General features: G+C 49.5%; 2 protein-coding genes across 2 annotated transcripts; one reads left to right on the plus strand and one right to left on the minus strand.

Annotated features, from left to right (window-relative positions):
- The first annotated feature begins 33,643 nt into the window (after window positions 1-33,643).
- CHRM4 (cholinergic receptor muscarinic 4) lies at window positions 33,644-119,532 on the plus strand. The gene is made up of 2 exons (XM_075325584.1): window positions 33,644-33,827; window positions 115,848-119,532. Exons 1-2 carry the CDS (start codon window positions 33,785-33,787, stop codon window positions 117,341-117,343), a joined length of 1,539 nt encoding a protein of 512 aa, XP_075181699.1. The 5' UTR covers window positions 33,644-33,784; the 3' UTR covers window positions 117,344-119,532.
- A 7,335-nt stretch (window positions 119,533-126,867) lies between these two features.
- Window positions 126,868-139,770, minus strand: MDK (midkine). The gene is made up of 5 exons (XM_075326802.1): window positions 139,591-139,770; window positions 131,978-132,057; window positions 129,057-129,218; window positions 127,492-127,647; window positions 126,868-127,315 (listed from the first exon to the last, which is right to left on the minus strand). Exons 2-5 carry the CDS (start codon window positions 132,054-132,056, stop codon window positions 127,290-127,292), a joined length of 423 nt encoding a protein of 140 aa, XP_075182917.1. The 5' UTR covers window position 132,057; window positions 139,591-139,770; the 3' UTR covers window positions 126,868-127,289.
- Between the last annotated feature and the right edge of the window lie 4,409 nt (window positions 139,771-144,179).

Raw genomic sequence — 144,179 nt, forward strand, 5'->3', positions numbered from 1 at the left:
GCCAGATGTGCTAAATATGTCCAGTTGGTTCATACTCGGATATCAGGGGCCATATATCAATGTAGAATATATATATATATATATATATATATATATATATATATATATATATACGGTATGTATATATATATATTTATTTTTTATTTTTATTTATTTATTTTTTTCTTCATTATAAATATTATGAAAAATGTTGTTCCTATGTTATATTAGAGGATATTATATTAGTAGGACCAGAAGGGTCTTTTCTAGTATAAAGGAGCAGCTACCGTGCTCTTCCTGGAGGGGTTAATATAACCTATTATTAATGATATCGTCATATTGAGAGCCTCCCTATAATCTTCATATTTCCCCAATCCCCCCGGCTCCCCTCCCCTGTGATCCTCGGGCCCGGGAGGCTTTTTATCACTCGTTTCCTTTTATTTTGTCCTGATTTATAAGGACTATTTTAAACAACATTTACCGGATAGAGATCAGACGGGCGGTGGATCTTCGGCAGGAGATTCCCCGATTTACAAGCTCCCGGGAGATTATCGGATGCCCGGCTGAGGAGTAAAGGGGATTTATAAGATCGACCTCCCCTGTCTTGGGATCAGGGAGAAGTAGTATTTAGTATCTGATGACAAAGGTTTGATTAGCCCAGTATGAACCTGTCCTGAACACGGGATAAACTGATGGGATTTATATTGGTCGGCAGAAACTTGACATAAAATACAAGGCTTTACTCTTCGTGGCTCAGACTGACATTGTGCTGAAAAGTCTACGGTCCAGATTACACCTCAGTCCCATTTAGGCTACATTCACACTTGCGTTGTTTTGCATCAGTCACAATCCGTCACCTTGAGGAATTACGGTAGCCTGCAAAATATTTTGCAGGAATCCGTTTTTTCCCCATAGACTTATATTAACGACGGATTGCAATGTATGGTCCTTCGTTGCATCCGCCGCCACGACGGGATCAGTCGTTTAGTGACTGACCGTCGGGCGGTATGAACGCACAATGAAACTTTTTTTGGAGCGGCAAAAAAAACGCACTACGCAGGATTCTGTCGTAATCCGTCACACAACGGAATCCAGTACTGGATTCCATCATGCTCTACTGAGCATGCCCAGCATGTCTGGCACACCCACTGGGATGTCCCAAACACAAACGGATCACAATGGATCTGTCAAAAAAGAGACGCACAGTGGATGTAACGGATGCGACGGTGTCCTGTGAAATAAGGCTAAGTTCACATTTCCGTTGATTTGTATCAGTCACATGCGTCGCTTGATGCATGTGACTGATGCGCTGTTCAACGCTGTACAACGGATGACAAAGAACAGAATTCTTTGTCGGATTCCGTTGTGTGCAGGGGACGGAGTTCGGGGGGGGGGAGCCGAGCGGCGCCGTGGCACTGAGGACGTCAGTGCCGCAGGGACTGCAGGACAGGTGAGTGTGTGTGTGAGAGTGTGTGAGTGAGTGTGTGTGTGTGTATACACATGCTGAATGCGGGAGGGGGCGGAGCCGAGCGGGGGGCGGGGCCAGGCGCTGAGGATGTCAGTGGCAGTGCTGCGGTCTGCATGGCTGGGGACAGGTGAGTGTATGTGTGAGTGTATGTGTGAGTGTATGTGTGAGTGTGTGTGCACATGCGGAGTGCGGGAGGGGGCGGAGCCGAGCGGGGGGCGGGGCCAGGCGCTGAGGATGTCAGTGGCAGTGCTGCGGTCTGCATGGCTGGGGACAGGTGAGTGTATGTGTGAGTGTATGTGTGAGTGTATGTGTGAGTGTGTGTGCACATGCGGAGTGCGGGAGGGGGCGGAGCCGAGCGGGGGGCGGGGCCAGATGAGGGTGTCAGTGGCAGTGCTTGTCTGCATGGCTGGGGACAGGTGTGTGTGTGTGTGAGTGTGCGTGAGTGTGAGTGTGTGTGAGTGTGTGTGAGTGTGTGTGTACACACATGTGCGGAGTGCGGGAGGGGGCGGGGCCGAGCGGGGAAGTGTCGGCCTCCCTGCACACGTAATCAGACTAAATATCGGGTAGCAAAGCACCCAATGTTTACCTTGGTTACCCGATATTTACCTTGGTTACGGGCCTACACCGCTTAGCGCTGGCTCCTTGCACCGTAACCAGGGTAAATATCGGGTAACCAACCAAAGCTGGTGACGTGTGCAGGGAGCCAGAGAGCGTGCGCAGCGAAATCCGACGGATCGCGCTGCCCAAAAAACATTACATGCTGCGTTCCTCCCGCCCGGCGGTCAGTCGTTCCACGACTGATCAGTCGGGCGGAGGATGCAACGCAGCATCATCAGTCACAATCCGCTGCTCATACAAGTCTATGGGAGCAACGGAATCCGCTAAACGGATTCCGTTGTTTACAAGAGCAGCGGATTGTAACTGATACATTTTAGCGGAAATGTGAACTTAGCCTAACACATCCGTTTCGTCTAAAAACAACGAATCCGTCGTTGCATCGCAACAATGGACCTGACGGATTTAAAACAACGGAAGTATGAATGTAGCCTAATACACATTATATTGATGGACAGGGGACTTTATATTCCCCCAGCGACAGCCGATTATCAACCCTGAGTACCATGGTTGTATGTTGACTGCCATTCGGTAAATTAGTTTTAGCAGAATTTTGTTATTTAGGTGTGGGGGCTGAGGTTGTATTTGCACCCAGGTCCTGCTGTTTACAGGGTTCCAGGACACATTGGTAACAGGGAAGAATAGAAGTCAGCAGTTTCCCCAGCTCCACTATTTATCTCACAATAAACCTCCCGATCCATCGACATACATGATCGGGAGAGGGGGGTAAGCTGCACCAAATACCTGCGACAGCGCCTTATCTCCTGTCAGAGCAAAGGATCAGGTGTGCTGAAATTCAACCAGATAAAAAGGGGAGACGATATCTCAGGCTTTGCATTGTGTAAACAACTTTGTTTCCAGCAAGTGAGGCTCATTTAGATTCATCTGTGGCAAGTAACAGGTGTGGGCAATATGAAAATCACACCTGAAACCAGATAAAAAGGGGAGAAGTTGGCCCAGTCTTTGCATTGTGTATCTGTGTGTGTCGCACTAAGCATAGAGAACAGAAAGAGGAGAAGAGAACTGTCTGACAACTCGAGAACCAAAATTATTGAAGAATTTAAAAAATCACAAGTTTACAAATCCATCTCCAGAGATCTTGATGTTCCTTTGTCCACGGTTTGCAACATAGTCAAGACGTTTACAACCCATTGTGCTGTAGATAATCTCCCTGAACATGGACGGCAGAGAAAAACTGATGGTTGCAATGCAGGATAGTCCGGATGGTGGATTATCCCCAATCAAGGTCCAAAGCAATTCAAGCCGTCCTGCAGGATCAGGGGGCAGCAGTGCCAGCGCGAACTGTCCATCCATATCTGAAATGTGAATGAAATTAAACACTATGGAGGAGACCCAGGAGGACAAAGACAGAAAAAAGCCAAAATGTACGCGAGTAACCAAAATCCTTCCGGGAAAGCGTGTTGTGGACAGATGAGACCAAGATAGAGATTTTTGGTAAAACCATCTTTCTACTGTTCCCCAAAAACAGAATGAGACTACAAAGTAAAGAACACAGCACCTACAGGCACATAGGGTGGAGGTCAGAGATGTGTTAGGGTTATTTTGCTGCTCTGGCACTGGGGGACCAGACTATGTGCAACACATCATGAAATATGAAGATTACTTAAGGATTCTGGGTGGCAATGTAGAGCCCAGTGTCAAAAAACTGGGGGTGCGTCCTAGATCAGGGGTCCAGCAGGACAATGACCCCAAACAATTCAAGAAGCCCCAGAAATGGATGAAAACAAAGCGCTGGAGAGTTCTGAAGAGGCCGCAATGAGTCCAGAGATAGATCCCATTGAGAAGAGAAGAGTAAAGAAGAGAAGGAGAAGAGAAGAGAGATGAGAGGAGAGAAGAGAAGAGGAGAGGAGAGAAGAGAGGAAAGGAGAGAAGAGGAGAGAGAAGAGGAGAGGAGAGAAGAGGAGAGAAGAGGAGAGAAGAGGAGAGGAAAGAAGAGGAGAGGAGGGAAGAGTGGAGAAGAGGAGAGGAACAAAGAAAAGATGAGGAGAGGAGAGGAGAGGAGAGGAGAGGAGACGCCTTCAGATATGAGAGATCTGGAGACGTTTATAAAGAAGAGTCCGAGATTCCCGGTGAGAGGAGGAAAAAGCTGTGGACGGGGACAGGAGGCGACTGATGGAAGGGATTTATTCCACAGGGTAAAAGGCGAAGAACCAAATATCAAGAGGAAGGGAACAACAATTGTGTCCGGACCATTTTGGGAGTTTTGTGTGAAATTATGTCCAATTTGCCTTTTTTCCCGTTATTTTTGTGCTGTTCCATTACACACAAAGGAAATAAATGTGAGCATAACACATTATTTGTAATTGTAATACTTTTTTGGGAGAAATCGTTCTTTTTCTGCACAATGTGAAGGGTGCCATTGTTTTGGGCCATGACTGTAGGTGAAGGATTCAGTATTCAGAATCCTTCCAAGTCTTGTGCCCCTCCATATCCTCAAGAAGCAGTGGGACAAAAAAATAGAGACATTATGATCAACTCCGAGCCCTGATGAGACAAGATCGGGTCATCAGCCGGGATCTGCCCAGAAGCCGGGATCCAGCCGCCGGGGGAAGGGCAGAAATCTGGAGAAATCAGAGCCGCCGCTGGGAACATTGAGTCTTTACAGAAACTTCATGTATTTGTCAATAAAATTGTAAAAAACTTATGAAATGCTGATAATTGTACATCAGTAACCATAGAAACATCTACTAAAAGAGCGAAAAATACTGAAGCCGCAAAATGTGACAAACAATATGTGTGTGTCGTCTCAGAATTTTTGGCCACATCTGCAGATACAATACTTACACATACAATGTACTAATAAACTAATATAGGGGAGATGCCCCTGCCCTCACAGGCTTACAATCTACAGGGCAATAGATAAGGGGGAGCAGACGCTCCGGCGGTAGTGAGGCGGCAGCCTGACACATTATGGAGGACCAGCGAGTCTTTGTTAGTATTCTGGGCTGCATTCGCTGAAGCCAGTGACGAGATTGGCAGAGAGCAGAGGATGAGGAGTAGCGAGGGGACAGTATTACTTGAGAAGCAGAGCTAAGGATGGACTGGAGAGGTGCAATAGCGTTAGTAAGGGTCTACAAAGGAGGATACTGCAGTAGTCAAGGCGGGAGATGATGAGGGCCTTCACTAGCTCTTCAGTACATTCCAGATTGAGGAAGGGATGAATTCTGTATATATTTTTGAGTTGGAGGAGGCAGGAGGCAGTGAGGGCTTCAATATGTAGTCTGAATGTGTCACACAGAGTTTTGCACAAACGTCACCGACTGTCATGGCTGCATAGGGCTCTGTTCAGATTCCAGATTCTGACACTCCGCCCGATGGTGTTTGGGATCAACTCAAGCAGAATTGGGTGTCGACATGCTAATTTAAAGGCAGGCTAGCAAGAGTTAATTTTGGCTAGTCTGCTTGCTCCTTTAATAACAAGTGGTGGTGGCCTACAACATTTGCTTCCCTCCTATTTATGCTGGTGGAAACATTCTACCCATGCCAGCTATAGTTTTTTCTGTGTTGGTGTGTGAGGTGGGGTGTCCCAGGCTCTGTAGTGAAAGTTGTACTTATTGATTGGAATGGTTGTGGGGTTTCTCCCTGTTGTTTTGTTGCTTCCTTCCTGCTCTTGCTTTTCCTCCTGAATCTCTTAAGGCCCTGTCACACACAGAGATAAATCTGTGGCAGATCTGTGGTTGCAGTGAAATTGTGGACAATCAGTGCCAGGTTTGTGGCTGTGTACAAATGGAACAATATGTCCATGATTTCACTGCAACCACAGATCTGCCAAAGATTGATCTCTGTGTGACGGGCCTTTATTCTCTTTACCTTTGTGTGTGTGTGCGTGTGTGTGCGTGTGTGTGTGTGTGTGTGTGTGTGTGTGTGTGTGACAGAGTTTTGGTTTTCCTTTGATTGCCTTTTCTGTGGGTTTCTACACACTCCTGTCCCATTCCTCCCTGGGGAGAGAGGGGAATCAGATCAGGACTGATCACAAGCAGAGCCAGGAAGGAGACTCCGGCATCTCCACCATTAGGAGTATCTCTAAGATTAGGGATATCATAGGGTCCCCTAGCTTGAGGGACAGCTTTGGAGCCCCGGTTCCCTACTATCCCATAGTAATTATGACAGAATGACAGGGCAGAGTCAAGGATTACTCCGAGGCAACAGACTTGTGATACAGGGGAACGCATGATGTTGTTTATTGTGAGGGATAGATATGGTTGAGGGGTGAGGAGATAGAGAGAAGATGATAAGTTACGTTTTGTCCACATTGAGCTTTGGGAAGTGTCATGAGAAGAAGGAGGATATGGCTGATAGACACTTCAGGATTCTGGACAGCAGAGAGGTGACCACTGGGCCAGAGAGGTAGATCTGGGTGTCATCAGTGTATAGGTGGTACCGGAAGCCATGGGACTTTATGAGTTGTTACAGGCCAAAGATATAAATGGAGAAGAGGGGTCCAAGGACAGAGCCTTGAGGGACACCAGCAGAGAAAGGGGAAGCTGGATGAGGAGGGAATGGGAGATGCTCTGCTCCTCAGCACTCGGTCCTCTGCTCTGAGGTCTCCACTTCGTAGATGAGAGTCTACAGATCCTTCTCCTTCTTAATCATGGTGGAAAAATATTTTGGAGGGAGTAGTGAGATGCACAATGAGGAGAATGGCAGCACTGGTCATCATTGTCTATAGCGCACAAAGGTGAAGGCCTCGTTAGTCTGACCTGCACTTAAGATTATGGGATTATTGTTGGTGATGTCTTGGGTTGTTAACGTCCGCGAAAATGAATGTGAGTTACAGCTGAGAAAGGTTGGTCACCCTTATCAAAAGAAAAAGCCTTGATTCATGTAAGAAGGTTTTGCGTTTCCACTGTGTACATCGGCCAACTAGTAACATCTGCCATTAATAAAACAATCAGACCAGATAGAGTTGAACATTAGGGAACATGGTGGCATACACCGAGACACAATGAGGCTTCTGTCACTTTACAGACACGGGATGTATATTGTTTACAGCTGTCGTATGAGGGATTACATGTCGCAGAACAAACAAAGTGAACTAAATAAACACCATTAAATATGTACAATCTGTTTGCTCATGTTTTCTGCTTTCACCACACTCACATTGTGTCCCCTAACACAACCCTGTCCCTCTCTGTGCTTTCCCGCCACCCGACGAGCGTCTCGCTTGCTCTTAGTCCCTACATGTGAGATGTTTTCTCTCCAGTCTCGGCTCTCTTGGGTCTTGTTATCTTCTCTATCACTATCCCTGTATCTCAAGGGCTTCAGTCTACACGGGCCTAGTCTCTATGTACCCGGTATCTCCAGGGTTCCCTTTTCAGTCACAGTTCGGTGTTCGCCTGTCATCAATCATTTCCTCTCAAAGTTTTTGTAGGGCATTGTGTTGAAATGTCATACTTACAATCACACCATACAGGTACTCTCAGCTCAAGATGTCTGGACCACATTGGCCTTTGCACGCACATATTGACCCATTCTCCAACAACAAGGCGGCCTTCCACTTAAACCTTGTGTCCACATGAGCTCCAGCCAGGCCACCCATTCCACTCTGTTCCTTCACTGTCCTATACGTTCCGGTGCTAGACATGCAGGTCATGTTTCAGGCTTAGAGTGCAATCAGACCTTCATTATAGTCTATACTGTCTCACTGGGATTCTCTCACCCCCTAAAGAAGACATAGCCTCTTCTAGGTTTATCTTCTCCAATATCACAATATCACCCGAACTCCTGCCCCAATGGGCAGGCTTGTAAAGTAACCACATGCTTTGACAATACATCTCACACATTGATAGTTAAGGGACAGTCAACATGAAAGTCTTCCTGGCCTATATCGTACAGGGTAGACTTCTATCAGACTCGGACCATCATAGGTCAACAATGAGCTTAATGTCCACCTATTGATTCACCCACCGGGTTGAATCGTCTTCTGCCCCTACTTACTCCTGCAGGTTCTCAGAAGAATCTTCATCCCTGTCTGACACCTAGTCCACCACTCCGATTAACCAACTTGCAGTCACTCACCGCTTCACCACAGAAGGACAACTTGTCACCAGTTGAGGCCAAGGTCTCAGGGTGCCGTGGAAAGGTGCACATGCTCAATGGAGCTGAAGCTTCTACATTTATGGCCTCCTGTTAGCTTCGTGATACTAGTGTCACGGTTGGCTCTCTGCTATAAGAGTTTGGTGACAGGTTCTGGGTTTGAGTCTCACTTTCCCTTGTGAGACTCTGCTATTTAAATGTATTCTCTTACCTTTGAGGAAGAGAGGGTTAATATCAGTATTCCCTGCGAGCAAGCAGTCTCATTATGACCTAAGGTGTTTCTGGTTTGGACCACTCCCAGTCCCTATATATACCCTCTGCCACCAGCGGAGGGTACCAGTTATTCTCTCATTCATTTGGATGCTTGGAGGTGAATGGAGCTGGTGGAGCCCTCACTTGACGTTGCTCTGGTGGCTGCAGTCTTGGGTCTGACTGCAGCAGTTTGTTGTTGTTTTCCCCCTGTCTGTCTTCCTTCCCTGGTGTGTTGTTTCAGTGCAGCAGTGGGACTATTGATCCTTACCTAGCAACTCCCTAGCCAGGACTATTGTAGGGTCACTCAGGGCTAGAGGTTCCTGTTCGACGACAGGTGAGGAACCTGTATAGGGACTGGTGGAGCCCTATCTTGAAGTTACTGTGGTGGCTGCAGCCTTGGGTCTGACTGCAGCAATTTGTTGCTGTTCTCCCCTTTTTTTCTTCCTTCTCTGGTGTGTTATTTCAGTGCAGTGGTGGGACTAGTGATCCTTACCTACCCACGCCCTAGCCAGGACTATTGTAGGGTCACTCGGGGCTTCAGGTTCCTGCTCGGCGACAGGTGAGGAACTTGTATAGTGACTGGCTAGGAGTGCAGGGTGCAGTGGTAGGTAAGTGAAGGAGGTGTCCATCTTCCTTCTCACTAGCGCTAGGGCCCACCATTGTTAAAGTGTCCCTGGTGTACCCCTTCTTTGTTATGGTGTTACCCCTGTTTAGTTGTATATTTGGCTTGACTCTGGACCCTCCCCAGTCCGCGCTGTGACAATTAGGTGGTAGTGCAATGCATTGGCATGACCATGGTTTGTCCCAGCACCAGGCTCCTTTCGGACCAACCTAGGACAACGCATCTCTCCCATAAGACTCTCGTCCCTTCATCTAGTCCCAGCAGTCCTCACAATGATGCAGCCCTTCTCGCGCATTCTGCAAAAGAACATATTTTAGCAACGCATACAAAATCACTCGCCAAACCAATGACACCGCCCAACACATTGATCTATTTCTCTCCCCTTTTGGCATTTCCTTTTTGATTATTAAGTAATAAGTATCATAGCTCTGGCTGGCATCCTCGTTATCCCTCCCGACGCCGGTCACGCGGTGACATTCTCCAGCAATTACGGTACTTTGCTTTTCCCGGCTCGGCTTCTCTTTGAGCTCCTCCAGTGATGGAAAGTGGTTGGGTTTGGGAGCAAGTCACCGCGGCGTAAAAAGCGATCATCTCTCACGAAGCCCCATTAATATTCCTCCCATTGTATATAGAAAAGTCAAAGTTAGCATAGAGAACTCATTCATTCCTCCAAACCGAGCCGCCGACTTCAAAATAAGTCGCGGATCTGTCAGTCAAGGCGCTGTTTGTAGAAGTCGCTCGTGTAGGGAATCCGTGATTATCATATAACAGGATTTATATTTCCTGCGCCCTCTGGAAATACGTTAACCCCGTTTCTACATTGCATTATTGATATGCAGACGTCTTATGACTTTTTTTTCCCTTTTCTCGCCCTGTCCCTTGGCAAGGAAAGCAAAAGATGGATAATTGACTTTGTACCATGGAGAATTAGGCGGAACCAGGTGTCCGCGGTGGCGGGGAGGGCGTCCTTTGTACATGGCAGCCTCGACGTCTGTATGTACCACCCAATGCGTGCTTCTTTGTAGACCCCCGGGATGCAAAGCTTGATATCTGGGTATTTAGTGGGAAGATTAAAGGGATCCTGCGTATCCTTACCGCTGCAAGGAAACGAGAGGGCGGCTGACGCCCATCATTAGAGGCTTGAAACGTGTCAGCAAATTAAAAGGAAAAATAAGGCTGCAGGATTTGGGAAGCGTCGAAATCCCACAGCTTATTTCACTGACCTCATTAGTCAAAAAGCACCAGATTCTTCGTTTCCCCAGAGGGGGGATGCATTGGCTTCCCGGGTAGACGCTCGCCCCCCACCTTTGACTTTGAGTGTGGATTTAGACCCATTTTCATCCAAAACACAGGCTAAGCTGTTATCCGACACACGGCGCCGGCTCAGGAGACTCTTCTCGCTCGCACAGGGGCCGGACAATAAAGTCTAACAACCTCCTTACCGAGTGCGCTTTACATGCAAGTCATTGACCTGAATATCCTGCAAAATGTCTGCGCTGATTTTGCACATTCGCTCGGCCCTGGGTGGCAAATCTGCAGCATAAAAAGAAAAAAATCAACATTCCTCCCAGAAATGTAATGAGATGGGTTATTCTGACCCACTTCTGCAAGGTTTTCCTAGGAGGCTCACACTATTCCGATTCTCGATAATAACAATAAGGCCGAGTCAGGCGGCATGACATGTTTGTGTCCTACTTACACCGCCAACAATGGGAATAATTACACACAATGCGCATTGTAAATCCGGGGAAGAGGGGATGAATAATGGAGGAGAAGGAGGGGAAGACGGCACTTTTTGGAGATTTTTAATATTTAGTCCATTGATTGATGTACAGGGGCGTAACATTAGGGAATCTAGAGGGGATGAGAATACGTCTCTGCCCTATTTAACAAGACCTGTACTAAAAATGGCACATGGTAGACGGGGGACCTGGGAAGAGTTTGAAGCTGAGCCTTGTAGGGTTCATCACAGAAAGGATTTATTGTCCAATTTTGAGGCTAATTTCCCTTAAATGCCAGTATTTGGGGCTAAATATTATTTTTTGCAATTGTGTTTTATTAAAAATGTTGCACCATTTGGCTTCTATAGGCTCTGTGCATTGCCGGATGCAGAACGAGGCGGCGGAGAATCCATCAGGGGTGGTCTGAACCTTTTCTTGTCTCCCCTCGGTTGATAAATGACCACAAATTGCAACAAAGATGAATGTGCAGAGAAATAAAATCCTTGTAAAAGCCAAATGATGCAACTTTGTTTATGAAACCCAATTGCAAAAAAATGTTTATTCGTGAATACATGCATTTGGGGGGAAAAAAAATGTCTCCAAGATTTAATCAAGATCATATATCACTTGTGTATAGGACAGATAATAAATGTATGATGGATGGGGGTCTGATGGTAGAGACCCCCACTGATCATAAAAATAGTCCGTATTAGGAATAGAGCGATAGTGAGCATGTGCGACCACTGCTCCATTCATTGCCTTTAGGAGGGTGGTCGCACATGCTCACTACCGCTCCACTCACACAAGGGACTTCAGGCTCTGTTCTTGAACTCGGGAGGGTATCAGCAGCCGGACAACTAGTGATCAAACATGTAAGAAATTATCTGTCCTGTTGACAGGTGATAAATTGGTTTTTTTTGCCATTGGTGAGATTTAAACCCAGACCCCAGCGCTGCAAAGCAACAGTGCTAACCACTGAGCCACTGTTTAGGCCAAAGATTTGTCTGACAATCAACTAACACAACTATCAACCACCGCTCCAGTCCAACTCTTCATAATCGTGCTCTTACAGCTAGGGTTAACAGGGGCCCAATGTCACACGGTGTCTGGCTCAAAAGTCACTGAGGGTCTGAACTACATCTGACACTGTTCACACAGCAGAATTGGACACTCCACATGATGCTGCTTTTGAGTTGCACAGACGGGCTCGGGTGTTGATTGCTCTTGTTACTTATCAGGCTTGCAGGAATTAATTTCTGCTAGCCTGTGTGTGGATTACTGCTTAAGTCACATGTTGCAGGAGACCTATCACAGCCGCCTCCACCCTTTTTAAGAGGGTGGAGCCTTTTCTCCCATGCCGTTGATAGCTTTATGTTATCCTGGTCCTTGTGCTTTAATATGCAGTTGCTGGTGATCTTCTGTGCACTGCTTGGTGTGTTGTGTAAATACTCTTTTTGTCTGATTATATAGTTTCCTCTTGATCACATATTGTCTATACCCCTGTGAGCGATTGCTGTGAGTTTGAGTTTTTTTTTTTTCCTGGTCTGTTTATTTGTGTGGGATTAATAACTCCTGTCCCAGCCCTCTCCTGGGTGGAAGCAGGGGGCCACTAGACCATCATTGTTCAGGAACTAGGGTAAGGAAGGCGGCCCAAGCATTGTCACCTTCAGGTGTATCTTTGGTATCAGGGTCAGCTAGTGCTCCCCTAGCCTTCGGGCCAGATTAGGTTCCCCTGTTCCTAGTGATCCCATGACACCGAAATCTACTGTTCTGGTGATCAGTTGGGGCCAACTGTCAAATTTCCTAGTCCCGTACACAATAGATGAAAATCAGCTGCACCCATCGATTTAGGATTGGCCTATTATCTAATGTTTATGGGGTATCCCAACCTGACCCTAATGGCACATGTCAGGGGAAAGAATCATTGGGTACAGAGGCGTTACTATAGTTGGTGCAGGGGCTAAAATTGTGTCTAAAGTGGCCCAAAAAGTCACTTTGGCCCATATGAGAAAACACTTGACTATTGACTAGCGGCTTTAATTGTCACTGCAGCTCAATCCAATTCAGCCCAATTCAATCTCACAATGCTCCTTCAGACTGTCCTTTTTAGCTGGATGCCAGACACAACATCGTGCCAGATTATTTTTTTCTGACATGATTGGGCAAATTGGTCTTTGTTGCTCATAACAGCCAATCACAGCTGGGCCTTCATCTTTCCTGGGCAGTTGAAAAATATGAATACAGCGCTCTGCATAGTTGCTATGAGCAACAGAGACAGTTGGGATAAGTTCGGTCCTTTTTGAATTTTTAAATTCAAATCTAAACTGATGGGACGTTTATAGAACACAGGTCAGTTTGTGTTTCTTTATTTTTAGTTTGTTTGAACTGATGGATCCAAGAATAAGCAAGAAACTTCAGGATATAATAAGGGCCCATCCCAAACAATGGGGAAAAACCATAAACACGATCATCCTCACGAGTGACACGTGATACCACTACAAACAAAACCAGATAAAATGCTTATAATAACTGACATACTGATGACAACAGACAAAAAGGACATAAAGGTGACGACAACTGCAAGCTCCAGACTGTGTCTAGGCAAAACCCAACCCACAAACAGCAGAATGTGAACGAGTCTTTTTTTAACCCTTTGTCCCATTTTTATAATCCCGTCTGGTTTTATTTGTAGTCGTATCATGTGTTACTGAGGGTATGTGCACACGTTGCTTTTTTTTCCGCGCGGAAAAAAACGCACCCTCTGGCAGAGGGGAGAATTGTAAACAATGCTTTTTGAGAAACAACGCATCGAAAACGCATGCGTTTTTCATGCGTTTTTCATGCGTTTTTCATGCGTTTTTTTAGGTGCGTTTTTTAAGACTTGTCAGTGATAATAAAGTTGGTTGAACACAGACCTTTGGAAAAAAAAACCTGTGATGTCATTTCCTTCTCCACATTCTGTTTGGATAAATGGGAGGGCTTGGAATGGAAGGAGCACCATTTGAATTTTGGAAAAGTTGAAATAAACTTCGCGCACCAAGCCCCTTAGGTACCTATACGTCAGAAAACCCCCACAAGTGACCCCATTTTGGAATCTGCACCCATCAAGGATTTTATTCAGGAGTATATTAAGCATTTTGAATCCACAGCTACTTCACCCAAAATGTTGCTGTAGCAACAATATTCTCACTTTTAGGCCCGCTTCACACGTCAGTGAAAAACACTGACGTTTTTCACTGGCGTGTAAAACACGCACATGTCCCTCCGTGTGCCGTGAATCACGGCACACGTGGGTTGTCTAAGTGCAATCTGGGCTCCGTTCTCCGTGGCCCGTGATTGCACTTAGAGATTAACTCACCTGCACCCGCTCCCGCTCTCCATGGTGCTGATCGCTCCCGCGGTGCAGCATCCGGCCGGCGCTGACCCCCGCAGCAGCTGCTTCCGGGTCGGCTGTGTATAATGAATATGCGCGACAGTAATGAGCCGGCTCAGAAGCAGCAGGGAGAACGGGCTGCAGAGGACATCGCTGGACGCCGGGTGAGTTAAAATGTTTTTTATTTTAAAAGCACGTTTTTTTCTGGCACGTGTTTCACGGATCACACCACTGCATGGTCCGTGGAACATCAGTGATGCCAGAAAAAAATGGACATGTCTCCGTGCGGCAATCACGCACACGCGGGTACGCCGCATGGAGACACGTGCAGTGAAAAATCACTGACGTGTGAGCAGACCCATTCATTATAATGGGTCTGCGTATGTCAGTGATCCTGGTACGTTTAAAAAAAAGCACAAACGTACCAGAATCACTGACGTGTGAAAGGGGCCTAAGGCTACGTGGCCATGATCCAGCGACACGGCGTCTAGTACACAGTGCCAGCCTTCCTGCAGCTGCCCATGCCCACGATTTGGGTTCAGGCTGCTGTGGAGCTCTATACTACCTGCAGAGAACACTCGTCTCCGCAGCATAAATTGACATGCTGAGGCTCGGGAAGCCACGCTACCGGTCAGTTTATGCTGCGGAGAAAAGAAGCACAGTGGGCATGGGATCTCCAAAAATCCTTCCACTGTGCTTCTACTGCACAACGCAGCGTTATGGACGCAGGGAAAACACTCAGCGCCCATAACGCTGCAAACCCTGATTGTGGGCACACAGCCTAAAAAGCGTCAATGGATGAAGGGATGTCAAATATATAGAACGTCCCACCCCCGCCTGCATATTCTAAGCTGGCACCTTTAGTACCTTACATGTGGCACTAAAGGGTGCCTAGCTTAGTATTTATCCAATAAAAAAAAAAAAATAAAAAAATGAAAAAAATGGCGTGAGGTGCCCCCTATTTTTGATAGCCAGTCAGGGTAAAGCAGACAGCTGTAGCCTGCAAACCACAGCTGGCAGCTTCATCTTGTCTGGTGATCAATTTGGAGGGCACCCCATGTTTTTTTTATTTATAAATAAAGAATAAAAAAAAAAATAACGTGGGGTCCCCCCAAATTAGATCACCAGCCAAGGTGAAGCTGACAGCTGGGGTCTGGTATTCTCAGGGTGGGAAGAGCCATGGTTATTGGACTCTTCCCAGCCTAAAAATAGCAGGCCGCAGCCGCCCCAGAAGTGGCGCATCCATTAGATGCGCCAATCCTGGCGCTTCGCCCCAACTCATCCCGCGCCCTGGTGCGTTGGCTAACGGGGTAATAAATGGGGTTGATACCAGATGTGTAATGTCACCTGGCATCAAGCCCAGCAATTAGTGATGTCACGGCGTCTATCAGACACCCGACATAACTAATTGACAGTAAACAAAAGCAAAAAAAGACAACAAAAAATGTTTTATTAGAAAAAACACTCCCCAAATCATTCCCTTGTTCTCCAATTTAATAAAAAAAAATGGGTCCGCAGAAATCCATATGGATGTCCCACGTCGGCTCTGGACCTTCTAGAATATGGGGGCACGTTCAGGAAACGTATCCCCCATTTTCTAGGAGGGCAGACCCTCCATTTGAGGAGAGTGGGTGCAAAAATCTGCACCCACTCTCCCCGGGTCACAGCTGCAGACTGCGAGCAGCCAGCACAGCTCACACTGAACACAGTGCTGGCTGTCAGCTGCTCTGCTCATGTGACCGGCCAGCGTGCACTGTGAAGGAGGAGGGGGCCGCGGGGGATCAGCGCTGCGACCGGACAGGTATGTATGACACCGGGGGGAATAGGGGGTGAACGGGCAGGGCCTGGGGAACAGTTTTCTGTCGCATGTGTTATTGCACATGCGACAGAAATCATAGGAGCAGGGCGGCCGGTGCGCTACTGTGCGCGCGGCCATGTTGGATTTTCGGGAGGGGGGTCGGGGGTCAGGGCGGGCACTTTGGCGACACCGGGGGCTTTGCCAGGAAGTGAGGTCAACAGGAAACCTCTTGACCTCACTTCCAGGTAAATGCCTGCGTTCTGGCGTGCCGACAAAGGCCGCGGACCGCAACAAAAAAGCAGGTCCATGCGTTGTAGCTGCGTTCTGACCCCACATCATTGATTTCAATGGGGGAGAGAACGCAGCCACAACGCACAAAAGAAGTGACATGCTGCTTTTCTTTCCGCACCGATATTTGGCATCCAAAACGCTGCGGAAAGAAACGCAGAATGTGCACTGATTTTTCAGCTTTCCCATACACTTTGCTGGGAAAGCTGAACGCATGCAATTTGCCACTGAAACGCTGCGGTTCAAAACGCAGCGTTTCCGCGGTAAAAAACGCATCGTGTGCACACAGCCTAATAAAGACAATCGTTTGTAGTTTACACCATTGTTTCGGATGAGCCCTGATTATATGCCGGTACTCAACGTCTCCGGCCCTTCGTGCACTCTCATGATACATCTTGATATAATTTTCAGATTTTATTAACAACCAGTGGACATTAATGAGTTTGGTTTAGAGTAAATCTAAAAAAACGGTTTCATGGGCCTCGAGAAATAGTCACATTTATCTATTGCAGATCCCTATATCTTCCATAGAGGACCACAGGAGCAGGAGTACAAATCCACGTATCACCAACCGTGGTCTCATCTGTATGGATGGAGTTGCTTCACATATATGAAATAAACAAATAAAAGTATATATATTTTTATTAACACATGAGTAAAAAACAATTAGTATACTTACAAAGTCAGACACATGAGACAACAACAAGGTGAGCAATGAGGCCGCCCGGGTAGGGGTACAACACAATATTGGGGAGTAGAAACAAATATCTCGGCATTAAAAACTGATGAAAATCGATGCTCAGTATATAGAGAAAAACACAATAAAAGGGAAAGGGAGTCACACAAGATAAACTGCATACACAGCGGTATTGATAGGTTTTACCTATGGAAAATGTACCTGCAGAGCGTTTCGCAACAAGCTTCATCAGGGGGTGTAGATAAAAAATGGATGGATATATAAGAAATAGATATTTTAAATAGATACGTGATAGATATATGTAAGTAGAAGAATAGATAGACAGACAAATAAATAGATAGATAGATAGATAGATAAATAGATAGATAGATAGATCAGGCACGTGTTCATAGCAGACGGATGGTGGCACAATTGACTAGATGACACGATCTCTGTGGCGCACTGGTAGCATGCAGTAGGGTGTATCTGCGCTGATATCTGCTCGCTCAGGTGATATCTGCTATCTGGGACTTTCTGATTGAAATGCCAGGCGGATCTGTCATGGGAGCCCTCGCAGTAAATGCTGCATTCAGATGCCTGTAAAAATCTCATTTTCTTGTCTATACATAGAATTCCTACATGTGAGCATCATATTATAACACTCAGCGGGAGGCCTGGAAATGTCACCGAGAACATGTAGCCTGAAACAGTCTTCCTTGGGAGGAAGAGCGAGGCACGCGGGTGCATCGTAATCCCTGCTAAATGTAGCATATCATCCAGACCCCCAATGGCATCATCAGTCGGCGACTGGCCTGATCAAAATTTAGTTTCACCAATGATACCACCTGGAGGCAGAAAGTGTTCACATATAACAATAGGGTACACAGGAAGAAGTGGCAAGGTCCTGCCTCCAAAGACAGAAGGGCTGATGTATGAAAACCCAATTAGGGCAAATTTCCCACCATTTCCCCACAGTTCTTCTGGGCTTCTTCCCTTCAAGGACCGATAACAAACACCTGAGCTGCCCCTAGGTGTGTTGCGTGTTGGTAAATTTAGTCCATTGTTGCCCTGTTACCAGCTGGGTACGAGCAGACTGCGTTCTTCAGTAGCAGTTTCATGTCCGGTTCTTCAGCAGGACTCCAGGAACTTTTCATGTCCCATACTGCAGCAGGAAGTCGGCAACCTTTCATGTCAAGTTCTTCAGCAGGACTCCGGCAACCTTTCATGTCAAGTTCTTCAGCAGGACTCCAGTAACCTTTCAAGTCTGGTTCTTCAGCAGGACTTCGGCAACCTTTCATGTCCAGTTCTTCAGAAGGACTTCGGCAACCTTTCATGTCCAGTTCTTCAGCAGGACTCCGGCAACCTTTCATGTCCAGTTCTTCAGCAGGACTCCGGCAACCTTTCATGTCCCATTTTTCAGCAGGACTTCGGCAACCTTTCATGTCCAGTTCTTCAGCAGGACTTCGGCAACCTTTCATGTCCAGTTCTTCAGCAGGACTTCGGCAACCTTTCATGTCCAGTTCTTCAGCAGGACTCCGGCAGCCTTTCATATCCGGATCTTCAGCAGGACTTCGGCAACCTTTCATGTCCAGTTCTTCAGCAGGACTTCGGCAACCTTTCATGTCTGGTTCTTCAGCAGGACTCCGGCAACCTTTCATGTCCAGTTCTTCAGAAGGACTTCGGCAACCTTTCATGTCCAGTTCTTCAGCAGGACTCCAGCAGCCTTTCATGTCCAGTTCTTCAGCAGGACTCCGGCAGCCTTTCATATCCGGATCTTCAGCAGGACTTCGGCAACCTTTCATGTCTGGTTCTTCAGCAGGACTTCGGCAACCTTTCATGTCTGGTTCTTCAGCAGGACTCCGGCAACCTTTCATATCCGGATCTTCAGCAGGACTTCGGCAACCTTTCATGTCTGGTTCTTCAGCAAGACTCCAGCAGCCTTTCATGTCCAGTTCTTCAGCAGGACTCCGGCAGCCTTTCATATCCGGATCTTCAGCAGGACTTTGGCAACCTTTCATGTCTGGTTCTTCAGCAGGACTTCGGCAACCTTTCATGTCTGGTTCTTCAGCAGGACTGCGGCAACCTTTCATGTCTGGTTCTTCAGCAGGACTCCGGCAACCTTTCATGTCTGGTTCTTCAGCAGGACTTCGACAACCTTTCGTGTCCAGTTCTTCAGCAGGACTCCAGCAACCTTTCATGTCCAGTTCTTCAGCAGGACTGCGGCATACTTTCATATCCGGATCTTCGGCAGGACTTCGGCAACCTTTCGTGTCCAGTTCTTCAGCAGGACTTCGGCAACCTTTCGTGTCCAGTTCTTCAGCAGGACTCCAGCAACCTTTCATGTCCAGTTCTTCAGCAGGACTCCGGCAACCTTTCATGTCCAGTTCTTCAGCAGGACTCCGGCAACCTTTCATGTCCCATTCTTCAGCAGGACTCTGGCAATCTATCATGTCCCATTCTTCAGCAGGACTCTGGCAATCTATCATGTCTGGTTCTTCAGCAGGAGTCCAGGAACCTTTCATGTCCAAGATGAGACTGTAGCCCCTGGAGGTCAGATCCCAAAAATCCCAAGGAAAGGCTACAAATATTTAATTCTTTCTAAGAGTGTTACAATGTAGTCATATATTGTAATGTAATCTAACCCTCTGGAACGCCCAGCACCATCTGCTCTGGCCAAAGTCACAATTTGATAGGGTTACTTGCTCTGTGTGGAGAATACAATGTCTGTGTTCTCCCTCTGTGTGCACATCCCCAGTCACTTACAGTTTGCTGATGACAGGCCACGCCCCCAGTGACATCACTGTTTGCAGATCACTGCAGCACTGCAGCAGATGTAAGGAGCAACCACAGGTGGCAGCTCTGGAACGGAGCAGAATTATAACAGACAGCGAATTGTGAAGTTTCTTAATTTATGATAAATGTTATAATTCTTTAATAATCGGTGAGCCTGGAAAATCCCTTTAAATATGAAATGGATAGACAGACAGACAGATAGATAGACAACATGATACTGCATGTGTAAGGCTCTGTGTATATATTAATAAAAATAAGAATTATATGGAGCATCGGCAAAGCAAACAGCATTGTGTTGTGTTAGTTACAATCTACATTTAGGCGTTGATATTGCCCCCGGACTAACAATTAGGATCGAATACCAATATCTGCATCGCTTTGCACTAAAATTTCAATCTTTAAGTTCCTTGTCCGCGGAGGAAATGACACGTTGCATTGTGGGGCAGATGAGCCCCCGCCACGGTGTCACATTGAGGGATAACGGTGTGTCATAATTAGACAAATTATCCAATATTAAAGCCGTGCGACGTGCGCGGCCCTGGCCCAGGGGACCGTACATTACAGGGTGATTAGGGCAGACAGAAACCATATTAGAACCTTAGAAGCTTCTTCTCCCCGGGGAGAAAGGAAACGTCTATTTGTTAGGGGCTAAAATATGGCGTTAATCCACGGCGGCGCTGCACTCGCTACCTGTGATGTTAAACAAACCAGAAGCTTCCATAAATCCACATTAAAAAATAAAAGCAGGAGAGCGAGGAGCCGACAACGGTCGTAAAAATATATTACTGACGCTTGTTTATTGTCATCGTCACTCGCTCCTGCGGTTTCTTGCCCATTTTTAAAATTAAAAAGTGAGTTATAGGAAAAAATGGCAAAGTGGCGGCAGATCCGGAAATGTAAAATAGAGGAATTGGCCCCACGGGGATGTGAAGTCTTAGCGCCCGGTGTAAGAAGTATTGGAATCTCTGTTTACCTTGTATGTTTGTATACATCATATAAATATAGTAAAAACATCAAATAATAAGAATAGATGTATGCAAATCAGATATCAGTGACTGACGGTTGTACAGAGATCAGCGGCGCTGCATGGGCACCGCTGATCGTCAATCAATCTGAGAAAGACTGACAGACGTGCATTGCTCCCGCTTTCTCCAAAAAGGTTCTTCAACAGCAGTGATGGGTATTATACAGCAAGGGCTGTTCAGAGGATGTTGGGACTGCTATTTCTCACATAACACCATATACAGTTCTGCTCAAAAGTTTACACACCCCGGCAGATTTTTTGCTTTCTTGGCCTTTTTTCAGAATATATGAATGATAACACAATCTTTTTCCCACTCATGGTTAGTGGTCGGGTGAAGCCATTTTTTTGTCATTTACTGTGTTTTTTCTTTTTAAATCACAATGACAACCAAAAACATCCAAATGACCCTGATGAAAGTTCACAAACCCCAGTTCTTTATTCCCTGTATTGCCCCTCTAACATCAATGACAACTTGAACCCTTTTGTGGTAGTTGTGGACGAGGTTCTCTATTTTCTCAGATGGTAAAGCCACCCATTCTTCTTGGTCAGATGGTAAAGCTGCCCATTCTTCTTGGTCAGATGGTGAAGCTGCCCATTCTTCTTGGTCAGATGGTAAAGCTGCCCATTCTTTTGCTCAGATGGTAAAGCTGCCCATTCTTCTTGGTCAGATGGTAAAGCCGCCCATTCTTCTTGGTCAGATGGTAAAGCTGCCCATTCTTCTTGGTGCCTCCAGTTCCTGTAAATTCCTGGGCTTTTTTGCATGAACTGCACTTTGCTTGAGTTCTCCCCCGAGTCGCTCAAAGATATTGAGGTCAGGAGACTGGAATGGCCACTCCAGAACCTTCACTTTGTTCTGCTGTAGCCAATGACAGGTCGACTTGGCCTTGTGTTTTGGATTGTTGTCAGCTTCTGCGCTGATGAGTGTAAATTTGCCTCCAGTATTTGCTGATAACGTGCTGCATTTATCTTTCCTTCAACTGTGACCAAGTTTCCTGTGCCTTTGTAGCACACACTTCCCCACATCATCAGTGATCCACCTCTGTGCTTTACTGTAGGAATGGTGTTCCTTTCATCATAGGCCTTGTTGACACCTCTCCAAATGTAACGTTTATGGTTGTGGTCAAAAAATTAAATTTTGGTCTCATCACTCCAAATTACCTTGTTCCAGAAGTTTGGAGGCTTGTCTCTGGGCTGTTTGGAGGCTGTGTCTCTGGGCTGTTTGGAGGCTCGTCTCTGTGTTGTTTGGAGGCTTTTCTCTGTGCTGTTTGGAAGCTTGTCTCTGGGCTGTTTGGAGGCTTGTCTCTGGGCTGTTTGGAGGCTTGTCTCTGTGCTGTTTGGAGGCTCCTCTCTGGGCTGTTTGGAGGTTTGTCTCTGGGCTGTTTGGAGGTTTGTCTCTGGGCTGTTTGGAGGCTTGTCTCTGGGCTGTTTGGAGGCTTGTCTCTGTGCTGTTTGGAGGCTTGTCTCTGGGCTGTTTGGAGGCTTGTCTCTGTGTTGTTTGGAGGCTTGTCTCTGGGCTGTTTGGAGGCTTGTCTCTGTGCTGTTTGGAGGCTTGTCTCTGGGCTGTTTGGAGGCATGTCTCTGTGTTGTTTGGAGGTTTGTCTCTGTGTTGTTTGGAGGCTTGTCTCTGTGCTGTTTGGAGGCTTGTCTCTGTGCTGTTTGGAGGCTTGTCTCTGGGCTGTTTGGAGGCTCGTCTCTGTGCTGTTTGGAGGCTTGTCTCTGGGCTGTTTGGAGGCTTGTCTCTGTGCTGTTTGGAGGCTTGTCTCTGGGCTGTTTGGAGGCTTGTCTCTGTGTTGTTTGGAGGTTTGTCTCTGTGTTGTTTGGAGGCTTGTCTCTGTGCTGTTTGGAGGTTTGTCTCTGTGCTGTTTGGAGGTTTGTCTCTGGGCTGTTTGGAGGTTTGTCTCTGGGCTGTTTGGAGGCTTGTCTCTGTGCTGTTTGGAGGCTTGTCTCTGTGCTGTTTGGAGGTTTGTCTCTGGGCTGTTTGGAGGCTTGTCTCTGTGCTGTTTGGAGGCTTGTCTCTGTGCTGTTTGGAGGTTTGTCTCTGGGCTGTTTGGAGGTTTGTCTCTGGGCTGTTTGGAGGTTTGTCTCTGGGCTGTTTGGAGGCTTGTCTCTGGGCTGTTTGGAGGCTTGTCTCTGGGCTGTTTGGAGGCTTGTCTCTGGGCTGTTTGGAGGCTTGTCTCTGTGCTGTTTGGAGGTTTGTCTCTGGGCTGTTTGGGGGCTTGTCTCTGTGCTGTTTGGGGGCTTGTCTCTGTGCTGTTTGGAGGCTTGTCTCTGGGCTGTTTGGTGTATTGTAAGCAAGATACTTTTTGGCATTTGCGCAGTAATGGCTTTCTTCTGGCGACTTGACCATGCAGCCCCTTTTTCTTCAAGTGCCTCCTTATTGTGTGTCTTGAAACAGCCGCACCGCTAGTTTTCAGTGACTCTTGTATTTCAGCTGATGTTATTTGTGGGTTTTTCTTTCTATCCTGAACAATCTTCCTGGCAGTTGTGGCTGATATTTTTGTTGGTCTACCTGATTGTGATTTGGTTTTTACAGAGCCCCTGATTTTCCATTTGTAAATCACAGTTTGAACGCTGCTGAATGTCATTATCAATTTTTCGGATATCTCTTTATATCCCTTTCCTGTTTTATACAGTTCAACTATTTTTTCCCCTAGATTCGTTGGCAATTCTTTTGCTTTCCCCATGACTCACAATCCAGAAACGTCAGTGGCTGGATGAAAGATGCAAGAGTCTGTCTGGACCCCAGAAACTCACTCCGCTTTTATGCACACACTGATTACAAGCAAACAGGTCACGGGCGAGAATGCCATTACAATTATTAGCCATTCAAACCATGTGTGTCAACTTCTGTGCATGTTATCAGGACAAAATCACCAGGGTGTGTGAACTTTTCATCAGGGTCATTTGGATGTTTTTGGTTATCACTATGATTTAAAAAGAGAAAACCCAGTAGATGACAATAAGTGGCTTCACCCAACCACTAACCATGAGTGGGAAAAAGATTGTGTTATCATTCATATTCTCTGAAAAAAGGCCAAGAAAGCAACAAATCTGCCGGGGTGTGTAAACTTTTGAGCACAACTGTAGTTCCCAGATAATAGCGCCTTTTCCATGCATTTTTAGTATGCTTCTATAAAGGTTCTCCAAGTTTACAGAAAGTGCTACAATACCCAAAATAATGTCGCCATATACTTGCAAATAATACTGAGTGGTTTGAGTTTCCTCCAGATCTGGACTTTGGGTGCATAAATTGGTACCATCCCCTCCGTGCCCATTCTCCACCTAGAATCCTTGAGATGCCAGGACACAAGACTGACGGATCTCCTGAGGTTTTGGATGGTTTCAGTGGAGTCCTCGGATGTTTATGACTCTGTGAAGCCTCCTGACCGTTTCGGGAGAGCTGACAAGTCTGTATTATATCCGTATGTCCTAACAGGGTGGACAGGAGACGCTTTCGGAGGATACTGGTCCGGAGAAAGATACTGGTCCGGAGAAGGATACTGGTCCGGAGAAGGATACTGGTCCGGAGAAGGATACTGGTCCGGAGAAGGATACTGGTCTGGAGAAGGATACTGGTCTGGAGAAGAATACTGGTCCAGAGAAGGATACTGGTCCGAAGAAGGATACTGGTCCGGAGAAGGATACTGGTCCGAAGAAGGATACTGGTCCGGAGAAGGATACTGGTCCGGAGAAGGATACTGGTCCGGAGAAGGATACGGTCCAGAGAAGGATACTGGTCCGGGGAAGGATACTGGTCCGGAGAAGGATACTGGTCCGGAGAAGGATACTGGTCCGGAGAAGGATACTGGTCTAGAGAAGGATACTAGTCTGGAGAAGGATACTGGTCCGGAGAAGGATACTGGTCCGGAGAAGGATACTGGTCCGAAGAAGGATACTGGTCCGGAGAAGGATACTGGTCCGGAGAAGGATACTGGTCCGGAGAAGGATACTGGTCCGGAGAAGGATACGGTCCAGAGAAGGATACTGGTCCAGAGAAGGATACTGGTCCAGGGAAGGATACTGGTCCGGAGAAGGATACTGGTCCGGAGAAGGATACTGGTCCGGAGAAGGATACTGGTCCAGAGAAGGATACTGGTCCGGAGAAGGATACTGGTCCAGAGAAGGATACTGGTCCGGAGAAGGATACGGTCCAGAGAAGGATACTGGTCCGGGGAAGGATACTGGTCCGGAGAAGGATACTGGTCCGGAGAAGGATACTGGTCTAGAGAAGGATACTAGTCTGGAGAAGGATACTGGTCCAGAGAAGGATACTGGTTCGGAGAAGGATACTGGTCCGGAGAAGGATACTGGTCCGAAGAAGGATACTGGTCCGGAGAAGGATACTGGTCCGGAGAAGGATACTGGTCCGGAGAAGGATAATGGTCCGGAGAAGGATACTGGTCCGGAGAAGGATACTGGTCCGGAGAAGGATACGGTCCAGAGAAGGATACTGGTCCAGGGAAGGATACTGGTCCGGAGAAGGATACTGGTCCGGAGAAGGATACTGGTCCAGAGAAGGATACTGGTCCGGAGAAGGATACTGGTCCAGAGAAGGATACTGGTCCAGAGAAGGATACGGTCCAGAGAAGGATACTGGTCCGGGGAAGGATACTGGTCCGGAGAAGGATACTGGTCCGGAGAAGGATACTGGTCCAGAGAAGGATACTGGTCTGGAGAAGGATACTGGTCTGGAGAAGAATACTGGTCCGGAGAAGGATACTGGTTCGGAGAAGGATACTGGTCCGGAGAAGGATACTGGTCCGAAGAAGGATACTGGTCCGGAGAAGGATACTGGTCCGGAGAAGGATACTGGTCCGGAGAAGGATACTGGTCCGGAGAAGGATACGGTCCAGAGAAGGATACTGGTCCGGAGAAGGATACTGATCCGGAGAAGGATACTGGTCCGGAGAAGGATACTGGTCCGGAGAAGGATACTGGTCCGGAGAAGGATACTGGTCCAGAGAAGGATACTGGTCTGGAGAAGGATACTGGTCCGGAGAAGCATACTGGTCCGGAGAAGGATACTGGTCCGGAGAAGGATACGGTCCGGAGAAGGATACGGTCCAGAAAAGGATACTGGTCCGGAGAAGGATACTGGTCCAGAGAAGCATACTGGTCCAGAGAAGGATACTGGTCCGGAGAAGGATACTGGTCCGGAGAAGGATACAGTCCGGAGAAGGATACGGTCCGGAGAAGGATACTGGTCCAGAGAAGCATACTGGTCCAGAGAAGGATACTGGTCCGGAGAAGGATACTGGTCCGGAGAAGGATACTGGTCCGGAGAAGGATACGGTCCGGAGAAGGATACGGTCCGGAAAAGGATACTGGTCCGGAGAAGGATACTGGTCCGGAGAAGGATACGGTCCGGAGAAGGATACTGGTCCAGAGAAGCATACTGGTCCAGAGAAGGATACTGGTCCGGAGAAGGATACTGGTCCGGAGAAGGATACTGGTCCGGAGAAGGATACGGTCCGGAGAAGGATACGGTCCGGAAAAGGATACTGGTCCGGAGAAGGATACTGGTCCGGAGAAGGATACTGGTCCGGATAAGGATACAGTCCGGAGAAGGATACGGTCCGGAGAAGGATACTGGTCCGGAGAATTTGACATTTCGGAGAAGATTGATACATTGTAATAACAAGTCTACTTGTGCTGTAAATCCCCTGCGAGAAACATACAAGAAAACAGGGATGATTCATCTAATGTGATCATTCATCCTGCGCCTATTCCTGCCGGAGGATTCGCAGCCTCCATCTATCTGTCTCCTGCATTGTTAAAGGTGCTGCCATATTTAAAGGTGCCCCCCCCCCGATCAGTGTAAATAAGCTGCTCTGTATACTGGCAGCAGGTGCTGCGGTGCGAGCGGCAGAGATCGGGGCGGCCGCACTGACGACGACGGCCGCGGCTTCTGGGATTACTTCTGTAGAAAAAGAAATAAATAAAAAACAATAATTTTATCTTTTTTATCTTTTTTTTCTGGAGGAACGTTGTATTTCTCACACGCGTCTGGGTAATCCTCCGAGGCCGAGCGCTGCAAATGTGCTTAACTCTTTGTGCAGGGTTTATTCATCCGAGATCCCTGAAGTGGATCCAGAAAAGTGATTAGTTTAGAAAGATCAACTCCGAGGGACTGTATAGTGATATTATACAGACACTGTATGGCAGTATTATATAGTATACGGTATGATGATATTATACAGACACTGTATGGCAGTATTATATAGTTACTGTATGCTGATATTACACAGACACTGTATGGCAGTATTATATAGTTACTGTATGGTGATATTATACAGACACTGTATGGCAGTATTATATGGTTACTGTATGGTGATATTATACAGAGACTGTATGGCAGTATTATATAGTTACTGTATGGTGATATTATATGGACACTATGTCAGTATTATATAGTTACTGTATGGTGATATTATATAGACACTGTATGGCAGTATTATATAGTTACTGTATGCTGATATTATACAGACACTGTATGGCAGTGTTATATAGTTACTGTATGGTAATATTATACAGACACTGTATGGCAATATATAGTTACTGTATGGTGATATTATACGGACACTGTATGGCAGTATTATATAGTTACTATATAGCAGTATTATATAGTTACTGTATGGTGATATTATACAGACACTGTATGGCAGTATTATATAGTTACTGTATGGTAATATTATACAGACACTGTATGGCAGTATTATATAGTTACTGTATGGTGATATATAGACACTGTATGGCAGTATTATATAGTTACTATATGGTGATATTATACAGACACTGTATGGCAGTATTATATAGTTACTGTATGCTGATATTACACAGACACTGTATGGCAGTATTATATAGTTACTGTATGGCAGTATTATATAGTTACTGTATGGTGATATTATATAGACACTGTATGGCAGTATTATATAGTTACTGTATGGTGATATTATATAGACACTGTATGGCAGTATTATATAGGTACTTTATGGTGATATTATACAGACACTGTATGGCAGTAATATATACTTACTGTATGGTGATATTATATGGACACTGTATGGCAATAATATATAGTTACTGTATGGTGATATTATATGGACACTGCATGGCAGTATTATATAGTTACTGTAAAGTGATATTATATAGACACTGTATGGCAATAATATATAGTTACTGTATGGTGATATTATATGGACACTGCATGGCAGTATTATATAGTTACTGTAAAGTGATATTATATAGACACTGTATGGCAGTATTATATAGTTATTGTATAGTGATAATATACAGACACTGTATGGCAGTAATATATACTTACTGTATGGTGATATTATATGGACACTGTATGGCAATAATATATAGTTACTGTATGGTGATATTATATGGACACTGCATGGCAGTATTATATAGTTACTGTAAAGTGATATTATATAGACACTGTATGGCAGTATTATATAGTTATTGTATAGTGATAATATACAGACACTGTATGGCAGTAATATATACTTACTGTATGGTGATATTATATGGACACTGTATGGCAATAATATATAGTTACTGTATGGTGATATTATATGGACACTGCATGGCAGTATTATATAGTTACTGTAAAGTGATATTATATAGACACTGTATGGCAATATTATATAGTTATTGTATAGTGATAATATACAGACACTGTATAGCTGAATTATAAAGGGGCTATTTAATCATATAGACATTGTATAGCAGTATTATATACACTACTCACAAAATGTTAGGGATGTGTGGCTTTTGGGTGAAATTTCTGGATGATCCTACAATGCCCTATGACCTTTTCAGATGACCTTAATGTGACCTTCTCTATACACACATCCCAATGTTCAATGCTTCAGGACATTTTGTACATCTTTCTGTTCTCTAACAAGGAGCTTAATGGCAAAATTCACTACAGGTGTTTGATCCATGAATCGCCCAATAAATGTTGGGGCTCACTTAGAATTGGTATTTACACAGACTTCCACATCATGCTGTTCACATTCTGACATCATGAGACCAGACGACACCGGACAATTGATCAGCAGGACCGTGCCATTGAGGCTTCAAGCGCAGAATGTTCTCAGATAGAAGTGGCCACTGTGCTTAGAATGTCACAAAGTGTCACCAGCAGGTTGCAACATGGATACAGAGAGACTGGAAGAGTCACAAAAAGGCAGAGAATTGGCTACTGAGCTTAGAGTATCACAGTGTCACCAGCAGGTTGTACAGAAATACAGAGAGACTGGAAGAGGACAGAAAGGCAGAGAAGTGGACGTCCTTTGGCCACATCCCACTCTAATGATAGTGTCAATGTGAACATTGCCCCTCGGGATCTGATAATGGATGCCACACAACCCCAGGCACAGTTAAGGGCGGTGAGAGTCTCTCAAGTGTCATGTCAAACTATTCAAAACCATTAACATCAGCTGGGTCTGCATTCTAAACAACCTACAAGGTACCTGACCAGACCACCAGGCACAGGCGTCATCTATGTACCTGACCACACCACCGGACACAGGCATCATCTATGTACCTGACCACACCACCGGACATAGGCATCATCTATGTACCTGACCACACCACCGGACACAGGCGTCATCTATGTACCTGACCACACCACCGGACATAGGCATCATCTATGTACCTGACCACACCACCAGACACAGGCGTCATCTATGTACCTGACCACACCACCGGACACAGGCGTCATCTATGTACCTGACCACACAACCGGACACAGGCGTCATCTATGAACCTGACCACACCACCGGACATAGGCGTCATCTATGTACCTGACCACACCACCGAACACAGGCGTCATCTATGTACCTGACCACACCACCGGACACAGGCGTCATCTATGTACCTGACCACACAACCGGACACAGGCGTCATCTATGTACCTGACCACACCACCGGACGTAGGCGTCATCTATGTACCTGACCACACCACCGGACACAGGCGTGATCTATGTACCTGACCACACCACCGGACACAGGCGTCATCTATGTACCTGACCACACCACCAGACACAGGCGTCATCTATGTACCTGACCACACCACCAGACACAGGCGTCATCTATGTACCTGACCACACCACCGGACACAGACGTCATCTATGTACCTGACCACACCACCGGACACAGGCGTCATCTATGTACCTGACCACACCACCGGACACAGGCGTCATCTATGTACCTGACCACACCACCAGACACAGGCGTCATCTATGTACCTGACCACACCACCGGACACAGGTGTCATCTACACTGGACGAGGGACCAGTGGCCTCAGTGCCGGTCACTGATGAAAGTTGATTCACACTGAGCATATATGATGGCCGCCAACAATGTTGGAGATGTCACGTAGAGCGCTGTGCATCAGCCACTGCTGTCATCAGACAAGGCTTTGGGGGTGGAGTGACAGTGTGGGCCGGTGTGTCTAGTCAGTACAGAACGGCCCTACACTGTGAGAATTGTACAGTGACAGCCCTGACTGCTGGAATAACATCATTAATCCTGTCATTGTGCCTCTGCATGAACAACACAGGTCTTATTATATCTTCATGGATGACAATGCTGCAGCTCATCGAGGTCGCATCACTGGGGAACGGCTGCTGGAGACTGGAGGACCTCAAATGGCGCGGCCACACTTTTTCCAGACCTGAATCCCATAGAAAACCTATGGATCAGCTGAGTCTCAGTGTAGAAGCTCGTACTCTGTACCCCAGATCCTCAATGACCTGAGGGCTGTCCTTCCAGAAGAGTGGGACGCCGGCCTCCGCAGACAATAACTCCACTGGTGACCAGCAGGAGACATCGTTGTCGGCTGGAATTGATGCCCAAGGCCACATAAGTTATTGAGACACTGACATTTTTGGGGGGTACCCACCAGAGGTGTCGGCTTTTGTTTCAACAAATTGTTTAAGATGAGGAAATCTCCATTGTTGCTTCTACTTAAATGCCGACTGTCCTGATAAATATCTCAGTAGAGCCAGTTTTTTACGGTTTACATAAATTTCACCTGAAAGTCAAATATCCTGAACGTTTTGTGAGCAGTGTAGGAACAATCTGTTAATATTATAGCACTGTATAGCGGTATTATACAAACTGTGTGGTGAAATGATTTGTGCACTCTATAATGTTATTATATAGGCCCTGTATAGCACTGTATAGCAGTCTTATATAGGCACTATTAATGGTATGATACGTACGCAGTGTCACAATATAATATAGACTGTATGATATTATTTATGCACTGTATGGCAGTATAATATAGACTTTAATACCTGTATGGCAGTATTATAAAAGGGACAATTGTTGGGTGTGACCACTGGGAACACGGTGTATGGCCGAAACAGGGGCAATGTGGCCCCGGAGGAGCTGAGGACAGGTGAGGAATGTGACCGTCTTCTCTGTACAGAGTGTAAGACGCTGTCACTTGTCACTCCAGTGATATCATGAGGCAGAAAGCCCCCACCCCGGGGTCGGCCATGTTTGTACACCCTATATGTGGCTGGGCCCTATAGGAGATGGGTAATATCACCACACTCCAGAGGAAAACAAAACTATGAAAAATATAAAAATAAATAAAAACAAATAAAAATTTACATAATCAAACTTCGTGTGTGATCGTCCGAAATAATAAAACATTGTAATATTTAGAGAATGAAAAAAAAAGAAAGAAAGAAACGGAAAGAAAGAGAGAAAGAAATAAAGAAAAAGAAAGAGACAAAAAAAGAAAGAAAGAGAAAGACAGAAAGAAAGAGAGAAAGAAAAAAAGAGAAAAGAAAAAGAAAGAAAGGGAGAAAGAAAGAGAGAGAGAAAGAAAAAGAGAGAGAGTGAAAGAGACAAAGAAAGGGAGAAAGAAAGAAAAAGAAAGCGAGAGAGAAAGAAAGAGAAAGAAAGAGAGAAAGAAAGAGAGAAAGAAAGAGAAAAAAGAGAAAAAAAGAAAGAAACAGAAAGACAGAAAGAGAGAAATAAATAAAAGAAAGAAAAGAAAAAGAAAGAAAGGGAGAAAGAAAAAGAAAGCGACAAAGAAAGAAATAAAAAGAAAGAAAGAGAGAGTAAAAGAGACAAAGAAAGGGAGAAAGAAAGAGAGAAAGAAAGAGAGAAAAAAACGAAAGAAAAGAAGAAAGAAAGAGAAAGACAGAAAGAAAGAGAGAAAGAAATAAAGAAAAACAAAGAGACAAAAAAAGAAAGAAAGAGAAAGACAGAAAGAAAGAGAGAAGTAAATAAAAAAAAAGAAAAGAAAAAAAGAAAAAGAAGAAAGGGAGAAAGAAAAAGAGAGAGTGAAAGAGACAAAGAAAGAGAGAAATAAATAAAGAAAAATAAAGAGAGAAAAAAAGAAAGAAAAAGACAGAAAGAAAGAGAGAAGTAAATAAAAGAAAGAGAAAAGAAAAAAAGAAAAAGAAAGAAAGGGAGAAAGAAAAAGAGAGAGTGAAAGAGACAAAGAAAGAGAGAAATAAATAAAAGAAAGAGAAAAGAAAAAAGAAAGAAAAAAAGAAAGGAAGGGTGAAAGAAAAAGAGAGAGAGTGAAAGAGACAAAAAAAGAGAGAAAAAAAGAAAAAGACAGAAAGCAAGAGAGAAAGAAAGAGAAAAAAAAGAGAGAGTGAAAGACACAAAGACAGGGAGAAAGAAAGAAAGAAAAAAAGAGAGAGAAAGAAAGAGAGAAAAAAAGAACGAAAGAAAAGAAGAAAGAAAGAGAGAAATAAAAGAAAGAGAGAAATAAAAGAAAGAGAAAAGAAAAAAGAAAGAGAGAAAGAAAGAGAGAGAGAGTGAAAGACAAAGAAAGAAAGAGAAAGAAAGAAAAAGAGAGAGAGTGAGAGAGAAAGAAAGTGAGAGAAAAAAAGAAAGAAAAAAGAAAGAGTAAAAGAGACAAAGAAAGGGAGAAAGAAAGAGAGAAAGAAAGAGAGAAAAAAACGAAAGAAAAGAAGAAAGAAAGAGAAAGACAGAAAGAAAGAGAGAAGTAAATAAAAGAAAGAGAAAAGAAAAAAAGAAAAAGAAGAAAGGGAGAAAGAAAAAGAGAGAGTGAAAGAGACAAAGAAAGAGAGAAATAAATAAAGAAAAATAAAGAGAGAAAAAAAGAAAGAAAAAGACAGAAAGAGAGAAGTAAATGAAAGAAAGAGAAAAGAAAAAAAGAAAAAGAAAGAAAGGGAGAAAGAAAAAGAGAGAGTGAAAGAGACAAAGAAAGAGAGAAATAAATAAAAGAAAGAGAAAAGAAAAAAGAAAGAAAAAAAGAAAGAGAGGGTGAAAGAAAAAGAGAGTGAAAGAGACAAAAGAGAGAAAAAAAGAAAAAGAAAGAAAGCAAGAGAGAAAGAAAGAAAGAGAAAGAAAAAGAGAGAGTGAAAGACACAAAGACAGGGAGAAAGAAAGAAAGAAAAAAAGAGAGAGAAAGAAAGAGAGAAAAAAAGAACGAAAGAAAAGAAGAAAGAAAGAGAGACAGAAAGAAAGAGAGAAATAAAAGAAAGAGAAAAGAAAAAAGAAAGAGAGAAAGAAAGAGAGAGAGAGTGAAAGACAAAGAAAGAAAGAGAAAGAAAGAAAAAGAGAGAGAGTGAGAGAGAAAGAAAGTGAGAGAAAAAAAGAAAGAAAAAAGAAAGAGAAAGACAGAAAGAGAGAAATAAATAAAAGAAAGAAAGAGAGAAATAAAAAGAGAGAGAGAAAGAAAAAGAGAAAGAAAGAAAGGGAAAACAAAGAAAGAAGTTTTGACTAAGAACTAAAAACCATTGTGTAGGTGAGTGCTGGCCCCTGTGGCTGATATAAGGCTGTTACAGGACGCTAGCACGGTTACCTGTGTGCAGGGCGCCGGGTGTCAGCACTCTCTCCTCCGGAGCGGCACGCATTCCAGCACAGCCGGCAGTGAAGGGGTGTCACCCAGGTGGATGCTGAGCCGGGGACCGCGCTGTGATTGGCGGGCTGGCGGTGACGTCACGGCGGTTTAGTCCCGGCCGGCCGCGGGCGGGGAGCAGTCGGTGCGCGGAGCTCGGAGTGCGCGGAGCTCGGGGGAGCGGGCGGGAACATAACGTGGGATGTCCGGAGCCCGGAGGTGTGAGCAGGGGGCCACAGCACGGTCCTCCTGAGCGGACACCGGCGCCATGAGCTCCGAGACCGGAGGGGCCGTCACCTGGGAGGACGCAGGTAAGCGGTGACTGCAGGGGCCCCTGTGCCTGAGCCCCGGAGGCCCCGTGGCTCAGACTTGTTTTTTCTATCATTGCCATAGTGTAAAGTACAATCTCTCCGGAGCAGTATATATATATATATATATATATATATATATATATATATATAATATATGTATATATCTCATCTGTGCGGGACTGACAGGAACTTCTCCACCAAGCGCAATTTAATGGGATAAAAAAAAGAAAAAAACTTTAAAAAAAGTTTGTGACCACTTTGGATATTGTCAGATGATGGCTGGAGCGATGACTGACGAGCACCGATGTACAGCAATCATCTGTCAGCCTCCGTCATGCCACACTTTATGGGGGACGTTTCTCCAGGCGATGATCCAGACCGACATTAACGAAACACCTGCCCCCCCCCCCAAAAAAAATCCGTAGATGGCCAGGTGATTGGGATGTAGTGGGGGAGGGCAAATCCCAAATGTATCAAATGTATCATCTGCTATTGAATGCATTCAGGGGGATATGAAGGCATTTTACAAGGTGCTGGGCATGAAACGGTTAATAGTGCCCATATTTTGGGGCGTATTTAGGGTCGCAGTCTCTGCCACTCTCAGACTGGCGCTAATGGCCAAAGCCCCACACATCTGGAGTACAGGGACGAGGTGATTCCCAAATGTATCCGCTGGCAGTCATTGTGCGGAGCCGAGGATTTTGGGTTATTTTACAAGGTGTCGGGCATTTATTGGTTAACATTTTTGCCATTTGGGGTGTAATTAGAAAGTTGTAGCTGCTGCCAACCCGAGACTGGTGCATAAGCCTCATGGGTAGCATGCAGATTGCAGCTCCGGATAGGGGGAGCGAAGCACAGGGGGGCTGCTGCTATATTTAGACAGACCCCCGAGCGGAGCGGATAATTAGGAGATCCCACTGAGCACTGAGGCGTTATCTGCACAGCACAGCACTGGATCAGAGCCCGACATCTCCTACATAGCACAGGGCAAACGGATGATAGGAGTGTGCCACCCAGTGAGCCCAGTATAAGGGGCAAGAAAATGCACATATCGCTACAGCAAGCAGTGGGGTGGGTACCTGGTATATGGAGCAAGCAGTGGGGTGGGTGCCCGGTATATGGAGCAAGCAGTGGGATCTGCCAGGGTGGGTGCCTGGTATATGGAGCAAGCAGTGGGTTCTGCCAGGGTGGGTGCCTGATATATGGAGCAAGCAGTGGGGTGTGCCAGGGTGGGTGCCTGGTATATGGAGCAAGCAGTGGGGTGTGCCAGGGTGGGTGCCTGGTATATACGGTAGTGCAAGCAGTGGGGTGTGCCAGGGTGGGTGCCCGGTATATGGAGCAAACAGTGGGGTGTGCCAGGGTGGGTGCCCGGTATATGGAGCAAGCAGTGGGTTCTGCCGGGGTGGGTGCCCGGTATATGGAGCAAGCAGTGGGGTGTGCCAGGGTGGGTGCCGGGTATATGGAGTAAGCAGTGGGGTGTGCCATGGTGGGTGCCTGGTATATGGAGCAAGCAGTGGGTGTGCCAGGGTGTGTACCTGGTATATGGAGCAAGCAGTGGGGTCTGCCAGGGTGGGTGCCTGGTATATGGAGCAAGCAGTGGGATCTGCCAGGGTGGGTGCCTGGTATATAGAGCAAGCAGTGGGTTCTGCCGGGGTGGGTGCCCGGTATATGGAGCAAGCAGTGGGGTGTGCCAGGATGGGTGCCGGGTATATGGAGTAAGCAGTGGGGTGTGCCAGGGTGGGTGCCCGATATATGGAGCAAGCAGTGGGGTGTGTCAGGGTGGGTGCCCGGTATATGGAGCAAGCAGTGAGATGTGCCAGGGTGGGTGCCCGGTATATGGAGCAAGCAGTGGGGTGTGCTGGGGTGGGTGCCCGGTATATGGAGCAAGCAGTGGGGTGTACCAGGGTGGGTGCCTGGTATATGGAGCAAGCAGTGGGGTGTGCCAGGGTGGGTGCCTGGTATATACGGTTGTGCAAGCAGTGGGGTGTGCCAGGGTGGGTGCCTGGTATATACGGTAGTGCAAGCAGTGGGGTGTGCCAGGGTGGGTGCCCGGTATATGGAGCAAGCAGTGGGGTCTGCCAGGGTGGGTGCCCGGTATATGGAGCAAGCAGTGGTGTGTGCCAGGGTGGGTGCCCGATGTATGGGGCAGTGGGCTGCCAGGGTGGCGGCTAAAATGCCAAGGAGCGCAGATAAAGGGCTAAGGTAGCAAACTGATTCATTGTCACTGGTAAGGGAAAGACTCAATATTGGGGGTGGGGGGGCAGGTAGAGGTGTACAGAGCTGAGTTCGTCAATTCGTTGATATCACAATGATCTGCAGTTTGGCATAAAGCCAAATGAGCAAATCAGCTCTGCTACATCCGCACGATCGCAGGTTGTGTTTTGTAGGGGAGCAGCGGAGGAGCTCAGACAATAAGGGAGAGTTTTCTACCACCTGATCTATGGTGAAGGGGGGGCTCGGGCTATAAAAGAAGCAATAGGGGTCGTATAGTGGACATCAAGGTGATGGAAGCTGCATGGATGTGAGACATGTGATATTTCTATTATAGGAAGGCTGATGTCTAAGGAGGTCAGTATGCAAGTAATGAGCGGATCGTGTGCCTTACAGATGTAGCAGAGCTGCGCTCCCGACAGTGTGTGCGATATGTCGGCAATGATATCAGCCGCCTGTATAATATAGACCTCGCAGGGGAGGAAGAACTCGATGATATCATACAGGCAGAGAAGAATCTGAAACATTGTGTCCTCCGTGGTGAAGAATCAAAATAACGTAATATGCAAAAGTCAAGTCTGAGGAGATATCACACCACTATGTATAGTCTGGTCTGAGGAGATATCACACCACTATGTATAGTCCGGACTGAGAAGATATCACACCACTATGTATAGTCCGGACTGAGAAGATATCACACCACTATGTATAGTCCGGTCTGAGGAGATATCACACCACTATGTATAGTCCGGTCTGAGGAGATATCACACCACTATGTATAGTCTGGTCTGAGAAGATATCACACCACTATGTATAGTCCGGACTGAGAAGATATCACACCACTATGTATAGTCCGGTCTGAGGAGATATCACACCACTATGTATAGTCCGGACTGAGGAGATATCACACCACTATGTATAGTCCGGTCTGAGGAGATATCACACCACTATGTATAGTCCGGTCTGAGGAGATATCACACCACTATGTATAGTCTGGTCTGAGAAGATATCACACCACTATGTATAGTCCGGACTGAGAAGATATCACACCACTATGTATAGTCCGGTCTGAGGAGATATCACACCACTATGTATAGTCCGGACTGAGGAGATATCACACCACTATGTATAGTCCGGTCTGAGAAGATATCACACCACTATGTATAGTCCGGTCTGAGGAGATATCACACCACTATGTATAGTCCGGTCTGAGAAGATATCACACCACTATGTATAGTCCGGTCTGAGGAGATATCACACCACTATGTATAGTCTGGTCTGAGGAGATATCACACCACTATGTATAGTCCGGTCTGAGAAGATATCACACCACTATGTATAGTCCGGTCTGAGAAGATATCACACCACTATGTATAGTCCGGTCTGAGGAGATATCACACCACTATGTATAGTCCGGACTGAGGAGATATCACACCACTATGTATAGTCCGGTCTGAGAAGATATCACACCACTATGTATAGTCCGGTCTGAGGAGATATCACACCACTATGTATAGTCCGGTCTGAGAAGATATCACACCACTATGTATAGTCCGGTCTGAGGAGATATCACACCACTATGTATAGTCTGGTCTGAGGAGATATCACACCACTATGTATAGTCCGGTCTGAGAAGATATCACACCACTATGTATAGTCCGGTCTGAGAAGATATCACACCACTATGTATAGTCCAGTCTGAGGAGATATCACACCACTATGTATAGTCCGGTCTGAGAAGATATCACACCACTATGTATAGTCCGGTCTGAGGAGATATCACACCACTATGTATAGTCCGGTCTGAGGAGATATCACACCACTATGTATATTCCGGACTGAGAAGATATCACACCACTATGTATAGTCCGGTCTGAGGAGATATCACACCACTATGTATAGTCTGGTCTGAGGAGATATCACACCACTATGTATAGTCCAGTCTGAGGAGATATCACACCACTATGTATAGTCCGGACTGAGGAGATATCACACCACTATGTATAGTCCGGTCTGAGAAGATATCACACCACTATGTATAGTCTGGTCTGAGGACCGGTCTGAGGCGATATCACACCACTATGTATAGTCTGGTCTGAGGAGATATCACACCACTATGTATAGTCCGGTCTGAGGCGATATCACACCACTATGTATAGTCCGGTCTGAGGAGATATCACACCACTATGTATAGTCCGGTCTGAGAAGATATCACACCACTATGTATAGTCCGGTCTGAGAAGATATCACACCACTATGTATAGTCTGGTCTGAGGAGATATCACACCACTATGTATAGTCCGGTCTGAGGAGAGATCACACCACTATGTATAGTCCGGTCTGAGGAGATATCACACCACTATGTATAGTCCGGACTGAGGAGATATCACACCACTATGTATAGTCCGGTCTGAGAAGATACCACACCACTATGTATAGTCCGGTCTGAGGAGATATCACACCACTATGTATAGTCTGGTCTGAGAAGATATCACACCACTATGTATAGTCCGGTCTGAGAAGATACCACACCACTATGTGTAGTCCGGTCTGAGGAGATATCACACCACTATGTATAGTCCGGACTGAGAAGATATCACACCACTATGTATAGTCCGGTCTGAGGAAATATCACACCAGTCTGGAAGATATCACACCACTATGTATAGTCCGGTCTGAGAAGATATCACACCACTATGTATAGTCCGGTCTGAGGAGATATCACACCACTATGTATAGTCCGGACTGAGAAGATACCACACCACTATGTATAGTCCGGTCTGAGGAGATATCACACCACTATGTATAGTCTGGTCTGAGGAGATATCACACCACTATGTATAGTCTGGTCTGAGGAGATATCACACCACTATGTATAGTCCGGTCTGAGAAGATATCACACCACTATGTATAGTCCGGTCTGAGGAGATATCACACCACTATGTATAGTCCGGTCTGAGAAGATATCACACCACTATGTATAGTCCGGTCTGAGAAGATACCACACCACTATGTATAGTCCGGTCTGAGGAGATATCACACCACTATGTATAGTCTGGTCTGAGAAGATATCACACCACTATGTATATTCCGGACTGAGAAGATATCACACCACTATGTATAGTCCGGTCTGAGGAGATATCACACCACTATGTATAGTCTGGTCTGAGGAGATATCACACCACTATGTATAGTCCAGTCTGAGGAGATATCACACCACTATGTATAGTCCGGACTGAGGAGATATCACACCACTATGTATAGTCCGGTCTGAGAAGATATCACACCACTATGTATAGTCTGGTCTGAGGACCGGTCTGAGGCGATATCACACCACTATGTATAGTCTGGTCTGAGGAGATATCACACCACTATGTATAGTCCGGTCTGAGGCGATATCACACCACTATGTATAGTCCGGTCTGAGGAGATATCACACCACTATGTATAGTCCGGTCTGAGAAGATATCACACCACTATGTATAGTCCGGTCTGAGAAGATATCACACCACTATGTATAGTCTGGTCTGAGGAGATATCACACCACTATGTATAGTCCGGTCTGAGGAGAGATCACACCACTATGTATAGTCCGGTCTGAGGAGATATCACACCACTATGTATAGTCCGGACTGAGGAGATATCACACCACTATGTATAGTCCGGTCTGAGAAGATACCACACCACTATGTATAGTCCGGTCTGAGGAGATATCACACCACTATGTATAGTCTGGTCTGAGAAGATATCACACCACTATGTATAGTCCGGTCTGAGAAGATACCACACCACTATGTGTAGTCCGGTCTGAGGAGATATCACACCACTATGTATAGTCCGGACTGAGAAGATATCACACCACTATGTATAGTCCGGTCTGAGGAAATATCACACCAGTCTGGAAGATATCACACCACTATGTATAGTCCGGTCTGAGAAGATATCACACCACTATGTATAGTCCGGTCTGAGGAGATATCACACCACTATGTATAGTCCGGACTGAGAAGATACCACACCACTATGTATAGTCCGGTCTGAGGAGATATCACACCACTATGTATAGTCTGGTCTGAGGAGATATCACACCACTATGTATAGTCTGGTCTGAGGAGATATCACACCACTATGTATAGTCCGGTCTGAGAAGATATCACACCACTATGTATAGTCCGGTCTGAGGAGATATCACACCACTATGTATAGTCCGGTCTGAGAAGATATCACACCACTATGTATAGTCCGGTCTGAGAAGATACCACACCACTATGTATAGTCCGGTCTGAGGAGATATCACACCACTATGTATAGTCTGGTCTGAGAAGATATCACACCACTATGTATAGTCCGGTCTGAGAAGATACCACACCACTATGTATAGTCCGGTCTGAGGAGATATCACACCACTATGTATAGTCCGGACTGAGAAGATATCACACCACTATGTATAGTCCGGTCTGAGGAAATATCACACCAGTCTGGAAGATATCACACCACTATGTATAGTCCGGTCTGAGAAGATATCACACCACTATGTATAGTCCGGTCTGAGGAGATATCACACCACTATGTATAGTCCGGACTGAGAAGATACCACACCACTATGTATAGTCCGGTCTGAGGAGATATCACACCACTATGTATAGTCTGGTCTGAGGAGATATCACACCACTATGTATAGTCTGGTCTGAGGAGATATCACACCACTATGTATAGTCCGGTCTGAGAAGATATCACACCACTATGTATAGTCCGGTCTGAGAAGATATCACACCACTATGTATAGTCTGGTCTGAGGAGATATCACACCACTATGTATAGTCCGGTCTGAGGAGATATCACACCACTATGTATAGTCCGGACTGAGAAGATATCACACCACTATGTATAGTCTGGTCTGAGGAGATATCACACCACTATGTATAGTCCGGTCTGAGGAGATATCACACCACTATGTATAGTCCGGTCTGAGAAGATATCACACCACTATGTATAGTCCGGTCTGAGGAGATATCACACCACTATGTATAGTCCGGTCTGAGGAGATATCACACCACTATGTATAGTCCGGACTGAGGAGATATCACACCACTATGTATAGTCCGGACTGAGGAGATATCACACCACTATGTACAGTCCAGTCTGAGGAGATATCACACCACTATGTATAGTCCGGACTGAGGAGATATCACACCACTATGTATAGTCCGGTCTGAGGAGATATCACACCACTATGTATAGTCCGGTCTGAGGAGATATCACACCACTATGTATAGTCCGGTCTGAGGAGATATCACACCACTATGTATAGTCCGGTCTGAGGAGATATCACACCACTATGTATTGTCCGGTCTGGGAAGATATCACACCACTATGTATAGTCCGGACTGAGAAGATATCACACCACTATGTATATTCCGGACTGAGAAGATATCACACCACTATGTATAGTCCGGTCTGAGAAGATATCACACCACTATGTATATTCCGGACTGAGAAGATATCACACCACTATGTATAGTCCGGTCTGAGGAGATATCACACCACTATGTATATTCCGGACTGAGAAGATATCACACCACTATGTATAGTCCGGACTGAGAAGATATCACACCACTATGTATAGTCCGGTCTGAGGAGATATCACACCACTATGTATAGTCCAGACTGAGGAGATATCACACCACTATGTATAGTCCGGACTGAGAAGATATCACACCACTATGTATAGTCCGGTCTGAGGAGATATCACACCACTATGTATAGTCCGGACTGAGGAGATATCACACCACTATGTATAGTCCGGTCTGAGAAGATATCACACCACTATGTATAGTCCGGTCTGAGAAGATACCACACCACTATGTATAGTCCGGTCTCAGAAGATATCACACCACTATGTATAGTCTGGTCTGAGGAGATATCACACCACTATGTATAGTCCGGTCTGAGGAGATATCACACCACTATGTATAGTCCGGACTGAGAAGATACCACACCACTATGTATAGTCCGGTCTGAGGAGATATCACACCACTATGTTATAGTCTGGTCTGAGGAGATATCACACCACTATGTATAGTCTGGTCTGAGGAGATATCACACCACTATGTATAGTCCGGTCTGAGAAGATATCACACCACTATGTATAGTCCGGTCTGAGAAGATATCACACCACTATGTATAGTCCGGTCTGAGAAGATATCACACCACTATGTATAGTCTGGTCTGAGGAGATATCACACCACTATGTATAGTCCGGTCTGAGGAGATATCACACCACTATGTATAGTCCGGACTGAGGAGATATCACACCACTATGTATAGTCCGGTCTGAGAAGATATCACACCACTATGTATAGTCCGGTCTGAGGAGATATCACACCACTATGTATAGTCCGGTCTGAGGAGATATCACACCACTATGTATAGTCCGGTCTGAGGAGATATCACACCACTATGTATAGTCCGGACTGAGAAGATACCACACCACTATGTATAGTCCGGTCTGAGAAGATATCACACCACTATGTATAGTCTGGTCTGAGGAGATATCACACCACTATGTATTGTCCGGACTGAGAAGATATCACACCACTATGTATAGTCTGGTCTGAGGAGATATCACACCACTATGTATAGTCCGGTCTGAGGAGATATCACACCACTATGTATAGTCCGGTCTGAGAAGATATCACACCACTATGAATAGTCCGGACTGAGAAGATATCACACCACTATGTATAGTCTGGTCTGAGAAGATATCACACCACTATGTATAGTCCGGTCTGAGGAGATATCACACCACTATGTATATTCTGGTCTGAGAAGATATCACACCACTATGTATAGTCTGGTCTGAGAAGATATCACACCACTATGTATAGTCCGGTCTGAGGAGATATCACACCACTATGTATAGTCTGGTCTGAGGAGATATCACACCACTATATATAGTCTGGTCTGAGAAGATATCACACCACTATGTATAGTCCGGTCTGAGGAGATATCACACCACTATGTATAGTCTGGTCTGAGGAGATATCACACCACTATGTATAGTCCGGTCTGAGGAGATATCACACCACTATGTATAGTCCGGACTGAGGAGATATCACACCACTATGTATAGTCCGGACTGAGGAGATATCACACCACAATGTATAGTCCGGTCTGAGGAGATATCACACCACTATGTATAGTCCGGACTGAGAAGATATCACACCACTATGTATAGTCCGGTCTGAGGAGATATCACACCACTATGTATAGTCCGGTCTGAGGAGATATCACACCACTATGTATATTCCGGTCTGAGAAGATATCACACCACTATGTATAGTCCGGTCTGAGAAGGCGATGGAGAATGTGGTATATAAAGTAGTCAGGACCGAGAAAATATTACAGAACCGTATATTGTAGGGTCTGAGAAAGCGTTAGAGAATGTGTCATACATGATAGTAGTCAGGAATAAGAATACATTCCAGAATTATCTATAGTAAGATCTGAGGTGGTGTCAGAGAAGATACTTCAGATATATAATATACATACTGTATATATAACACATATCCCTGACTTGTTATAGCAGTTGGATCTATGAAGATATTTCAGCATAATATATTGTGAGACCTTGGAATATGTTGAGCAATGAATACATTTATACTTATGTAGTTGAGTTGATTACCACTCGATGTAAGAAGAGGTGAACCCGCCCAAGAGTATAAAAGAATGAGCTATCTGTGAACCCGCCCAAGAGGATACAAGTGCGAGCTATCTGTGCACCTGCCCGAGAGGATACCAGAGTAGGCCATCTGTGGACCTGCCCAAGATAATATGGAAGAGCGAGCCGTTTGAGGACTTGCCCAAAAAGATAAGAGAGTGGGCCATTTGGGGACCTGCCCAAGAGGATACGAAAGAGAGGGCCGTCTATGGATCCACCCGGGAGGATACGAGAGCAGGCCATCTGTGGACCTGCCCAAGACAATATGGGAGAGTGGGCCATCTGTGTACCTCCCCGAGAGGATGCGATAGAGCGGGCCGTCTGGGGTCCTGCCTGAGAGGATGTGAGAGTCTGCCATCTGTGGACCCGCCCGAGAGGATACAAGAGCAGGCTGTCTGTGGACCCGCCAAGGACGATAGGGTAGAGCAGGATGTCTGTGAACCTGACCGGGAAGATTCGAGAGAGCGGGCCGTCTATGGACCTCCCCGGTAGGATATGGGTGGGTTGGCAGTCTGTGGACCAGCCTGAGAGGATGCAAGCGAGTGTGCCATCTTTGGTGCCCGAGAGGATGTGAGACAGTGGGCTAAGCCATCTGTGGACACGCCTAAGACTATATGGGAGAACAGGCCTTCTGTGGACCTGCCCAAAAGGATGCGAGGAAGCAGGCAATTTGGGGATCTGCCCGAGAGGATAAGAGGGAGCGAGCCATCTTCAGATCTGCCTGAGAGGATATGAGAGAGTGGGCCATGTGTGGACCCACCCAGGAGGATGCGAGGGAGCGGACCATCTATGGATCTACCCGAGAACAAGCGAGGGAGCAGGCTGTCTGTGAACCCGCCTTACAGCATGTGAGTGAGTCGGTTATCTGTAGATTCACCTGAGAGGCTATGAGAATGCTGGCCATCTGTGGACCTGCCCAGGAGGATGCGGCAGAGTGGGCTGTCTATGGACAAGCACATTGGATAATTTCCATCACAAAATCCAGTGGTTCTTTAAAATGGTAACTTATTTATTTTATAATGATAAATATCCACAGTCAGATAAAAACCTACACCTGTCAAACTGTAACAGTACTTACACATGGTAAGGTATGGCCCTAGTCCTGACTCGGGAGGATGTGGGAGTGTGGGTTGACTATGGACTCGGCTGCGGAAGGGCGGGTTGGCTGGTTGGCTATGGGCCCCGCCTAGGAGGATGCGGAAGGGCGGGTTGGCTGGTTGGCTATGGGCCCTGCCTAGGAGGATGCGGAAGGGCGGGTTGGCTGGTTGGCTATGGGCCCCGCCTAGGAGGACGCGGAAGGGCAGGCTGAATGTGGTCTGACTATGGTCTCAACCTGGCAGAATGTGAGAGGGCGTTCTAACTATGGGCCTGGTCTGGTAAGATGTAGGAGGGTAGGCTCACTTTGGGTACAAACTGGGAGAATGATTGAGGGCGGGCTGACTATGGGCACGGCCTAGGAGGATGATGGAAGGCGGGCTAACTATGGGCCTGGCCTGGGAGGATGCAGGAGGGCGGGCTGACTACGAGTCTGGCCTCGGAGGATGCAGGAGGGCGGGCTGACTATGGGCCTGGCCTCGGAGGATGATGGAAGGCGGGCTGACTACGAGTCTGGCCTCGTAGGATGCAGGAGGGCGGGCTGACTATGGGCCTGGCCTGGGAGGATGCAGGAGGGTGATCTTACTATGGGCCTGGCCTGGGAGGATGCAGGAGGGCGGGCTGACTATGGGTCTGGCCTGGGAGGATGCAGGAGGGCGGGCTGACTATGGGCCTGGCCTCGTAGGATGCAGGAGGGCGGGCTGACTATGGGCCTGGCCTCGTAGGATGCAGGAGGGCGGGCTGACTATGGGCCTGGCCTCGTAGGATGCAGGAGGGCGGGCTGACTATGGGCCTGGCCTCGTAGGATGCAGGAGGACGGGCTGACTATGGGCCTGGCCTCGTAGGATGCAGGAGGGCGGGCTGACTATGGGCCTGGCCTCGGAGGATGCAGGAGGGCGGGCTGACTATGAGCCTAGCCTTGGAGGATGCAGGAGGGTGAGCTGACTATGGGCCTGGCTTGGGAGGATGCAGGAGGGCGGGCTGACTACGAGTCTGGCCTCGTAGGATGCAGGAGGGCGGGCTGACTATGAGCCGGGCCTGGGAGGATGCAGGAGGGCGGGCTGACTATGAGTCTGGCCTCGTAGGATGCAGGAGGGCGGGCTGACTATGGGCTTGACCTCGTAGGATGCAGGAGGGCGGGCTGACTACGAGTCTGGCCTCGTAGGATGCAGGAGGGCGGGCTGACTATGGGCCTGACCTCGTAGGATGCAGGAGGGCGGGCTGACTACGAGTCTGGCCTCGTAGGATGCAGGAGGGCGGGCTGACTACGAGTCTGGCCTCGTAGGATGCAGGAGGGTGGGCTGACTACGAGTCTGGCCTCGTAGGATGCAGGAGGGCGGGCTGACTACGAGTCTGGCCTCGTAGGATGCAGGAGGGCGGGCTGACTACGAGTCTGGCCTCGTAGGATGCAGGAGGGCGGGCTGACTACGAGTCTGGCCTCGTAGGATGCAGGAGGGCGGGCTGACTACGAGTCTGGCCTCGTAGGATGCAGGAGGGTGGGCTGACTATGGGCCTGGCTTGGGAGGATGCAGGAGGGCGGGCTGACTACGAGTCTGGCCTCGTAGGATGCAGGAGGGTGGGCTGACTATGGGCCTGACCTCGTAGGATGCAGGAGGGCGGGCTGACTACGAGTCTGGCCTCGTAGGATGCAGGAGGGCGGGCTGACTACGAGTCTGGCCTCGTAGAATGCAGGAGGGCGGGCTGACTACGAGCCCGGCCTGGGAGGATGCAGGAGGGCGGGCTGACTATGAGCCCGGCCTGGGAGGATGCAGGAGGGCGGGCTGACTATGAGCCCGGCCTGGGAGGATGCAGGAGGGCGGGCTGACTATGAGCCTGGCCTCGTAGGATGCAGGAGGGCGGGCTGACTACGAGTCTGGCCTCGTAGGATGGAGGAGGGCGGGCTGACTACGAGTCTGGCCTCGTAGGATGCAGGAGGGCGGGCTGACTACGAGTCTGGCCTCGTAGGATGCAGGAGGGCGGGCTGACTACGAGTCTGGCCTCGTAGGATGCAGGAGGGCGGGCTGACTACGGGCCTGGCCTGGGAGGATGTAGGAGGGCGGGCTGACTATGAGCCGGCCTGGGAGGATGCAGGAGGGCGGGCTGACTATGAGCCCGGCCTGGGAGGATGCAGGAGGGCGGGCTGACTATGAGCCCGGCCTGGGAGGATGCAGGAGGGCGGGCTGACTATGAGCCCGGCCTGGGAGGATGCAGGAGGGCGGGCTGACTATGAGCCCGGCCTGGGAAGATGCAGGAGGGCGGGCTGACTACGAGTCTGGCCTCGTAGGATTCAGGAGGGCGGGCTGACTACGAGTCTGGCCTCGTAGGATGCAGGAGGGCGGGCTCACTATAGGCCTGGCCTGGGAGGATGCAGGAGGGCGGGCTGACTATGAGCCCGGCCTGGGAGGATGCAGGAGGGCGGGCTGACTATGAGCCCGGCCTGGGAGGATGCAGGAGGGCGGGCTGACTATGAGCCCGGCCTGGGAGGATGCAGGAGGGCGGGCTGACTATGAGCCTGGCCTCGTAGGATGCAGGAGGGCGGGCTGACTACGAGTCTGGCCTCGTAGGATGGAGGAGGGCGGGCTGACTACGAGTCTGGCCTCGTAGGATGCAGGAGGGCGGGCTGACTACGAGTCTGGCCTCGTAGGATGCAGGAGGGCGGGCTGACTACGGGCCTGGCCTGGGAGGATGTAGGAGGGCGGGCTGACTATGAGCCGGCCTGGGAGGATGCAGGAGGGCGGGCTGACTATGAGCCCGGCCTGGGAGGATGCAGGAGGGCGGGCTGACTATGAGCCCGGCCTGGGAGGATGCAGGAGGGCGGGCTGACTATGAGCCCGGCCTGGGAAGATGCAGGAGGGCGGGCTGACTATGAGCCCGGCCTGGGAAGATGCAGGAGGGCGGGCTGACTATGAGCCCGGCCTGGGAGGATGCAGGAGGGCGGGCTGACTATGAGCCCGGCCTGGGAGGATGCAGGAGGGCGGGCTGACTATGAGCCGGCCTGGGAGGATGCAGGAGGGCGGGCTGACTATGAGCCCGGCCTGGGAGGATGCAGGAGGGCGGGCTGACTATGGGCCCGGCCTGGGAGGATGCAGGAGGGCGGGCTGACTATGAGCCCGGCCTGGGAGGATGCAGGAGGGCGGGCTGACTATGAGCCCGGCCTGGGAGGATGCAGGAGGGCGGGCTGACTATGAGCCCGGCCTGGGAGGATGCAGGAGGGCGGGCTGACTACGACCCCACCTGGTAATATAATGTGATATAGCTTCATTAAATGTGATCAGAAGTTTATATAAAATGCGATTGTAACATGCTGCTTGTGGTATTTGTGGTCTGGTCTATTACAGCGCATCCTAATGCATTACCATATGGTAACTAGTTCTGGAATTGCATTATATGTGCACACATCTGAGATGGTGCAAGAGAATCGCATTATATGTGGGCTGATAGAGTACGGAGTAATTGCATTACGTGTGGACAGACCTTACATGAAGTGCAGGGGAATTGCATTAGAGGTCTCCTGACGCAGCAGCGTGCATGACAATTGCATTATTTGTGGCAGTCTGCAAGTGAAGATGGATTACATTACTGTGATCCAAAAGGGAGTGTGCATGCAAAATGATAGGCTCGAGAAGGCTAAGAGCAAAAGGGGCACACACAGAATACACCGGGGGCTTATTAATAAAGTGTCACTTAGCATCAGTCTGAAGATTTCATCTAATGCCATTACGTGGAGTCAGTGAAGTGTCCCACAGACTCCTCGTGCCCCATCACAAGAGATCAGCGTCCTCTACAGCACGGGGCCCATCTGCTAATACAGGGGCCTGCGCCCGGCTGTGAATGGCACAAGTGGTCAGAACTATATGTAACAGTGGGAGAAAAACGAAAAGTGACCATTGTCAATAGATCTCAAAAAGTAGCTGTTAATTTTGACAACGTCCAAAATCTGCATCAATGTCTCAAAATGCTGCAGGATTATTAAACCCTTCATCAGTGCGGATTGGGTTAAACGTTCCCGTCTATAAATGCTTAAAAGAAGCTCCTGCAGCCCCATATTACTGTATTATGTGCTCAGCTGAGGAGACCGCGCGCAAGAATGCAATCATTATTCTCAACCTCTGTTTCATCCCCTCCAAAATTGAGGTGCGACCGTCCCCTGCTCTGCATGCTGGAGGTAACAGAAGACCTCTGATCTGAGGGGTCCAAGGGGACGCAGAGAACGAAGGGTCCAGGGGATGCAGAGGACAAGGGGTGCAGAGGATGCAAAGGGTGAGGGGTCCAAGGGGACGCCAGAAGACGAGGGGTCCAAGGGGACGCCAGAGGACAAGGGGTCCAAGCGGACGCCAGAGGACGAGGGGTCCAAGGGAAGGCAAAGGACAAGGGGTGCAGAGAATGCAAAGGGCGAGGGGTCCAAGGGGACGCCAGAGGGCGAGGGGTCCAAGGGGACGCCAGAGGGCGAGGGGTCCAAGGGGACGCCAGAGGGCGAGGGGTCCAAGGGGAGGCGGAGGTCGAGGGGTCCAAGGGGAGGCGGAGGTCGAGGGGTCCAAGGGGAGGCGGAGGTCGAGGGGTCCAAGGGGAGGCGGAGGTCGAGGGGTCCAAGGGGAGGCGGAGGTCGAGGGGTCCAAGGGGAGGCGGAGGTCGAGGGGTCCAAGGGGAGGCGGAGGTCGAGGGGTCCAAGGGGAGGCGGAGGACGAGGGGTCCAAGGGGAGGCGGAGGACGAGGGGTCCAAGGGGAGGCAGAGGTCGAGGGGTCCAAGGGGAGGCAGAGGTCGAGGGGTCCAAGGGGAGGCAGAGGTCGAGGGGTCCAAGGGGAGGCAGAGGTCGAGGGGTCCAAGGGGAGGCAGAGAACGCGGGTTCCAGCTCACTGTGCAGGAGAAGTGGCGAGTTCAGAGATAACAGTGACATTTTGTCTCTTCCACGAGTCTCTTATTATCATATGTTCCTTAAAGCAGCGGAGTTTTCTCTTGTTATAAATTGGCTGTTGCTGCTGTGTTCTGCCAGGATCAGCTTTAATCCTAATCCTGAAAATGACAGGGCCCCCCAGGTAAGCCCCTCAGGTAAGACCCCCAGGTCCAGGTAAGCACTAGCCATCCCTGTAATGACACGTAGCGGCTCTGTCTCATCAGAGGTCGTGAATGAACAGGCCATCAATATAGCATTGGGGGCCCCACTCCTGACAACCCCACTAATTAGCCCACTTAAAGGGACCTGAGCCCTGTCTCCTTCAGTATTGACCAGGCACGGCTCCTCACATTTTGCACTGACTGTTTCTGGTTCTTTTGCCATTTGCACCAGAGTCCTATTCAATAATAGGATCTCAGCTGCAGTACCAGGCACAGCCACTGAAGAAGGTGTGGCGCTGTGACTATGAACCATGCAGTGGATTTCTGCCATCATGCCGTGGGCTATCAATATCAAGGGCCTCAAGAAAACACTCATTACACATCTGATTGTAGGAGAGCTCATTAGGAGGGTGAGAAACAAATACTCGTATTTTATTTTGCTTCCTATAAAAACATTAAAGCCATAAATGAGGTTTCAATATCACGTGCCTCTTTGCCTTCATCCTTGGCCGTCATCTTTGCCCTTTTTACCCAGGTGTCTCCTCCTTTTTACCCAGGTGTCTCCTCCCTTTTTACCCAGGTGTCTCCTCCCTTTTTACCCAGGTGTCTCCTCCTTTTTACCCAGGTGTCTCCTCCCTTTTTACCCAGGTGTCTCCTCCCTTTTTACCCAGGTGTCTCCTCCCTTTTTACCCAGGTGTCTCCTCCTTTTTACCCAGGTGTCTCCTCCTTTTTACCCAGGTGTCTCCTCCCTTTTTACCCAGGTGTCTCCTCCTTTTTACCCAGGTGTCTCCTCCCTTTTTACCCAGGTGTCTCCTCCCTTTTTACCCAGGTGTCTCCTCCCTTTTTACCCAGGTGTCTCCTCCCTTTTTACCCAGGTGTCTCCTCCTTTTTACCCAGGTGTCTCCTCCTTTTTACCCAGGTGTCTCCTCCTTTTTACCCAGGTGTCTCCTCCTGTTTACCCAGGTGTCTCCTCCTGTTTACCCATGTGTCTCCTCCTTTTTACCCATGTGTCTCCTCCCTTTTTACTCATGTGTCTCCTCCCTTTTTGCCCATGTGTCTCGGCCCTTTTTTGCCCATGTGTCTCGGCCCTTTTTTGCCCATGTGTCTCGGCCCTTTTTTGCCCATGTGTCTCGGCCCTTTTTTGCCCATGTGTCTCGGCCCTTTTTTGCCCATGTGTCTCGGCCCTTTTTTGCCCATGTGTCTCGGCCCTTTTTTGACCAGGTGTCTCGGCCCTTTTTTGCCCATGTGTCTCGGCTCTTTTTTGCCCATGTGTCTCGGCCCTTTTTTGCCCATGTGTCTCGGCCCTTTTTTGCCCATGTGTCTCGGCCCTTTTTTGCCCATGTGTCTCGGCCCTTTTTTGCCCATGTGTCTCGGCCCTTTTTTGCCCATGTGTCTCGGCCCTTTTTTGCCCATGTGTCTCGGCCCTTTTTTGCCCATGTGTCTCGGCCCTTTTTTGCCCATGTGTCTCGGCCCTTTTTTGCCCATGTGTCTCGGCCCTTTTTTGCCCATGTGTCTCGGCCCTTTTTTGCCCATGTGTCTCGGCCCTTTTTTGCCCAGGTGTCTCGGCCCTTTTTTGCCCAGGTGTCTCGGCCCTTTTTTGCCCAGGTGTCTCGGCCCTTTTTTGCCCAGGTGTCTCGGCTCTTTTTTGCCCATGTGTCTCCTCCCTTTTTGCCCAGGTGTCTCGGCCCTTTTTTGCCCAGGTGTCTCGGCCCTTTTTTGCCCATGTGTCTCGGCCCTTTTTTGCCCAGGTGTCTCGGCCCTTTTTTGCCCAGGTGTCTCGGCCCTTTTTTGCCCAGGTGTCTCGGCCCTTTTTTGCCCAGGTGTCTCGGCCCTTTTTCCCCATGTGTCTCGGCCCTTTTTTCCCGTGTCTCGGCCCTTTATGCCCATGTGTCTCGGCCCTTTATGCCCATGTGTCTCGGCCCTTTATGCCCAGGTGTCTCGGCCCTTTATGCCCAGGTGTCTCGGCTTTTGTAGGAGCTGTGACTCTTTTGCTTTTGTATTCAGAGCATACAGCGCCTCGGCTTTGCAGGCGGTTCCCCTTTAAGAGCGGCCAGCGTCATGTTGTTCAACATGAATGACTGAATTAATCCCAGATTACTGCAACGAGAAAATAACTGGTAAATTGGCCGGTGAATGATGCGCCTGTGAACGCGGGTAATTTTGGGAGCTATGGTTCATGTAGTTTGCAGCAGTATAGAATATAATTACACATAATGATTAGTTTTCAGGACGTCCTCATTTTATACATTATGTCAACACTAGAGATACAAAGTAACCACAGAAACACATGGAATCTATCCCAGAGCCCTGATTAGCATCGCAGTGTTCTATTCTTAAAGGAACAGTGCGCCAAAATACAACAGTCACCTTACCGTCCAACCTGTGACATCTATACAAGAGAAGGCAGGACTTAAAGGGGGGGGTTTAACACCTGGGGAGCATTAATAGAGGGGACCTGAATGTAAAATCCCTGTACTTTAAGAAATTTGCTGTCACTTTATACAATAGACAATCTCCACATCACTTTATGAATTGTGGCATATACTTGCCCATAGATTCCCCCGTCGCTCCGCCGTCCTGCTGGTCAACACCTGACCACTGCAGACAATCATTGGCCGCAGTGGGGATCCATTGACATGACAACCATAATAGACTCCGCTGCCACCTTTTTTCTCTCTCTGGACACCACGGTCTTCTTCATGCTAGCGACTCCTTTTACAAACCCCTCTGTTCTCTCCAGACCCCCTTGTCCCACCTAAATATCTGTTCTCTCCTCCAGACCCCTCTTATCTTCCAGACACCTTGGTTTCCATCAGATTTACACCTCTGAGTTCTCCAGACTCCTCCGTCCACTCTTGACATCTTCTTGCTTACCCCAGGCAGCTGTGTCCCATCTGTGGACCCCTGTTCTAGTGATCAGTGGCGGTCCCTCTGGTAAAACCCTCAGGGAAAATGCTGTCAGTGCAAAACCCCTTTAAACTTTCTCAAAAAAATGGAAAACCCCTTTGTTAATCTTCCATTATCATCGTTATGGCTTGGTGGGTTTATTTCTGGCTCGTGGACTTAGTATTTACTGGTGTTTTTTTCTAGTTTGTGGACTTAGTATTTACTGGTGTTTTTTTCTGGTTTGTGGACTTAGTATTTACTGATGTTTTTTTCTGGCTTGTGGACTTGGTATTTACTGGTGTTTTTTTCTGGCTTGTGGACTTGGTATTTACTGGTGTTTTTTTCTGGCTTGTGGACTTGGTATTTACTGGTGGTTTTTTTCTGTCTCGTGGACTTAGTATTTACTGGTGTTTTTTTTCTGGCTCGTGGACTTAGTATTTACCGGTGTTACTTTTTTACTTGTTTGTGGACTTAGTATTTACTGGTGTTTTTTTCTGGCTCGTGGACTTAGTATTTACTGGTGTTTTTTTTCTGGCTCGTGGACTTAGTATTTACTGGTGTTTTTTTCTGGCTCGTGGATTTAGTGTTTACTGGTGGTCTTTTTCTGGCTCGTGGACTTAGTATTTACTGGTGGTCTTTTTTTGGCTCGTGGACTTAGTATTTACTGGTGGTCTTTTTTTGGCTCGTGGACTTAGTATTTACTGGTGGTCTTTTTTTGGCTCGTGGACTTAGTATTTACCGGTGTTACTTTTTCTTTATACTTGGCTGATAAGTTTGGTTTCTGCATAATTTGCATCTTTAGAGGAATTTGCTGTCAGTGATTGAATTCAATATTAAAATAAGCCGAGTGATGAATTAATATTGATTGACAGCAGCGGAGCCGCAGGAGAGTGGGAGGCGGATTTTAGACGTTTTTATGACGGCCCGAGTAATCTCCACGGAACAAGATGTAAGAACAAAGGGGCAGAAAAAAAGTTACATGATAATGTGTGAAATAAAAAGTGAAGAAAATTACTGCCAAACTGAAATGAAAGTGCACCGAGCACATTAGAGGGGGCGCTCCGAGCGGGGGGGTCTGCACAATGCAGAGGATGCTCAGAATGCTCACCTTACAGATGGTGCGCGGGTTATTATGGCACTATCAGGACCGAGTACATGGGATGGGCCCATACAATTCTGTGGAGCAGGAATGCCACTTTTAGGAGGGGTTTACAAAACCCTTTCTCATTTTGTGGTCTGGTTTTCTGTTCTTGGATAATCCAGACTGTTGGCGGTATACATATGGTGCCCATACAATCCTATGGACCTCTAATGTACATCTGACCCCAACACCAGCAGGAACGGTCACTTTATATGCTTTTGCAGTATAATTTACTCAATTATGGCTGGTTTCACACATCACTTTTTTGCCATCAGGCGCAATCCGGCAAAAACATGAAAAAACGCATCCGGCGTCTGTTGCCGCCGGATGCGTTTTTCCCCCCATAGACTTCTATTAGCGCCGGATGACCTTGCGTTCCATCCGGCTTTCGACAGATCCGGCAAAATTTGCTTGTCCGATGGGCTGATGGAACGTTGAAGTGAAAGTTTTTTTTGTCTCCGGCGAAAAAACGGATTGCACCGGATCCGGCACCGTACGGCATTTTTTATAATGGAAGCCTACGGACGCCGGATCCCGCGTCATCCGTCATATGCCGGAATCCGGCGCCTGTTTCCATTTTTTTAAACTGAGCATGCTCAGTATCAAAACGGATCCGTCAAAAAACTGAAGAAACGGAGGGAAAAAAAACTGATGCGACTGATCCATTTTTTTCGCCGGCTCCGTCGCATCAGTTTTTTCGCTGGATCGTGCCTGATGGCAAAAAACTGATGTGTGAAACCGGCCTATCCCAGAAAAAAAAAGTGCTGTTGGTGGGCAGGAATATGACGCCTACATTTTGGGGTTAATATGGCAAATGTTCATTACCTTTTTATACTGAGTTGTAGAACACTTTTTCTTTTTATTTCTTGTGCGGTGTATCTGACTGTTGGGGTCATCGCATGGCAAGAAAGTTGGCAGATTGGGGGGGTGCCTTGAGGTTGATGTTAGATTGGCGGGGGGATGAATCATATGTTTACTTCTTCCCCCCCCCCCCCCCCAAAAAAAAATAGTTGCACACATATCAGATTTTTTTCTGCACAAAAAGCTGCTGAAAAAAAAAATCTCCTTTTCTTGCATCTTTTCTTGCATCTTTTCATTCTCCTTTTCTTGCTCCTTTTCTTGCATCTTTTCATGTTCCTTTTCTTGCTCCTTTTCTTGCATCTTTTCATGTTCCTTTTCTTGCTCCTTTTCTTGCATCTTTTCATTCTCCTTTTCTTGCTCCTTTTCTTGCATCTTTTCATGTTCCTTTTCTTGCATCTTTTCATGCTCCTTTTCTTGCTCCTTTTCTTGCATCTTTTCATGTTCCTTTTCTTGCATCTTTACATGCTCCTTTTCTTGCATCTTTACATGCTCCTTTTCTTGCATCTTTTCATGCTATTTTTCTTGCATCTTTTCATGCTCCTTTTCTTGCATCTTTTCATGCTTCTTTTCTTGCATCTTTTCTTGCATCTTTTCATGCTCCTTTTCTTGCATCTTTTCATGCTTCTTTTCTTGCATCTTTTCTTGCATCTTTTCATGCTCCTTTTCTTGCATCTTTACATGCTCCTTTTCTTGCATCTTTTCATGCTCCTTTTCTTGCATCTTTTCATGCTCCTTTTCTTGCATCTTTTCATGCTCCTTTTCTTGCATCTTTTCATGCTCCTTTTCTTGCATCTTTTCATGCTCCTTTTCTTGCATCTTTTCATGCTCCTTTTCTTGCATCTTTTCATGCTCCTTTTCTTGCATCTTTTCATGCTCCTTTTCTTGCATCTTTTCATGCTCCTTTTCTTGCATCTTTTCATGCTCCTTTTCTTGCATCTTTTCATGCTCCTTTTCATGCTCCTTTTCATGCTCCTTTTCATGCATCTTTTCATGCTTCTTTTCATGCTCCTTTTCTTGCATCTTTTCATGCTTCTTTTCATGCTCCTTTTCATGCATCTTTTCATGCATCTTTTCATGCATCTTTTCATGCTTCTTTTCATGCTCCTTTTCTTGCATCTTTTCATGCTTCTTTTCATGCTCCTTTTCTTGCATCTTTTCATGCTTCTTTTCATGCTTCTTTTCTTGCATCTTTTCATGCTTCTTTTCATGCTCCTTTTCTTGCATCTTTTCATGCTCCTTTTCTTGCATCTTTTCATGTTCCTTTTGTTGCATCTTTTCTTGCATCTTTTCATGTTCCTTTTGTTGCATCTTTTCTTGCATCTTTTCATGTTCCTTTTCTTGTATCTTTTCATGCTCCTTTTCTTCTATCTTTTCATGCTCCTTTTCTTGCATCTTTTTATCTATTGAGATAGGGAAAACAGGAAAAAAGCAGAAAGAATTGATGCTGCTTCTTTTTTCTGCCACAAAATCTGCAAGGAAAAAAGAAGCCGTGTGTGCACAGCAAGTCTGGATTCTCATAGACTGTGCTGGGCTGCTTTTTTCCTTGTAGTATTGATTAAAATCTGCAAGGAAAAAAGCAACGTGTGCACAGAGCCTTATTCTGGCTAGTCTGCCTTTGGGCTCTTGTTAGGTTATGTCTCGGAAAGTGGGTAGATCTGGTGGATGCAGGGGTTGTATAGATTGGTGGCCACATTTTGTAGCCTCAGTGACTTACTCTGCTTCATTTTTGCGGAGTGTGTTAAGGTCGGAGTGATCCTTTAGAAAGCTTCATTACATGAGGAGGCATTGGATGCGGATGGCCAATGGGTATAAATCTGGTGCCTAAGGGAAGGACCCCGAGCTCTACAGCACAATCCGTGGTCTCCAAATCGTGGCTCTGCACCTTTTTTCCGTAAAGCTGCAGCTCCCATCATACCGGCCATGGGCTGTCGGGCAGAGTCTCAGGGTCATGGTATCTGCTGTAAGGCATCCGGTCACTTTTGGATGAAATCATCGAGTCTCGCTCAATATCGGTGCAAGTCAATGGAGAAAACATCCTAGAAATGCCTGAGTATTAATGTCATATACTATACAGAGCGAGCAGATGGATGCAACCTCATTAGAGCGAGCGGGAGAAATGCTGCAAGACAGCGCGATGTACACCGAGGAGGAGAAGTCTGGTGCAAAGACGGACGCATATGGCAAATGTGGGGCTGTGCGCCGGCTATCAATAAATATTTTCACGCCGGTAACATTCGTGTTCAATGTTTTTGATGAATATTATCACAAACCTCAGAACATTACAGATTTACATCGATCCATGGATTTTAATTGATTCCAGGCTTCAATTTAAAGGGATTTTGCAACAAGATAAAATGTCGCTTACTGATCATTGTGGTTCAGCTGCGGATCTTTAAGGCCATGTGCGCACTCGAAAATTACTTTTTCTTAAGGAAAAAACGGACCCTGTGAAAGAATCCCGCACCTGCGGTAAAAAAACGCACCAAAACCGCAATTAAATCCGCATGCGGTTTTGCCACGGTTTTGGTGCAGATTTGGTTCGAAATTTCTGCAGTTTTGCCGCAGGTTGGTCCCTGCAGGTTTTTACCAATAATTAATAGAAAAACCGCAGGGACCTTCAGAAAAGAAGTGACATGCACATTAATTCCGCAGCGGAAATTCCGCGGGTAAAGCCGCAGGGACCAAAAAACGCAGTGTGCGCACAATTTTTTTTAATCCCCATAGATTTTTCTGGAGAAGGACTGCAGAAATGTTAAAAACATTTTCTGCAGCGAAATATGTGGCAATTCCGCAGGTGAATCCGCAGCGTGCACACAGGGCCTTAAAGGGTTTTTCCAGGGTTTTGATCTTAAAGACCCATCTGTATGAATGTGGAGTACTTTCTGGAAGGCCATGTTCACACGTTGCTTTTTGCTGCAGCAAAATCTGCTCTCTTGGCAGTAAAAAAGCTGCTTCCAAAAAGCAGGTTTTGCTGCATTTTTGATGCTTTTTTGATGCATTTTCTGATGCTTTTTTTCCTGCTTTTTTCCCCTGCTTTTTTGGTGTCATTTGTCTACAATACGTGTTTAAATTAAAATTAAAGTTAATTTCATTCACCACAAAAGCAGCAAAAAAAACATCTTCATTTTTGCACTTTCTCATTGCTTTCAATGGTGAAAAAAGCTGCAAAAACACTGAAAGAATTGACACGCTGCAGATTTCGATCCGTAAAAAAAAGTGTGTGTGTGTGTGTGTGTGTGTGTGTGTGTGTAGGAAATTTCTGGGATTTCATACCTTTTGCTGGTCCTGTAAAAAAACAGCTTTTAATTTGCTAACGCTCATGGAAAAAAACGTGCAGATTAGGCTAAGTTCACACATCCTGTGTTTTCAATCCGTCAGGTCAGTCAGCAACGGATCAGTCATTTTCAAGATGTCAACTGATGCAACTGATGTGTTTTTCACAGGATTCCTTTCACAGGAATCCTGTGAAAAAACGGATCAGTTGCGTCCGTTACATCCGCTGTGCGTCCGTTTTTTGACGGATCAGTCATGATCCGTCTGTGTTTGGGACAGCCCAGTGGGCGTGCCAAGCATGCTGGGCATGCTCAGTAGAGCATGACGGAATCCTGCGCTGGATTCCGTTGTAAGACGGATTACGACGGAATCCAGCACCATAGACATGCATTACAAGCTTGACGGATGGCGACGGATATCTGCGCGGCGCGTTAATTTTGACGGCCCGAAAAACGTTACATTCTGCGTTGCTCCCCGCTCGGCGGTCAGTCAAAAACGACGGACCGCGACGCAGCGGATGCAACGCAGGGTCATCAGTCGCAATCCGTCACTAATAGAAGTCTATGGGGAAATACAGGATTCCTGCAAAATATTTTGCAGGATTCCGTAATTCCTCAAGGCTACGGATTGTGACTGATGCAAAACACAGGATGTGTGAACTTAGCCTTACATGGTGGTTGTTTGTTTAAAAAATGGATTAAAAATATATTAAAAAAATTCAAAACATTTAAGCAAAAACGCAACATGTGAACATAGCCGAAGGGGAACAGCGCCAGAGATTGTACAGTGGCCATGACTGGTACTGCACGCTCTCTCTCTTGAATTCCCTTCATAGCCTGGTAGTTAACCCCCCCCTCTGTAGACTGGACCCTATTTACCCTCACAATATGATTAAACATCGGGGTTCTGGCTAATAATGCATCGAGTGCAGGAAGTGCTTTCAGAAACTTTGGTTTTCTGGAGGTTTTTGGAAGTGTCTGATGGATTTTCCAACTCATCCAGGTGGTCTCTCCTTATCCCGGGCGCCTGCAGGGTTTTTCGAGGGAGTTGGTTTAATCAATCCTTAAAATAATATTAAAATTTCTTACTAGACAAAGATATAGGTAGAGTAAATGGACGAGAGAAGGGAGAGGAGGGGGATGCAGCTGCAGTTTGCGTCAGTGAGGCTGCATTCTTTGGAAGAAGTGGTAGTGTTGCTGCGGATGATATACCATGTGACACTAAGCATGAAATCTCAGCCACAAAACCTCAATTTTTCCCCGGGGTGACGGTCACATTCCTTGAGGTCACCGCTGTGGATGTCCCATATCTGGACCATCATGGACGCCCATCCTCAGGGCACAGTCGTGTCCATGTGATGTGATGATACCATTCTATGGCCGTCTGTATATTTTTTGCTACATTGAAGCTGACACTTTGTACATTCCAGGATTTCTTTCGTATCTGTCAGTTGTTGCGGAGAGCGTCACTATTATATGTGCACTGTTATTTTGCACTATGTGGCGGTATTATTTCATGCCGCTCCTCGTTTGCCTCCCTGTAAGCCGCCCGTCATCCTCTATTTCTCTGGGGCTGCTGCAGATTTACGATGACAAACTGACTGTGTTAATTTTCGGAAATGTTTGAACTCGTGTAGTAATTAATTACCGTGTAGTCTTTGTGTTCTCGCATCGAATATTGAGCTCGTTTTGTAGTTCTTATGCAAATCACCTGCCTGGAAACAGGACGGGGCCGGTGCGAGCGCCTCCCGAGAAGAGTTCTGCAGAAATAAACGCCTTCACCTTGACAAGACGCAGCGCCGCTATGCCCGACCTTCAGAAGTGGGCCAGGTCCACCGCTCCTCATCGCTGAAGGCAATCTTATATTATAAGCCTATAGATCTATAGCTGCGGGAGCCAAACGTAATGTACAAAGCTAAAAATTCTCAACTGCTTCAATGGAGCCATTCAGTAATTAGCAGAGGCCGGTAATGTTCCGCTGGGATTGTGTCCATATCCTCGTATTTCCACATCTCACTGCTGGAACAATGGCGTCTAAACAGAGCCGGAACCTAGAGCGTCCCTGCCGACGAGTGGAGGAGAAACTGTGCGAGTGTCACCCAGAAAAGGCCGATGCTTGGTTTTTGTTTTTTTTTTCTAAATTTCATCCTTGTGCCATCAGTGTGTCCGTGTGCCATCTGTGTGATCCGTATATTATGTCCGTGTACCATCAGTGTGTCTGTGTCATCCGCGTTTTACGTGCCATCTGTGTGATCCGTGTGTCCATGTGCCATCAGTGTGATCCATCTTATACGTCTGTGTGCCATCAGTGCGATCTGTGTGCCATCAGTGCAATCCAGGCCCCATCCATGTGATCCATGTGCCATTAGTGTGATCCATGTCCTATCAGTGTGTCCGTGTCCCATCAGTGTGATACGTCTTTTACGTCTGTGTCTCATCAATGTGATCCATGTGCCATCAGTGTGGTCCGTGTGCCATCAGTGTGGTCCGTGTGCCATCAGTGTGGTCCGTGTGCCATCAGTGTGGTCCGTGTGCCATCAGTGTGGTCCGTGTGCCATCAGTGTGGTCCGTGTGCCATCAGTGTGGTCCGTGTGCCATCAGTGTGGTCCGTGTGCCATCAGTGTGGTCCGTGTGCCATCAGTGTGGTCCGTGTGCCATCAGTGTGTCCGTGTGCCATCAGTGTGTCCATGTGCCATCAGTGTGTCCGTGTGCCATCAGTGTGTCCATGTCCCATCAGTGTGTCCGTGTGCCATCAGCGTGTCCATATGCCATCAGCGTGTCCGTGTGCCATCAGTGTGTCCATGTCCCATCAGTGTGTCCATGTCCCATCAGTGTGTCCATGTCCCATCAGTGTGTCCGTGTGCCATCAGTGTGTCCATGTGCCATCAGTGTGGTCCGTGATCCATGTGCCATCAGCGTGTCCGTGTCCCATCAGCGTGTCCGTGTCCCATCAGCGTGTCCGTGTCCCATCAGTGTGTCCGTGTGCCATCAGTGTGTCCATATGCCATCAGCGTGTCCGTGTCCCATCAGTGTGTCCATGTCCCATCAGTGTGTCCATGTCCCATCAGTGTGTCCGTGTGCCATCAGTGTGTCCGTGTGCCATCAGTGTGTCCGTGTGCCATCAGTGTGTCCATGTCCCATCAGTGTGTCCATGTCCCATCAGTGTGTCCATGTCCCATCAGTGTGTCCATGTCCCATCAGTGTGTCCGTGTGCCATCAGTGTGTCCATGTGCCATCAGTGTGTCCATGTGCCATCAGTGTGTCCATGTCCCATCAGTGTGTCCATGTCCCATCAGTGTGTCCGTGTCCCATCAGTGTGTCCGTGTCCCATCAGTGTGTCCGTGTGCCATCAGTGTGTCCATGTCCCATCAGTGTGTCCATGTCCCATCAGTGTGTCCATGTCCCATCAGTGTGTCCATGTCCCATCAGTGTGTCCGTGTGCCATCAGTGTGTCCATGTGCCATCAGTGTGTCCATGTGCCATCAGTGTGGTCCGTGATCCGTGTCCCATCAGCGTGTCCGTGTCCCATCAGCGTGTCCGTGTCCCATCAGTGTGTCCGTGTGCCATCAGTGTGTCCATATGCCATCAGCGTGTCTGTGTCCCATCAGCGTGGTCCGTGATCCGTGTCCCATCAGCGTGTCCGTGTCCCATCAGCGTGTCCGTGTCCCATCAGTGTGTCCGTGTGCCATCAGTGTGTCCATATGCCATCAGCGTGTCTGTGTCCCATCAGCGTGTCCGTGTCCCATCAGTGTGTCCATGTCCCATCAGTGTGTCCATGTGCCATCAGTGTGTCCGTGTGCCATCAGTGTGTCCGTGTGCCATCAGTGTGTCCATGTCCCATCAGTGTGTCCATGTCCCATCAGTGTGTCCGTGTCCCATCAGTGTGTCCGTGTGCCATCAGTGTGTCCATGTGCCATCAGTGTGTCCATGTGCCATCAGTGTGTCCATGTCCCATCAGCGTGTCCGTGTCCCATCAGCGTGTCCGTGTCCCATCAGTGTGTCCATGTCCCATCAGTGTGTCCGTGTGCCATCAGTGTGTCCGTGTGCCATCAGTGTGTCCATGTGCCATCAGTGTGTCCATGTCCCATCAGTGTGTCCATGTCCCATCAGTGTGTCCGTGTCCCATCAGTGTGTCCGTGTGCCATCAGTGTGTCCATGTGCCATCAGTGTGTCCATGTGCCATCAGTGTGTCCATGTCCCATCAGTGTGTCCATGTCCCATCAGTGTGTCCATGTCCCATCAGTGTGTCCGTGTCCCATCAGTGTGTCCGTGTGCCATCAGTGTGTCCATGTCCCATCAGTGTGTCCATGTCCCATCAGTGTGTCCATGTCCCATCAGTGTGTCCGTGTGCCATCAGTGTGTCCATGTGCCATCAGTGTGTCCATGTGCCATCAGTGTGGTCCGTGATCCGTGTCCCATCAGCGTGTCCGTGTCCCATCAGCGTGTCCGTGTCCCATCAGCGTGTCCGTGTCCCATCAGCGTGTCCGTGTCCCATCAGCGTGTCCGTGTGCCATCAGTGTGTCCATATGCCATCAGCGTGTCTGTGTCCCATCAGCGTGTCCGTGTGCCATCAGTGTGTCCATATGCCATCAGTGTGTCCATGTGCCATCAGTGTGTCCATGTGCCATCAGTGTGTCCATGTGCCATCAGTGTGTCCATGTCCCATCAGTGTGTCCATGTCCCATCAGTGTGTCCATGTGCCATCAGTGTGTCCATGTGCCATCAGTGTGTCCATGTGCCATCAGTGTGGTCCGTGATCCATGTGCCATCAGCGTGTCCGTGTCCCATCAGCGTGTCCGTGTCCCATCAGTGTGTCCGTGTGCCATCAGTGTGTCCATATGCCATCAGCGTGTCCGTGTCCCATCAGTGTGTCCGTGTCCCATCAGTGTGTCCGTGTCCCATCAGTGTGTCCGTGTCCCATCAGTGTGTCCGTGTCCCATCAGTGTGTCCATGTGCCATCAGTGTGTCCATGTGCCATCAGTGTGTCCATGTGCCATCAGTGTGTCCATGTGCCATCAGTGTGGTCCATGTGCCATTAGTGTGGTCCGTGTGCCATCAGTGTGGTCCGTGTGCCATCAGTGTGGTCCGTGTCCCATCAGTGTGTCCATGTGCCATCAGTGTGTCCATGTGCCATCAGTGTGGTCCGTGTCCCATCAGTGTGTCCGTGTCCCATCAGTGTGTCCGTGTCCCATCAGTGTGTCCATGTCCCATCAGTGTGTCCATGTGCCATCAGTGTGGTCCGTGTCCCATCAGTGTGTCCGTGTCCCATCAGTGTGTCCGTGTCCCATCAGTGTGTCCATGTCCCATCAGTGTGTCCATGTCCCATCAGTGTGTCCATGTCCCATCGGCTTGTCCGTGTCCCATCGGCTTGTCCGTGTCCCATCGGCTTGTCCGTGTCCCATCGGCTTGTCCGTGTCCCATCGGCTTGTCCGTGTCCCATCGGCGTGTCCATGTGCCATCAGTGTGATCCACCTTTTACTCCTGTGTGTGATCTGTTTTCATACATCTAGACTAAAAAATGTACATGATCAAATAGAGTTTCCAATGTTTATAACAGCAATGAATCCATACACACCGGATGCCGCTCGATGTTCCGTATAGGTTCTGACTATTATTATTATTATTAATAATATTTATATATTTTTTTCGCACTCATTGGCTTGAATGCGGAGCCTCATCCATGACAGTGTTTGCTGCGTTTTTTTGTGTTTCCTTAACGGATAGTTGGACAGAGACAAATAAATAATCAGAACGTCCTTATTGCATACCATGGGTCAGTGGCTGCCCGATGCCCGTCTGCATGAGCCACGAGGCCGGGCGCAGATTTGGGGCTGATGCACCTGGCAATGCTCGGTGCACACAATTTTACACCGGCACACGGATTTCTTCCAGTTTTGTGCTGGATACCTCCATTGTCGTCATGTGCGCCCCCATATATAATTGTATGCATACAGACATACTATATGGATATATAGACGTCTTCTGTTCGGTTTCCCCGATGTTGCTGCAGATTACTGCTGGGCACATCAATGCCATAATAATGACCTGTATGTGCCGGCACAGGCCAAGTTCCCGGTGCACAGGCGAGGTTCCCGGTGCACAGGCGAGGTTCCCGGTGCACAGGCGAGGTTCCCGGTGCACAGGCGAGGTTCCCGGTGCACAGGCGAGGTTCCCGGTGCACAGGCGAGGTTCCCGGTGCACAGGCGAGGTTCCCGGTGCACCGGCCGATCCTCTCTATATCACACAACCCGCGACCGGGGACCTAATGTCATTTTAAGTGTCTATGATGAATCTATATTTATATTGTACGGGGTAATACATTGGATTAAGCGTGTGAATTGCAGTAATTACATCCACCTCGTCTGTGCCACGGCTTATCTCATTAATTGGAGATACGTGGTTTCCACACTTCCCCGGCAGACTAATAAGAATACCAGGAGATGTCGAGAGGGAGAATTGCTAATAAGCAGCGACGTCTTACGCAAGTTACCGCTCTTTACTCAAGAGACCGCTTTTTATTAATACACTATAAGGAAAGTTTGAAAAGAAGGGGCTTCAAGTCTTGGGGTGAAGCGAGAGGGTGCAGGATGGAGGGACCCACGAATAAAGCCCACCCCATCAGCTCCTCTGTGCCTGAGTAATGCATTTCTGCTTTATATACTGTCATGGCCAAAAGTGTTGGCACCCAAGAAAATTAAGTATTTCTCCCAAAAAATTATTGCACTTACACATTTTGTCATACACGTTTATTTCCTTTCTGCATTGGAACAACACAAACAAAACAGAGAAACAAAAAAGCAAATTGGACATAATTGCACTCAAACCCCCCGAAATGGCCCGGACACAATTGCTGTCACTTTTCCAAAATTGTAGATGCTCGTTCAAACTCACCTGTGGCAAGTAGCAGGTGTGGGCAATAGGAAAATCACACCTGAAACCAGATAAAAAGGGGAGAAGTTGGCTCAATTTTTGCATTGTGTGTCTGTGTGTGGCACACTAAGCATGGAGAACAGAAAGAGGAGAAGAGAAATGTCTGAGTACGCAAGAACCAAAATTGTTGAAAAATATCAACAACCTCAAGGTTACAAGTCCATCTCCAGAGATCTTGATGTTCCTTTGTCTATGGTGCGTAATATAATCAAGACGTTTACAACCCATGACACTGTAGATAATCTCCCTGGATGTGGATAGCAGAGAAAAACCTATGAAAGGTTGTAACGCAGGATAGCCTGGATGGTGGATAAGCTCCAATCAAGATCCAGAGCTCAGGGGCATCAGTGTCAGCGCGAACTATCCATCCATATCTGAATGAAATGCTATGTAGAAGACCCAGGAGGACCCCACTGCTGACACAGAAAAAAGCCAAAATGTACACGAGTAACCAAAATCGTTCTAGGAAATTGTCTTGTGGACCGATGAGAACAAGATAGAAGGTAAAGCGCATCATTCTACTGTTTACCAAAAATGTAATGAGGCTACAAAGCAAATATCACAGCACCTACAGTCACACATGGTGGAGGTCAGGGATGGTTTTGGGTTGTTTTGCGCCTCTGGCCCTGACTGTGTGCAAGAAATCATGAAATCTGAAGATATGAGATAACTGGAGACACTTATAAAGAAGAGTCCGAGATTCCAGGTGAGAGGAGGAAGAAGCTGTGGATGGGTATAGGAGGCAACTGATGGAAGGGATTTATTCCAAAGGGCGCAACCAGATATTAAGAGGAGGGGACAACAATTGTGTCTGGACCTTTTTTGCGGTTTTGAGTGAAATTCTGTCCAATCTGCCTTTTTTTTTTTTTGTTTTTTGTGTTGTTCCAGTATAGATAAAGGAAATAAACATTGGTATAACAAAACAGGTAATTGTAAGAATTTTCAGGGAGAAATACTTCATTTTCTGGAAGGGTGACAACACTTTCGGCCATGAGTGCATCTGTGAGTTATGAGGGTCTGGCATACGGTAACCCTATCCGAATGTCCGGAAAGCTTCCAAAAACTGTGAAGAGTTAGCGAATCTTCTGGGTGCTGCAGAATCTTTCCAAACGTCCCGATAAGCTCCGCTCATTAATGAGTCCCAGAGCACAGCGCCGAGGTGTTGCGTCATCACACTGCACTCCAATCATTTTGGGCAAGGAGAGGGGTCTGGATTGGGTCTGTGTTTGGGAAAATGTAATGCTTTAGTATTCCAGAATCTGGAATCTGTTGTCAATATGAGGTTTGGTTTTCTGTTGATGTCACAGGGACAAGTTGGGCTTTTTTCCATTAGCATTGCCTGAGTGTTGCCCACTTTGACTATTACCATCAGTAGGTTGACCATGATCCTGCCGGTGTCGGGTCGCCTGTGTCGGGTCGCCTGTGTCGGGTCGCCTGTGTCGGGTCGCCTGTGTCGGGTCGCCTGTGTCGGGTCGCCTGTGTCGGGTCGCCTGTGTCTGGTCATCTGTACCGGTTCGGTCGCCTGTGTCGGGTCGCCTGTGTCGGGTCGCCTGTGTCGGGTCGCCTGTGTCGGGTCGCCTGTGTTGGGTCGCCTGTGTCTGGTCATCTGTACCGGTTCGGTCGCCTGTGTCGGGTTGCCTGTGCTGAGTCGTCTGTGTTGGGTCAGTCGCCTGTGTCTGGTCGCCTGTCTCTGGTCGCCTGTGCCGGGTCACCTGTGCTGGGTCGGTCGCTTGTGCTGGATTGCCTGTGTCTGGTCGCCTGTGCCGGGTCACCTGTGTCTAGTCATCTGTACCGGTTCGGTCGCCTGTGTCGGGTCGCCTGTGTCGGGTCGCCTGTGTCGGGTCGCCTGTGTTTGGTCATCTGTACCGGTTCGGTCGCCTGTGTCGGGTTGCCTGTGTCGGGTCGCCTGTGTTTGGTCATCTGTACCGGTTTGGTCGCCTGTGTCGGGTCGCCTGTGTCGGGTCGCCTGTGTCGGGTCGCCTGTGTCGGGTCGCCTGTGTTGGGTCGCCTGTGTCTGGTCATCTGTACCGGTTCGGTCGCCTGTGTCGGGTTGCCTGTGCTGAGTCGTCTGTGTTGGGTCAGTCGCCTGTGTCTGGTCGCCTGTCTCTGGTCGCCTGTGCCGGTCACCTGTGCTGGGTCGGTCGCTTGTGCTGGATTGCCTGTGTCTGGTCGCCTGTGCCGGGTCACCTGTGTCTAGTCATCTGTACCGGTTCGGTCGCCTGTGTCGGGTCGCCTGTGTCGGGTCGCCTGTGTTTGGTCATCTGTACCGGTTCGGTCGCCTGTGTCGGGTTGCCTGTGTCGGGTCGCCTGTGTTTGGTCATCTGTACGGTGTGGTCGCCTGTGTCGGGTCGCCTGTGTCGGTCGCCTGTGTCGGGTTGCCTGTGTCGGGTCGTCTGTGTCGGGTCAGTCGCCTGTGTCTGGTCGCCTGTGCCGGGTCGTCTGTGTCTGGTCGGTCGCCTGTGTCTGATCGCCTGTGTCTGGTCGCCTGTGCTGGGTCGGTCGCTTGTGCTGGATTGCCTGTGTCTGGTCGCCTGTGCCGGGTCGGTCGCCTGTGCCGGGTCGGTCGCCTGTGCCGGGTCGGTCGCCTGTGCCGGGTCGGTCGCCTGTGCCGGGTCGCCTGTGTCTGGTTGCCTGTGTCTGGTTGCCTGTGTCTGGTTGCCTGTGTCGGGTCGCCTGTGTCGGGTCGCCTGTGTCGGTCGCCTGTGTTTGGTCATCTGTACTGGTTCGGTCGCCTGTGTCGGGTTGCCTGTGTCTGGTCGCCTGTGTTTGGTCATCTGTACCGGTTTGGTCGCCTGTGTCGGGTCGCCTGTGTCGGGTCGCCTGTGTCGGGTCGCCTGTGTCGGGTCGCCTGTGTCGGGTCGCCTGTGTCGGGTCAGTCGCCTGTGTCTGGTCACCTGTGTCTGGTCGCCTGTGCCGGTCACCTGTGCTGGGTCGGTCGCTTGTGCTGGATTGCCTGTGTCTGGTCGCCTGTGCCGGGTCGGTCGCCTGTGCCGGGTCGGTCGCCTGTGCCGGGTCGGTCGCCTGTGCCGGGTCGCCTGTGCCGGGTCGCCTGTGCCGGGTCGCCTGTGTCCTGGTTGCCTGTGTCTGGTTGCCTGTGTCTGGTTGCCTGTGTCTAGTCGCCTGTGTCTGGTCGCCTGTGCTGGGTCGGTCGTTTGTGCTGGATTGCCTGTGTCTGGTCGACTGTGCCGGGTCGGTCGCCTGTGCCGGGTCGGTCGCCTGTGCCGGGTCGGTCGCCTGTGCCGGGTCGGTCGCCTGTGTCTGGTCGCCTGTGTCTGGTCGCCTGTGTCTGGTTGCCCTGTGTCTGGTTGCCTGTGTCTGGTTGCCTGTGTCTGTCGCCTGTGTCTGGTCGCCGCTGCCGGGTCGTGTGTCGGGGTCAGTGTTTGCACCTGTAACTTGAAGCTCTCGGTTCCGAATACAAAATCCGAATGAAGGCTCGGACTACAATGCGCCATTGAGACGCCTGATGTGGCCGAGGAGCGGATGCGGTTACATATTTTGGCTTTTGTTCTTCATCACTGCACATGAACAAAGTCCTCCGCTCATGGCTTATCTCTCCTGAAGGAAAGGCTCCTTCTTCTTCCATCCTTCTGAGACGTCTTGTGAGATGTTATCTTTGGATATCGCTGTCTTGTTCTTCACGGCTTTGATGACTGATGTCTCTCCACGTTCTCTGCACAAGGCATTATCCCATCCGGCAGAGGGAGAAGGGTTTAGCGGTGATTGCCGGTGGTAAATTGGATCTTACGTCTCTGTAACTTGTGTTGTCTCCAGAGACTTTCTTTGTAGTTCCTAATATACAGTAAATGAAGAAAATCCCCCCCCCCCCATCCACCTCCGGGGGCTTCTCTGTCCTCATCTACATCCATAGACATTAATATGGAGTCGTCCTGTGCAGATAGAACAGCTCCTGCTCTTCTGGGATTTCTACAAGATTTTGGAGGTGTCGGGGGGATTTTTTGCCCCTTTATCCAGAAGATCATTTGTGAAATCAGACCCTGAGGGGCTGGAGGTTATACACTGGGGGTGTGAGGACCTGGATGTTATACACCGAGGGGCTGGAGGTTATAGACCAGGGGGCGAGGGGCTGGAGGTTATAGACCAGGGGGCGAGGGGCTGGAGGTTATAGACCAGGGGGCGAGGGGCTGGAGGTTATAGACCAGGGGGCGAGGGGCTGGAGGTTATAGACCAGGGGGCGAGGGGGCTGAAGGTTATACACTGGGGGCGAGGGGCTGGAGGTTATACACCGGGGGCGAGGGGCTGGAGGTTATAGACTGGGGGGGCGAGGGGCTGGAGGTTATACACCGGGGGCGAGGGGCTGGAGGTTATAGACTGGGGAGGCGAGGGGCTGGAGGTTATAGACTGGGGAGGCGAGGGGCTGGAGGTTATACACTGGGGGAGGCGAGGGGCTGAAGGTTATACACTGGGGGGGCGAGGGGCTGGAGGTTATAGACTGGGGGGCGAGGGGCTGGAGGTTATAGACTGGGGGAGGCGAGGGGCTGAAGGTTATACACTGGGGGGGGCAAGGGGCTGGAGGTTATAGACTGGGGGGGGGCGAGGGGATGGAGGTTATAGACTGGGGGGGGGGGCGAGGGGCTGAAGGTTATACACCGGGGGCGAGGGGCTGGAGGTTATAGACTGGGGAGGCGAGGGGCTGGAGGTGGCTGGAGGTTATAGACTGGGGGTGTGAGGGGCTGGAGGTTATAGACTGGGGGGTGTGAGGGGCTGGAGGTTATAGACTGGGGGGGGCGAGGGGCTGGAGGTTATAGACCAGGGGGCGAGGGGCTGGAGGGTTATAGACCAGGGGGCGAGGGGCTGGAGGTTATAGACCAGGGGGCGAGGGGCTGGAGGTTATAGACCAGGGGGCGAGGGGCTGAAGGTTATACACTGGGGGGGGCGAGGGGCTGGAGGTTATAGACTGGGGGGGCGAGGGGCTGAAGGTTATACACCGGGGGCGAGGGGCTGGAGGTTATAGACTGGGGGGGCGAAGGGCTGGAGGTTATAGACTAGGGGCGAGGGGCTGGAGGTTATAGACCAGGGGGCGAGGGGCTGGAGGTTATAGACCAGGGGGCGAGGGGCTGAAGGTTATACACTGGGGGGGGGCGAGGGGCTGGAGGTTATAGACTGGGGGGGGCGAGGGGCTGGAGGTTATACACCGGGGGCGAGGGGCTGGAGGTTATAGACTGGGGAGGCGAGGGGCTGGAGGTTATAGACTGGGGGTGTGAGGGGCTGGAGGTTATAGACTGGGGGGTGTGAGGGGCTGGAGGTTATAGACTGGGGGGGGCGAGGGGCTGGAGGTTATAGACTGGGGAGGCGAGGGGCTGGAGGTTATAGACTGGGGAGGCGAGGGGCTGGAGGTTATACACTGGGGGAGGCGAGGGGCTGAAGGTTATACACTGGGGGGGGGCGAGGGGCTGGAGGTTATAGACTGGGGGGGGCGAGGGGCTGGAGGTTATAGACTGGGGGGCGAGGGGCTGGAGGTTATAGACCAGGGGGCGAGGGGCTGGAGGTTATAGACCAGGGGGCGAGGGGCTGAAGGTTATACACTGGGGGGGGCGAGGGGCTGGAGGTTATAGACTGGGGGGGCGAGGGGCTGAAGGTTATACACCGGGGGCGAGGGGCTGGAGGTTATAGACTGGGGGGGCGAAGGGCTGGAGGTTATAGACTAGGGGGCGAGGGGCTGGGAGGTTATAGACCAGGGGGCGAGGGGCTGGAGGTTATAGACCAGGGGGCGAGGGGCTGAAGGTTATACACTGGGGGGGGCGAGGGGGCTGGAGGTTATAGACTGGGGGGGGCGAGGGGCTGGAGGTTATACACCGGGGGCGAGGGGGCTGGAGGTTATAGACTGGGGAGGCGAGGGGCTGGAGGTTATAGACTGGGGAGGCGAGGGGCTGGAGGTTATACACTGGGGGAGGCGAGGGGCTGAAGGTTATACACTGGGGGGGGGCGAGGGGCTGGAGGTTATAGACTGGGGGGGCGAGGGGCTGGAGGTTATAGACTGGGGGAGGCGAGGGGCTGAAGGTTATACACTGGGGGGGGCAAGGGGCTGGAGGTTATAGACTGGGGGGGGCGAGGGGATGGAGGTTATAGACTGGGGGGGGGGCGAGGGGCTGAAGGTTATACACCGGGGGCGAGGGGCTGGAGGTTATAGACTGGGGAGGCGAGGGGCTGGAGGTTATAGACTGGGGGTGTGAGGGGCTGGAGGTTATAGACTGGGGGGGGTGAGGGGCTGGAGGTTATAGACTGGGGGGGGCGAGGGGCTGGAGGTTATAGACCAGGGGGCGAGGGGCTGGAGGTTATAGACCAGGGGGCGAGGGGCTGGAGGTTATAGACCAGGGGGCGAGGGGCTGGAGGTTATAGACCAGGGGGCGAGGGGCTGAAGGTTATACACTGGGGGGGGCGAGGGGCTGGAGGTTATAGACTGGGGGGGCGAGGGGCTGAAGGTTATACACCGGGGGCGAGGGGCTGGAGGTTATAGACTGGGGGGGCGAAGGGCTGGAGGTTATAGACTAGGGGGCGAGGGGCTGGAGGTTATAGACCAGGGGGCGAGGGGCTGGAGGTTATAGACCAGGGGGCGAGGGGCTGAAGGTTATACACTGGGGGGGGCGAGGGGCTGGAGGTTATAGACTGGGGGGGCGAGGGGCTGAAGGTTATACACCGGGGGCGAAGGGCTGGAGGTTATAGACTGGGGGTGTGAGGGGCTGGAGGTTATAGACTGGGGGGGCGAGGGGCTGGAGGTTGTACACTGGGGGTGTGAGGGGCTGGAGGTTATAGACTGGGGGGGCGAGGGGCTGGAGGTTGTACACTGGGGGTGTGAGGGGCTGGAGGTTGTACACTGGGGGGGCGAGGGGCTGGAGGTTATACACTGGGGGTGTGAGGGGCTGGAGGTTATACACTGGGGGTGTGAGGGGCTGGAGGTTATACACTGGGGGTGAGGGGCTGGAGGTTATAGACTGGGGGGGCGAGGGGCTGTAGGTTGTACATTGGGGGGGCTAGGGGCTGGAGGTTATAGACTGGGAGGTGGGGGGCTGGCGGTTATACACTGGGGGTGAGGGGCTGGAGGTTATACACTGGGGGGCTGAGGGGCTGGAGGTTATAGACTGGGGGGTGGGGGGCTGGCGGTTATACACTGGGGGTGAGGGGCTGGAGGTTATACACTGGGGGGCTGAGGGGCTGGAGGTTATAGACTGGGGGGTGGGGGGCTGGCGGTTATACACTGGGGGTGAGGGGCTGGAGGTTATACACTGGGGGGCTGAGGGGCTGGAGGTTATACACTGGGGGTGTGAGGGGCTGGAGGTTATACACTGGGGGGTGAGGGGCTGGAGGTTATACACTGGGGGGGCGAGAGGCTGGAGGTTATAGACTGGGGGGTGGGGGCCTGGCGGTTATACACTGGGGGTGAGGGGCTGGAGGTTATAGACTGGGGGGGCGAGGGGCTGGAGGTTATAGACTGGGGGGGCGAGGGGCTGTAGGTTGTACACTGGGGGGGCGAGGGGCTGGAGGTTATAGACTGGGGGGGTGGGGGGCTGGCGGTTATACACTGGGGGTGAGGGGCTGGAGGTTATACACTGGGGGTGAGGGGCTGGAGGTTATACACTGGGGGTGGGGGGCTGGATGTTATACACTGGGGGGGTGGGGGGCTGGATGTTATACACTGGGGGGGGCGAGGGGCTGGAGGTTATAGACTGGGGGGGCGAGGGGCTGAAGGTTATACACTGAGGGGCTGGAGGTTATACACCGGGGGTGAGGGGCTGGAGGTTATAGACTGGGGGGGCGAAGGGCTGGAGGTTATAGACTGGGGGTGTGAGGGGCTGGAGGTTATAGACTGGGGGTGTGAGGGGCTGGAGGTTATAGACTGGGGGTGTGAGGGGCTGGAGGTTATAGACTGGGGGTGTGAGGGGCTGGAGGTTATAGACTGGGGGTGTGAGGGGCTGGAGGTTATAGACTGGGGGTGTGAGGGGCTGGAGGTTATAGACTGGGGGGGCGAGGGGCTGAAGGTTATACACTGAGGGGCTGGAGGTTATACACCGGGGGTGAGGGGCTGGAGGTTATAGACTGGGGGGGCGAAGGGCTGGAGGTTATACACTGAGGGGCTGGAGGTTATACACCGGGGGTGAGGGGCTGGAGGTTATACACCGGGGTGGGGGGGTCCGGACGGTGCCACCTCGGGGCAGTGATTACGTGCAGCAGGACACTGCTTTTCTCCCTATCTTCGGATCGGTTTACCTTATACCGCTATCACACGTCTTGCGGCGGCCGCTGACCTGCTCTTTGCTGATTGATGTCTGTAGGACGCAGACACGGATCCAGAAATAGCAGCTTCGCGTTCGCTGCCCCTTTTTTGGTGACTCCAGTAAGCGGTCCCTGTCTGCTTCCATCACTGTCACCGTTCGGACCGGAGCGCTTTCCCATGTCACGATGAGTGAGGACATCACTCGCATCTTCATAAATCAACAGATTTTCTCCCTGATGTGAAAGACGCCGCTATTTATCCTTCTCGCGCCCCCTCCCCCCGCCCCGGGAGACTGGCATCGGGGCTTTTCTGGTATTGGCCTGAGGGCTCATATCCACTTGCGATTTTCATGTGCGAGTGCGATCCGATAAATCAGATTGCCCTCGCTCCAGTGTTTCTCTATGGGACAGTGTCCTCTTGCTTAATTTTCTACGGCACGAATCGCGCTGTGGGTGCAATCGGCATGCTGCGTTTTGCAGCGAGTCTCGGCTCATACCCCCCATAAAAACCTATGGGAGTTTGTGAAACATCACACTGCACTCGCATGTTATACAACTGCAGTGCGGTGCACGCAGAGACAGCGGAGGAGATGGGGCGAAAGTGCTCCCTCCCTCTTCTCTGCAGCTGTGATCCGATCACAAGATCACATCACAGTCGCATGACCCTCGGCTGACACCCGCAGCAGAGGGTTATTAGCATATCACATCCAATGCTCTCGCATCTGACTCGGTACGCAAGTGGGCAAGAGCCCTAATAGAAGGATCTGTCCCAGTGGTGTAGTGACTGGGATGGCGGTGTAGTGACTGGGATGGCGGTGTGGTGACTGGGATGGCGGTGTGGTGACTGGGATGGCGGTGTGGTGACTGGGATGGCGGTGTGGTGACTGGGATGACGGTGTGGTGACTGGGATGACGGTGTGGTGACTGGGATGACGGTGTGGTGACTGGGATGACGGTGTGGTGACTGGGATGACGGTGTGGTGACTGGGATGACGGTGTAGTGACTGGGATGGCGGTGTGGTGACTGGGATGGCGGTGTGGTGACTGGGATGGCGGTGTGGTGACTGGGATGGCGGTGTGGTGATAGGTATGGCAGTGTGGTGACTGGGATGGCGGTGTAGTGACTGGGATGACGGTGTAGTGACTGGGATGACGGTGTAGTGACTGGGATGGCGGTGTGGTGACTGGGATGGCGGTGTGGTGACTGGGATGGCGGTGTGGTGACTGGGATGGCGGTGTGGTGACTGGGATGGCGGTGTGGTGACTGGGATGGCGGTGTGGTGACTGGGATGACGGTGTAATGATAGGTATGGCGATGTAGTGACTGGGATGACGGTGTAGTGACTGGGATGACGGTGTAGTGACTGGGATGGCGGTGTGGTGACTGGGATGGCGGTGTGGTGACTGGGATGGCGGTGTAGTGACTGGGATGGCGGTGTGGTGACTGGGATGGCGGTGTAGTGACTGGGATGGCGGTGTAATGATAGGTATGGCGGTGTAATGACTGGGATGATGGTGTAGTGACTGGGATGACGGTGTAGTGACTGGGATGGCGGTGTAGTGACTGGGATGGCGGTGTAGTGACTGGGATGGCGGTGTAATGATAGGTATGGCGGTGTAGTGACTGGGATGGCGGTGTAATGATAGGTATGGCGGTGTAGTGACTGGGATGGCGGTGTAATGATAGGTATGGCGGTGTAGTGACTGGGATGGCGGTGTAGTGACTGGGATGGCGGTGTAGTGACTGGGATGGCGGTGTAGTGACTGGGATGGCGGTGTAATGATAGGTATGGCGGTGTAGTGACTGGGATGGCGGTGTAATGATAGGTATGGCGGTGTAGTGACTGGGATGGCGGTGTAATGATAGGTATGGCGGTGTGGTGACTGGGATGGCGGTGTAATGAAAGGTATGGTGGTGTGGTGACTGGGATGACGGTGTAGTGACTGGGATGACGGTGTAGTGACTGGGATGGCGGTGTAATGATAGGTATGGCGGTGTAATGATAGGTATGGCGGTGTGGTGACTGGGATGGTGGGTGGAGAGGAGCTGCTATGACGTCTCCTGTACACACATAAGGGATTCCCACTCTTCTGTATCCATGTAGTTTGTAAGTAGCAGCAGTATTACTGAGCTGTGTGGCAACGAAACCAGCATGGGGTGAGATAAACACTTACCAGAAAGCAGAAGAAGTGCAGAGGACATTATTCAGCAGTACTGAGCAGTGTGGCTGTGACTGCAGCTCTGGATGGAGGTAGTATAACAGCTGCTAATCTTCACTCCTCCTTTCACCTCCGCTCTCCATAGACTTCTAACGGCAGCTGTGATCTGACTCCTGAGTGAGCCGGCGAGTCCTTCTTGCTGTAATTAAGATGGATTTTAGCAGATTTTTAGTGTGAATGATGAATGAAGGAGACGTGATTTGATGGGGAGAAGTGGCTCATAAGTGGAGAAAGGCACAAAGAAGGGGGAGAAGTGGCTCATAAGTGGAGAAAGGCACAGATTCTTCTGATAAGGTATATTAGAGTATTTTCGCACGTTCTTTTGATTTTTTGCAGTTTGTTGAAGTGGTCGCGACCGTTTACAGTGTATTTTATGATAAACATTTTATGTCATACCATAACACGATCGAAACCTCCTCTAACTCCTCCCATAAAATGCAGAATTCCTTTTTGGGTTATGATATGCCTCGGAGTTCGGAGTCAGAGAGAAGATGACAGTAAAACCCTGTGTAGCCGCACATGTGACATGTCAATGTTTGACCGCTGCAGTATGTGATTAGCTGCAGCGGTCGTGTAGAAATGTCTGTGGAGATGATCTTATTTTTTGGGGAAATGTCAGTGTTTTTTGTGTAATAACAATGACATTGATGTTGATGACACTGACGTCTCGTCACAGTGACTTTATGAATGAGACTGTTGCTTCTATTTCTCTTGGATCTTGCACGAGCTGTAATTGCCGCTGCTGATTCCACTGCGATACAATGAATCCCTTATTTATCTGACATTGGCGCTCATTGTCTCCTGCGCCCAGGATCGCCAACCGGCCCCTGTGCCCTAGGAAAGATTTGTACTTGGAAAGGCAATTACATTGTTGCCCTGCCGCGTGCCAGGATATGATGCCAACACCTCGTAAAACGCAGTCCTGCTTTCACAACTCCGGCACACTGGGTACACTGAGTACACTGGGTACACTGGGTACACTATGTACACTGGGAACACTGGGGACACTGGGAACACTGGGTACACTATGTACACTATGTATACTGGGGACACTATGTACACTGGGGACACTGGGGACACTGGGCACACTGGGCACACTGGGCACACTGGGGACACTGGGCACACTGGGTACACTATGTACACTGGGTACACTATGTACACTGGGGACACTATGTACACTGGGTACACTATGTACACTGGGGACACTATGTACACTGGGTACACTATGTACACTGGGTACACTATGTACACTGGGGACACTATGTACACTGGGCACACTGGGTTCACTGGTCACACTGGGGACACCGGGCACACTGGGTTCACTGGTCACACTGGGTACACTAGGCACACTGGATGCACTGGGTACACTGGGGACACTGGGTACACTGGGCACACTGGATGCACTGGGTACACTGGGTGCACTGGATACACTGGGCACACTGGGGACACTGGGGACACCGGGCACACTGGGCACACTGTGTACACTGGGTTCACTAGTCACACTGGGTACACTGGGGACACTCAGTACACTGGGTACACTGGGCACACTGGGTGCACTGGATGCACTGTGCACACTGGATGCTCTGGGTACACTGTACACACTGGGCACACTAAGTACATTGGGCACACTGGATACACTGGGCACACTTGGTACACTGGGCATAATGGGTAGATTGGGTACACTGGGTACACTCGGTACACTGGGCGCTCTGGATGCATTGGGTACACTCGGTACACTGGGCGCACTGGATGCACTGAATACACTGGATACACTGGGTACACTGGATGCACTGGGTACACTGGGTACACTGGATGCACTGTGCACTGGGTATACTCTTTACACTGGGCGCACTAGATGCACTTTGTACACTGGGCGCACTAGATGCACTTTGTACACTGGGCACACTGGATGCACTAGGTACACTGGGCACACTGGATACACTGGGCATAATGGGTAGATTGGGTACACTTGGTACACTGGATGCAGTGGGTACACTCGATACACTGGGCACTCTGGATGCACTGGGTACACTTGGTACACTGGGCGCATTGGGTACACTTGGTACACTGGGCACACTAAGTATATTGGGCACACTGGGCACACTGGATACACTGGGCACACTGGTGCGAGCGGAGACCATCTGAAGGGGAAGGTTAGGACTGAGGAAAGCTGTCATTTCCGTGAGACCACGTAGTACCACAGAAATACCTTTTCTGCACATATTGGGACTCGGATCTAGCATTGGCAGAGAGTGACGCCAGTGCCCGTTCAACCAGTCACATTCTCATATTTAACCCTTAAATGGTGCCATGGACCACAGGGAAAGCCGGGCCATATCATTTTAAAATGATGTTTGGCAACCTATAGGGTTGTGTGAATTCCCTGTTTCCCCCAAGGGCCGTTATCCGGGGCGCACATTGCACCCTCAGTCTCAGTAACAATGGCCTCTGTACAGAGGGGTAATGGCACCGTTGTGCCCCTCGCCCTGGAGACCCCAGGTCTCTGCGTTATCACAGGACCCAGGATTTTGCTTTCTTGTTGACAGATACAGTTTATAAAGCTGCTCGTCAGGGGCTCGTCGGGGGCTCATCAGGGGCTTGTCAGGGGCTCGTCGGGGGCTCATCAGGGGCTTGTCAGGGGCTCGTCGGGGGCTCATTGGACTCTCATTGGGGGCTCGTCAGGGTCTCATCAGGGTCTCATCAGGGGCTTGTCAGAGGCTCGTCAGGGGCTTGTCAGGGGCTCGTCGGGGGCTCATTGGACTCTCATTGGGGGCTCGTCAGGGTCTCATCAGGGTCTCATCAGGGTCTCGTCAGGGGCTCATCGGGGGCTCATTGGGGTTCGTCAGGGGCTCATTGGGGGCTCGTCGGGGGCTCATTGGGGGCTCGTCGGGGCTCCCACCCCAGGAACCGCCGCTGCTTCTCTAGACTTAGTTTTTTCTTTGGAAATTTTGTACTTTTTAAGAATATGTGCAAAAGGCGACCGCCGCCGTTACTCATGGGAGTTTCCCTAGATATGTAGGTGGCAATTAAGTTATAAAACACAGATATATATGTGACGCCCTGGCCTATCAGGACGTCACAGGGTATTGTGCAATCTGCCCTTCTGCATGGTGTCCACCTCCTCCTTGGTTACGGGTCCCCGGCCTTTGGTGTTGCCAAGAACAAGCTAATCAAAACCCTAGAAACACTCTGCCCCACACCCACCCGACACACCAGTGGACGGCCTGAGTGGAATAGGGTCGCCCACTTGGGGGGTTGGTAAGGGAGGGTCAGGAGACAGTCAGTTGTTTGGTGACTCTCAAGAGGAGAGGTCACGGAGCGGTGAAGCGTTGGAGGGGGAGAGGGGCTCCTTGAGACTACTAGGTGGCAGACGTTGATCTGGGCCTGGTAGGAGCTGGACCCCTGGTCGCAGGGGATCGTGACAAGGGGCACGGACTGTCGAGGAGGACAGTGGGCGGCCTTGTGCCATCACCGAGCAGGTGCCAGGGCACGACGGGGTACGTGGACCCTAGGTCAGGAAGTAGCTTCACGCGTCCTGGTAATTTACCCGACGAGGACGGAGCCTTCAAGATCCGCTCTACACCCGCTCCAAAATCGGGGTACTAGCGCAACGAGGGGGATAGGACTTTCCACCAAAATGGTCCAGAAAATCCTAAGCGTGAACCCTGAGATCAAGCTCACCCAGTTAGTGATACCAGGGAGCGGGACCCGATTAGTGTCACACTAAAGGGACCACCTAGAAGACAAGGTGCCAAGGTGAAGGTCACAGACTAACAGGCAACACCAACGGGCACGGGATCCAGGGGTGCTCCCCCTCAGCGGCAGCGGTGTCCAGAACTTTGGTTTACTACAGTTGTCGGTGTCAGCATTATTGGACTGAGTGAGTACGCAGTGACCCCCTTCGCTCCCCAACGGCACATCCCTACCCACCATCACCGAGTCCCAGGGCATTCCCCTACCCGTGGAGGGGTTAAACATCTAGCTGCCCACACCATCGCCACCGGGTACTCCCAGCCGCAGCGGTGGTACTCCACCTTACCACGCACCACGGGTGGCGTCATGAACTGTCCACACCATCCCTTGTACATAACCCCCCTTCGTTTATAGGACCTGCACGACCCCTGGGTCCGGAGCCCTCTCGAGCCACCACGGATCCGGATCCGAGCAGCCCTGCTGCTGACGCGGGTGCGGCACCTATACAGACTGGTCTTTTTTAGCCTAATGTATATATTGAATATTCATATGCACGGCCCTCAAAATCCATCTATACAAGTCCAAATAAAACGGCTCTTCAGTATCCAGATAAATCCCGCACATAGTGGGGTTACTGATAAAGCCCTTGTTGTAGACTAGTGTGGAGGGGCAAGGTCTCTGCCAGTTAGGGCGGAAGGGCATATCCCTGGCGGTCTAGGGTGTAGGGGTAAGGTCCCTGGCGGTCTAGGGTGTAGGGGTAAGGCCCCTGGCGGTCTAGGGTGTAGGGGTAAGGTCCCTGGCGGTCTAGGGTGTAGGGGTAAGGTCCCTGGCGGTCTAGGGTGTAGGGGTAAGGTCCCTGGCGGTCTAGGGTGTAGGGGTAAGCTCCCTGGCGGTCTAGGGTGTAGGGGTAAGGTCCCTGGCGGTCTAGGGTGTAGGGGCAAGGTCCCTGGCGGTCTAGGGTGTAGGGGCAAGGTCCCTGGCGGTCTAGGGTGTAGGGGCAAGGTCCCTGGTGGTCTAGGGTGTAGGGGCAAGGTCCCTGGCGGTCTAGGGTGTAGGGGCAAGGTCCCTGGCGGTCTAGGGTGTAGGGGCAAGGTCCCTGGCAGTCTAGGGTGTAGGGGCAAGGTCCCTGGCGGTCTAGGGTGTAGGGGCAAGGTCCCTGGCGGTCTAGGGTGTAGGGGCAAGGTCCCTGGCGGTCCAGGGTGTAGGAGCAAGGTCCCTGGTGGTCTAGGGTTTTGGGATAAGGTCCCTGGCGGTCTAGGGTGTTGGGATAAGGTCCCTGGCGGTCTAGGGTGTTGGGATAAGGTCCCTGGCGGTCTAGGGTGTAGGGGCAAGGTCCCTGGCGGTCTAGGGTGTAGGGGCAAGGTCCCTGGCAGTCTAGGGTGTAGGGGCAAGGTCCCTGGCGGTCTAGGGTGTAGGGGCAAGGTCCCTGGCAGTCTAGGGTGTAGGGGCAAGGTCCCTGGCGGTCTAGGGTGTAGGGGCAAGGTCCCTGGCGGTCTAGGGTGTAGGGGCAAGGTCCCTGGCGGTCTAGGGTGTAGGGGCAAGGTCCCTGGCGGTCTAGGGTGTAGGGGCAAGGTCCCTGGCGGTCTAGGGTGTAGGGGTAAGGTCCCTGCCGGTCAGGGCAGAGGGACAGGGTCCAGGGTTGAGGGGCAAGGTCATTGCTGGTTTAGGACGAAGGTGCAAAGTTGCTGCCAGTCTAGTGCGGAGTGGCAAGGTCCCTGCCGGGGGAACATACTCTCTCCCCTTCCCCTGGCACCCACATTTTGGGCTTTCTAAGGCCCAGTTGCCCTGCATGTTACCCATAACACCGGTAATAATGACATTTTATTTTTCAGGCGGGGGTTACGCTTGTCGGTATGGGCAATGATAAGCCGCTGTCCTCCAGGCGCGAGGCCTCGTGTGTCTGGATTTGTAGGCCGGAGGGGGACTCCTCTTATCCCTTTCTCCTGAGCGGCCTCCACACCCCGCGAACACCCCCGCTTTATCCGAGTACATCGACAACCACAACACCGCGCTCGTATCCACCCCTAAAACTCCTAAAAATCATTTATGCCAAAACTGCAAAATCCTGGAAAGAAAAGGAAAAAAGTGACCAGAAACGTGAGGAATATAATGATTCCAATATCGGTGTAGAGCGCGGCGCTCGCGGTAATTACCGGTTTCATCACTTCTCGGTGTCCTCCTCTGCTGTTTAATTGTGCATTAACCACTATATCCGCCTGGATGGAGCCTTTTAACCAATTCCTCGCCACCGTCACTCACCGGCTCTCCAGGGAACATACACACAACGCGTTTCACCGCCCAGCTCCATCATCACAGGGGGTTGTTGATTTAGCAGTCCATTATTCCTGCTGTTACCCCCTGGAGGTGGCATTAATCACTGCTGCACCTCCCGAAACCCCCCCCGAATACCCACAGCCGGGTGGCATCGGTTACTCATGGCATGAAGCTAATTAGGCGGGTTTGTGTTATCTTTTTTCGAGTGATTTCAATGCTTCCATGGCAACGGCGAGGTTTGATGTGTCGTTCACTTGAGGACGCTGTCTTTTCCGAATTGACAGGTGTGTTTTTGTATCCGCTGCCACAAAGGAGAATGTATAGTCAATCGCCCGGTAATGAGCGCGGGAAGGACGGGGAGGTCGCGGAGGGTCGTGGATCCTGCCACCAGAGCCTCTTGTTATATCCGTTCCGTTATTACTTGTTGTGACCAAAGTTTGTGCCAATATCTCCAATTATCACTTGCAAAATGCCCTTCATGGTTACAGTCACAATGACCCTCCCCGTGCAAAATGGACAAACTTTCTGCAAACAATGTAAATATCGGAACATAACTGATATATAACGAGTATATTCCGAAATTCAGCACAAAATGCCTCCTTTACTGACTGCTGCAGCCTCAGAATCATTCACCTCCCTCATTACAAGTGGCTAAAGTACTTAGCAGAGCCTCTCTGGCTGCTATGACCTGCTGCCTCTCCGGCTGTTATGACTTGCTGCCTCTCCGGCTGTTATGACTTGCTGCCTCTCTGGCTGCTATGACTTGCTGCCTCTCTGGCTGCTATGACCTGCTGCCTCTCTGGCTGCTGTGACCTGCTGCCACTCCGGCTGCTGTGACCTGCTGCCTCTCCGGCTGCTGTGACTTGCTGCCTCTCTGGCTGCTATGACTTGCTGCCTCTCTGGCTGCTATGACTTGCTGCCTCTCTGGCTGCTATGACTTGCTGTCTCTGGCTGCTATGACCTGCTGCCTCTCCAGCTCTTATGACCTGCTGCCTCTCCGGCTGTTATGACCTGCTGCCTCTCCGGCTGTTATGACCTGCTGCCTCTCCGGCTGTTATGACCTGCTGCCTCTCCTGCTGTTGTGAGCTGCTGTCTCTCTGGCTGCTATGACTTGCTGCCTCTCTGGCTGCTATGACTTGCTGCCTCTCTGGCTGCTATGACTTGCTGCCTCTCTGGCTGCTATGACCTGCTGCCTCTCTCGCTGCTATGACCTGCTGCCTCTCCGGCTCTTATGACCTGCTGCCTCTCCGGCTCTTATGACCTGCTGCCTCTCCGGCTGCTATGACCTGCTGCCTCTCTGGCTGCTATAACCTGCCTCTCCGGCTGTTATGACCTGCTGCCTCTCCGGCTGTTATGACCTGCTGCCTCTCCGGCTGTTATGACCTGCTGCCTCTCCTGCTGTTGTGAGCTGCTGTCTCTCTGGCTGCTATGACTTGCTGCCTCTCTGGCTGCTATGACTTGCTGCCTCTCTGGCTGCTATGACTTGCTGCCTCTCTGGCTGCTATGACCTGCTGCCTCTCTCGCTGCTATGACCTGCTGCCTCTCCGGCTCTTATGACCTGCTGCCTCTCCGGCTCTTATGACCTGCTGCCTCTCCGGCTGCTATGACCTGCTGCCTCTCTGGCTGCTATAACCTGCCTCTCTGGCTGCTATGACCTGCTGCCTCTCTGGCTGTTATGACCTGCTGCTTCTCTGGCTGTTGTGAGCTGCTGCCTCTCTGGCTGTTGTGAGCTGCTGTCCCTCTGGCTGTTGTGACCTGCCTCTCTGGCTGCTATGACCTGCCTCTCTGGCTGCTATGACCTGCCTCTCTGGCTGCTATGACCCGCTGCCTCTCTGGCTGTTGTGAGCTGCTGCCTCTCTGGCTGTTATGATCTGCTGCCTCTCTGGCTGTTATGACCTGCTGCCTCTCTGGCTGTTATGACCTGCTGCCTCTCTGGCTGTTGTGAGCTGCTGTCCCTCTGGCTGTTGTGAGCTGCTGTCCCTCTGGCTGTTGTGAGCTGCTGTCCCTCTGGCTGTTGTGAGCTGCTATCTTTCTGGTGTTATGACCTGCTGCCTCTCTGGCTGTTATGACCTGCTGCCTCTCTGGCTGTTATGACCTGCTGCCTCTCTGGCTGTTATGACCTGCTGCCTCTCCGGCTCTTATGACCTGCTGCCTCTCCGGCTGTTATGACCTGCTGCCTCTCCGGCTGTTATGACCTGCTGCCTCTCCTGCTGTTGTGAGCTGCTGCCTCTCTGGCTGCTATGACTTGCTGCCTCTCTGGCTGCTATGACTTGCTGCCTCTCTGGCTGCTATGACTTGCTGCCTCTCTGGCTGCTATGACCTGCTGCCTCTCCGGCTGTTATGACCTGCTGCCTCTCTGGCTGTTGTGAGCTGCTGTCCCTCTGGCTGTTGTGAGCTTCTGTCCCTCTGGCTGTTGTGAGCTGCTGTCCCTCTGGCTGTTGTGACCTGCTGCCTCTCTGGCTGTTGTGAGCTGCTGTCCCTCTGGCTGTTGTGAGCTGCTGTCCCTCTGGCTGTTGTGAGCTGCTGTCCCTCTGGCTGTTGTGAGCTGCTGTCCCTCTGGCTGTTGTGACCTGCTGCCTCTCTGGCTGTTATGACCTGCTGCCTCTCCGGCTGTTATGACCCGCTGCCTCTCCGGCTGTTATGACCCGCTGCCTCTCCGGCTGTTATGACCTGCTGCCTCTCTGGCTGTTATGACCTGCTGCCTCTCTGGCTGCTATGACCTGCTGCCTCTCTGGCTGCTATGACCTGCTGCCTCTCTGGCTGCTATGGCCTGCTGCCTCTCTGGCTGCTATGGCCTGCTGCCTCTCTGGCTGCTATGGCCTGCTGCCTCTCTGGCTGCTATGGCCTGCTGCCTCTCTGGCTGCTATGGCCTGCTGCCTCTCTGGCTGCTATGGCCTGCTGCCTCTCTGGCTGCTATGACCTGCGGCCTCTCTGGCTGCTATGGCCTGCTGCCTCTCTGGCTGCTATGACCTGCTGCCTCTCTGGCTGCTATGGCCTGCTGCCTCTCTGGCTGCTATGACCTGCTGCCTCTCTGGCTCCTATGACCTGCTGCCTCTCTGGCTGCTGTGAGCTGCTGCCTCTCTGGCTGCTGTGAGCTGCTGCCTCTCTGGCTGTTATGACCTGCCGCAGATATGATGCATATCCAGGCACCAACTTTTGGTCACATTCCTGAGAAATTTTAGCCTGGTCCTCATGGGCAATGGCCTCAACTTCACTAATATTCTGGGGTTGTTTTCTTATCATCCTGGCATAGGATGAGGGGTTCAAGTCAGTTGATTGTGACGAGGGCTTCAAAATCTTCCAGGACTACTACTGAGACCAAGCATTGGTGGACCGAGGTGCAGGAAGCATTATCCTGGTGGAAGATTCATTGATGTCCAAGCATAAGCCTCCTCACAAGAGGCATAACATATGCTATAATTTCCTGATACTTAATTGTATCCAATGTGCCTTTTGCACTTGGTAGGTTTTCAAATCCCCGCCGTTCTTTGCCATAGGCATCGCCAAGTGTCCGCCATCCTTTGCCATAGGCATCACCGAGCCTCTGCCATCCTTTGCCATAGGCATCACCGAGCCTCCACCGTCCTTCACAATAGGCATTGACCAGCTACCACAAGCCTTCAACATGGCTGAGCCCCGCTGTCCTTTGCCATAGGTATCACCAAGCTTTTGCCATAGGTATCACCGAACCTCCACCATCCTTCACTTAGGCATTGCCAAGCTTCTGCCATCCTTCACCATAGGCGTCGCTGAGCCCCCAGCGTCCTTCACCATAGCCATCGCCAAGTCCTCACCTTCCTTTAGCATAGGCATCACCGAGCTTCTGCCATCCTTTACGGTAGGTATCGCTGAGCCTCTGACGTCCTTCACCATAGGCGTCGCTGAGCCCCCAGCGTCCTTCACCATAGCCATCGCCAAGTCCTCACCTTCCTTTAGCATAGGCATCACCGAGCTTCTGCCATCCTTTACGGTAGGTATCGCTGAGCCTCTGACGTCCTTCGCCATAGGCATCGCCGAACCTCCATCCGTGCTTCAGACACACAGTTTGGTTTAATCACTCGATGGAACAGAATCCCGGAATTTGTGTCTTATTTATATGATATATAGCATGTTGGAGAAGACGTTTACTTCTATTATTGTGTGAGGAGAGGTCTTGGCTTTGGGGCATGGTGAGCTTTTAACGCTTAGTATGCGCTTTGAGACCACATTCACCCATCCGTGTTTTCTCATGTGGCAGCATGGTGGCTCAGTGGTTAGCTCTGTTGTTTTGAAACCATCAAATCCCACCAAGGACAACATTTGCAAGCAGTTTGTATGCTCTCCCCTGGCTTGTGTTAGCTACCACCCATCATACTGATAGGGAATTTATATTGTGAGCCCTATGGGGAGAGTGATGATGTATATAATGCGCTGCAGAATGTGATGGTGCAATATAAGCAAAGCGTAATAAATAATCGCTTGCTTAATGAAAAGTGTCACGCGGATGTGTGAATGGAGCCTTAGTGTCACCGGTGTTCCCGTATTCTTGTACTTGTCATCGCTGCTTATGGCTGCATCTCTAGGAGCTGTCAATGTCTTTGTATCTTTTTTTTTTATTTTTATTTTTATCTGGTGTAATTGCCGCGGTTCTCCTGAATCCGGCAATGTTTTTCTTTTACGCCTGCTCCTCTCCTTTCCTGAGATACGGCCTCTCTCTTCCATATATACAAACTAGTCTTTTTAGCCAAGTGGGTGTGGTCCTCAGCTCTTTAGTGGGCGTATTTCTGATGACCACACCCAACAAGACTAGATTTGTGTACAGGGAGGAGAGGGCCATATCTCCGGATTCAGGAGAACGGTGGTATTTACACCGGCCATTAACATGATATATGTTTTCCAAGTGACACCTCCCCTTTAAATGGCCACGCCCCTTTTAACTGAGAAATTCCTCATTTCCCTAAATTCTAATTTTCCATTAAGCAGATACTTTAAGGAAACAATAAGAGGCGTGAAAGGTTTAAATTTGCATCAGTACAAACAGTGCAGCTCCTGTAACCATGAATAAATCATATCCGTCATCAGGAAACTCCATTAAAAGCCTGACTTATTTATGGTTGTGCCGACACGTAGTGCACGTGTTACACCGACAGACGAGTGTGGACTCCGATGTTTTCCGAACCTTGAAGGACAGGTCTTTTAGGTGGTGTAATATTTGGGAAGAGGTCAGAGCTCCCAGACGAGACGCGACCTGTGATGTCATCCTGCAGCTCACAGGAAGTCACAAACTGACTTCCTGTCTACACGTGAGAGCCTGTACTGAACTGGTGGTCAGACGCAGGTCACATGACTCAGCAGCCTATAATGAAGGGAGAAAATGCGTGGATGAAACTGAACTGCGATGAGATAAAGGACGCAGCTGGGATATTCCTGGTGAGGATCAATAAATGTGCAAAAAAGGAGTTATGCCAAAGATCTACTTTAAGTTTTGTGGCACATTCTAGATTATTCCAACTGTCTCTAAAATAATTAATTATATTGTTATATTATATATTTTATATTTTTTGTGTGTATTCTTCAATGACTATGCCAGGAGGGTTGTGCTAAGTCCCTAACATGGACTGAAAAACATTTTTGTGCGGTCAGTGTGCCCGCAGAGAGGGGAGCCTGGGGTCAGTGTGCCCGCAGAGAGGGGAGCCTGGGGTCAGTGTGCCCGCAGAGAGGGGAGCCTGGGGTCAGTGTAGCCACCGAGGAAGGTGCCTGGGGTCAGTGTAGCCACCGAGGAAGGTGCCTGGGGTCAGTGTACCCGCTGAGCAGGGAGCCTGGGGTCAGTGTGCCCGCTGAGCAGGGAGCCTGGGGTCAGTGTGCCCGCTGAGCAGGGAGCCTGGGGTCAGTGTGCCCGCTGAGCAGGGAGCCTGGGGTCAGTGTGGCCGCTGAGCAGGGAGCCTGGGGTCAGTGTGGCCGCGGAGCAGGGAGCCTGGGGTCAGTGTGCCCGCTGAGCAGGGAGTCTGGGGTCAGTGTGGCCGCGGAGCAGGGAGCCTGGGGTCAGTGTGCCCGCTGAGCAGGGAGCCTGGGGTTAGTGTACCTGCTGAGCAGGGAGCCTGGGGTCAGTGTGGCCGCGGAGCAGGGAGCCTGGGGTCAGTGTGGCCGCTGTGCAGGGAGCCTGGGGTCAGTGTGGCCGCTGTGCAGGGAGCCTGGGGTCAGTGTGGCCGCTGTGCAGGGAGCCTGGGGTCAGTGTGGCCGCTGTGCAGGGAGCCTGGGGTCAGTGTACCCGCTGAGCAGGGAGCCTGGGGTCAGTGTGCCCGGTGAGCAGGGAGCCTGCGGTCAGTGACTGTAACCATGAAGAGTGCGCCCCGGTTCAAAGTTAAAGTTTTAGTGCTGAACTCTTCGCTGTGTCATCTGCACCATTTTCAAGCTGGAAAAAAGCGTCATTATTTTATTTCCTAAAACCTCATCCAAGGAGAGCGGCTGCTTAAAAAAGTGCAAGTAAAGGAAACGTAGAGGTCAGTGCGAGCTCTGATGTCCACGGATGAGCAATAACCTGTCAGAAATGCCACCGCTGCGTCCCAAAACTGGTAATACGTTCTCGTAGTGGACTTCTCAGCTCCTCTGTCTCCATCACCTGAGCCGCTCCACATACAGAAGAAAGCAGCTAAATTATCGTGTCTCACCTGGCGAGATGGATCCTCGGTCCGGATGAGCCGCTGCCATGCGGCACGGGGCAGGTGATGTCGGTGCGGCACGAGCAGGTGATGACGGTGCGGCATGGATAGATGATGTAGGTTCGACACAGGGCAGGTGATGTAGGTGCGGCACGGGCAGGTGATGTTGGTGCGGCACGGGCAGGTGATGTCGGTGCGGCACGGGGCAGGTGATGTAGGTGCGGCACGGACAGGTGATGTAGGTTCGACACAGGGCAGGTGATGTAGGTGCGGCACAGGGCAGGTGATGTAGGTGCGGCACGGGCAGGTGATGTCGGTGCGGCACGGGGCAGGTGATGTAGGTGCGGCACGAGCAGGTGATGTCGGTGCGGCAAGGATAGATGATGTAGGTTCGACACAGGGCAGATGATGTAGGTTCGACACAGGGCAGATGATGTAGGTGCGGCACGGGCAGGTGATGTAGGTGCGGCACGGGCAGGTGATGTCGGTGCGGCACGGGCAGGTGATGTCGGTGCGGCACAGGGCAGGTGATGTAGGTGCGGCACGGACAGGTGCTGTAGGTGCGGCATGGACAGGTGATGTAGGTGCGGCACGGGGCAGGTGATGTTGGTGCGGCACGAGCAGGTGATGACGGTGCGGCATGGATAGATGATGTAGGTTCGACACAGGGCAGGTGATGTAGGTGCGGCACGGGCAGGTGATGTCGGTGCGGCACGGGCAGGCGATGACGGTGCGGCATGGATAGATGATGTAGGTTCGACACAGGGCAGGTGATGTAGGTGCGGCACGGGCAGGTGATGTCGGTGCGGCACGAGCAGGTGATGACGGTGCGGCATGGATAGATGATGTAGGTTCGACACAGGGCAGGTGATGTAGGTGCGGCACGAGCAGGTGATGTCGGTGCGGCAAGGATAGATGATGTAGGTTTGACACAGGGCAGATGATGTCGGTGCGGCACGGGGCAGGTGATGTCGGTGCGGCACGAGCAGGTGATGTCGGTGCGGCATGGATAGATGATGTAGGTTCGACACAGGGCAGGTGATGTAGGTGCGGCACGGGCAGGTGATGTCGGTGCGGCACAGGGCAGGTGATGTAGGTGCGGCACGGTCAGGTGATGTAGGTGCGGCACGGGGCAGGTGATGTCGGTGCGGCACGGGGCAGGTGATGTCGGTGCGGCACGGGGCAGGTGATGTCGGTGCGGCACGGGGCAGGTGATGTCGGTGCGGCACGGGGCAGGTGATGTCGGTGCGGCACGGGGCAGGTGATGTCGGTGCGGCACGGGGCAGGTGATGTCGGTGCGGCACGGGGCAGGTGATGTCGGTGCGGCACGGGGCAGGTGATGTCGGTGCGGCACGGGGCAGGTGATGTCGGTGCGGCACGGGGCAGGTGATGTCGGTGCGGCACGGGGCAGGTGATGTCGGTGCGGCACGGGGCAGGTGATGTCGGTGCGGCACGAGCAGGTGATGACGGTGCGGCAAGGATAGATGATGTAGGTTCGACACAGGGCAGATGATGTAGGTTCGACACAGGGCAGATGATGTAGGTGCGGCACGGGCAGGTGATGTAGGTGCGGCACGGGCAGGTGATGTCGGTGCGGCACGGGCAGGTGATGTCGGTGCGGCACAGGGCAGGTGATGTAGGTGCGGCACGGACAGGTGCTGTAGGTGCGGCATGGACAGGTGATGTAGGTGCGGCACGGGGCAGGTGATGTTGGTGCGGCACGAGCAGGTGATGACGGTGCGGCATGGATAGATGATGTAGGTTCGACACAGGGCAGGTGATGTAGGTGCGGCACGGGCAGGTGATGTCGGTGCGGCACGGGCAGGCGATGACGGTGCGGCATGGATAGATGATGTAGGTTCGACACAGGGCAGGTGATGTAGGTGCGGCACGGGCAGGTGATGTCGGTGCGGCACGAGCAGGTGATGACGGTGCGGCATGGATAGATGATGTAGGTTCGACACAGGGCAGGTGATGTAGGTGCGGCACGAGCAGGTGATGTCGGTGCGGCAAGGATAGATGATGTAGGTTTGACACAGGGCAGATGATGTCGGTGCGGCACGGGGCAGGTGATGTCGGTGCGGCACGAGCAGGTGATGTCGGTGCGGCATGGATAGATGATGTAGGTTCGACACAGGGCAGGTGATGTAGGTGCGGCACGGGCAGGTGATGTCGGTGCGGCACAGGGCAGGTGATGTAGGTGCGGCACGGTCAGGTGATGTAGGTGCGGCACGGGGCAGGTGATGTCGGTGCGGCACGGGGCAGGTGATGTCGGTGCGGCACGGGGCAGGTGATGTCGGTGCGGCACGGGGCAGGTGATGTCGGTGCGGCACGGGGCAGGTGATGTCGGTGCGGCACGGGGCAGGTGATGTCGGTGCGGCACGGGGCAGGTGATGTCGGTGCGGCACGGGGCAGGTGATGTCGGTGCGGCACGGGGCAGGTGATGTCGGTGCGGCACGGGGCAGGTGATGTCGGTGCGGCACGGGGCAGGTGATGTCGGTGCGGCACGGGGCAGGTGATGTCGGTGCGGCACGGGGCAGGTGATGTCGGTGCGGCACGGGGCAGGTGATGTCGGTGCGGCACGAGCAGGTGATGACGGTGCGGCATGGATAGATGATGTAGGTTCGACACGGGGCAGGTGATGTAGGTGCGGCACGAGCAGGTGATGTCGGTGCGGCAAGGATAGATGATGTAGGTTTGACACAGGGCAGATGATGTCGGTGCGGCACGGGGCAGGTGATGTCGGTGCGGCACGAGCAGGTGATGTCGGTGCGGCATGGATAGATGATGTAGGTTCGACACAGGGCAGGTGATGTAGGTGCGGCACGGGCAGGTGATGTCGGTGCGGCACAGGGCAGGTGATGTAGGTGCGGCACGGTCAGGTGATGTAGGTGCGGCACGGGGCAGGTGATGTCGGTGCGGCACGGGGCAGGTGATGTCGGTGCGGCACGGGGCAGGTGATGTCGGTGCGGCACGAGGCAGGTGATGTCGGTGCGGCACGGGGCAGGTGATGTCGGTGCGGCACGGGGCAGGTGATGTCGGTGCGGCACGGGGCAGGTGATGTCGGTGCGGCACGGGGCAGGTGATGTCGGTGCGGCACGGGGCAGGTGATGTCGGTGCGGCACGGGGCAGGTGATGTCGGTGCGGCACGGGGCAGGTGATGTCGGTGCGGCACGGGGCAGGTGATGTCGGTGCGGCACGGGGCAGGTGATGTCGGTGCGGCACGGGGCAGGTGATGACGGTGCGGCATGGATAGATGATGTAGGTTCGACACAGGGCAGGTGATGTAGGTGCGGCACGGGCAGGTGATGTCGGTGCGGCACGGGCAGGTGATGTCGGTGCGGCACGAGCAGGTGATGACGGTGCGGCATGGATAGATGATGTAGGTTCGACACAGGGCAGGTGATGTAGGTGCGACACGGGCTGGTGATGTAGGTGCGACACGGGCTGGTGATGTCGGTGCAGCACGGGCTGGTGATGTCGGTGCAGCACGGGCTGGTGATGTCGGTGCAGCACGGGCTGGTGATGTCGGTGCGGCACAGGGCAGGTGATGTAGGTGCGGCACAGTCAGGTGATGTCGGTGCGGCACGGGGCAGGTGATGTCGGTGCGGCACGGGGCAGGTGATGTCGGTGCGGCACGGGGCAGGTGATGTCGGTGCGGCACGGGCCAGGTGAAGTCGGTGCGGCACGGGGCAGGTGATATCGGTGCGGCACGGGGCAGGTGATATCGGTGCGGCACGGGGCAGGTGATATTGGTGCGGCACGGGCACATGATGGTGCGGCACGGGGCAGGTGATGTCGGTGCGGCACGGGGCAGGTGATGTCGGTGCGGCACGGGGCAGGTGATATTGGTGCGGCACGGGGCAGGTGATGTCGGTGCGGCACGGGGCAGGTGATGTCGGTGCGGCACGGGCACATGATGGTGCGGCACGGGGCAGGTGATGTCGGTGCGGCACGGGGCAGGAGATATTGGTGCGGCACGGGCACATGATGGTGCGGCACGGGGCAGGTGATGTCGGTGCGGCACGGGGCAGGAGATATTGGTGTGGCACGGGCACATGATGGTGCGGCACGGGGCAGGTGATGTCGGTGCGGCACGGGGCAGGTGATGTCGGTGCGGCACGGGGCAGGTGATGTTGGTGCGGCACGGGGCAGGTGATGTTGGTGCGGCACGGGGCAGGTGATGTTGGTGCGGCACGGGGCAGGTGATGTTGGTGCATCAGCAGAGAGGATAAGCTTGAACAAACAAGGCTGTTGGGGCAGGACGAGAACTGGCATTGCAGGGTTGTAATTGGCAAGTTATAAGGGTAGACCCTGTGGTGAAATACCGGAATGGCATAGCTGAGGAGCACAGGAGGTTCAGAGGCAGAACAAGCCCAATGGGATAGCAGAGCTGGCTCAGTGATGTAGAAGAATTCAGTGCATGGCAGCAGAGCAATATTGCAGGGCTGACTCTGATATAGTAGAGCTGCGTTTGTCAGAGAGTCCATTGCAGAATAGCAGGACCAACTGGAGTGTGGCAGCTCCGCTTGTGTCCCATGCCGAACATGAGCAGCAGAGCTGAATAGGTGATATGCAGAGATACGTTTGTCAGAGAGTCCCATATAACACTAGAAAAGTGGAATAGCAGAAGTGACTCTGCACAGGACAGAGCGGGGTTTGTCAGAGTCCTCTGCAGACCGGGCACAGCTGAATTACAGGACTGACGTGGCAGAACTGAGTTTGTCAGGAGGTGAAAATCAGAAGCTGAGAAGCGGCACAAGATAGTGACATGGATGAGCGACTACCTGAATACTCAGGCAGCATCTCTCCACCTGAGCCGGCCAATACGCCCTGAAAGAGGACATCACAGGAGCGCGCTGGGCAACCAGAGCAGAGGGAGCAACATATATACAGGGGGCAACCAGAGCAGAGGGAGCAACATATATACAGGGGGCAACCAGAGCAGAGGGAGCAACATATATACAGGGGGCAACCAGAGCAGAGGGAGCAACATATATACAGGGGGCAACCAGAGCAGAGGGAGCAACATATATACAGGGGGCAACCAGAGCAGAGGGAGCAACATATATACAGGGGGCAACCAGAGCAGAGGGAGCAACATATATACAGGGGGCAACCAGAGCAGAGGGAGCAACATATATACAGGGGGCAACCAGAGCAGAGGGAGCAACATATATACAGGGGGCAACCAGAGCAGAGGGAGCAACATATATACAGGGGGCAACCAGAGCAGAGGGAGCAACATATATACAGGGGGCAACCAGAGCAGAGGGAGCAACATATATACAGGGGGCAACCAGAGCAGAGGGAGCAACATATATACAGGGGGCAACCAGAGCAGAGGGAGCAACATATATACAGGGGGCAACCAGAGCAGAGGGAGCAACATATATACAGGGGGCAACCAGAGCAGAGGGAGCAACATATATACAGGGGGCAACCAGAGCAGAGGGAGCAACATATATACAGGGGGCAACCAGAGCAGAGGGAGCAACATATATACAGGGGGCAACCAGAGCAGAGGGAGCAACATATATACAGGGGGCAACCAGAGCAGAGGGAGCCGGCCCAGGGAGGAGGACGACGCAGTGTCCGGCCCTGGATCCGGGGCAAGGGGGCAACATATATACAGGGGGTAACATATATACAGGGGGTAACCAGAGCAGAGGGAGCAACATATATACAGGGGGTAACATATATACAGGGGGTAACATATATACAGGGGGTAACCAGAGCAGAGGGAGCAACATATATACAGGGGGTAACATATATACAGGGGGTAACATATATACAGGGGGTAACCAGAGCAGAGGGAGCAACATATATACAGGGGGTAACATATATACAGGGGGTAACATATATACAGGGGGTAACCAGAGCAGAGGGAGCCGGCCCAGGCAGGAGGAGGAGGGGGTTTGGTGGAGTTATTGGGCTGTATGGGATCTATAGTATACAGTGTGACCTTGGAAACCTGCATTTCTTGGAGTAGAGAGCATAATCTGACCTGTTGTGCACGTAGTGTGTGTATATATATATATATATATATATATATATATATATATATATATATAATCTGACCTGTTGTGCACATAGTATATATATATAATCTGACCTGTTGTGCACATAGTATATATATATAATCTGACCTGTTGTGCACGTAGTGTATATATATATATATAATCTGACCTGTTGTGCACATAGTATATATATATAATGTGACCGTCGTAGGATGATTTAATTTGTAGCGAGGATTTTTGGGTTGATAACTATTTTTGGTCAACATAAAACCTGCAATCTTTTCTGCTCTTGTTGTTCACCATTTCTCCACTGGAGGGCGGTATTTTATTGGAATAAAACTGGGGGAAAAAATAAATAAATTCCCCAGATGGAAATCTGCAGATTATGGGTTTATAATAACAGATTAGGTCCAGATAAAAAAAAAAGAAGCGGCACCTTGCATCTCGTGTCCTTGTGTTTTTCCCGTTTTTGGCGGGTGATTACCGGCTGTTCTGACTCCGGTGGATCCTCGGCGGCTGATGTCGGCGCCGTCCCCAGAGCCGCTCCCCAGCTAAAATCTCCTCCGAGTCACTGACTAGATTTGGTTTGGGGGCATCAGAGCGGCTGCTTAAAAGCTTTATGCAATCAGCAGATTAAAGTTTCATTCCACTTCCAGCAGACACTTCTGCATGGATTTCCGTCACGACGTCTCATTAGCGCTGTAATGACGCGCGGCGCCGAAATCAGAGCGCACCATTTTATAAGGGATTTATTTATTACGTAAGAACAGTATATTCCAGTGTCCGAGGCCGAGAGCCCATGGGGAAAAACGTGGCACAAATGTGACTTATTGTAGGGTGTAGTAGTATTTATAATATAACGTATAGTGCGGTATAATGCCGCCATATACTGCTGTGTAACATTCCTATACAGTGACCGTATACTAGTGCCATAGTGTGAACACGTAACATTGTCATAAAGTGCCTAAGTGACACCATACCATGAAGTGCCTATATAGTACCGCCACATAGTGCCATGCGAAAGACCTAAACAATAATGATATAACGATGCACAGGGTGATCACATAACCAGGCCATAACAGTGCCGTTATTATACTGCCTTAATGTTACCACTATACAGTGCCATGTGGTAGAATATATAATAGTGCCATAGAGTGACAACATAGCAGGGCCATATAGTGCATAAATAATACCGCCATGTCACATAGCGCCTCAATAGTACCACCATACAATGTCATCTAAGAGCACTATTCAGTGATTACATAAGGCCATTGTGTAAATGTATAACAGGGCCATGTAGTGAATAAATATCACCTCCATACTGCTCTATAGTGCCTCAATACATCCACCATACAGTGCTGTGTAACAGTCCAATCAAAAGCTTTCAGATCTCAAAACTGAGGATTTACTGTAATTGTATAATGTTAATTAGTGTCATGAAATGAGGTCATTGGGCACAGCCCTGGTGGTTAGTGGTAATGAAAGGGTTATTGGGCACATCCCTGGTGATTAGAAATAATGAAGGGGTTATTGGGCACAGCCCTGGTGGTCAGTGGTAATGATAGGGTAGGGGTTGTTGGTCACATCCCTGGTGGTCAGTGGTAATGAAGGGGTTATTGGGCACAACCCTGGTGGTCAGTGATAATGAAGGGGGTTATTGGGCACATGTCCCTGGTGGTCAGTGGTAATGAAGGGGGTTATTGGGCACAACCCTGGTGGTCAGTGGTAATGAAGGGGGTTATTGGGCACAATCCTGGTGGTCAGTGATAATGAAGGGGTTATTGTGCACAACCCTGGTGGTCAGTGATATTGAAGGGGGTTATTGGGCACAACTCTGGTGGTCAGTGGTAATGAAGGGGTTATTGGGCACAATCCTGGTGGTCAGTGATAATGAAAGGGGTTATTGGGCACAACCCTGGTGGTCAGTGATATTGAAGGGGGTTATTGGGCACAATCCTGGTGGTCAGTGATAATGAAGGGGGTTATTGGGCACATCCCTGGTGGTCAGTGATAATGAAGGGGGTTATTGGGCACAACCCTGGTGGTCAGTGATAATGAAGGGGTTATTGGGCACAACCCTGCTGGTCAGTGGTAATGAAGGGATTATTGGGCACAACCCTGCTGGTCAGTGGTAATGAAGGGGTTATTGGGCACAACCCTGGTGGTCAGGGGTAATGATGGGGGTTATTGGGAACAACCCTGCTGGTCAGTGGTAATGAAGGGGTTATTGGGCACAACCCTGCTGGTCAGTGGTAATGAAGGGATTATTGGGCACAACCCTGCTGGTCAGTGGTAATGAAGGGGTTGTTGGGCACATCCCTGCTGGTCAGTGGTAATGAAGGGGTTGTTGGGCATATCCCTGGTGGTCAGTGGTAATGAAGGGGTTATTGATAACATCATTGGTGGGTGAAGCAAAATATAATCTGTAGAGTGGTCTTCCATCCTGTTTTGGGAGTTTTGAGATCCCGTAGAGCCCCTTTAATTAGGGCTGTATACACCAATATGCCGTGTGCTCCCCCTAGTGGTGACTGCTTAAAGGGCTATTCCCTGCTTAGTAAATTAGCGCCTGCCCAGTGGATAGCGGATTACTTCATTGCTGGGGGGAAGACCTCACCACTAAGACCCACATTATCTTTGAGAATTGGGGGGGAGCAATAGTGCCCCCTTTTTAGTGGATTTTTGGCTGCACCTGCACACTGCGGCTTTATCCGTTTGTATAGTATAATGTGGTCCTCGCTCTCCCTGGTGGTCAGTGGTAATGATAGGAGTTATTGGGCACATCCCTGGTGGTCAGTGGTAATGAATCCGTTTTTGTATAGGATAGTGTGGTCCCCGGCGGTCTTGGAGCAGGAGTTGCACTTGCTGCGTGTCTGAGCTTCCAGGAAAATGCCTCTTACAAGCGTCGGTGCGATGTTCCTCTGTTGTTCTTCTTGAAAATGTATAAATACTTGGAATGAACCTGGGCGTCATCACAGCCCTGATCTATAGGGTGAGTCCATACAGATCTGACAGCGTCAGCGCGGATTGTACAGGGACAGACGCTACTGATACGGGAAATGGCCAGGACCAGGCTTCCAGGAGGAATAACTGAGGAATTGATCAATGCAGATTTCTCAGAAAAAAAGTTGGTAAATCCTTCATAGTAATGGAGAAAAAAAAACTAAGATTGAGGCGTCAGGAGCGCGGACGGACGGAGGCAGGAGGCGGTGTGCGCTGTATCAGGCGCCGCTGACAGAACGCAGAGCGGCACTGACGGCCCCTGAGTGGGATGAGCGCGGTATCAGCGCCGGATGCCACATAACTGCTACTTGCCACCATTATCTTTTGATGTTTCCAAACCATATAATCTTTCTTAAAGTTCACTGAGCGTCATCCTGTATCACCGGGGACAGGCAGGCTGCCATTACCGCCGTGCGGGGGAGTTAACGCCTAACTCGCTGGATCATCTATGCTTCACTCACGCAATGATTGGGAAAGTAACTTAAAAAAAGCCCCTAAAATTAAAGGGGTGCAATTGTTGGATTTAAATGTCTCTTAAAGGGATTGTGCCACATCGGAGATTTAAAGTCTTTATGTTCCATGTGTAAATGAGGGGGGCTTTGGTGCATCCTTGGTGTGGCCAAGAGCCCGGCCCTTCCCTGCCCGAACCCTAACCGCGGTGCTGCGCGGGCACACAGACTATGGAGTCGGCAGCGTTCTTGCACTGGGGCTGTGTGCCCCTTTAATCGTTGCCTCCCGCCATGGCACCACCACTTCTACACCCAGAAGGGCAGCGACCGGAGGGGAGGGGAGACCGGTCACGTGCTCCAACCGTATTCAGAGCGTCGCAGACTAGATCTATATCTTCTGGGGTCAGATTAATGATGCCGCCCCAATTTACTACCCACCGGGGCCCTCAGATGCCCAGAACGGGTTTTCAAATGAAAAGGGAATGGAGAAACGGTGGCGCTACCCAATTCATAGTCTATGGGGCCACCAGAGATGGGCAAGCATTGCCGTGCAGACACAGAGCGCAGCAGCTGTGCACATGCACCTCCAGAGATGGGCGAGCATTGCCGTGCAGACACAGAGCGCAGCAGCTGTGCACATGCACCTCCAGAGATGGACGAGCATTGCCATGTAGACACATAGTGCAGCAGCTGTGCGCATGCACCTCCAGAGATGGACGAGCATTGCCGTGCAGACACAGAGCGCAGCAGCTGTGCACATGCACCTCCAGAGATGGACGAGCATTGCCGTGCAGACACAGAGCGCAGCAGCTGTGCACATGCACCTCCAGAGATGGGCGAGCATTGCCATGCAGACACAGAGCGCAGCAGCTGTGCGCATGCACCTCCAGAGATGGGCGAGCATTGCCGTGCAGACACAGAGCGCAGCAGCTGTGCGCATGCACCTCCAGAGATGGGCGAGCATTGCCGTGTAGACACAGAGTGCAGCAGCTGTGCACATGCACCTCCGGAGATGGGCGAGCATTGCCGTGCAGACACAGAGCACAGCAGCTGGGTGCATGAACCACAAGAGAAGGGCGACCATTGCCGCACAGACACAGAGCGCAGCAGCTGTACACATGCACCTCCAGAGATGGGCGAGCATTGCCGCACAGACACAGAGCGCAGCAGCTGTGCACATGCATCTCCAGAGATGGGCGAGCATTGCCGTGCAGACACAGAGCGTAGCAGCTGTGCGCATGCACCTCCAGAGATGGACGAGCATTGCCGTGCAGACACAGAGCGCAGCAGCTGTACACATGCACCTCCAGAGATGGGCGAGCATTGCCGCACAGACACAGAGCGCAGCAGCTGTGCGCATGCACCTACAGAGAAGGGCGAACATTGCCGTCCAGACACAGAGCGCAGCAGCTGTGCGCATGCACTTCCAGAGATGGGCGAGCATTGCCGCACAGACACAGAGCGCAGCAGCTGTGCGCATGCACCTCCAGAGAAGGGCGAGCATTGCCGTCCAGACACAGAGCGCAGCAGCTGTGCGCATGCACCTCCAGAGATGGGTGAGCATTGCCACATAGACACAGAGCACAGCAGGTGTGCACATGCACCTCCAGAGAAGGGCGAGCATTGCCGTCCAGACACAGAGCACAGCAGCTGTGCACATGCACCACAAGAGAAGGGCGAGCATTGCCGCGCAGACAATGAGAGCAGCAGCTGTATGCATGCACCTCCAGAGATGGGCGAGCATTGCCACATAGACACAGAGCGCAGCAGCTGTGCACATGCACCTCCAGAGAAGGGCGAGCATTGCCACATAGACACAGAGCGCAGCAGCTGTGCGCATGCACCTCTAGAGAAGGGCGAGCATTGCCGTGCAGACAATGAGAGCAACAGCTGTACGCATGCACCTCCAGAGATGGGCGAGCATTGCCACACAGACACAGAGCGCAGCAGCTGTGCACCTGCACCACATGAGAAGGGCGAGCATTGCCGCGCAGACAATGAGAGCAACAGCTGTGCACATGCACCTCCAGAGAAGGGCGAGTATTGCCACATAGACACAGAGCGCAGCAGCTGTGCGCATGCACCTCCAGAGAAGGGCGAGCATTGCCGTGCAGACAATGAGAGCAGCAGCTGTATGCATGCACCTCCAGAGATGGGCGAGCATTGCCACATAGACACAGAGCACAGCAGCTGTGCACATGCACCTCCAGAGAAGGGCGAGCATTGCCACATAGACACAGAGCGCAGCAGCTGTGCGCATGCACCTCCAGAGAAGGGCGAGCATTGCCGTGCAGACAATGAGAGCAACAGCTGTACGCATGCACCTCCAGAGAAGGGCGAGCATTGCCGTGCAGACAATGAGAGCAACAGCTGTACGCATGCACCTCCAGAGATGGGCGAGCATTGCCACACAGACACAGAGCGCAGCAGCTGTGCACATGCACCACATGAGAAGGGCGAGCATTGCCGCGCAGACAATGAGAGCAACAGCTGTGCACATGCACCTCCAGAGAAGGGCGAGCATTGCCACATAGACACAGAGCGCAGCAGCTGTGCGCATGCACCTCCAGAGAAGGGCGAGCATTGCCGTGCAGACAATGAGAGCAGCAGCTGTACACATGCACCTCCAGAGATGGGCGAGCATTGCCGCACAGACACAGAGCGCAGCAGCTGTGCACATGCACCACATGAGAAGGGCGAGCATTGCCGCGCAGACAATGAGAGCAACAGCTGTGCACATGCACCTCCAGAGAAGGGCGAGCATTGCCGCGCAGACAATGAGAGCAACAGCTGTACGCATGCACCCCCAGAGATGGGCGAGCATTGCCGTGCAGACACAGAGCGCAGCAGCTGTGCACATGCACCTCCAGAGCACGAGGCTTTTTCTTTTTGGAATGACCAATAAAGTTTAGAATCACCGAAAAAGCGGAATCCGTGTTTCTCCCATCTGCCTGCAGCGACTGCACTGCGGGGAGAAACTGCTGAACTGGCAGAGCCCCCATCTTCCTATATAGTGGGGGGCGAGGGTGGTCTTAGGGCAGCCCACACACACACAATAATATGGTGGTGTTTGGCCGCCGCATGCATGACCATCACTCCATGCAAAAAAAGCATTTCACTACTCGCGTTTCAAAGTGTTGGGGGCTCCGGTGATCGGTGCGTTATTACCTCCCCTGTAGACGGGTAATTTGGTGGAGTGTCCCTTTAAATGTGTGAAATCTGCAGGATCTGATATATGGGTGTGAAGAGAAGCCGCCATGTGGTGCACAGCGTCTGTGTCCCTGAAAATAGAAATTTTACGCTTTAGTCTAACAAGTCTCGCAAGAAGGAAAGAAATATGGCGATAAAAATACAGAAAAATGGTCTGTGGTTATATTGGCGGTATAATGGCGCCACCTGCTGGCTGGTGGGGAAACTGCTCTTTACATTCCCAGACACCTCTGCAGACGACAGCAAAGAAAAGGGACGGAGCGAGAGGGGTTCATATACTCTGTTTTCCTGAAAATAAGACTTGTTCTGAAAATAAGCCCTAGTATGATTTTTGGGGGCTTTTTGGAGTATGGTTAAAATATAAGCCCTACTCCAAAAATTAGCCCTAGATGTGGTTCCATGAGGAAGTGTCGGAGCAGCTAAAAGAGTTACAGAATACAGCAGGACTCTTCATCAAAGAAAGCACACCCACCCCAAAAGAAAGCACACCCACCCCAAAAGAAAGCACACCCACCCAAAAGAAAGCACACCCACCCCAAAAGAAAGCACACCCACCCCAAAAGAAAGCACACCCACCCCAAAAGAAAGCACACCCACCCAAAAGAAAGCAGACCCACCCAAAAGAAAGCAGACCCACCCAAAAGAAAGCAGACTCACCCAAAAGAAAGCAGACCACCCCAAAAGAAAGCAGACCCACCCAAAAGAAAGCAGACCCACCCAAAAGAAAGCAGACCCACCCAAAAGAAAGCAGACTCACCCAAAAGAAAGCAGACCACCCCAAAAGAAAGCAGACCACCCAAAAGAAAGCAGACTCACCCAAAAGAAAGCAGACCACCCCAAAAGAAAGCAGACCACCCCAAAAGAAAGCAGACCCACCCAAAAGAAAGCAGACCCACCCAAAAGAAAGCAGACACCCCCAAACGAAAGCAGACACCCCCAAACGAAAGCAGACACCCCCAAACGAAAGCAGACACCCCCAAACGAAAGCAGACACCCCCAAACGAAAGCAGACCCCCCCCAAAAGAAAGCAGACACCCCCCCAAAAGAAAGCAGACACCCCCCCAAAAGAAAGCAGACACCCCCCCAAAAGAAAGCAGACACCCCCCCCAAAAGAAAGCAGACACCCCCCCCAAAAGAAAGCAGACACCCCCCCCAAAAGAAAGCAGACACCCCCCCAAAAGAAAGCAGACACCCCCCCCAAAAGAAAGCAGACACCCCCAAAAGAAAGCAGACACCCCCAAAAGAAAGCAGACACCCCCAAAAGAAAGCAGACACCCCCAAAAGAAAGCAGACCCACCCAAAAGAAAGCAGACCCACCCAAAAGAAAGCAGACCCACCCAAAAGAAAGCAGACACCCCCAAAGAAAACAGACACCCCCAAAAGAAAGCAGACCCACCCAAAAGAAAGCAGACACCCCCAAAAGAAAGTAGACGCCTCCCCCCCTTCAAAAGAGAAAAAAAAAATCACACTCGCAAGACCTTAATTACAGTTGGCCAGTGCTGATGGTGGATGGGCTCTCACACACAGATCTGCGTCACTGTCAGGTCCTCTCCATTCCAGCTCCATTGCACTGCAGCTCTCCCACACAGACCGGGTACCAGTATACCTCCACCCAAGTGATACTGCTTCTAGTCACTAGGGGGAGCCAACCACTGTAGAACACGGGGGACCTGACAGCGACGCAGATCTGTGTGTGAGAGCCCATTAACTTGCCAACTCTAATTGTTTGTGGTCTGGTAAGTGCGATTCTTTTAGGGGGTGCCTGCTTTTTTTGGGGGGGTAACCGTAGCATTGAAATAGCTACTGGGTATCAATTCACTAGTAAATAATAGGAATAGCAAAGTGAAGAGAAAGACATACGCCTAAAACTTAGCCTTTAATCTAATGTATTATTAAAAATCCACAATGGACCTAAAAAAACAACAACAAACAGACCACTAAAACAGCCAATACACTCATACAAGGTAGAGGACCAATTGGCTGATCTCACAGTTTGATACGTGGAATGTGACATTCATATATGTAGTTAGCACACTGTACTGCACAATATACCAGCAGTAATGAACATGTAATGAATATCACATACTAAACAGCCACAATAAACACATGCCAGAACTACAGCTGGCGGTGAGTACAGGATGAAAAAAGGAACGGTCTTACCCCGTCTGCCGTGTCACCCTTTTCCTGTACCAAATGGAGCACTTATTGCTGGGTGTTTCTGGTAACCATAACATATGAGATCGCCTGGTCCTTAATCTAGATGACTCAGGTCTCCACAGGTTCCAATACAGTATCCAGCAGTTGTGCAGGATTCTCCCAACGCGTTGTCTTTACATCATCAGGGGAGGATAAACAATCCGGTATTCAGGTCACAATGAGACCCATGCAAAGCGGCATATATTACTGTTAGAAAGCATAGGCACAAACCATGTCAAAATGGTGAAGGGGTCTATGTTAATAATGCAATGCGAGCGGTCTAACATAGCGCGGCGGATGCAGCTTACCTCCATTAATACCAGGGATATTCCTGGGCAGAGTGCGCCTGACATAGTACGCCGTCAGGTTTAAATGAACCGCTCATTTACGGTGGCGTCTGACGTCACATCCGCCTGCCGCAGTGAACCCACTTACATGATCGCGGTCGCGATGTGTACGTCACATAGAGGGCGTGCGCAGTGGTCATGTAAACCTTGACAACGCAGGTAAATGACCACAACAAAATGGCCACGGCTAATATCGCAAGATCAGCGTTACACAACGGCCATATGAAAAAAACGGCCCATCCACATCGGGCCGAGACAAGCCTGTCATATATAGTACAGGCACCCAGATAGGTAGGAGGCTCATACATAATACAGGCAATGAAAAACATATAATGCATCAGCAGACACATTCATTCAGAAAGGGAAAATAAATACACAGATTATGTACGTTGTTTATATAATGACAAGGGGCCAGGACACAAAATGTGTCAAAAGGATCAGGAGAGGTCAGTAAGGATATAGGGAGAATTAGGTGATACGGTATAGGGCACAAACCCGTTGTATGGCCTAAGAGGGAAAAAGGTAGAAGACAATGTGGCGCCCCTGACCTGGTCAGGCACCACTGAGTACTGCACCCATGCTGGGGACAGTACAATACAGGTAATCCAGAAGGCTGACCGAGGTGTGACTACACAGGCGCATAGTAATCAGCTCTCACACATGTACCCATGAGAGGACCCCTGGGGATCCCAGGAGGGGGAAAAGCCTTCACCTTCACTGGAATAGTGGAGGGGGCCAAAAGCCTCCATCTCCTCTCAAGGGGTGTGGTAAGAGAATCTGGTTGCTAGGTGGCGTAGGCAGGCACAAAAGGGAAAAGAGAAGGAGGAGTAAACAGTCTGCAGCAGAGTGTGGAGGAGTGAGGAGCAGGAAAGTGGAGCTCAGACAGGAGCAGCAGTGAAGGTCCCGGATGTGAGCCGGTTCAGAGCAGAGTCCAGGGAGCTCCGAGGAGAGCTGACCCCTTCCCCTGGAGCTGTTGCAGTCTGACAGCGTCCGCGCAGTGGCTACCGACGGGGGAGAACGGTCACCTAGGAGTGCTACCCGAAACCCATCTCCAGCTAGAGAGAGAGCACAGAGTGGGAAGTAAGGAGACTGCTAGAGAGTACCAGGCCCAAACGGGCGGCAGATCCCGGAGCGGGGATAGATCCACCTTTCCCTGCTAAACCTGCCGGTGTGGGGCCCTCAAAGCCCACACCACAACACCACAAAAGCCGCAGCCACGTAGCCACAGTTAGGGCCCATAGCTCACAGGAGGCAAGCAGCTGGAGTGATATGGCCCAGGCAACAAGCAAACGGCAAACGAAGGGGAGTGAGGCTTCAGCAACTTCCCTGGGTGACCCCCATAGGGACTAAAAGTCGGGGTTACCCCAAACCACCAAGGGCTAAGGAAGGCGAGTTGGTAGTCACCATCAGAAGTCAGCCTGAAGGATACCTGGTTCCCGCCTGGTTCATCCCAGCTACGCCCGGGTTACTCACCCTGCCATCTGAAGTGAGTAAAACCCCTGAAAGACATCCTGCGTGTGTGGAGTTATTCTGCGCCTTGTGGTACTACGCACCTACACAGGGCCCTGGGGCTTGCCTCACTCTCAGGAGGCTATTCCAACTAACTGCACTCTCACCATCAGCCCCAGGTGTCCCTCAACCTGCAGTGGCGGTCCCCACTGACCGCAATACTGAGAGTGGCGTCACGACAAATAGAAGATCTCCTACCCGTGACAGGATCCAGCCGAGTGGAGTCCCTGAAGGTAATGCACCGACACTGCACCTGTGGGGCTTCACAACAACACCGACACCATTCTAGAGCCAAACTACAGCCCTATATCTAAGCCTGGCCCTACCTATTTGTGGAGGTCGGCACCCTAGGATAGAACGGTGGTTGGTGCCCCCACTCGGGCGACGACTATCCCTCCTAACCACTTATCTGTACTAATCTACCACAAAGGGTGCAAAAGAAAGAGATTCATTAAGGCCCAAAGGTTTGCTAGTTTTTAGCCAGAAGATCCACTTCGTTTCTTGTCTCAGAATTTTGTTATCCCAGTTACCGCCTCTGAGGGGGGGAGTCACGACATCAATACCCTGAAAACTGATTGATTTAATATCACCTGCGTGATGTTCCATAATGTGACGGGCCACAGGTGTATCATTGCCTAGGCGGATATCGCGGATGTGTTCCCCTATTCTCCTCCTAAATTCTCTCTTGGTCTTTCCCACATATTCTTTCTGGCAACTACAGGTGGCTTTGTAGATAACGCCCTTCGTTTTGCAGTTAATGAATGAGCGGATGTCAAAGCGTTTCCCAAGAACATGAGAAAAGAAAAATTTACCTGGCTTGATATGACCACATGCAATGCAGCCGCTGCATTTATAACATCCTTTGACTGGATTCCTTAGCCATGTCCTATCAGGACTCGAAAAGTGGCTGTGGACCAGTCTTTCCTTAATTGAGCGGGCCTTCCTATAGGTCACTGAGGGGGCATTAGGTAAGAATTCACCGATATCATTGTCCATCTTGAGAATGGACCAATGTCTCTCAAGGATCCTTCTAACCTCCCCTGATCCATTATTATAGGTGGTAATGAACCGAATAATATCCTCATCAGAAGTGGATCTTCCTGGTCCATGCAAAAGGTCATTCCTAGTCCTCTGTTGAGTCTCAAAGAAAGCCTTCTTAATCACATGGTCGGGGTAGCCTCTATGCTGAAATCTAAGGCTCAAGTCACGTGCCTGTTGTTGAAAACCCTGCTCATCCGAGCAGTTTCGTTTTAGTCTGTGAAACTGACCCTTTGGAATACCTTTCTTTAGAGCATGAGGATGACTGCTCTCCCAACGTAAAAGAGAGTTGGTGGCAGTCGGTTTTCTGTAGGTGCTAGTAAGGATATCACCCACCGAATCCCTCTCCACAAGTACATCCAGGAAAGGTAACTTCCATCTGTCAAACTCACAGGTAAAAAACAAACCCAAGGAATTGTCATTAAGTGCAGCAACCGTTCTTACGATCTCATCCTCAGTGCCCCTCCACAGGACAAATACGTCGTCTATAAAACGACACCACAAGACAATGCTGTCCTGAGGCACGGGGATGACTCACCAAAAATGCAGGTTTCTTCCCACCAGCCGAGAAGGAGATTAGCATACGATGGGGCCACCGGACTCCCCATCGCGGTCCCCCTCAGCTGGTGGAAAACCTGACCGTCAAACAGGAAGGAATTATTTTTAAGACAAAATTCAACAAGACTCAAAAGAAATGCATTATGCTCATCGAATTGTTGCCCCCTACTTCTCAAAAAAAGCTTACCGCCTGTAAACCCAGGTCGTGTCTAATTGAGGAGTAGAGGGATTCAACATCAATGCTCACAAAAATGACATCGTCCTCGATGGTAATCCCCTCCAATTTTTTGAGCAAATCCGTAGTGTCTTTAAGATGAGAACCCAGAGATGTAACAAAAGGTCTTAATATTCTGTCAGCATAGACACCAATATTCTGTGACACGCTTCCGATGCCTGACACTATTGGCCTACCCCGTAAGGGGGATAGGCCCTTGTGTACCTTTGGAAGGCAATAGAAGGTCGGAGTTACTGGGAATGGAGGATATAGAAAGTCAAATTCCGTTTTACTAATTAAGTCTCTACCACGTGCACTCAATAACAATTCTCTCAAGGTCGCCAGATAGTCGGATGTGGGATTCCGATCAAGTTTCTCATAATTGGATCTATCATCCAGGATGTCCAAACACATCTTTTTGTAATCAAAGACATTCATAAGTACGATGTTGCCACCTTTATCTGATTCCTTGATTACAATATCAGTGTCCTTCTCCAAATTCCCAAGACATACCATCTCATCTTTAGTAAGATTGAATTTACTATTGTGCTTTTCAGTGATCGTAGCTAGATCCCTTGTGACCAAGTTGCAAAAAATATCAATGGAGGACACCTCACTAATAGCCGGAGGCATCTTACTGCTCTTTAGTTTCAGGTCAGTAAAGGGACCTCTACCCTCAGAATTTGGATTAATGTCACTCAGATTGTACAGGAATCTGACATCCTCCAACAAATCATTCGCAATACCCATCTCTCTACAAATTTTCTTATTCTCCATGGCAAAGTGTTTCTTCCATTTGAGTTTTCTTGTAAATAAATTAAGATCTTTTACCGCATCAAAATGGTTGAAATCAGACGTAGGAACGAAGGAGAGCCCCTTACTGAGTACCGTCATTTCTATCTTGGAGAGGGGTCTATTCGAGAGGTTAATTATCTGGGTTGAATCCCCTGTGGATTGAAACCCACTGGGCCTTGTTTGCTCCTCAGGAAGTGGTTGGACTCTAAAAAAGGTCCCTTATTGAAACCACCCCTGTCTGAATTCCTACCTCTTCCCCTTTGTTTAGTCCTCCGCTGGTTCCCCCTCCCCTCTGTATCAGAAAACTCTGTATCGGTAGATGTACCTTCTGTATCACTCGGTTTATTATATCTAATGACAGGAAAATTATATGCCTTGTTGTCTCTAAATTCCTGCACGTCTCTAATGTAAAACCTGTGTTTTTTCTCCTTCAAATGATACTGATGTTTCTCAATAATACCCTGTAAGGTGGTCTCCTTCGTCCCAAATTCCGTCTCACTAGAGAATTTTTTTGTGATCTCAACTTGTTCCCTGAGTAAGCCGTCTAACCTGGCCAGATTTTTCTTCTCCTCTTCCAATAAGAGGGTCATTAATTTCAGGGAGCAGTTAGTGATCTCTTTATGCCATGCAGAAATTAACTCCGGGTTTTTATACCTGTAATTCGGAGTGAGAGAGATGCGTATGTTACGTGGTACAATATGGTCCTTGAGATAACATTCAAGGGATTGTATCTCCCACCAGGAAGTAATCCTGTTTTTATAGGTTTTGGTCAGATCCCTGAAAGCACCATTGAGTGATGGTGTGTATTTTTTCTGTGTAAATTCCCTTTCTGAAAACACCTCTTTTGCCTCTGTTGCCCATGAGCTAGTATCAAAGCCTGTAGTGAGGAAGCCAGCCATACCCCTCAATAAATATTGAAATAGCTACTGGGTATCAATTCACTAGTAAATAATAGGAATAGCAAAGTGAAGAGAAAGACATACGCCTAAAACTTAGCCTTTAATCTAATGTATTATTAAAAATCCACAATGGACCTAAAAAAACAACAAAAAACAGACCACTAAAACAGCCAATACACTCATACAAGGTAGAGGACCAATTGGCTGATCACACAGTTTGATACGTGGAATGTGACATTCATATATGTAGTTAGCACACTGTACTGCACAATATACCAGCAGTAATGAACATGTAATGAATATCACATACTAAACAGCCACAATAAACACCTGCCAGAACTACAGCTGGCGGTGAGTACAGGATGAAAAAAGGAACGGTCTTACCCCGTCTGCCGTGTCACCCTTTCCCTGTACCAAATGGAGCACTTATTGCTGGGTGTTTCTGGTAACCATAACATATGAGATCGCCTGGTCCTTAATCTAGATGACTCAGGTCTCCACAGGTTCCAATACAGTATCCAGCAGTTGTGCAGGATTCTCCCAACGCGTTGTCTTTACATCATCAGGGGAGGATAAACAATCCGGTATTCAGGTCACAATGAGACCCATGCAAAGCGGCATATATTACTGTTAGAAAGCATAGGCACAAACCATGTCAAAATGGTGAAGGGGTCTATGTTAATAATGCAATGCGAGCGGTCTAACATAGCGCGGCGGATGCAGCTTACCTCCATTAATACCAGGGATATTCCTGGGCAGAGTGCGCCTGACATAGTACGCCGTCAGGTTTAAATGAACCGCTCATTTACGGTGGCGTCTGACGTCACATCCGCCTGCCGCAGTGAACCCACTTACATGATCGCGGTCGCGATGTGTACGTCACATAGAGGGCGTGCGCAGTGGTCATGTAAACCTTGACAACGCAGGTAAATGACCACAACAAAATGGCCACGGCTAATATCGCAAGATCAGCGTTACACAACGGCCATATGAAAAAAACGGCCCATCCACATCCACATTGGGCCGAGACAAGCCTGTCATATATAGTACAGGCACCCAGATAGGTAGGAGGCTCATACATAATACAGGCAATGAAAAACATATAATGCATCAGCAGACACATTCATTCAGAAAGGGAAAATAAATACACAGATTATGTACGTTGTTTATATAATGACAAGGGGCCAGGACACAAAATGTGTCAAAAGGATCAGGAGAGGTCAGTAAGGATATAGGGAGAATTAGGTGATACGGTATAGGGCACAAACCCGTTGTATGGCCTAAGAGGGAAAAAGGTAGAAGACAACACCGACACCATTCTAGAGCCAAACTACAGCCCTATATCTAAGCCTGGCCCTACCTATTTGTGGAGGTCGGCACCCTAGGATAGAACGGTGGTTGGTGCCCCCACTCGGGCGACGACTATCCCTCCTAACCACTTATCTGTACTAATCTACCACAAAGGGTGCAAAAGAAAGAGATTCATTAAGGCCCAAAGGTTTGCTAGTTTTTAGCCAGAAGATCCACTTCGTTTCTTGTCTCAGAATTTTGTTATCCCAGTTACCGCCTCTGAGGGGGGGAGTCACGACATCAATACCCTGAAAACTGATTGATTTAATATCACCTGCGTGATGTTCCATAATGTGACGGGCCACAGGTGTATCATTGCCTAGGCGGATATCGCGGATGTGTTCCCCTATTCTCCTCCTAAATTCTCTCTTGGTCTTTCCCACATATTCTTTCTGGCAACTACAGGTGGCTTTGTAGATAACGCCCTTCGTTTTGCAGTTAATGAATGAGCGGATATCAAAGCGTTTCCCAAGAACATGAGAAAAGAAAAATTTACCTGGGTTGATATGACCACATGCAATGCAGCCGCTGCATTTATAACATCCTTTGACTGGATTCCTTAGCCATGTCCTATCAGGACTCGAAAAGTGGCTGTGGACCAGTCTTTCCTTAATCGAGCGGGCCTTCCTATAGGTCACTGAGGGGGCATTAGGTAAGAATTCACCGATATCATTGTCCATCTTGAGAATGGTAACCGTAGCAGTACACAGATAATACATTTAAGGAGGTAATTTGAAGCTTTGTGAATAGGGTCTGTGCCCCCCACTATAGGACTGGACCATGAGAAGAGCAGATCACATAAGACAATGTACATCTGACCAGTGATAGGAGGAACACGGAATGTTCCAGAATGTGATGATTACATGTGAAGAAATGTGGATTTTCTGTTCAGATATAAATGTGGATTGTTGCATAAGGCGTCCCCAGAAAATAAGCCCCAGCGCAGCTTTCAGAGCAAAAAACGATAGAAGCCGGCCTTATTTTCTATGCACAGGAGGGTTTATCTGTGGTTTGTATAATGAGGGTCTGGACTGAGGATTGTACGGTATATAGCGATGAAGAAGGGGCGATGCAGCGGTCTGGGGTTTGTATAGCTCGGGTCTGTGTCTAATATATGTGTATATACTGTATATAAATATATATGAGTCTTTGGTACAAGGTCTGTATTTTTAGCTGATCTATATACAGGAGGTTTGGTATGTATAATGAGGGTCTGTATTGAAGCCTGTATACAGCGATTATCTCTGGTCTGGGGTCTGTATATGGAGGAGGGCTCTGGTCTGGGGTCTGTATATGGGGAGGGCTCTGGTCTGGGGTCTGTATATAGATGAGGGCCCTGGTCTGGGGTCTGTATATGGGGGAGGGCTCTGGTCTGGGGTCTGTATATGGAGGAGGGCTCTGGTCTGGGGTCTGTATATGGGGGGAGGGCTCTGGTCTGGGGTCTGTATATGGGGAGGGCTCTGGTGTGGGGTCTGTATATGGGGAGGGCTCTGGTCTGGGGTCTGTATATGGAGGAGGGCTCTGGTCTGGGGTCTGTATATGGGGAGGGCTCTGGTCTGGGGTCTGTATATGGAGCAGGGCTCTGGTCTCGGGTCTGTATATGGAGGAGGGCTTTGATCTGGGGTCTGTATATGGAGCAGGGCTCTGGTCTGGGGTCTGTATATGGGGAGGGCTCTGGTCTGGGGTCTGTATATGGATGAGGGCCCTGGCCTGGGGTCTGTATATGGATGAGGGCTCTGGTCTGGGGTCTGTATATGGTGGAGGGCTCTGGTCTGGGGTCTGTATATGGTGGAGGGCTCTGGTCTGGGGTCTGTATATGGGGGGAGGGCTCTGGTTTGGGGTCTGTATATGGGGAGGGCTCTGGTGTGGGGTCTGTATATGGAGGAGGGCTCTGGTCTGGGGTCTGTATATGGAGGAGGGCTCTGGTCTGGGGTCTGTATATGGGGAGGGCTCTGGTCTGGGGTCTGTATATGGGGAGGGCTCTGGTCTGGGGTCTGTATATGGGGAGGGCTCTGGTCTGGGGTCTGTATATGGGGAGGGCTCTGGTCTGGGGTCTGTATATGGGGGAGGGCTCTGGTCTGGGGTCTGTATATGGGGAGGGGTCTGGTCTGGGATCTGTATATGGAGGAGGGCTCTGGTCTGGGGTCTGTATATGGAGGAGGGCTCTGGTCTGGGGTCTGTATATGGGGGAGGGCTCTGGTCTGGGGTCTGTATATGGGGAGGGCCCTGGCCTGGGGTCTGTATATGGGGAGGGCTCTGGTCTGGGGTCTGTATATGGGGAGGGCTCTGGTCTGGGGTCTGTATATGGAGCATGGCTCTGGTCTGGGGTCTGTATATGGGGAGGGCTCTGGTCTGGGGTCTGTATATGGGGGAGGGCTCTGGTCTGGGGTCTGTATATGGATGAGGGCCCTGGCCTGGGGTCTGTATATGGATAAGGGCTCTGGTCTGGGGTCTGTATATGGAGCAGGGCTCTGGTCTGCGGTCTGTATATGGAGGAGGGCTCTGGTCTGGGGTATGTATATGGAGCAGGGCTCTGGTCTGCGGTCTGTATATGGAGGAGGGTTCTGGTCTGGGGTCTGTATATGGTGGAGGGCTCTGGTCTGGGGTCTGTATATGGGGGTGGGCTCTGGTCTGTATATAGATGAGGGCCCTGGCCTGGGGTCTGTATATGGATGAGGGCTCTGGTCTGGGGTCTGTATGTGGAGCAGGGCTCTGGTCTGCGGTCTGTATATGGAGGAGGGTTCTGGTCTGGGGTCTGTATATGGTGGAGGGCTCTGGTCTGGGGTCTGTATATGGGGGTTGGCTCTGGTCTGTATATAGATGAGGGCCCTGGCCTGGGGTCTGTATATGGAGGAGGGCTCTGGTCTGGGGTTTGTTTATGGGGGAGGGCTCTGGTCTGGGGTCTGTATATGGAGGAGGGCTCTGGTCTGGGGTCTGTATATGGAGGAGGGCTCTGGTCTGCGGTCTGTATATGGTGGAGGGCTCTGGTCTGGGGTCTGTATATGGGGGAGGGCTCTGGTCTGGGGTCTGTATATGGGGGAGGGCTCTGGTCTGGGGTCTGTATATGGGGGTGGGCTCTGGTCTGTATATAGATGAGGGCCCTGGCCTGGGGTCTGTATATGGAGGAGGGGTCTGGTCTGGGGTCTGTATATGGGGAGGGGTCTGGTCTGGGGTCTGTATATGGGGAGGGGTCTGGTCTGGGGTCTGTATATGGGGAGGGGTCTGGTCTGGGGTCTGTATATGGGGAGGGCTCTGGTCTGGGGTCTGTATATGGGGAGGGCTCTGGTCTGGGGTCTGTATATGGAGGAGGACTCTGGTCTGGGGTCTGTATATGGTGGAGGGCTCTGGTCTGGGGTCTGTATATGGGGGTGGGCTCTCGTCTGTATATAGATGAGGGCCCTGGCCTGGAGTCTGTATATAGATGAGGGCCCTGGCCTGGGGTCTGTATATGGGGAGGGCTCTGGTCTGGGGTCTGTATATGGAGGAGGGCTTTGGTCTGGGGTCTGTATCTGGGGAGGGCTCTGGTCTGGGGTCTGTATATGGAGGAGGGTTCTGGTCTGGGGTCTGTATATGAAGGAGGGCTTTGGTCTGGGGTCTGTATCTGGGGAGGGCTCTGGTCTGGGGTCTGTATATGGGGGAGGGCTCTGGTCTGGGGTCTGTATATGGGGGAGGGCTTTGGTCTGGGGTCTGTATCTGGGGAGGGCTCTGGCCTGGGGTCTGTATATGGATGAGGGCTCTGGTCTGGGGTCTGTATATGGGGGAGGGCTTTGGTCTGGGGTCTGTATCTGGGGAGGGCTCTGGCCTGGGGTCTGTATATGGGGAGGGCTCTGGTCTGGGGTCTGTATCTGGGGAGGGCTCTGGCCTGGGGTCTGTATATAGATGAGGGCCCTGGCCTGGGGTCTGTATATGGGGAGGGCTCTGGTCTGGGGTCTGTATATGGGGAGGGCTCTGGTCTGGGGTCTGTATATGGGGAGGGGTCTGGTCTGGGGTCTGTATATGGAGGAGGGCTTTGGTCTGGGGTCTGTATCTGGGGAGGGTTCTGGTCTGGGGTCTGTATATGGAGGAGGGTTCTGGTCTGGGGTCTGTATATGGAGGAGGGCTTTGGTCTGGGGTCTGTATCTGGGGAGGGCTCTGGTCTGGGGTCTGTATATGGATGAGGGCCCTGGCCTGGGGTCTGTATATGGTGGAGGGCTCTGGTCTGTATATAGATATGGGTCCTGGTCTGGGGTCTGTATATGGGGAGGGCTCTGGTCTGTGGTCTGTATATGGGGAGGGCTCTGGTCTGGGGTCTGTATATGGAGCAGGGCTCTGGTCTGGGGTCTGTATATGGATGAGGGCTCTGGTCTGGGGTCTGTATATGGGGGTGGGCTCTGGTCTGTATATAGATGAGGGCCCTGGCCTGGGGTCTGTATATAGATGAGGGCCCTGGCCTGGGGTCTGTATATAGATGAGGGCCCTGGCCTGGGGTCTGTATATAGATGAGGGCCCTGGCCTGGGGTCTGTATATGGGGAGGGCTCTGGTCTGGGATCTGTATATGGAGGAGGGCTCTGGTCTGGGGTCTGTATATGGAGGAGGGCTTTGGTCTGGGGTCTGTATCTGGGGAGGGCTCTGGTCTGGGGTCTGTATATGGATGAGGGCCCTGGCCTGGGGTCTGTATATGGTGGAGGGCTCTGGTCTGTATATAGTTGAGGGCCCTGGTCTGGGGTCTGTATATGGGGAGGGCTCTGGTCTGGGGTCTGTATATGGGGAGGGCTCTGGTCTGGGGTCTGTATATGGAGCAGGGCTCTGGTCTGGGGTCTGTATATGGATGAGGGCTCTGGTCTGGGGTCTGTATATGGGGGTGGGCTCTGGTCTGTATATAGATGAGGGCCCTGGCCTGGGGTCTGTATATGGAGGAGGGCTCTGGTCTGGGGTCTGTATATGGAGCAGGGCTCTGGTCTGGGGTCTGTATATGGGGAGGGCTCTGGTCTGGGGTCTGTATATGGAGGAGGGCTCTGGTCTGGGGTCTGTATATGGGGAGGGCTCTGGTCTGGGGTCTGTATATGGGGAGGGCTCTGGTCTGGGGTCTGTATATGGAGCAGGGCTCTGGTCTGGGGTCTGTATATGGGGAGGGCTCTGGTCTGGGGTCTGTATATGGAGGAGGGCTCTGGTCTGGGGTCTGTATATGGGGAGGGCTCTGGTCTGGGGTCTGTATATGGGGAGGGCTCTGGTCTGGGGTCTGTATATGGATGAGGGCCCTGGCCTGGGGTCTGTATATGGGGAGGGCTCTGGTCTGGGGTCTGTATATGGAGGAGGGCTCTGGTCTGGGGTCTGTATATGGAGCAGGGCTCTGGTCTGGGGTCTGTATATGGAGCAGGGCTCTGGTCTGGGGTCTGTATATGGAGCAGGGCTCTGGTCTGGGGTCTGTATATGGGGGTGGGCTCTGGTCTGTATATAGATGAGGGCCCTGGCCTGGGGTCTGTATATGGAGGAGGGCTCTGGTCTGGGGTTTGTATATGGGGGAGGGTTCTGGTCTGGGGTCTGTATATGGAGCAGGGCTCTGGTCTGGGGTCTGTATATGGAGGAGGGCTCTGGTCTGGGGTCTGTATATGGAGCAGGGCTCTGGTCTGGGGTCTGTATATGGAGCAGGGCTCTGGTCTGGGGTCTGTATATGGGGAGGGCTCTGGTCTGGGGTCTGTATATGGGGGAGGGCTCTGGTCTGGGGTCTGTATACAGGGCGATTCGGTCAGATATGCTGTTATGAACGCTGCCGTTTACCCCTCGGCTCATCATACGTTGTACCACTCGGTCTGGAGTATATTTTGCTGCGGTTTATGTCATGAATCTGTTTTGCGTTGTGCAATGGCTGGAAAACTTCAGAAAGTCTCGCTGCTTAGAAGACGCTTTCCCAGCATTCCCCACTCGCAGCCACTTTGTACAAAAATAGCCGTTTTCCTGCGGTTTGGGAGAAAAGTTGCCACCGGGCTCATTAAAATGACACACTAATTAACTAATAACAATGACCCAAGACGCTCGTTCCCATCGTCTTTGAAGACCATTATGCAAGGACCATGGAACACGTCGGGCCTTCCCGACAGCCGTCTAATTGAGTGCGCTGACAGTGCGCTCCGTGTCTGCGAGTGCAATTCTCTTGGTAGCGATGTTTATGACAATTGTAACTTTCCATTTTTCTGTTTTTTCTGATTTTTTTCTTTTTTTGTTCTTTCCGTAGAGCTTTTCTACAACATATCGACTCCTCGTTGGCCAGACAGAATGGAAAACGACACCTGGGCGAATGCGACGGGCCTTCCCACCCAACCTGCCAACAACACCGCAGAGGGCAAGTATCAAACCATGGAGATGATCTTCATTGCCACCGTGACGGGTTCCCTCAGCTTGGTCACCGTTGTGGGTAACATCTTGGTGATGCTCTCAATCAAAGTCAACCGCCAACTACAGACAGTCAACAATTACTTTCTCTTCAGCTTGGCCTGTGCCGACCTCATCATCGGAGTCTTCTCCATGAACCTCTACTCCGTCTACATTATAAAGGGCTACTGGCCTCTTGGACCCATTGTGTGCGATCTATGGTTGGCATTGGACTACGTGGTCAGTAATGCCTCCGTGATGAACCTTCTGATCATTAGCTTTGATCGATATTTCTGCGTTACCAAACCCTTGACCTATCCAGCTCGAAGAACCACCAAGATGGCGGGATTGATGATTGCTGCGGCTTGGCTTCTTTCCTTTGCACTCTGGGCACCCGCAATACTGTTTTGGCAATTTATTGTGGGTGAGAGGACAGTGGAAGATAGGGAGTGCTATATTCAGTTTCTCTCCAACCCTGCAGTTACTTTCGGCACGGCCATAGCTGCCTTCTATCTTCCCGTGATCATCATGACCATCCTCTATATTCACATCTCATTGGCCAGCAGAAGCCGAGTCCGCCGGCATTGTCCAGAGACCAAACCAGAGAAAAAGAGTAAACCCATAAGCTCCATGAAGAGTCCTCTGATCAAGCAGACAAAGAGTCTTCCTAAATCCGAGACAGTGGAAGTGAAGGCCGAAGGCGAGAATGGCATAAGAAATGGCAAGCTAGAGAAGTCATTGACCAACCTTCAATCGGTGGATGAAAAAGAGACCTCGAATGAATCTAGTTCCGCTAGCATGACCCATAACCCTCAGGAAAAGCAAGCGAATGATCCGTCTTCTGGTGTCGTCTTGGCTCCGACTCAAAGCTTGCAACAACTGCATCCAAGGGTTGGTGCTGCCTCAAAGTGGTCCAAAATTAAAATTGTGACCAAGCAGACAGGTAATGAGTGTGTAACGGCTATCGAGATAGTTCCCGAATGTTCTATACCTCTGCACAAAGACTCCAACCTGCCCAACTCTCGACCAGCCAATGTGGCGAGGAAATTCGCCAGCATAGCTCGCAATCAAGTTCGGAAAAAAAGACAGATGGCGGCTAGGGAGAAGAAAGTCACCAGGACCATCTTTGCTATACTGTTGGCCTTCATTGTTACTTGGACTCCTTACAACGTCATGGTCCTAATAAACACTTTCTGCGAGACTTGTATTCCAGAAACTGTGTGGTACATAGGCTACTGGCTCTGCTACGTGAACAGTACGATAAACCCAGCTTGTTATGCCTTGTGTAACGCTACCTTCAAAAAGACCTTCAAACATCTCCTCATGTGTCAGTATAAGAACATCGGCACGGCCAGATAGACTTCCATAAGGAACTGTGCCTGGAACTTTGCTCGATGGAAGGAAAGTGACAGTATGGACTTGGGAGCATGTCCTAGGCCACAAAAACCACCCCTGACATTCTAGGGAGCCCTGATTTGGCCAGAAGGACAGCAAGGAGATGAGTCAAATTCAGTCAACACTATTATAAGAACAAGTCCTGTTTTGACAGATAAGTGTAAGAGTCTCCATCTAGGTCCATCAACGGTGGGCGCCAATCCTAAAGAACCACACACACTTGTGAACTACTGACTACAGATGTCACCGGGTCAGCCAGTGATTAGGATTTATTTTACCGCTGCTCGAAACCTCCAAAGGTCCCATGTGCATTCTGCCTCGGTCCTACAGAGCAGCGATCAGTCGTGGTGGCTTCGTAATGTTCTCCTAGATAAGGGCAGACTATTCATTTCATAGAAACTGTTCTTACCAAGCATATCCCTTGTGCCCATTTCATCTGAAGGCTTCTACTACTCCAACCCTTGGTGTGACCTCTAGTAACTCCAGCCTTCAATGATCCTATATGTAATGTTACCATCCACGAGTGGCCGGCACCTGTGGATTAGTTTTGGGGTTTATCTGATCAGATTCTACGGAAACTCTCCAGGGTGGAAACTGTCTGTTGTAGAGAGGATTTGGAGAACTCTGTCCCCCCTGTTGTGGGGCATCCGGTTACCTCTTTATATAGGTGACTTGTATGCGTACATACATCGGGGTATCATTCATCTGACCCTATGATGACTTATGTTGAGTACCAAAAAATCCTAATCTCGGGCCATGTTTTTTTAAATCATTAGGTCTGCTAAAATCAGGTCACAATCTGTATAATCTGTCCTCTATAATTGCACTGACAAGTGGTCTTCTGATAGACGATGGCCAGCGGGCATGATATATAGTCTGGATAAGGAGGTCTTCTCAAAGACGGGGTCTTTTTGGAAAGGTTTCATCTTATGGTAATGGTCTTTTTACATGGGATGAGGCCTTTTTACAAGTGCCAAAAATTTGCCAAATGGGTGTTCAGAAGAATGATTCACACTTTTGCATCTGTTACGTTGGCCTAAAACTCATTATCGGCAGCACGTTTTACCGCGTAAGCTGGGAATTTGCCGCCGAAAATCCGCAATCTGTATGGAGACCAAGCAATTGTGTTAATCGATTGTCCCTGTATGTAAAAGGGTCTTTAGAGAAGTGCCAAGTAAGTTTTTACGCCTCTGCCATAGATTGAGCCGCTAGGCCCCAATGTAAAATTGATACCAGCCCCTCGCATACCATGTGCCATTTGTAGTACTGTGTCTTATGTGGCAAAGGGGAGTTTTGGCCGCCCTCAGGCACCAGGGCCCGGGTGTGATTGCTACCTCTGCACACCCGATAGCTACACCCTGTGCGTCTGATTTCCGATATGTGGACAAGCGCCTGAAGGAGCCAAAAAGACCTTGCCATTACTAGATGTGAGTGCCAATTCGAGTCACTTTCCAAATGGGAGCGCTCGACATGTAGCTGGAACTGAACACAAGGATGAATATTTTTTTACCTAAATCTGTATTTTTTTTTTTAATTCTGCATGATCTCAAAAATCACGGTTGACTCTTCTGTGCCATGGGGTCTTCGGGGAAGCGTAAGCGTGGTCAAGGGTCGATGTTACAGCTAAAAGTATGTTATATGCCAACCTGTGGTCAATAGCGCCATACCATACCATCTAGCCTGTCCAAACACATTCCATATTTTATGGGCTGGGTAGGCAGTGCACCATTGATGGGCGGCCATGAGCAGGCGAATTGGTGGCCGCTATGTAGCTTCCAATATCTGCAGGATCAGGTCTTTCAGATTGAGTTGTGATCTATCCGTGTGCACACTGGGCTCACGCCATCACTTTTCCATCCATGATATATTATTTTTCCGTATCCATGGCTAATCTTTGTATCACTTTGGACAGAGTTTATATTGTATATTACTAACCAGAGCAGGAGAACGGCAGACGATGAGTCGGGACCATGTAACACGAGGTCATTGAGATGTAATATTACTGTAATATGTGCCAAAAAAACGGACACGGGAGGAGCGAGGAAACCGCAGGTGATGCTGGGCGGGATGGAGAACCCTCAATCTTCTCTTTTAAATTATTTTTTGTTACCCCTAAAAAATAAATAAAATATGTGTTCTATAAGGTAAATGTGGCCTCGGCTCCTGATCTTTGTCTTTTACTTTTAGATATTTTTGCAGACGCCTTTTTGAATATGAAATAAGTCACGATTGAGCCGTAAAGGAACACGCGGCATTAGGTTTCCCCACAACTGCCTAAAATAATTAATAAAAAGCAAACAGAAATCAGAGTATATTGTATCAAATATTTATTTTTTATTTTGCAAAATTGTTTTTTAAAAACATTTATTTAATCTACACCATTAGAAAACACCGAGAAAACAAACACTTGAAAAAACAAACATAGGGGGATTTTTGACCACAGATTATTGGTAAGAGAAGTGGAGGGATATTATACTCAAATTGTAAGATTATAAAATATATAAAAAAAAATGTATAAACCGAGCAACACCCCGAAACTCTCCCCAATATTCAAATATGTTGCACTGATGGAACCAATATATACAAAACCACTGCATGGATTTATTAAGTCCCCAAATATTAAATTGCTATATAAATCCTACTCCGTCTTTTCAATAAATATTCAAAATAAATATCAAATTTCATAAATATAAATATCTCTTTAGAACTATTCTAACAGTAATATATGAAAGAATAAATATTCAAATAGAAATTGATTACTATAAATTTATAAGAGACTCAGACGATTAATATATAGTGATTATTTCAACAATTGGAGTGAATATCCTATAGATGAAAAATAGGTGATATAAGTATGCCTATTAAGGCTAAATGTCCACTCATACAGCGCCTATTTCCAACATAAACCAGCTCTAATTGTTCATGTATAAATCATCCGTCCAATACTCACATAATACAAGGTAAGAAAAACCCACCAAACACCTCGACGCACGTTTCAACCTTTTCATGAGGAGGCTGTGCCTAAAATAATTGCAAAGTAAAAAAGCTTTACAGAATAGAAGTGATAATGGCTGGAAGTTTTCTTATTTGATAAAATTAGTGAAGTGAAGAAAAAAAAAGTAAATCCCTTCAGTATCCGGAGTGTAGGATTATCGCCACGTGTATGAGTGTTCTTACAAGAATGACAGAGCGGTCATCCAATACTGATGGGATTTACATTTCTCTTCTGTTCTTCCACTTTTTGCATTTTGTTAATTGATACAAATAAACTTTTAACGCTTCTATTTTTGAAACCTTCTTATTTTGCACAATTTTTTCCAAAACGTTTGAGCATATTCCCTCCAGCATACACAGCGGTGTCAAGAATTACCTATTGTTTAAATCAATTTTTTTTTCTATTAATTAACAAAAAAAATGTTTTGACAAGGTCCATCCCCCCATATTTCAATATTTATTAAACATTATATATATATATAAGTAGAAATGTTTCAATTTTCAAATTGATCACTGTGGCTTTTTTAGACTTCAACATGTACATTAGAAGCAACGGACTGCCCCTGGCTCGTATCCATCTACTGAGCATGTGTAACAGTCATTGTGAAGGGAGGGTGAGCTGTAACATTGCTTATTGTGATTGGGAGCGAGAGGGTGAGCTGTAACATTGCTTATTGTGATTGGGAGCGAGAGGGTGAGCTGTGACATTGCCTATTGCGATGGGAGGGAGAGGGTGAGTTGTAACATTGCTTATTGTGATTGGGAGGAAGAGGGTGAGCTGTAACATTGCTTATTGTGATTGGGAGCGAGAGGGTGAGCTGTAACATTGCTTATTGTGATTGGGAGCGAGAGGGTGAGCTGTGACATTGCCTATTGCGATGGGAGGGAGAGGGTGAGTTGTGACATTGCCTATTGCGATTGGAAGAGGGTGAGCTGTAACATTGCTTATTGTGATTGGCAGGGAGATGGTGAGCTGTGACATTGCCGATTGGGAGGAAGAGGGTGAGCTGTGATATTGCCTATTGTTATTGGGAGGAAGAGGGTGGAAGGAAGAGGGTGAGCTGTAACATTGCTTATTGTGATTGGGAGCGAGAGGGTGAGCTGTGACATTGCCTATTGTGATTGGAAGGAAGAGGGTGAGCTGTGACATTGCCTATTGCGATTGGGAGGGAGAGGGTGAGCTGTGACATTGCCTATTGCTATTGGGAGGGAGAAGGTGAGCTGTAACATTGCTTATTGTGAATGGGAGGGAGAGGGTGAGCTGTGACATTTCCGATTGGGAGGAAGAGGGTGAGCTGTGATATTGCCTAATGTTATTGGGAGGGAGAGGGTGAACTGTGACATTGCCTATTGTGATTGGAAGGAAAAGGGTGAACTGTGACATTGCCTATTGCGATTGGGGGGAAGAGGGTGAGCTGTGACATTGCCGATTGGGAGGAAGAGGTTGAGCTGTGATATTGCCTATTGTTATTGGGAGGGAGAGGGTGAGCTGTGACATTGCCTATTTGTGATTGGTGGATCCTCTGTCGTCAGCTGTTAGCTGTTATTCTAATTCTACCTCTGATAATGAGACCGCTGAAAACTCTGCATGAAAGGACAAAGTGTGACTCTCATGTAGCCTCAGTGACCAGGGTGAAAATTCCAAGATTTCCAATTTTATTTTTTTAATAAAGATCTGTACATGCAAAAACAATTCCAAAAATGTATAAAAAGAAAAAAAAGTAACACAAAACTCTGATTATACTATAGGTCATTTTCTGATGACACGTTCCCTTTACAATTATAAGCTGCAGTGCCACTTCTGACCACCAGGTGGAGATATTGTAATCCTGGTTTATTACTGGTTAGATTTGACCCCAGGGTGGAGCGGTGACAGCCTGCCGTCCGCTGTATACATCATATAACGCTTATATTATAACCTATAGTGCGGCACCAGTATCCAAACCCTTTACATGCCAATAGCAAATATATAGAATATTCCCTGCACAGGCCTGGCTGCAGAGTAACCCTCATATTGAGTTCTATAAGCCAGTCTCATGCATTAAAAAAAATTACTCTTCCTAAAGAAGTATAATGTCTGACACCGGACACATTGTCCAGAGGAGCACAGCTCTGGAGCACAAACTGCTGCTCTAACGACAAGAGAAATTCTGTGCAAGGAACATGCACATTGCAGTCTACAACCCAACAGATGTGGGGACACTTGCTCACTGAGCCGGCGGCTCTCCAACCACGAAATTGTGAGGTTTCTGTCTGCAGCTCCCACACAAATATGTCTGCAAGGGGCGAAATCGCCAGTATTCTAGGAACATCTCCACATAGAGATGAGTCACAGAGAAACATGTCTGAGCGATGAAAGGATTGTAGGGTCCGGTCACTGCGCCCCGGTGGGCGTCTGCGAAAACCGGTGCATGAAAAGATTTCATAGCAGATTAGTAGAGAATATCCAGAGGACGCGGCTCCGGCAGGAAAGCTCCAATTTTTTTAAAAAAAAGTCCAAATTCTTGAAATTTGTACTTTTTAAAAAAAATTGCAATTGACGAATTTGCTGAAAACTCCGCCCCCAGTCACTAACATTAAAATAAATTAGGTGGATATATAGAAAATAGACTTCAAATAAGGAAAATGGACGAAAAATACAACAGATATTATAAAAAAAAAAAGGTGCAAGTGAATTGGGCCTGTGAGCAAAAAACACTCCTATGCCTTTTGAACTCCAAATTAATAAGATTTGCTTTATGAGCGCTCAGGAAATCAATACAGCACACACTTAGTATGGTGCACTCAAAGAATTCTCCTATATTAGTGCATGTGACCAGTTTATATAGGGTCACAGACAAAGTATAAGTCCTCTCTGAACTATGCACCAATAAGAGCAATAGGGGCATGAACAGAAATGGGAAACTTCAGCGTTTATTAGTGAAAGGCCTCGGTTCCACTTGTGTATAGCTTCCGATGCGAAATGCCAATGACCCTCTGCTGCGAGCGTCAGTCGAGAGTCGTGTGACTGTGATGTGATTTTGTGATTATATCACAGGTGCAGAGAAGAGGGAGGGAGCACTTTCTCCCCATCTCCTCTGCTGCGAGCGTCAGTCGAGGGTCGTGTGACTGTGATGTGATCTTGTGATCATATCACAGCTGCGGAGGAGAGGGAGGGAGCACTCTGCGTAAATCACACTGCCGTCGGATGACGTGCGAGTGCAGTGCGATGTTTCACACGCTCCCATAGACTTGTATGGGGGAGTGTGAGCCAAGAATCTCTGCCAAACATAACATGCTGTGATTTAATTCCGCATGCCGCAATGACAGGAGAAATCAATCGCAGATGGACGCTGCCCCATAGTTTTGCACTGGAGTGAGAGCAATTTGATGTTTTATCGGATTGCACTCGTCCGTGCAAAACGCAAGTGGAACCGAACCATTAGATGAACCCTATAAGACAAGATGGACACTACAAGAACAAAACGGATTCTGTTCTCTCACAGGCCCATAAATCTCAGAACACAGGTTTCATAATGATGTTGTGTTATGGCCCGGACCAGTGGTGCCGTCCAGCTCTGCACCGGCCACGCCCAAAATCAAATGTAACACTCTCTTGGTTGCTACTTGCAATGTATCAATTTAGCTATTAAATATTCAAAACTTTATCATTTACTGTGTCTATTTAGGTGCAAATGTAAGTTTCCATAAAGCTATTTCTCAGAACCTAAAGAGAGGGAGGAGGGAGATGCTGCTGCAGATATGTGAGTCATACTGTGAAAGGGAAGCTACAAAGGCAGGACGCTGATTGGCCAGAGCACACAGCATCCATTAGAGCCCGCCCACCCAGCATAGTTATAGAGAAAATTTATAGATATCGCCAAGAGAGTCCAAAAATATGCTGGAAATACAGAAGTTATATTAACATGGTAACATTCCAGATTTTGGTCTATCCTATATCTTATTTAAATCTCCAGCCAGATCATAGGAATATCTCTTTAAGATGCCTAATGGCTATTTGTTATATTTTTGTGTGGTGGCGCACAGTTCTGCTTTATCAGATTCTATACGTCTGAATGTTGTGTTGCACAGTGGATTATTATATATTAATGCTATAGAGACATATTTGTATCCATGGGCGCAATGTTTGGGGTTTTTTTTGTTTATTCAGGAAGCAAAATTTATACTATTTGTGACCATGTGATTTTCATGATTGTGGTGATCGGTGCAACAATCTCTAGAAGAAAAGCCACGAATGGAAGATGGTGACATGAAGGTCTGATCAGATGGAGAACAAATGAGAGAAAGTGACGGTAATCAGGTGAGACATCAGTTGTAAGTCACTGGATGTAAATATTTACCCGATATGTTCCCAAAAACAAAAACCCCTCAAGCAAATACATATAAAAAATAAATAAAAATTACCCGATACGTTCACCTAATGAGAGAATGTGTTTAAATACAAGTGCAGAATTCAGTAAGTAAATATAAGAAATATAAAAGATCTTTTATTGAACGCTCTCAAGAAGCATGGACATATAGAAATAACCGCGCATTCATCCTCTTCGGAGGATAGCTCCATCCCATAAAGCAGCATATTCTTAAAAGCTCTGTTATTGAATCATGTTCTCTTCTGTGTTGTATAGTACTGTAACTTATTACATAGTGTCCCATCCCCCAATAATAACTATTGCTTGTCCATTATTATATAGTGCCTCCCTTATATTGCATAGTGTCCTCCCTTATATTGCATAGTGTCCTCCCTTATATTGCATAGTGTCCTCCCTTATATTGCATAGTGTCCATATAGTGCCTCTCTTATTGCATAGTGTCCTCCCTTATATTGCATAGTGTCCATATAGTGCCTCTCTTATTGCATAGTGTCCTCCCTTATATTGCATAGTGTCCATATAGTGCCTCTTATTGCATAGTGTCCTCCCTTATATTGCATAGTGTCCATATAGTGCCTCTCTTATTGCATAGTGTCCTCCCTTGTGTTTAGAGCCTTCCCTTATTATAAAGTGTCTTCCTTTAATAAGTATATTACAGAGCACCCTCTTTTTTTATATAGCATTGTTCCTTATTACATAGTCTTACCTTACTGTATATAAAGAGATGGCCCTATACAATGTCCTCTTAAGAGGGCATTTTGTAATAAAGGCCGGTGTCACACATTATGTATAGTGCCTTCTTTTATTACATACTGTCCTCTTTTGTTTTGTATCATTCCTTCCCTTATTAGATGGTATCCTCTCTTCATATGTATAGTGCCGTCCCTTATTATATAGCTTTGAGTCATGCCTACTGCTTTCTGTAATTGTATAGTGTCCCACCTTGTTATATATTACATTCTGTCCTCTCTTATGGGGCATGGCATCTCATACTACACAGTATCCTCTTATGTATAGCAGTGTCTTCTCATTATGTAGTGTTATCTTTTATTATATTGTATAGTGTCCTCCTTTGTTACATATAACATATTCTTCATTCTTTTATTATAAAGTGTGCTTTTGTTATGTAAAGTTCCTCCATTACATAGGGGGCTGTGTTTCATCACTGTGTGGTGAGCTCTGGGGGCATTGTCAGGGTATTCTATAGTGTGTGGAGCTTGTAGGGGCATTAGACTGTTAGGAAAGGGGGGCAATGGGGTTGACATACTGTGTGCAAGGCTCTGGGGACATCAGTGTGTCTTAAAGACTGTGGGGAGGGGGGGCTGTAGGAGCATTATACTTTGAGGGGGGTATTATACTGTGTTGGTGGACTGTGGGCATCAATATGGGGATGGAATGTGGTGGGGGGTCATCATGTGCACTGGGAGAGGCTAAGAAAATGACAGTGTAAAATCAAAATTGTCAAGGTGCACCAAATCATTTTCTGGGGGGGATCAGACCAAATTTTCCCATATACACAGAGCTATACATAACAAGGGAGGGCACTATGCATGCCTCACAAACCATGAAATGTTGAAAAAAAGGAATACATACTGCTTAGTGTAAAATCAAGATTGTCAAGGCACACCAAGCAGTTTGTATTCCTTTTTCCAACATTTCATGGTTTGTGAGGTATGCATAGTGCCCTCCCTTGTTATGAATAGCTCTGCATATATGGTAAAATTTGGTCTCATTACCCCCCCCATCATCCTTAGGTGACATGACATCACATGACTGAGGGTCCCACACAGTCTAAACTGTCCGGGAACCTGGAGCTGGATCCAAACCCGTTACTCGACAACATTTCATGGCAAGTATCTGGGGTATCCCTTCTTGTATCACGAAAAATCAACTTTTCTGGTCATAGCCAAACCTCATTTTGGAAGGTACAGTAACCTCCATGCCCATTCCTCATCTCTCTCCACCCTCCTAAATGAAGAAACTTCCCCAAATTACAGGAGTCCATAAGGTTCCAGGCCGATCCGCAGGGGACGGGAGATTTGCCGACTTATTCATTAGTTCGGGAGGTCTTCCCTTAATTCAGGGGCCTCAGAGTTGTTGAGAATAAAACGCCAACAACAGATCTACAAATCCAAACTGTACATTTATTTAAAACAAAAAAAAAAAAGTAAAAAAAAAAATCCTAAAAAAACACAGAAATATGAAACCACATACAGAACGAATAGGGAGGAGGGGGCTGTAGTTTATATACGTGAGGGACAGTGTCGGCAGAAATCAGACAAGACCGTAAGAAGAAAGCGGGGGGACTCGGAGGACAATTTAAGCTCGTCAGAGGAGGGAAAGATTCCTCTCTTTTACGCTTTTTTTTTTTTCTTTTTCTTCCTAAAGACATTAGTGATTAAAAAATAAAAATATCGGGAATGGGGAGGGGGAGATGAGGACAGAGTGCATGTTGGAAACAGGTTTTAAGGGGCTTCTGAAGATTCCATCATTCTTGAGAGTGCCGAAGCCATGGGACCATTCTTGGGGTGCCGGTTGCTCACATTCTAGTCCTTTCCTTTACCTTTTTTGCCTGGGGAAAAAAATACACAAAAATTATTTGTGCCCTTAAAACACAACGTAGTTCTCCCCAGCACAGTTCATATGGATTAAACAGGAGGATCTTTGCTCCTCTCCAGCTTTTAGTTGGTCTTGGGAAGTGGTGGCCTTGATTTAAGGAGACAGGAGACCATTACTCCTCTGGCTCACCTTTGGTTTTGGTCTTGATGGAACATGGTTTGGTGGCTTGCACGGCTTGCTTGCACTCTGCTTCGAAGAGGGCCTTCTTCAGGGTCCCAGAACGGCTCTTCACACCGGTTTCCACGTTACATTCGCCCCAGTTTTCAAACTTGTATTTGCAATCGGCTGCAGGATGGGAGACAACGAGAATTGTATTGGCCATTAATTAGCAAATTGGGTTTCTAATTATGGTTTCGGTCACTTTCATGCCCACAATTATTAATAATTAGGTCTCTGCAAAAATCTAACCACATTCGAACAAAATTGAGACAATTTATATAAGACTGGAATATGTTTTGTTAATTTGCCACTGTCTTATGGTCCTAATATCTACTGTCTTCAGCTCCTGCCAGTCAGAACCTCATGGTGGTCATAACAGGGCTGTTCGATGTCCCATCCCCCTCTTTTGTAATGTGTATGCTGCTGATAAGAAGGGGGCTTAGGGTACCGTCACACTTTAGCGACGCTCCAGCAATCCCACCAGCAATCTGACCTGGTCAGGATCGCTGCTGTGTCGCTACATGGTTGCTGGTGAGCTGTCAATCAGGCAGATCTCACCAGCTACCAGCCCCCAGCGACGCGTGGAAGCGATGCTGCGTTTGGTAACTAAGGTAAATATCGGGTAACCAAGCGCTTGGTTACCCGATATTTACCTTGGTTACCAGCGCACACCGCTTAGTGCTGGCTCCCTGCACTCGTAGCCAGAGTACACATCGAGTTAATAAGCAAACCGCTTTACTTATTTACCCGATGTGTACTCCGGCTACTTGTGCAGGGAGTCGGCACTGACAGCCTGAGAGCGGCGGACGCTAGTAACCAAGGTAAATATCGGGTAACCAAGCAAAGGACTTTGCTTGGTTATCCAATATTTACCTTGGTTACAACTTACCGCAGGCTGCCAGACGCCGGCTCCTGCTCCCTGCACATTCAGATCGTTGCTCTCTCGCTGTCACACACAGCGATGTGCGCTTCACAGCGGGAGAGCAACGTCCAATAAATGAACCAGCGCTGTGTGTAACGAGCAGCGATTTCACAGCAGGGGCCGGGTCGCTGCTCAGTATCACACACAGCGAGATCGCTAATGAGGTCACTGCTGCGTCACCAAAACCGTGACTCACCAGCAATCTCGCTATGTGAGACGTACCCCTAAGCCCCGGTCATGTGAGATTTTGTTGACCCAACACCTCATAGGAAGATATTAGTTCTAGGACCGCACCGCACAGAGTGGTGCAAATGACGATCCAGGGATAATGTCTTACATATGTGCATTCACCTAGGCGTCACACCTAGACCACTCTACCTCATAAGAGGACACTAGTATTAAACAAGTATTCACCCCATTTACTACACAACATCCCAAAACCATCCACATTTTGTTGTGGTTGCTAAAGTCTGCCCCTACAGAGGTCCATTTTGCCCCAGAAAAATCAGAACCGTAGGGTAGCATCCCCTCGTGAGATTATCCCGCGATGACCGACCTCTTGATTATCGTTCAGTTCTTTCATATAGAGAATGTGATTCTAGAGGTTTCTCACCACCAAATGGCTTCTTCCAGTTGCAGGGGATCTTGCACTTGAGTTTGTTGGTCTCTTCTTTGCATGTTCCCTCCCGGGTTCCTACACCACAGTCCTTGCTATTAGGGACGCAGCGACTCCACTTCCATCCCACGCAGTCCGATGCTCCTTTCTTGCCCTTCTCTGATGAGGTAATAAAGAAAAATGTAAGAATCCTGGAGACAACTTAGAGGGTAAAGGTTGTCAAGCCAAAATCTACGGGATCCAGCCATTCCCGCTTACATATGTCCTCGATATGCGCAACAAAGCGGTCTGCTCTGCCAGATAAAGCACAGGCTTAACACACATCTTGATCTGTAAAGTTTACAGGCCATGTCTCCATTAGTGATGAGTGGGCACTACCATGCTCAGGGGCTCAGAACTGGTAACTAGTGATGATCGGGCACTACCATGCTCGGGTGCTCAGTACTGGTAACTAGTGATGAGCGGGCACTACCATGCTCGGATGCTCAGTACTGGTAACTAGTGATGAGCGGGCACTACCATGCTCGGGTGCTCTGTACTGGTAACTAGTGATGAGCGGACACTACCATGCTCAGGGGCTCAGTACTGGTAACTAGTGATGATCGGGCACTACCATGCTCGGGTGCTCAGTACTGGTAACTAGTGATGAGCGGGCACTACCATGCTCAGGTGCTCAGTACTGATAACTAGTGATGAGTGGGCACTACCATGCTCAGGGGCTCAGAACTCGATAAGAGCAGTTGGACGTTCAGACAGCCTTGACTGGAGCACACAGTCAATGGAAAACTCAAGCATTTTTTTGGGAACTCCTCAGGAAAATGTTCGAGTTCCCTCTTGACTTCCATTATACTTAGGTACTCAAGTGGCACCCATCCAGGCATCCAACTGCTTGTTAGCAGTACTGAGCACCCGAGCATGGTAGTGCCCGCTCATCACTAGTTACCAGTACTGAGCACCCGAGCATGGTAGTGCCCGCTCATCACTAGTTACATGTACTGAGCACCCGAGCATGGTAGTGCCCGCTCATCACTAGTTACCAGTACTGAGCACCCGAGCATGGTAGTGCCCGCTCATCACTAGTTACCAGTACTGAGCACCCGAGCATGGTAGTGCCCACTCATCACTAGTTACCAGTACTGAGCACCCGAGCATGGTAGTGCCCGCTCATCACTAGTTACCAGTACTGAGCTCCCGAGCATGGTAGTGCCCGCTCATCACTAGTTACCAGTACTGAGCACCCGAGCATGGTAGTGCCCGCTCTCACTAGTTACCAGTACTGATCACCCGAGCATGGTAGTGCCCGCTCTCACTAGTTACCAGTACTGAGCACCTGAGCATGGTAGTGCCCGCTCATCACTAGTTAGCAGTACTGAGCACCCGAGCATGGTAGTGCCTGCTCATCACTAGTTACCAGTACTGAGCACCTGAGCATGGTAGTGCCCGCTCATCACTAGTTACCAGTACTGAGCACCTGAGCATGGTAGTGCCCGCTCATCACTAGTTAGCAGTACTGAGCACCCAACCATGGTAGTGCCCGCTCATCACTAGTTACCAGTACTGAGCACCCGAGCATGGTAGTGCCCGCTCATCACTAGTTACCAGTACTGAGCACCTGAGCATGGTAGTGCCCGCTCATCACTAGTTACCAGTACTGAGCACCCGAGCATGGTAGTGCTCACTCATCACTAGTTACCAGTACTGAGCACCCAAGCATGGTAGTGCCCGCTCATCACTAGTTACCAGTACTGAGCACCTGAGCATGGTAGTGCCCGCTCATCACTAGTTACCAGTACTAAGCACCCGAGCATGGTAGTGCCCACTCATCACTAGTTACCAGTACTGAGCACCTGAGCATGGTAGTGCCCGCTCATCACTAGTTACCAGTACTAAGCACCCGAGCATGGTAGTGTCCACTCATCACTAGTTACCAGTACTGAGCACCCGAGCATGGTAGTGCCCGCTCATCACTAGTTACCAGTACTAAGCACCCGAGCATGGTAGTGCCCACTCATCACTAGTTACCAGTACTGAGCACCCGAGCATGGTAGTGCCCACTCATCACTAGTTACTAGTACTGAGCACCCGAGCATGGTAGTGCCCGCTCATCACTAGTTACCAGTACTGAGCACCCGAGCATGGTAGTGCCCGCTCATCACTAGTTACCAGTACTGAGCACCTGAGTATGGTAGTGCCCACTCATCACTAGTTACCAGTACTGAGCACCTGAGCATGGTAGTGCCCACTCATCACTAGTTACCAGTACTGAGCACCTGAGCATGGTAGTGCCCGCTCATCACTAGTTACCAGTACTGAGCACCTGAGCATGGTAGTGCCCGCTCATCACTAGTTACCAGTACTGAGCACCTGAGCATGGTAGTGCCCGCTCATCACTAGTTACCAGTACTGAGCACCCGAGCATGGTAGTGCCCACTCATCACTAGTTACCAGTACTGAGCACCTGAGCATGGTAGTGCCCACTCATCATTAGTTACCAGTACTGAGCACCCGAGCATGGTAGTGCCCACTCATCACTAGTTACCAGTACTGAGCACCCGAGCATGGTAGTGCCCACTCATCACTAGTTACCAGTACTGAGCACCTGAGCATGGTAGTGCCCGCTCATCACTAGTTACCAGTACTGAGCACCCGAGCATGGTAGTGCCCACTCATCACTAGTTACCAGTACTGAGCACCTGAGCATGGTAGTGCCCACTCATCATTAGTTATGAGTACCAAGCTCCCGAGCATGGTAGTGCCCGCTCATCATTAGCTTCACTAAACTCATCCAAGCCTTTTTTCGGGTATACCAGTGAGACTGAGACCAAATGGAGACCCATGGACACGAGTCAGGAGCTTTCACTGCGTACACTGAACGTACAGACAATAAAGTGATTGACTAAAAAAATTACCAGTCCTACCTTTTTTGTTTTTAGCAGCCTGAGAACTCACAGCCAGGATTGCCACCAACACAATGACGCACAAAGCTCGCAGGTCCATCCTGGGGGACGAGAAGAAAGTTAAAGTTACCAAGTGACCATGACGATGAATAATTCAACGGTCAACAATCACATGCTGTATATAATGTAACGTCTGATTGTTAGAAGAGCCCTCGCAGGCGACATTTCTGCCCTGATCCGCCTTGAACTGTTTAATTTTCCTGCAGCGCCACCACCGTATAAATGAGGTATTGCACAATTTTCATTAAAATCAATGGGCGGTGTGTATCATGTGTGGTCGGCGGGACCTCCAGAAGGGAACTCTCTTGTAAATGACTATGAAAATTCCATGTGAAATTGGGTTTTTGATCCCATTTATTTTTTTATTCAGTGGTTGTCAAATAAATGCATGATCCGTAATCCAACAGCCGGACATTTGCAAATGACAAATCCCTTCTGAAGTGACCATGTAGAAGGACGTCCATTCCCGGCCACGTGTGATCACTTTTTAATGTCATGGATGAGGAAGCCATTGCAGCCACGTTCCTGTCCTTCAGGCCTCTCATCTGAGAAACACTTTCTTCTAGTCACTTACAACAGAGGCCTATTGTTCTCCATCAAAGACTGAAGGGGAAATCTCACTGAGAGCTACTTATAGTGGGTGACGCCTCCCATTATGTATGCAGGGTCCACAGGCTCCATTATTGTTTACCAGCCCAAGAATAACTTCAGGATCTATAGCCCGGGGGATATTTCACTTAAAGGGGTTAAACTCGCCTTGGTAAATGGGTAAAATTGTAAAAACAAACACCTCTGATTAACAATCCTCTTTGTTCTCCAGAATGGATGGATTTTTAGTTTTATGGTGGACTGCTCCATGTCTAGGTTACCGGCCACCCTGCAGTCTATCATCCCTGGCCGGTCTTCTATGGTGGACTGCTCCATGTCTAGGTTACCGGCCACCCTGCAGTCTATCATCCCTGGCCGGTCTTCTATGGTGGACTGCTCCATGTCTAGGTTACCGGCCACCCTGGAGTCTATCATCCCTGGCCGGTCTATGGTGGACTGCTCCATGTCTAGGTTACTGGCCTCCCTGCAGTCTATCATCCCTGGCCGGTCTATGGTGGACTGCTCCATGTCTAGGTTACTGGCCTCCCTGCAGTCTATCATCCCTGGATGGTCTTCTATGGTGGACTGCTCCATGTCTAGGTTACCGGCCTCCCTGCAGTCTATCAGCACTGGCCGGTATATGGTGGACTGCTCCATGTCTAGGTTACTGGCCACCCTGCAGTCTATCATCCCTGGATGGTCTTCTATGGTGGACTGCTCCATGTCTAGGTTACTGGCCTCCCTGCAGTCTATCAGCACTGGCCGGTCTATGGTGGACTGCTCCATGTCTAGGTTACCGGCCTCCCTGCAGTCTATCAGCACTGGCCGGTCTATGGTGGACTGCTCCATGTCTAGGTTACCGGCCACCCTGCAGTCTATCATCCCTGGATGGTCTTCTATGGTGGACTGCTCCATGTCTAGGTTACTGGCCACCCTGCAGTCTATCATCCCTGGCCGGTCTTCTATGGTGGACTGCTCCATGTCTAGGTTACTGGCCTCCCTGCAGTCTATCAGCACTGGCCGGTCTATGGTGGCCCGCTCCATGTCTAGATTACCGGCCTCTCTGCAGTCTATCATCCCTGGATGGTCTATGGTGGCCCGCTCCATGTCTAGATTACCGGCCTCCCTGCAGTCTATCAGCACTGGCCGGTCTATGGTGGACTGCTCCATGTCTAGGTTACCGGCCACCCTGCAGTCTATCAGCACTGGCCGGTCTATGGTGGACTGCTCCATGTCTAGGTTACTGGCCACCCTGCAGTCTATCAGCACTGGCCGGTCTATGGTGGACTGCTCCATGTCTAGGTTACCGGCCTCCCTGCAGTCTATCAGCACTGGCCGGTCTATGGTGGACTGCTCCATGTCTAGGTCACCAGCCACCCTGCAGTCTATCAGCACTGGACAGTCTTCTATGGTGGACTGCTCCATTTCTAGGTTGCCGGCCACCCTGCAGTCTATCATCCCTGGATGGTCTTCTATGGTGGACTGCTCCATATCTAGGTTACTGGCCACCCTGCAGTCTATCAGCACTGGCTGGTCTTCTATGGGGAAATGGTGGACTGCTCCATGTCTAGGTTACCGGCCACCCTGCAGTCTATCAGCACTGGCCAGTCTTCTATGGTGGACTGCTCCATGTCTAGGTTACTGGCCTCCCTGCAGTCTATCATCCCTGGATGGTCTTCTATGGTGGACTGCTCCATTTCTAGGTTACTGGCCACCCTGCAGTCTATCATCCCTGGATGGTCTTCTATGGTGGACTGCTCCATGTCTAGGTTACCTGCCACCCTGCAGTCTATCAGCACTGGCCAGTCTTCTATGGTGGACTGCTCCATGTATAGGTTGCCGGCCACCTGAAGTCCCTGCAGTCTATCAGCAGTGGCCGGTCTTCTATGGTGGACTGCTCCATGTCTAGGTTGCCGGCCACCTGAAGTCCCTGCAGTCTATCAGCAGTGGCTGGTTTCCTAGCCAAGAAGCACACGCTTGCAAGGCCTTATCTTTAGAGCCTGAAGCCAGATTGTAAGATCTCAGGCTCCTGTGATTCTCCGAATCTGCACAGGAAATCTGTCTTTGCACATATCATGGGAGACCGCAGTTTGGGGCAGCAGATTGACTGCGCCGTCTCAAACTGTCAACCACCTACAGCAACTAGGTAGATGGGATGCAGTCAAATGGTTCTTCAAATGCAAGGACAGTTCGGACTCTTGTATAAGCTATAGTCCCTTCTATACCCCATCTGATTGCTAAGCTGATTTGTTTTCACTTTAGTGGTCAGGTCCCATACCCCTGGGACCCAGAGTGATCAGCAGAACAGTCAGCGCCCCTCTCCGGAGCATCACTCCGCTCTTCCTAGGTACTGCAACGTAGGACCAAAGGGCTGAGATGCAGTACTGGACACAGCAAATGTATATGGGGTACTGTACTCAAGAGGCAGCGGAGAAACAGCCAGTGTGCCTGCCCTGCATCATGCTCATCAGTGGAGGCCATAATGATCATAGATATAAGAAGGTTCCACCTCTTGGACCTATCAAGAGATGCAAAGTGTCCGTCAACCACATCAGAGATGGCCACGGTTTCATGCATTGCTCTCCAGATACTGTATATAATATGGCATATCAAGAATATATAAGAAGCTCGGCTTTCACAAATTAAGTAGATGACCCCCTGAAAGGTCGCCCCCCCCTCGTGTGTTACAGCTTTGTGGTCCAGTTCTGCTGACATCTGGCGCATGTTTCTTCTATGCCCTATACAATGCCGGGCTAATAGCCTCCGGCACATTCCAGCCACAGGACCCAGCATGGTGCTTCCCCCAGGAGAAAAATTCCCACCTGGGGCCTATACTGCCTTGCTTCACACTGCAGCCAGTCATGTGCACCAGATCCCTTAATCCTGGTGCTGCGCAGCCATAAAAAGTCAGACATGAAGGGAAAAAAAGAAAATGAGTTCATAATGACAAACACAGCTCTGCTGTACCTGAGGAACGGAGCGTTCATGGTGCACCATCACTATATCCAAATTTAGCATGACAAATCCCTCCACATGGTGCGTCTGGATGAAGCAGAGCTGAACGTGTCCATTGTAACTAAGGCAAACGCTCAATAACTCAACCATTTATGCTGACAATCTCCGCTACATCACTATATAATACATCCAGGGAAATATTCTAAAATCACAGCTTCAGCTAAACCCCCCCCCCCCACCCAAATTCCTGCCTCTGGTCATAACTGGTATATGTGAAGGAATCTGGAGAACCATGAAGCCCACTATGGAAGGCGGCCCACCAGAGTCAGAACGTCTGAGCCCCAGAGCAAAATCGGTAACAGGAGTCTTCATCTACCTCGTGCCACATATGTCGGGGTCTTGTCATGAAGTAAAGGGGCTTCTGAACATGGTTTGTTCTTGAATTATATATTTGGCAGTATTGGATTAATTAGTTTTATCCTATCCAGTCCTTATTTTTCCTGGACAAAATGTCTTACAACCCAACTCTCCTAGGGTAAGAATAACTTGAATACACACTGGAGAGGTGGCCGAGGCTACTGAAGGGCCACGTTCCCTCTACTTGGGTCTGTTGCAGATGTCTTGAGGATCCTGTGGTATCTGACACTTGTTGATATACCTGTCAACTATCCCAAATTTGTCAAGAATGGGTCAAAATTCGAGACAATCTCTCCAAATTTTGGGCATACCGGGCTGAAATCGGGCAATTTGCGTAGCCGGTTTCCCACAGTTGGCATTCTGGAGTGAGCCTTGGGTTTGGTGGTCAAGACTTAAAGGTCCCTTTTCACATCTGTCAGATGTAGTGTGCCCCCCAGGCTATGTCACAGATTGGAGATTGCCTCTGAGGCTGACCCTGGTAGAGGAACCTTGGACCAGTTCTAGGGAATGGAGAAGGAAACCTGTCCTGTTAGGAGAGAAGTCCTGTAATTAGTGAGGAGCGCGAACTACCATGCTCGGGTGCTTGATACTTATAACGAGCAGTTGGATGCTCGGATGAGCGCAACTTGAGTATAATGGAAGTCCATGGGGAACTCAAGCATTTTTATGGGAAATCTTTCAGTGAAATGCTCAAGTTCCCCATTGACTTCTATTATACTTGGGTACTCGAGTCGTGCCCATTGGAGAATCCAAGTGATGGTTACAAGTAATGAGCACCCAAGCATGGTAGTGCCCACTCATCACTAGTTACGAGTACTGAGCCCCCGAGCATGGTAGTGCCCGCTCATCACTAGTTACCAGTACTGAGCACCCGAGCATGGTAGTGCCCACTCATCACTTGTTACGAGTACTGAGCATGGTAGTGCTTGCTCATCTCTAGTTTTGAGTACTGAGCATGGTAGTGCCCACTCATCACTAGTTACCAGTACTGAGCCCCCGAGCATGGTAGTGCCCACTCATCACTAGTTACGAGTACTGAGCCCCAGAGCATGGTAGTGCCCACTCATCACTAGTTACGAGTACTGAGCCCCAGAGCATGGTAGTGCCCACTCATCACTAGTTACGAGTACTGAGCCCCAGAGCATGGTAGTGCCCGCTCATCACTAGTTACGAGTACCGAGCACAGTAGTGCCCGTTCATCACTAGTTACCAGTACTGAGCACCTGAGCATGGTAGTGCTCGCTCATCACTAGTTACGAGTACTGAGCACCTGAGCATGGTAGTGCTCGCTCATCTCTAGTTTTGAGTACTGAGCATGGTAGTGTTCACTCATCACTAGATACGAATACTGAACTCCCGAGCATGGCAGTGCCCGCTCATCACAACCCATAATGTGTGAGGGCTTCAGGGGAGGGCAAAGTGGAACACCTGAAAGAGTGAGCAAGGTGTTACGAAGAAGGAGGTGAGTGTCTGAAAAAGCTCACAAACAAAACAGCCAGATCCAAGAGAGGCTTTACTGCTCCTGAAGAAGGTGCTCCTTCCGGACCAGAGGCCAACTTGGGTGACCAACATGGAGAAGATGAGCACAAAGGGTGGATTTCATAGAGTAACCCCAGCGACCAGAGGGGGCCCATGTAGATGTGAACAATGATTGAACATATTGGTCAAGCCTTCAATGAGTAAAGTTTTGCCATTGTTGAAGACCATTCGTACCGAACTCCCTCATGTAAGAGAGGCCACGACTGGCCATCATTGGGACTCCTAACATATGACTATATATATTGCTATCTATTTGTATTCTTCTCATTATCTCTCCATTCATATATCATCACTTTATACTTCTGCGCTTCTAGCAGTTGAGGCTTTTTATAAATCAACTCCATAATGGTCTCGATCCTCATTTCTCTTTTTTTCCCCTTTTAAAGTCAATAATCTAATGTTAGCGTTGGCCGAGAGCCACAACTTCTGGGGATTTAAAGCGTGCACAGGTTCAATCCCAACATTTCACGTCCTGTTCGCGTCTCCAAATTCAGGATTACGCATTAATTACCCAATTAACTTTAACTGGATCGCAGCGCTTAAGGAAATGGGGAACTCTCGCTCGTTAGGGAATCCGCAGGTCGAGAGCTTTTGGATGTCGGTCAAATACAGCATAATAAAAGCTGCATAAATATTTGAGAAGCCACATGAGAGAGTTTAATGGAGTTTAATGGAGTGGGGAAGAGCCATTGAGGTTAACAAGAGAGGGATGAATACGTAAGAGGCCGGGAAACGAAGATTTAATTCGGGCACTTGTCGGCATTTTATAAGTGACATTTTTATATTAGAGGGAAAAAAAGAAAAACTTCCAAAAATGTTCTCTAAAATTGTCCCATTTCCCCCGGTCATAGCACATGGTGTATCAGCTATTATATGCTTGACCCAATATATTCCAAGACGCTGCACACGGGGGTCATTGTCGGCCCAATCCCCCATCCAACATTTCCTTCAATTTCCTTTGTTTACACTTTACTAATAAAACTTCTTTTGTCTTTTTGCCATAAAACTTCCCAAGGAATTAACACTTCACTTTTTTTTTGGCTACTCGTGTATTTTTCATGATAATGGGGCAATTAGATTTACACAGCAAATAACAAAAACATAAAAAAAAAATGAAGGAACGTCTCAATATATAATGTGAAAGTTATAAAATCTTGAGTTTGTATTTCTTCCGATCCTTGCCTATCTGAGCAGTGGATTTGGTAGGTGACTCTCCGGGTCATTGTTGTCCTCCTATGACTGGAAGAGTGAATTTATTCTTAGGCTCCCCAGGGGGCACTTTTTGGATAAAGTGGGTGGAATTCGAGGGGAACATTCTTTTGTAGGTACCAGAATAAAGAAGGTTTTTATCCCCTGTCTGCATAGGAAGGATCATACTGATTTATGAATTATACGACTGCTTTTGTCATTTAAACGGTGCCAAGAGGCCTTTGCAGGGGAAAGAAACAAGGGTAAGGGGGGGCGGAGGGGGTCGACGCGTTCCAACAGACAAAGAAAACATTATTAAATAATACAAAACTTTTTGCATGTAAAAACTTTGAGAAGTTTTCTTTCTCGGTGGTGGTACCAGCTCTCCCCCATCTATACCGGCATCCTTCTTCTTACCTCTTTAATACTCCATGACCCGAAAAACTCAACTCTTTACTAATATACTGATCTCCTCCAGCAATTTGGGGGAGGAGGTGATTTGAACATCTCTGGGGTCAAGACCCTTGTGACCTTGAATAAGTGGCTCTAAAGATTGCTGGTTGTCTTGGGAGGAAGCATCTTGTTCGGGCAAGTTACAGATGCATTCATCTACATGCTAAGGAGTCCATCTCCTTAACTTGCCTGAACAAGATGCAATCCTGTATCTTGTAAAGTCTGGGGGCAATCAATCGCCAACGTATAAGTATATGCTAAGGACCTCCAAACCCTTAACCCATGGGATACTTGAAGGATAACATTTCTCTACTACATCCAAAGACTTGGTCTCAAAAGCTAAAGTACAAAACTACTTCTAAACTTTTTCAAAACTTTTTGCAGCCCTCCTGAGTTCCTTAGATTAGGACAGAAGTAGTAGACGTGGTTCCTACCTGTGCCCTGGCTTTAGTCGCAGTCTCCTGGTCCTGGTTGTTTGGTTGGATGGGGTGGAAGTACAAGGAGCGCAGTGTTCTTATCTCTTCCTTTGTGTTTCCCAACTAGTTCCAGCTAGTCGGACAGAAACCTTTCAATTATCTGCTCAGCTGACACCAGTAGGGAGTTTTCCCAAACTCTGCCCAGCTCCAACCCTCCCCCTAAAGTATAAAGAAGTGGGGAGGAGGTGGTGAAAGGGGAGGGGTGGGCTATGCTAGCCATTTCACATTAGCCAGCTGTGCCAAATCTGGACTCTGCAAATCGGAGGATTTGGCTCTTTACCTCGAAGCCCTTAGTGTGCTGGAATGTGTCACACTTGTGAGCACCCTTCCCGAAAACTGAGGACATTGGGGCAAGCACATGTTAACCTATTAGCTACAAACCTTGGACTCTTTCAGACATCCGTATTAAGATGCGTTTTACTTTTGTATTAAATCCCTAGACAGCCGAGAAATTGTTTAAAAGAACTGAAGTCCTCAATGAGCCTGAAGAAGAGACCTGAGTAGTCTCGAAAGCTTGCTATTATTACCATCTTTTCAGTTAGCCATTAAAAGGTATCAACCACTGAGGACTTGAGTTCTTTTAAACAATTTTTTATCTCTACCGGCTAACACGGTACAAAGATATATTTTACCTAGACAGCCGAGAGAATTTACAGAACCAAACCGTATCACCGTAGAACCCTATCAAGTTTGTCTCGTTCATCATGGTGGGTGTCATGTGTTACGTCTGTCATAGGGACACAAAAATATGATCAGTCTACAAATGCTTAAAATATTTAGGGGGGTGGGGTCTTTTTTTGGCACTGTATGTATATATTGTGCTGTCTCTGTGTCCTCTACACCCCCCTACAGCTTTGACTTTTGTGTGGTCTCATCAGGACAACCCTTGTCCATATGTGTTTTTAGGGTATATAGATGTCATAATGAGATTCTCCAGTTAAGACCTCCCTTCATGAGCCAGAATAATAAGTAAAAACAGCTCCTGATCTGGTGGATCTGGTCAGGCCATATTATAGGTGGTTATCTTATCAATCCAACTAGTACCATGTAGTGCTACAAGTTGATGGGACTTTCTTAAAGGGCCAAATCACACTTTTCTTTAAAAACTATATTTTTCTTGGGGTTTTTAAAGAGGGTTCCAACATCCTGGTCCCGAAATGTCTTGAAGTGCCCACTTGGTCAATTATTTGTCATTGGCTGCAATGAAGACTGGGTCAGCGGCAGAACGGGCATCAATGAGAGGACCACTGTAAATGGGATCACACTTTATTGTCCAGCTGATTAAAATATTTTTTAGTGTATCTAAAAAAAAAAAATAAAATTGGCAAAACTACCAGTAGAGAAAAATAAGAAAACCTCCCAATGGAAGCTTGTTCTTCTGTCCTCAGAGGAAAAAACATAAGGTATAAACCACGAGACCACTTACCTAAAGCACATGCCCATCTGAGGAACATCTGAGGAACATCTGAAGAACATCTGAAGAACATCTGAAGATGTCTGAGCCTATTCCTAGTTTCCTTCCTCACTCCAGTTGAGGTTACTCACACGGTCCCGGCCCTATTTACCTCCTAATGGGGATGAACGATGACCTCACGGATCTGAAGAACCCCGGACCTTCCTTCTTCACAATCAGATTGATTTGACCACATAAATAGTATAAATATATATATGAATGGACTGCACCCTCTAAACCCTTATATCCTCCATTACTAATATCCGCACCTGGGATCTGCCAGTCATGAAGAACCATATAATAGCGAGTCTGTGGGATTACTGTGCATCATGGTGACGGGTCTGTACACTCTCACAACTATGAAGATGATGGAATCTCTCTTTGTGGTCAGACTCAGACTGCCGGTGACGGGAATAAGAGTAGTTGGGATATGAAGTATGTAGTAAGTTCTTTTTATTAAGAGTACTGGGGGACACAGACAGAAGAGGGCCCCTGTGCAAGAACAACATATGGGCCCTTCTCAGTCCAATAACACATCAAAATGGACAATTCCACCTGTTTTGGAGGTAGAAATGAGCCCCTAAGGTTGCACCAATGATATGTCCACACCTGATTAAGATACTGAAAAGGAGAAACATCATTTTCCTCCGTACCCCCTTTGGAGTGATGCATCTATTTGTTCCGAGGCTAGGGGGATGGTTGTGGAAGAGGTCAGGCGGTCATCTAGGGGCCAAAAGTGGCCAACAGGGTCATGCCCCAAAGCATTTATGACCAAGCCCAACCTCCCATAGACCTAGAATGGGTGCTGGAATGGCGCTCCTCCTGGTGCTATAACTAGTGGCAAGGTATGTATCTGAGGACACCAAGAGTGGTTGTACCCCAAAACTACCATCTTCACTAAGGCTATGTGCCCACGTGGCGTATTTTCATGCAGTTACGCTGCGATCTGCACCGCAGCGTAACTGCATGCATCCTGCGTCCCCTGCACAGTCTATGAAGATTGTGCCTAATCCATGCCCACGTGGCGTATTAGAACGCAGCGCTTCAGCTACTGCCGACGCGCTGTTTTCTAAAAAAAAGCAACATGTCACTTCTTTCGTGCGCTTTGCATGCAGCCCCCGCTCTGTCTATGGGAGGGGCTGCACTCAGAGCGCATGAAATCGGCAGTCACCAAAGCTTCAGAACGGAGCTTTTCAGCTGCGCTCTGAAGCGCACATGCAGTGACGTTGCGCTGCTGTGCAGAGCGCACACAAGTGGGCACATAGCCTAAAAGTCAGGCTAATCACCAGCTGGAAATGGTACCCAATACTGAGCTGATTAATAATAATAATAATAATAATAATATTTATTATTATAGCGCCATGTATTCCATGGCGCTTTACAAGTGAAAAGTGGAAGACATAATAAAAACAAGTACAATAATCATGAACAATACAAAACACACACTGGTACAGGATGAGAGAGGACCCTGTCCGCAAGGAGTAGAGAGGACCCTGCCCACAAGGAGGAGAGAGGACCCTGCCCGCGAGGAGGAGAGAGGAACCTGCCCGCGAGGAGGAGAGAGGACCCTGCTCGTGAGGAGGAGAGGTCCCTGCCCACGCAGTGGAGAGAGGAACCTGCCTGCAAGGAGGAGAGAGGACCCTGCCCGCGAGTAGGAGAGAGGACCCTGCCCGCAAGGAGGAGAGAGGACCCTGCCCGCGAGGAGGAGAGAGGAACCTGCCCGCGAGGAGGAGAGAGGACCCTGCTCGTGAGGAGGAGAGGTCCCTGCCCACGCAGTGGAGAGAGGAACCTGCCTGCAAGGAGGAGAGAGGACCCTACCGGCGAGTCCTGGGTCTCTGGTCCTGTCCTTGGTTCTCCCTTTGCTACTGAGTTTTCGGATTCTTAGGGTCAGCGAGGTCGTTGATGGTCCCCTCGCTGTGCAGGTGTTAACAAGCCTGCCTGGAGCTTCTCCTTGTCCTAGGGTCCTGTACCCCGTGGGTGCGTAGTTCCGGAAGTACTCCCCCAGCAACTGCTCTGCTGAGAACCAGGTTACTGCTCACTACTGAACAGTCTGTCTCCACACCTTCCTTCAGCTTCACTCTCTTACTACTGTCTCCTCTCTCTACAGCCTGCCCCTCCCACCTGGTCAACTAGTAGACTGGACTGGCTCCACCTCTAGGAGGCCATCCATTGGTCCGACCCTAGCTGGGTACTATTGTATGGGGGATTGTTGGGGAAAAACTGGGATTGTGTAGAGTTTGGATGGTACCGGCACTGGGTTTCCGGGTCCCTAAGGGGGTAGGCCCTGCATCCCGGTGGGAATGCAGTACCTTGTAGCTCCCTGATGGCTTCAGGGGCGCTACACAAAGATGTATATTAGGCTAACAACATAGATAATGAATGGAGAGGAGCTGCGCATGCGCGGCCTTTGCTCCACTCTAAAGGAGTATTTTAGGGCCCCATTCTCCGGATCGGAGGGGGTCCCAGTGCTCCTTCATAAACTTCACTTTCCAAGTTAATAACCCTTTCACTTCAGTGAGAATCTTTGGTTGTCACTGCAGTTCCCCGTTAATACATGAGGCCAGATACGTCCAAACTTTGTGAGGTCGCACCGATCGAGACGTTTCCGTTCTGTCAACCCTTCACGTTTCACCCCTAAATGTAGATTTTTGTATTTTTTTAGATGGTCACTTCATACTTTTTGGTAATCTCTACAGTCCGCCTCATAAACTTTTCTCATCCGTATGTTTTTGGGTGAAGTTGGTACCGGAGAGTGCGGGGGTGGGGGGAAACGGGCACTGAGACCCGCTTTATGTCAGACTTGATGGCTTGCCCATTCTCTACCCCCTCCGCTCCTTTTAATGAACTGCATCTTGAGTGGTTTACAAACAGCTCTGTCTCCCCAGCAGTTAAACCTTTGTGCCTTGAGAAACAGCAGAGCGAGGGGGAGCGAGCGAGGATCCGATTACAGCCCCTACTCCAATGGGAGCAGCGGATGGAGGGGTCCCGCGCTTGACCTGGAGCAGCCTGATTCAGTCCCTGGCGACTGAGTGTTGAGCTGTGAGTAATGTCTTACTGCAGGATGTTACTCCAGGCCCCAGGTTAACCCTTCTAC

The sequence above is a fragment of the Anomaloglossus baeobatrachus genome, chromosome 10 (genome assembly GCF_048569485.1).
Source record: "Anomaloglossus baeobatrachus isolate aAnoBae1 chromosome 10, aAnoBae1.hap1, whole genome shotgun sequence".
NCBI classification, from domain to species: Eukaryota; Metazoa; Chordata; class Amphibia; order Anura; family Aromobatidae; genus Anomaloglossus; species Anomaloglossus baeobatrachus.

Excerpts from the sequence above, each read along its gene's own strand:
- CHRM4 (XM_075325584.1), top strand. The coding sequence starts at position 33,785 with ATGAGCTCCGAGACCGGAGGGGCCGTCACCTGGGAGGACGCAG. Across the intron at positions 33,828-115,847 it reads CGTCACCTGGGAGGACGCAG|AGCTTTTCTACAACATATCG; the intron begins GTAAGCGGTGAC and ends TTCTTTCCGTAG.
- MDK (XM_075326802.1), bottom strand. The coding sequence starts at position 132,056 with ATGGACCTGCGAGCTTTGTGCGTCATTGTGTTGGTGGCAATCCTGGCT. Across the intron at positions 127,648-129,056 it reads CTGGAAGAAGCCATTTGGTG|CCGATTGCAAATACAAGTTT; the intron begins GTGAGAAACCTC and ends CCCATCCTGCAG. Across the intron at positions 127,316-127,491 it reads CATCAAGACCAAAACCAAAG|GCAAAAAAGGTAAAGGAAAG; the intron begins GTGAGCCAGAGG and ends TTTTTTCCCCAG.